This window comes from Silene latifolia, chromosome 5, assembly GCF_048544455.1.
Source record: "Silene latifolia isolate original U9 population chromosome 5, ASM4854445v1, whole genome shotgun sequence".
Lineage (NCBI taxonomy): Eukaryota > Viridiplantae > Streptophyta > Magnoliopsida > Caryophyllales > Caryophyllaceae > Silene > Silene latifolia.
In genome coordinates, this window is record NC_133530.1 from 19,585,679 (window position 1) to 19,729,857 (window position 144,179).

Sequence of the window (144,179 nt, forward strand, 5' to 3'; positions counted from 1 at the left end):
ACTTTGTTATATGTATATGATATTGTATACTGTTTAAATTAGACGAATTTTGTAAAATCATGTAAATGGGCCTGGGCCTTACCCGAATGGAGGAGAGACGGACCACTTAACAACACAAGGGAGGTTCCATCCTAAAACCAATCCTGGCTGCTAAAGGTCGTCGACAAATTACTAAATATCGTCGACAATTTTAATGAACTTCCAATTTTGCCCCTCCCTCACACTCCCCCTTATATTTTCCTTTTTATTCAATAACAACCTTTAAAATTCGAAATTTTGAAGGAAAAAAAAAACCGACTCAAATTTCAACAAAAAAACGTATCGACCGCATAATTTCCGTCACGAATTCAAGCATTCAACAAGGTATGTGATTAGTATTCAAAATTTTTTGTAGTATTTTGTTAATGTTGTAAATTTGTGACGGAATTAGGATAGATGCCAAATTAGTGACGGAATTAGGATAGTTGCTATGATCTCAATCGGATTTAGTCGTTATCGTATGTGATTACTATCAAACGCAATTATCGTATCAATTAATCGAGAAAAAAAAAAAAAAAAAAAGGGAAAACGCAGCAATCTGGGCCGGGACGAGGGAGTTCTTCGTCCAACACCAGGCCCAGACGAAGAACCCTCACGTCTGTTATGGGCTATGGACGAAGGATTCTCTCGTCCGTGATGGGCTTTGGACGAAGAAATCCTTCGTCTGGCCCAGTTTACACGTTTTTTTTTTTTTTTTTTTTTTTTTTTTTTTTTTTTTTTTGTTTTATAATTTCTCGATACTTTTTTTTTTTTTTTTTTAATAAATTTTTTTCCGTCTTATTTTGTTATCGTTATAAAGTAATAAATTATTAATAATAATTATCGTCCGTGCCGAAGTCGTTGTAAATATATATTATTTCCGTCTCGTTTTGTCGACGTGAAATATTAATTAATTATTACTAATAAACACCTTATGGGGATATTTTTTTTTTATTATTTTTTAATTAACTTAAACTTATATTTATAAATATAAATATAATTATTACTAATAAACTTATATTATTTCCGTCTTTGTTTTATTAATTTAAGTAATCAAGTTGTTGTAAAATAATTTTTGTTGCGTCTCGTTTAGTTTACGTAAAATATTAATTAATTATTATTAATAAACCCCGTTCCGGGTTATTTTGTTTTTTTTTTTAAATTTTTAATTTACTTAAACTTATATTTATAAATTGTTTGTTTTATTTTTTGGAATAGATGGTAGGTGGAGAAATGACCGTCAAGTTCGAGCTCGAAAGGGGCTCCGGTTCGAGTCCGAGGTTGGAGATGGTAGTACCGATTCGTGGGACCGATGAGCGGTTGGAGGAAGAGCTGGTTCGGTCAGGTGATGTGATAGGTGAGGAGGGGTCGGGTTATGAGCGAGTGCGTAGGGTGCCACGTAGACGGAATGAGGAGGGCCGTTTCCTGCGGAGGTCGGATGGTAGTTCTAGTAGTGTGGTGGCTCCGAAGAAGAAGTCGGGTAAGGATGTCTCTTGGTTGATCGATCATCGTGTTCTGGTGGTCTGACTTTCCCCACGTGATTCCTAGCCGGGGCCACATTGAACACCATATGGTCGACTCCTAATGAGGTCGGTCGACCGGTTTGACGGGTTACCACCGGTTTGGTAAGACGAGGTTGTTGAGTTGTTGGCAACTCCCTCCGGCCGTTAAGACTATTTATATGTGTACCGGTCTTTCTCACCTATTAGATTCCATGACCGAGTATTATAACATGCCCCTTATTTCTGCCTTTGTTGAGAGATGGCAACCCGACACCAACAGTTTTCACATGCCTTTTGGGGAGATGTCCATACTCCTTCACGATGTTGCGTAGATCTTAGGCGTTCGGGTTCTTTGTGTAATGTTGTAAGGTGGAGAGTAATGACGGGACGTTGGCGGATCCCCTTATGTATGTATGTGGCTTCTTTGGGATTTCATCGGAGCGAGTTGAGGTTGCCGTTAAACTCTACTAAGAAGGTCCCTATTTACAAGAGTGGGGGTATATTGGTAGATGCAGTTTGTGAAACGGCGAGAGCTAATTGTGATGTTGTTTTTGCTCGGGGTTTTTGGTCTGTGGTGTTGGGGTCGACACTTTTTGTCGACAAATCAGGTGATAGGTTACGTCCTCAGTTGTTTCCTTTAGTGTATGATATCGATGGTGTACACCGAAGACGCTTGGGGAGCGGTGTACTTGCCTTCATGTACCGACAGTTGGGGTGGCTTCACGTCTTTGGTGTGAAGACTATTGGTGGTTGCTTGACCTTGTTGCAATCGTGGATCTATGAGTATTTTCCTATGTTCGGACCCGGTCCACCTTCGGCAATTGACCCTACTCAGCCTCGGTCGTGTTCTTGGAGATCCGTTGGTCCTTTCGCTCAAAATGCGGAGAAATTGTTGGAGTATCGGAGGTTGTTAGATGGGCTTACTTGTGCTTCCATTAGGTGGGATCCGTACGGGCGCGTCGGGAGGATTATCATCCTCGTACTTTGTATACCGGTTGTATTCGTTTCATGGACATAGCGAGCCGTACCCGGCTGATCGGTGTTACGACGGTTTGGGTATGTGCAGATCATACCCAATCCCATTATGAGATTTGACACGCGTCGTCACGCCGGGTTTGGTACGAGGTTAGTGTTGGGGTTGGGAGACCGATCATCTTTGGGATTCTTTGGCAGGATCACGTGGTTCGGCTTTCTCGTAAATCGAGACCAGTTAGCTTCCCAGGTGAGACGGAGCGGAGTGAGTATGAGGCTTGGTTTAATGGGAATTCTCACCCGTTCATCATTGATCCCGACCACCATGATGCCCCGCGCCACGGGATGATTTTGATATTCTATTTGAGGTAATAATATTACTTACAGTTGTTGTAATAATTGTTTAACTTTCTTACTGTTCCTCGATAATGTTTATAATGTTTTAGTTGTTATTGTCAATTTGCAGACTGCACGTGCTTTAGTGTTTCAGTTTGCCGAGGCCAAAAGAATTGCCGATGATAAGAAACAGCTGGCCTTCTTCCGCAAGATGATGAAGAACATCGACCCATTGATTGCGAGGGCTGAGGATATCATACGTGAGCGAGGACCTCGTCAAACACCCGGTGATCTTGTTCAGCGTAGAGCAGATGGTGTTTATACTGATAGCGAGGAAGAGGATAATCAGTAGTGGGAGACTAATTTGTGTTTGTTTTCATTTATTTTGTACGTTTTTGAAGACATTATTTATGTTGGATGATTATGGTAGTTTACTATTATTTCAAAAAAATTGACGGTTTTAAATTCTGAAATTTCTTAAATTTCTTAAATTTCTTGAATACATAGCAACTGATGCAAATTCATATATTTCTGAAAATAGTAACTACTTCATGACAATGGCCAACATAATGAAAACAAACAAATACAAGATACGCTTGAAATAAAACTTCATCATCCTTGTCATTTCCGAAATCTCCTTTTTTATACCTATCACTTGCTCTTTCATGACATTTCCACTTGATGCATCATCACCTTCATCTTGACATGCTATATTCAACTTTTTTGTTATTGTTAAATGATCTTCAGTCAACCACGACACAAAACGATTGCAAGGTACGCACTTAAAAAAAGCTTTCTTCGGATTAGTAGCTGTCCCGGAAATCAAAATGATAGCGTTTCTTTGACAACGGTTGCAAATTTGATTCTTAAAATCAAGGCCTTCAATTGGTCGGGTTCCCCACATTGAGGATGATGTTGACATAAGTAAAGATTTGAAGAAGCAAATGGAAGATGATGAAGATGATTGGAAAATAGAAAAGGTTGAAGATGAGTGCAAAATTACAACATTATGTAGATGTTTATATAGGGAAAAATGTGACCGTTATAATTCAAAAATAGCCGTTATAATTCAAAATAACCGTTACAATTAAAAAACAGCCGTTATAATTCGAATTTTATCGTTATAATTCAAAAATAGCCGTTATAATTCAAATTTTACCGTTATAATTCAAAAATTACCGTTATAATTCAAAAATAGCCGTTATAATTCAAATTTTATCGTTATAATTCAAAAATTACCGTTATAATTCAAAAATAGCCGTTGTAATTCAAAAATAACCGTTACAATTAATAGGTTATAAATAGGCCATTCTATGTCAATTTCAATCACAACATCCAAATCATCTTCACTCACTACAATACTAATTATTCACTCACAACATCCAATCCTAAAATGGTTCTCACAAATCTTTGAAAAAATCGAGTTTATCAAATAAGAATCGATTTAATTGTTCAAAATTTACCAATTCTAATTGAGCGTCTTGAATCAGTGGTTCCTAGTGACACTTTGTATGGCACCGCTTGAAGAGCCTCCAATTGGTACCCTTTGTATAATTTTACAAGGAAACCTGGATCATGTTCTAACTCCAGTGAGTTAGAGATGAGGTTGTTTACGATGAAGTACTAAACGAGAAGATGTGGGAGTTTCGTAGGTTAAAAAGTGATATCTTTACATATTTTGAGCGCATTCTCACCGTGATTGATTACCCAAGACTATCAGGACTTATGTCTTTGGTAGAGTCTAGGGCAAGGAATTCTTTATCTCTACTTGAATGATTTATTGACTGAATATATGTCTACCCAACCTGAAGAAATTGAGATTCAAGATCATGAAGAAGATGAGGAATCGTCATCTTCATCATCGGAAGATAATTAAGTTATGTTTTAAGTTGGGGTTTAGGGTTTAGGGGTTTGGGGTTTGGGGTTTAGGGTTTAGGGTTTGGGGTTTGGGGTTTAGGGTTTAGGGTTTGGGGTTTGGGGTTTAGGGTTTGGGGTTTAGGGTTTGGGGTTTGGGGTTCAATTATGTTTTAAGGAATGTTTTTATTTAAATATGTCAAATTATGTTTTAAGGATTGTTTTAATTAAATTACGTTTTAAGTCAATTAATCGGATGCAGAGGATAGTAAACTACAATAATCGGAAAATTAAATAAATAAAAAATATAAGGTACAATATTCAGATATATAAAATAGAAGGTACAATAATCGGACAAATAAAAGCTAAGATGAACTCGCAAATTCGCGCCACATACGAAACTGATGTCGATACAGGCTATTATAATGATCTACGCTTGCATCATGTACCCAACAAGGGGCTAATGGAGGCATAGGTGACAAGGGGCGTACCCGGAGCCGCAAATAGTGGTTTCCCGCATGTAATACCCATAAGACACCATATGGGGTACGTACTCCGGGGGGGGCTCGTAAAGGCAAATAAGTAAAACAACCATTCCAATGCCGCTGACCTTCTCGATCGTCAAATGAAGAAATACAACATATCACCCAATTGTACATCGTAGCATAACCATATAGATCGAAACCGTCCATCCAATTACCCGAGCCACACGGTGTCTGATCCATAAATGTAATTCTAGCTACCTCCGTATCAAATCTCCCTGGGCCATAGATATGATCACGGTAATCGGGACTACGAATTTCCCTAAGTAAATCTGTTCTAGCCATCGTGAAATGAGATTGGTCACCCCGAACAGCATGTGAGATAACTCGAAAACCACAATGACCGTCTCCGTAAGGATTAAACCATGCTTCTACATACTCGTGAAAAAATGAAGGCAGGAAGTCACGATAAGAAAAATACCTCAAATCACCAATGGTGTAGTCGACCTCAAGAGGTGCGCAATACGTTGTGCCGAAACTCCTCGTAGTCGTGGTAGCAGTGGTAGACGGTGTACCGGGGCCCGTTTGAGTGGACCGGGGGTTCTATACGGAGTAAAACGAACCGACGGAGTAGAACGGGGAGTACTAGACGGAGTAACAGGAATCGTCGGAGTAGAACGGGGGGTACTAGACGGAGTACGTTGGGAAGACGGAGTACCTACTCGAACACGAACCCGTGCATGCTCAACGGCGGACGGATCTCTACGAGTTCCCCTACTCGGACGTCCTCTAGGGTTCTCGTTGACCCGAGGCTCGTTTACATCCTCCTGATCCGGATGTATCTGAGAGTAAAGGGCATCGAACATGGATGATCTCATACTCGGATCCGCATTCGAATTTCATCGAATAACTCCTCCAACCGATCATCATCACAAGTCGGCATTGCCTCCGAACCATCGTACTCCAACTTCCTCCAAAATGCATGTAACACATCAACAGGGACCGAGATCCGTTTCTAGAAATGCGGTGAAGTGAACAAGCACATAACAAACCAAGTGTAGTAGCCTTTACACAACCGCAATCGATCGTCAAGGCATCTTCCGTCATCTTGGCACCTCTTTCGAATTCTTTACGCAATTCAATGATGGCATTCTTTGATATTTTGCAAGAAAGTCTGGAAAATAATCGTTGAATCCCCGTCAACCGCCTCGATCTAGATAACTCCAACGAGTGTCGGATCTCAACATGTTGCGTTTCCATCAAAGAATGAAACCGACTCCAGATGCTATCAATCGCCGGTTTCGCGCTATTCGACCATCTCTTCAAATTCGCATGAGCCGACTCAACCGGGATGTAGAAGTATTGCCAAAATGAGTTATGTTGTTCGTTCTATACTTGGCCCATTTTTCCAAGTGCGGGAACCATTGCCTCTCAATATAAGCCGCCACTCCCGCCCATTCCCTTGCCAATTTGCCCCACGCAACATTAAACTTATCTTCGGTCTCCGCCTCGACAACCGCAGTAAACAAGTAAAAAGTTACATGCTTAGCCCAATTATCTTGACCCGTGATATCAAGTGCTTTCGTCTCCACGTTAGAATATATATGCCAAAGACATAGCAAGTGAGACGAATCCGGAAAAACAATAGGAATCGCGTTCAACAAACCTTTCTCGCAATCGGTAACAATAGCATTAGGTTGAACGGCATCATTGAGCAGGGCCTTCAGTTTCCGTAGGACCCACAGATATTTCTCCTCCGACTCATGCGTCACAAGAGCATACGCGATAACAAAGCTCTTCCCAACGGGTGTGACTCCAACCATCTCAACAAGCGGAAGACGGTAGTCATTTGTCTTGTACGTGGAATCGATCTGTACCACATAATAGTATGATCGAAACATCTTAACCGCTTCTGGATGAGCCATGAACACGTGGGTTAGCTCATCGGTCTCTTGATCAGTGACCCAATAATGAACGTACTTATGCTGAACCGCAAGTGCTAACATCTGTTGTGCCGGGTTTCTCCCATCTCTTTCCTCGACCCTTACTTTCTGAGAACGGTTGTAGATTTGTCGCCGATTAGGTCTTGACTTTTCCGGATTCCGCTGATGTAAACCCGCACTAATAATTGCCGGTCTAACGTGAGCTCTAACTTGGGCATCGATAAAAGCCAACTCCTCGTCATCAAACTTTGCAAAGTATCATCGCCAAATCACAAGACAACGTTAAACCATGATTATGAAACCCGGATCTCATCACAAGCTGCCACTTATTCTCTTCTAATTCAACAACTTTCATTGAAAATTTGCAATTGCACCACGCGGTAGCGGTGTTACCCCTCATTAAAGAATCGGCATCCTTATTTACGGGACCTTTTCCACCCATCCGACAAACAAAATAACGTTGTCTCAAATTCGTGTTACGACCAACTTTCTTGTTGCTTGATTTTTTTATACCAAACCCGAGTCGGAGCCCGATCTCATATGCCCAATTAAACGCTTCATTACTAGACGCAAAAAATCTGGTTGGCGTAAAATGATCTGAGTAATCAACACCGTCTCCATCGTTAATCACCTGCGCACGCATTTCAACAAGTTAGTTATTAATTCAATTATTTGCTACGGGACTAGTCGAAGTAAATATAAAATAATATAAAATTAATACAAACACGGTAATAAGTTATTTTTTACAAAACGAGTCGGAAATGTTAAAGATAAAAATTTCATATAAAGACGGTAATTAATTAATTCAATTGTTTTATAATACAAATACGGCATTTAATTATTTTGTACACAACGAGTCGGAAATAACGGAAATTAATTATAATTATTTGAATTGTCGGAAACTATAAAAAATAAAAAAATTTAATACATATACGGAAATTAATTATTTTATACAAAACGAGTCGGAAACAAAAAAAAAAAAAACAAAGAAAAAAAAAAAAAAATAGTAACGAGAAACTCTAAAACAAAAAAAAAAAAAAAAAAAAAAAAAAAACAAGATTGGGCCAGACGAAGGAAACCTTCGTCCAACACCAAGCCCAGACGAAGGATTCCTTCGTCCAAGCCCAACATCAGACGAGGGATTCCATCGTCCAAGCCCAACAATGGACGAGCTTGTTCTTCGTCTGGACTGGGCCTGGGACGAAGAACCCCCACGTCCCAGCCCAGTTCCGTGAAATTTCTTTTTTTTTTTTTTTTTTTTTTCAATTGCTTTTTCATATAAATCCGTCACAAATTCTATCATAATTCCGTCTACATTCATGGCATCTATCCTAATTCGGGATTCAAACGATAATAAAACATAAATTTTTAACAAAACTAAATCGTAAACTAACCTCGTTACTATCTTCATTGTTGAAATCGTTGTTAAAATCGTTCCCGTTCATGTTGTTAATTACAAAACCCGACTTTTTTTTTTTTGGTTTGAAATATTTTAGTGAGACGGTGACTTGTGTTTTAGTGAGACGGTAATTTCATTTCTGTTTTGAGACGGAAATTGCATTTTGGTGAGACCAATATGGAGTCATGATATGGAGGGCAAACTTGGAATTTTACGTTAATTGTCGACGATATTTAGTAAAATGTCGACGACGTATAGCAGGACCCAAACCAATTGGCAATAGGAGGAGTAGCCCCCTTGGTTATAAAGTGGTACAATCTCTCTTTCTCCTTCAATGTGGGACACTCACATGTGGGATAATATGGGATTTTTCACAAATTTCTATATATCCGATACGAATATTATATTTGATACGGTTTATACAAAAATCGTATCGAATACGTATCGACAAAATTTGAAATCATATATACGGTTTCCGATACAGTTCCTTTTTTTCTAAAATAAAGTATTAAAAAACTATATATAAATCTCAAAACATCAAATATACTGATGGTTATATCTTATTAGTATTACACTTTTAAAGTTATTTACTCTTACATTTTTTTTAATACGGAGTGCACTTTAAGTTACTCTAAAACAAACAATCACATACATATAGAAAAGAAAAAATAAAAAATAAAATTATACAAGTGAGACTGAAAACCAGATATCGTATATACGGAAAAACCGTATCGGATAAAGATATTAAAAAAGGAGATTTAAAAAATCGAATATCCGATACTTTTTATACGGTTTTGCTCACCCCTATTAACAAAGTAACAACCCATCCAATAACCAAGTTTTGAAAATGAAAAATTCTAAGGTTTACCCGGTGTATAACAATATCGTACGCCCTTGCTAGTCAATAAGATGTCTAAATTTTTATTTTATTTTGTAATATTCTCATTGAGTTGGGTGTACGATGATAAGGTATGGCTTTTGCCATATTTTTGATACCTCTTGTTGGGGTTGTATTTTGGTTTATGGTTTTTGTTCTTTGTTTGTTTATTTGGGACCCTACTCTCTGTAGGTCTCGGGTTTTACCCACTTTTATCAAAAAAAAAAAAGGTATACCCGGTGTACCCAAGATTTATTTACCGAAGGTATAAATTACCAGCCACGTCATAAATATGATACTGTTGTGAAGTAGTTTAGTAGGTAAAGTCATAAAAAGTGGTTATATGTTGATGAATTTGATAGCAAATCAAATGTAAAAATAAATAAACTTGAGCAAAAATTATGAGTACCAAAGTAAAAAGATTTATTTTTATTAATTAATAAAAAATAGGAAATACTCAAAAACTTCCTATTTCTACCCAAATTATCATTTCAGATGGTCTTAACTTAAGACCGTTTGAAAATAAGATTTGTTGTTATTTCTAAGCTTACTTCAATTTCAGTCTTACTAATTTATCTCATCTTTTTGAAGGGCCCGGGCTCTCGCCACCGTTACCACCGACATTCTCTAACCTAATCTTCTACATTTGATCATTGAATACAAGACTTAGGTATTTGTACACCAAGAGCTTGTCCATTAACATTAGAACAAGTCGAAACAGAGCTACCGCCATCCTTAACATACTTAATATTAATGTCCTTCAACTCGATCTTTTGACATGGATTACTTCCGCTGCATTGTAGATTCACTGCTACATCAGTTATTGATGTCCCTTGTATGTTCCAGTACTTGATATCACTAATTTGAACCCGCGAATTACCCTTCAAATAGACGGAAAAAAAATGTCACGCACATTTTTCATTATTGTCCAGGAAAATTTCTACTTTGGTGTCCTCAGGTTTAGGCTAATTTCATTTTAGTGACCTGAGGTTTGCATAATTTCACTTTAGTGTCCTGAAGTTTGGACTGCCTCGCAATTTGGTGACCTAAGTTTTAAATAAAAAACTTTTATTTTAATTAATTATATTTTCAGTAAATTAACGTGCAAAATTAGATATTATATTACGTATAAAATAGAATAATCAGCATAATATTGCAAAAAAGCTTGATTTATTATGTTCAAAATATTATTTTTAGTATAAAATATTAGAATGTTATGTATAGATCGTCAAAGTGAGAAGTAGTTCAAATCTCAGGGCATCAAAGTGGAATTATGCAAACCTCAGGTCATCAAAGTGAAATTATACCGAATCTCAGGGCAATAAAGTGAAAATAATTCTATTGTCAAATATTAGACACGAGTATGTATCTAATAATTTACGTACCTTTGAACACGTTTTTGAAGGGCAGTAATTTTGTTCGATGATGATAGGATTATCGACATTACTTAACGTAATATCTTCATATTGAATGTTGGATACGCTGCCTGGATTGTTAGTAGCCCATGTTTTAATACGTAAACCATTAGTTGCATCGAAAATTTTGCAATTCCGCACCACGACTTGTTCCACTTTTTCATTAGGTGTTGTACCTAAGCTCCCAATGCTAATGCCATGACCCGGACCACAAGTGACCCCAGTAACGGTAATATTCTTACTACCACGAATAATTGCAACACAATCATCACCTGAGGCTATGTTTGTATCGAGGATTCTAATATTTGTTGATTCACCAATTTTGATACCGTCAGTGTTAGGACTATCTCCTGGTGATGATATCATAATTTGATTTATTGTTACTTCCTTGCATCCAAATAAGTGAAAATGAGTGCTTTGACTGTTTATTAGCTTGATTTTTCCCACTCTTGCATTTGTGACAAAGCTAAATCTTAGCAGCTGAAATAAAAATGTAAAATAAATTGTTAGTATCTTAATTAAACATAAAAAAACAGAGTTATTCCGGTGTAAAAAAGTTAAATAATGTACAACGGCTCTTTTATATGTTAAGCATTATTTATAATCAAGTAATAAATAAAGTGCCTAATATATAAAGAGCATCAAAGATGTATTAGTATAGTTGTTAAGATGAAAGTATTGTGGACAATAAGTCTAAGGTTCGACTCCCCCTCCCAAAATTAGTAAGTAATAAATAGAGTGCTTAATATATAAAATGCGCGGAAAATACATCTATCCAAGTAAAGTGTTATTTAACCCGTTTCAATCATAATTCAGAAACTTACCCCTGGAAGGTTGGGCTGGGCTCGTAGCGGTGGGCCTTGACCATCAAAATATCCAGTGCCATGTAATGCAAAATTATCGATATTTCGAAACTCAATCCAAAATTCGCCTCTTAAGCCTTTTGGTGCCTTGACCGTTCCGGAATTCCGGAACGCAGTCGGGCCGAAGCACGGACCTTTTAATATAATCGGGTTCAACAAGTACGTTGTTCCTGGCGAGATTTCTAGCCTGCTTTTCCCCTTCCATGTACATGCATCGTTCCATGCTTTTAACAATGCCTACGGAGATTTTGAAGGTTACCGTGACCATATTTTGAAAGATATTATTGATAAATGTATGATGTGATGGATTAAATAAAAGGACTAAATTCGGACACGGGATATAATATTTTCTATAGTGCCTTAATATGAACTATCATAAGTTTTAGTTAGACATCACATGATTAATCGACTTAGTATGTATTCTCTATGTCTCAATTATTTATTTATCTTTAATTAAAATATATCTCACCATAATATAAAAAGATAAACAAATGATAGAGACATGACGGTAAATTTCAATTATAATAAAAATAGTTACCTGACTAATATCGACATTTCCACCAGCAACAGCACCATAATCTTTGACATTGAAAACCTTAATTTCACTTTGTACTAGAGAAAAGTAAAGAGATAAAAGCAGTAAAAAAACCAACTTTGTTAAAGTCATTTTTACACGTTTTTTTTACTGCTCTTACTCAAAAAAAAAAATGATTTCTGATGAAAGAAAGCTCTAGGATGAATTTCCAATGTTCGTTTGCTCCACATATATATATATAATAATTTTTTTGGAAATAATTAAAAATCAAATCGTAAAATCAAAACTATCCTATTATACACATTTTTATGATTATGATTATACTAATTAAATGCTAATTAAATGAAGATGATTATATGTCGTCGTTACCTAATTTAACAAATTTTTACCATGAATACAAATGTACTCCGTATTAATTTCTTAATTGAGAGTAAACTAGGAAATGCGTTACTAAATTATGCTGCTTGCCATAATTGCAATTAGTAGGTATAGATTGGGAGCTTTTATTAGAAGAATAGTATAGGACCCGTGCTATACGGTAGAATATTGTGTATTGTGTATATAATTTGATTATTGTGTATTGGTTGATAATCTCGGTAGACAATGATGTGACAATATATTATTGAGTACAATATTTTAGATGAGGATATTTTAGAAGGGAATATTTCATATGCGGGCAGTTGAGCGGGAAATATGAGCGGAAATAACAAAGATGTGTTTAGAAATATTCCATATGCGGGCAGTTTATGGCTCTGTTTGGTAAACAATGGATTAATTTTAGCATAAGCTGATTGTAAAAGCAGAATATAAATGACATATTTTATTAGAATGTCTGACTAGCATATTATAATTAACAGAATTAATTTGAGTAAACAATGGATTACGATTTGAGTAAACAATGGATTACGATTAGTAGATTGTTAGTCTTATTTGTAAAATAGAGTAAAATTTCCTATTTTACAATATGTTGGGGTAAGCAGCATATTGTAAAACAACATATTAACCCCAAATATGTTGTTTTAATATGATGGTTATTAAACACTAAAATTAGCATATTGATTGATCAATCATGCTAAAACCCTGAATATGCTAAAAATTGGTCAATATGCCGTTTACCAAATACCTCTATATGTACATTTTACGAGCTTTATTGGAAAAAATCTGGCGGTTTTATATAAATTTTAAACTCAAAATATTATAACGAAACTAAAAAATAATACATATAAGTTCAATTAAATTTTAATTTTGACACCTAAGAAATTAAAATTTAACTCAAAAATTTTAAAAGCTCAAAAAAAGTGTATATAAACTCAATTAAATTTGTATTGTTTATACCATGTTCATATACATCTGAATATATAATCCTATTTCTGTCATAATTATTGGAGTTGATTGCATGCTCACATTTGCAATAACTATTACAAAACTTCCTTTAAAACGTAGATATTAACAAATTAATGAGCACACAATATATAAAGGGATGATATGCTAAATAAGACCATAATAAAAAGGCAGATATATATGGATAATTGGATATAGAATCGTTGACTTCATTTATGTTTATTCTTTTCTATCTATGGTTTCATTATTGAGCGATTTCCAAATATTGATTTATATATAAGACTGTCTTAGCAGTGTCTTACACTGTAAGAGTAACCATGTAATTGGTTGAACACTCGTCTATTACTATAATAAATGACTAGTTATTAACACGAAAAAGAATGTTTTAGACAATTATTACTGTGTAAACGAAGATGATATGTCAGCCTGTCAGGACACTTTCAGTTTAATTAGCTGTCCCAATCCAATTGGATTGTTTGAAAATAGAACTATGAACATTTTTTTTTTGGTGTCAAGGGACGCGTTTTGAACTCAGATAATGAGTATCATCACTCATAACTATACCAACTAAGCTAATTTACCTCCGCATCCATGAATTTAAGTGGTGAATGGATATTTAATGTTTATGTAATGTTGGAATTATAGGTAAAGGTTGTTGGCCGGGCAGAACTCAGAAGCTAAGCTGTTACTTCAAAGAGGGGGTTGGGGAAAAAGCAGCTACTTCATGAAGTAGCGGCTGCCTGGCTTATGTTATCGAGTCATTTTAGATCTCATTTGACGACACAGGTACTTCAGATCGCCTGATCGTCCAATGCAAGATCGCGTAATAGTAACCATTAAGTTCCACATCCAAAGAATAAAATTTATGATCAGACCGAGCACTGATTCCGATTCTGAGTATCAAAGATAATTATATAATTCTTCCAGCAAATACAAGATATAACTTAGTTTTGCAGTTTAACACACTTATATAAAACGGTTTTAAACATAATAGTAAATTAAAAGTAAAAACAAATAAACTTGAATAAAAATTACGAGTTCCAAAACAAAGAGGGAATACTCAAAATCTGCCTATTTCCATGCGAATTCTCATTTTAGACAGTCTGAACTTAAGACTCTGAACTGAGATCAACTTGGTGCCATTTCTAAGCTTAGTTTAATTTTAGTCTTACTAAATTATGTCGTCTTTTCGAAACTGGCCCGGCCAGGATCTCGCCACCGTTACCACCCTACATGGCTACATTCTCTAACCTAATCTTCTACATTCGATTATGGAATACAAGATTTAGGTATTTGTACACCTAGAGCTTGTCCATTAACGTAAGAGCAACTCGAAACAGTACGACTGCCATACTTAACATGCTTAATATTAATGTCCTTCAACTCGATCTTTTGACATGGATTACTTCCGCTGCATTGTAAATTCACTGCTACACCAGTTATTGATGTCCCTCGTATGTTCCGGTACTTGATATCACTTATTTGAACCCGCGAGTTACCCTTCACATAGACAAAAATTAAAAACAAGTGTCACGATCATTTTTAAGTGTCAAATATCAGACACGAGTATGTACCTGGATAATAATGTGATAATTCTTTACGTACCTTTGTACAAGTTTTCGAAGGGCAGTAATTTTGTTCGATGATAATAGGATTATCGACATTCCTCAATGTAATATCTTCATATAGAACGTTGGATACGCGTCCTGGATTTTTAGTAGCCCATGTTTTGATCCTTAAACCATTAGTAGCATCGAAAATTTTGCATTTTCGCACCACGACATGTTCGACTTGTTCATTAGATGTTGTACCCATGCTCCCAATGCTAATGCCATGACCCGGACCACAAGTGACCCCAGTAACGGTAATATTCTTACTACCACGAAGAATTGCTACACAATCATCACCGGAGGCTATGTTTGTATCGAGAATTCTAATATTTGCTGATTCACCAATTTTGATACCATCGGTGTTAGGACTGTCTCCTGGTGATGATACTGTAATTCGATTTATTGTTACTTCGTTGCATCCAAATAAGTGAAAATGAGTGTTTTGACTGTTTATTAGCTTGATTTTTTGCACTCTTGCATTTGTGACAAAGCTAAATCTTAGCAGCTGAAACAAAAATGTTAAAACAAATTTTTAGTATCTAGAGCCAAAAAAGAAAAAGAGTTATTCTTAGGTAAAACAGTTATATAACGGTACTTTTATATGTGAAGCGCCATTTATAATCCCTCTTTTATTAAAAGAATAAGAAAAGTCCAAAATTTCCCCGCTTAAATGAATTTGGCTATAATTGGGGCTTTCATTATATCATATCTATAATTGTGATTTTATTATATCATATCTGTAATTGGGTTTTCATTATATTATATCTACAATTGAATTATAGTGAACTTTTCCACTTTCCCTTTTCCACCGATTAATACAAAATACAAAACATTAATAATAAAAAAAAAATTCAAATTGTGTTAAATATCAGTTGTTTAATTATTATTTTCTTTAATATTCTCATTTAAAAAACCGCGCATTAGCGCGGGAGTAAAATGCACCGAATGTCGAGTACCAAGTACAAAAACCAAGTGAAAAATGCTAGAAAAATTAAGTGCTTAATATATAAAATACTCGAAACCAAGTGAAAATGATCGGAAAATAATCAAGTACTCCCTCCGAATTAAAGTATTTGTCCCATTTCCCTATTATATGAGTCTTGTATTTTAATGAAATAGGTCAAACACTTTAATTCGGAGGGAGTAATAAATAAAGTGCTTAATATATAAAATGCTCGAAAAATGAAGTGAATTAGCAATATAAAATTTCAGACATATATTCATTTTAAACATAAAACGGGTAAAAGAAGATAGACGAGACACAAAATTAGTTATCTAGGCACTATAACAAACAAATTGTCACTTCTTTCCAGGTAAGGTGTTATTTAACCCGTTTTACAAATAATACGAATATGCTCATCTTAAGAGAAACCGACTCAAGAATTCGAAAACTTACCGCCGGAAGGCTGGGCTGGGCTCGTAGAGGTGGGCCTTGACCATCAAAGTACCCAATTCCATGTAAGGCAAAATTATCAATATATTGAAACTCAATCCAATATAGGCCTCTTAGGCCACGGGGTGCCTTCAACGTGCCGGAATTTCGGAACCTAATCGGACCGACGCATGGACCTTTTAATACAACCGGGTTCAACAAGTACGTAGTCCCCGGTGAGATTTCGATTCTGCTTTTCCCCTTCCATGTGCATGCTGCGTTCCATGCTCTTAACAATGCCTACGGAGATTTTGAAGGTTATTGTGACGATATTTTCAAAACAATATCGAATAATAAATGTATGATGCGAAATATTTTAAAATTAATAGAAAAAAAATATTTTGGTGCAAAAAAATTAATAGAAAAAAATTGATATGAACATGTAATAATACTATACTAGCTCCCTATCTTTAAATCTGAACACCTCGTAAATTCAAAATCAATGTCGCAAAAAGCGAGCCCGTGAATTATCACATGATTAGGTAATTTGGTACCTACTTTCTACGTCTTAATTATTTATTTACCTGAATTAAAATTAATATTCCCCACATATATTTTACTAGTAATAACAAGAAATGCACAAGATAAATGATTTACCTTACTAGTAATATTTTTTTACCGTAAATCTCTCTTGTGACGGTTACAAATTATGACGGTTTCAAATGTGACCACTTTAATTTAAATATAAAAATAAAAAGTAATCAGGCATAAAATGTTTGCTATCAAAATAATGTTCACATTTTTTCATTAAAATGGTCATATTTGAATCCGTCACAATTTGTGACAAAAAAAAAGGTCACAAATGAGAATTTGTGTACTTTCTATACCTCAATGTGAACTATCATACTTTTTAGTTAGAAGACCCTATACATATCAATCACTTATTTACCTTGATTAAAATATTTCTCATAGAGTCGAAAAATAACAAAAAAAAGCACAAGATAAAAATAATTTACCTTACTAATATCGACTTTTCCACCATTAACAGCACCATAATCTTTGACATTAAAAACTTTAGTTTTACTTTGTCCTAGAGAAAAGTAAAGAGATAAAAGCAGTAAAAAACCAAACTTTGTAGCACTCATTTTTACACTTTTTTTTACTGCTTTTACTCAAAAATTGATTTCTGATTAAATAAAGCTCTATGATGAACTTCCAACGTTGTTTTCTCTCTATATAAATATAAATTTTTGGAAATATTTTAAAAAACAAATCAACAATCAAAACTATCCTATTATACACATTTTTATGATTATGATTATACTAATTTATACATTTTTACCATAAATAAAAATGTATGGAGTATTAATTTCTTAATTATGATTATACTAATTTATACATTTTTACCATAAATAAAAATGTATTGAGTATTAATTTCTTAATTGAGAGTAAACTAGGAAATGCGTTACTAAATTATGTTGCTTGCCATAATTGTTGGAGTTGATTGCTCCCATTTGCAATAATTATTATTACTCTATCTGTTTCAATGAATAGTTTACACTTACTTTATTTTATAAGGGAGAAATAAAGTAAATGTAAACTATTAATTGAGATGAAGAGTACAAAACTTCCTTAAAAATGTGGATATTAACAAATTAATGAGCACACAATATATGGTAAATACTACCACATACCTCCAGTTGTATAATAAGTATTTTATAATTATTATACATTTATTCAAGCTTATGTGCAATTTTTCTGAGCTTTTTAATTTTTTTTTTTTATATATTTAAGTGAATGAATTCATACACTTTATAATATAGTTCAAATTTTTTAAAACAAAACTCGAAAATTTTAGTACAGAACTCAAATTTTCACTATACAACTAGTGATATAATCTAATAGGAGGAATTGGTATATAAGGATAAGACCATAAAAAGGAAGATATATATGGATAAGTGGATATAGAATCGTTGACTTCATTTATGTTTATTTTTTTCCATTTATGGTTTCATTTGGGAGTGATTTCCAAATTATGAAGTATAATAAGACCGTTTTACGATGTAAGAATTATTACTTAACTTGAGAATTACTTCTACTACTTATTGAAGATTTGCAAGATATTTTCATTAATTATAGTAAAATTAAATTGATACTTGCATTTCGGGAAATATAGCAAATATTAATCTTATTTTTAAGATTAAAAATTACTAAATTAAATATTTCACTATTATTAAAAGTCAAAACAATTGATCAAATATTAATCCTAAAATTCCTAATTTTTCTATTAAAAAGCATGTTCAATTTTTTTTTTGGAAAAATATTCATAATATGAGAATTTTAGTGAAGTTACAATGAAAAGTTATTTGATTAAATTTTTGCTTATATTAAATTTGGTTCACATTTTTCATTGAATATGTAAATATTGTATTTAATTTTTATTTGTTATATTTAAAATGATTTTTATAATAGAAAATAATAGGTTTTAGTTAAAAAAATAGTAGAAAACTTGATTTGTGTTTAATTTCACAATTTTGAAAATTTATGGGGCTAATTTGCTACAACTTAGAGGGCTGATTTGCACATAGTAACAAGTTATGGGGTAATTTGCTACACCCTGCTTGCATTTCTGATGAGAATGAATATTTTGCAAATATTTCCCTATTAAATTTATTAATGTGTGTCCATAGAGTACACGTTTGAAAAACCCTTATTAATTAACATAAAAAAGAAATGTCGTAGGTATACAACGGTTTTAGATAATAATATTATTGTGTAAACAATAAACTAAGGTAAGGCGATAAGTCGGTCATTTGCACATATTGAGACATTCATTTAATCCCGTCTTAACCCGTAGGCTAAGTCGTCTTCACTTCTAAATGATGTATTGTGTAAATGGATGGTAATGTTAAATAATTATATAAAAAGTTATGAATTGATTTTTCTTAAATCGAGACTCTTCCAGTTCAATTAACTGTTCCCATGAATATTTGGGTTGTTTCGAAATGAATACATGGTTGTGTACGTGTGTAACTGAAGGTTGTTGGCTGGGCATAAGCCGTTACTTCAAGGAGGGATTTGGGCGAAAAGCTGGTACTTCAAGTAGCGACTTTCTGACTTATGTTAAAACTTAAAAGCACAAGTCTTTTGAGATCTCATTTAACACGGCTACTTCCAGCTCGACCTATCGTCTAGTGCAAGATCGTGTAATAGAAACCATAAAATCAGTATAATCAGATCGTACGACAATAAAATCAGTATGATACAACAAGGACCGATTCTGAGTATATCAAAGATGATTATATAACTCTTCCAGCAAATATACAAATATTAGTAAAGAATTGACATATCTAAAGCACCTTGATTAACATATTTAACAAACAAAAAATATCGAAAAATTTGGGATATGATTTACATGAGCAAATCCACCACCAATTTATATTCAGCTGAGAATATACTGTAGGACTCGAAACCAATCAATTAAATCAGAGAAAAAAAAATACCCTTTAAGGTGATCAGATCACAGCATTAGGCAAACAGCTATAAATATAGACAGGAAAGACAAGAGCGTGGACGCTGTTATTTGGTGTTGTCCGCTTGGAGACGATTTTGGAGCTTCTGGTGTTGCAGTTGGTGAGGAGGAGTCGTCTTTGACGACAGCAGGTAGAGGTGATTCAGAAATATCAGCTTCATTGAGAAGCGGGCTAGGTGCCTGTGCTGGGGGCAATACTGCAGGGTCTATGAGGCCGATGAGTTCACCAGGCCGGACAGGGCTCATGTAAATTGGAGCTGGATCCATTGTCAGGCATCGATTTTCTGCAAAATGACCGGAAAGCGAGGGTGAGATTGAGCATATTGGACAGACATCAAGAACATTAAGCCCAAACAAAATAGTGTGGAAATCTTACTCTTGTACTCAGCAGCGCTTTTTGGGAACTCGGTAATTACTCCATCGACTCCAGCTCCCATGATATAATTGTTCATCTCATTAATCGGATCAGAAAAGAAGTCGTAAGGTATTTCTGAAAACTCATTTCTGAGAATCTGAACATATACCGGTAGCTTGAATGACTGTATATGTGGCACGACATCAGTCATACCTGCGGTATACCCTAAAAATGTAGGGAACACCGACTTCTTGTTGACAACCACGGAATCTGCAAATTTCTTGATATCGGCTATTGTAGCATTAGGGGCACCGCGAATTGTCTCATCAACTTCATATACAAGCTCGTATTTTTTTCCTTTCATCGCCTTTAAGACTGCACTACTGGTAGACTGGATCATAACATTTTTGGCTGTGGGATCATTATAGCCAGTCTTTTCTAATGCGCTCAGTACCGCATCAGTAACGCTCATGCTCTGCTCTGTTGCTAAGTACTTAGCATTCTGCGGTAAATAGAGTATATATGATCAGATATTCAGATGGAAGCGTAACCAACGATGGTATCCTGGAGGACTAACCTCAATTTTGATTAAAACACCGGAAAGTGAAGACGCGTTTTTAGCAAGGTCCAAGAAGTCAGCCAAGGATATGAGCTTTCCAGCATTCCGAAATTTAGGATTCCTGAATAATAAAGAGCCTGCGTACGGGCTTGATATTACAGCTGCAAATCAAGGCAAGAAAAAGTCAGTGCAAATATTAATTTTACCAGAACGCAAACGAGGATAAGATTTAAGCAGAATGCAGGCACTTACGTTTCAAACTTTGAATATCGGTCCAGCTGAGGCTAAACGAAAATATTCCTTGATTCGGCTGAATCTCAGAAGCAGTTGTTAACAGGTTCCTGAATTCAGTTTGAGTGACCGCTGTGCTGTTGATAAGATTGGCTGAGCTCAAGCAGAAAGGAATACCATCTTTCGACATTTGGACAGGACAGTCAATTACATCAGCACCGTCTGATATAGCTGTTGTGTATGATATGTCGGTACAACCAGGGTAATCTCCACTGGCCCCGAAATGTGATATAACCAAGGGCGCTGCTGTAAGAGAATAGAGGACAGTAAAAAAGCATTAGCAATGCGAAGTTTTTATATTAAGACAGGAAGCCATGCACAAGACAGGAGTTCTGACCTTTAACTGATGCATTGCTGTCTACATGAGCAAAGCAATCTGTGGAAAGATTAAAGCGTTAGACACGTCTAAGGCGCACAAAAAAATTGACGACACTGGAAAGGACTCGATTACTCAAAAACGGAGAAGGAAACAGAAATAATACCCCTGGCTTCTGATAATGTCATTGGGAAGTCGGTGAGGACACCATCAACAGAGAAGTCCTTATTGTCGATGAAAGAAAGATACTCAGCAACGGGGTTGAAACTGTAGTTGTAGGGAATAAAATTGTCGTTTGCAAAGTCTGAAGCAAAAACCGCAAGCCCACTCTTATGAGCATCCGCCACAAGAGAAGTATGAGGTAGTAGATACGAGGTTTCATCAACAGGCAATATGTAACTCTTCGGAACAAGGATTCCAGACGCGAAGGTCTGAATGAATGTAAGGTTCTTCAAGAGTGAACCATAAGTTTGGTTGGTTGAAACTTCAATAGCATCTTGGTCAAGAAAGCGGAAAATCAATTTTGTTTCTGTTGTTGCGAATGTAGTTGCTAGTTCTTGTAGAAAGGCAATCTCAGGGGATGAGATATGGCTAATGATCACGTTCTCGGCTGCACTGATGAGGTAACTGCTCATGCTCAAATTGTTTTGGCTATAGAAAGCATCATGCTGCAGCAAATTGTATTGATTATTAGCGACTACATTACCACCCCAGTGCCTCAACGGCTCTAGAATTTGCAGGGTAAGGTGGGGTCGGATGTAGGGCATGCATAAGCTATCGAAAATGATGTGATTAAGGCTACATAAATTCTCATTGAAGACGGGCATATCCGTCACAATCTGAAGATGGGTCAAGTAATACCTAAGTGGGTAGATAAGACAAAAGCAGAATGCTACTCCCTAGGCATTCTGCTTTTGTCTTATCTACCTACTTGCTGTTAAGGTGAATAGCATAAAACTTACCTGAATATTTAACCAAAATCCAGCAGGTTGGGTTTGAGTAAACACATCTTCCACTGTCAGGATTACGCCGATACCATCAAAAGTAGGAGGGCGAGAATAAATTCCCTGAGTTACTGCAGCAATTGATGAGAGAAATCAGTAATGGCTGAAAGCATCGTCGAAGCATTAAAGTAACGAGTGTAGAAAACGCTAGTCGAGGTCATATAGATAACTTACAAGAGACAAGTCGAAGTTCTTCGAGAGTAAAATCAATGGGGAAGTATCCGTCTGTTTTGACACCATCGACAACATAGCTGTTCGCCTGGTTTGGGTAAACCGCTTCCACAGTAGAAGCATTGTTTAGCATGATATTAGGGAAGCAAATCCCAGCCCCGTCTCTAGTGAGTTGGACATCACACCACAAAACCAAGTCTGGTGCACTAGTCATCACAGCCATAGAGTAGGCATCAGCACCAGAGTCCGGAAACAAGCCTGAGAATCCACCACGAGCTATAACTAGCGGCGAAGACCCTGTAAAATCAGAGTTTTAATTATTTTTTTCAGAAAAACAAAGATGAATATGATTGTCAACTATTTATATAGATAATAAAGAGTAAAATTCAATTTATTTATAATGCTTTGTTGACATAGCAAAGTATAAGAAGCAATTCACCATCAATGACATCTTAATCAATGGCGAATCTAAAGTTTATTTCCGTTTGTCTAAGGACATGAGGCTGTGAGACGTTACAAGCTTGTGACCGTGACAAGATTTATGTCATTTAATTTACATACGTTTGTTCAATATATGTTAGAAGTACTTTAATCAAGAAATGAATAGAGGACGTATTAGCTAACTATATATTCAGATATTCTAGATAATTTTGTTATTAGTATAGTTATTCAAAATATGCGAGGAATGTTAAAAAACGTATACAATCAAATGGAACAGAGGAAGTAACCGAAAGAAACAAGGAGAGAAATCGAAAAATTACCATCCAGAGTTGGCCATTTAGGAGACTTAGCAGTAGAATTCTGAGCTAATATAAAAGTCGAAAGCTGAAGTAAAACAAAACCCAGTGCAACAACATTATAACCTCCCATGGCCGGAAAACTAATTTTCCGGCGTAACAATATTACTTCTTCTTCTTCTTTTTCTTGATATTGTTGTTATTGGTATAATTGCAATTCAGGTCAACGGAGAATGTAGAGATAATTGTGATTAATGAAGAAGATGTCAATGATTTTACAAGTTGGTGAAGAGTTATCTGTAATATTAAATTAAATGATGATAGAAGATGATGAAGAATATATATATATATATATATGAGAGAAATAATGGAGGAAAGAATGTTGGAAATGTTCCATTGTAGTAGTAATATGAGAACGCGTTTGCACGTAGTTTTGGTGTTTGTTGAAAATGACAGTTACTACTGGGCGGTTGCTGGCCGCTTTGTTTATACTGTTTTTGACGGCTTCGTTGATGTTTAGGACGATTAAGGATTTTATACGTGGTACCTTTGAATTTATGCGTTTTTCTATGTTCCACGTCCTTCGTCTCACTCATTTGTTTATTATTAATCAATCATAAACAAAATAAATGATGGAGACAAAGGGATATTGCATTTTTTTTTTGTGTGCCGACGAGGACCAAGAGCAGGTGCGATAACAGACCTTGAGCAGGCATTGCCTGCACATGCCACGGAAAGTAGGACACGACAACCCGGGTTGGCCGGGCCAGATAGCTCATGCTGTTGATCACAAATCATCTTTAACAACCCCGTGCTACCATAGAGTACTACACAGAATTGGCACAGCTTAGCACGGCAGCCATGGCTCGTGAGCCGTGCCTAGGCACAGCCTCGTCGGGGCACGACACGCTCAAAATACAAAGAAATTGGATTAAGGTGGAGGAATTGTTAAGGCACGCTCAAGCACGGTACGGCACGACACGCATGAGTCGCGGACCATGCTTGGGTCACCATTTTCATTTGACTGGCATGACATGGCATAAATCCCACATTCATGGGCCTGGGCCGTGCCATTTTCTTTTCCGTGCACGGTGAACCAGCACTTCCATCTCTACTGCTGATCAAGGGAATGAGAGTGAATAGTTTAGGTCATTTTTTTTTGTTCGTCCTCTACCGTCTAATAATTCATTCAATGGTTCGAGACCGATTACCATAAGTTGAATAGCTAGTCTTGCTTGTGACGGGATTAAAAAGGGAGAGGGAATAAGGTGGGGCACCCCACATGTGCTTCTCACTCACCTCTCAATGGGCATATTGTGACAGGAAACGGTATCCGTCACAAGCTTGTGACAGATACCGCCCGTCTTCAATGAGATTTTGTGTAGGTTGAAACCAACATAGGTAATAGAAATAAATTGTACACCCTAATCCCTATCACCCAAAAAAAGTGTTAGTTGGGATTAATTTATACCTCCGTTATAAATTAATTTATAATCTCATTAAAGTATAATGAGATTAATTGGGGAAATAGATCTTCAATTTCACAGTTCTTTATTCTTATTCTAATTTTTTCTGAACATCAAAAGTCTCTTCTTCATATATATTTATGACATTTCTACTTCTTTAGTTTCACCACTGTTTATTTCAAAAGATTTTTATTTAGATAATCCAGTGACACCCAATCACTTCCGTTCATATATAAATAAATAGATTTATAACATACAGTCCATCCTACAGGGACATGATTAGTCACATTCAATACCAATTAATTGCCTCGTACTAGATAAATGATTTAAAGAATCAAAGAGAATGCAAGTAAATACAACAATGACTCACTAGTTAGCAAGCGACCCGGTTTTTAACAATGAAGACGGTGAGTAGTCCTCTGGTGTAGCCACTAGCTAGCCAGACTGCCCGCTACAGCCTTCATGCGCAATTTCTTTACTTACAGCCTTGCCCTAAATCCGGTCCAAAGCCACATTTGAATAGCTCAATATGAGGACGTAAATAATCATGTTCCCGCAAGATGAACGATTGATCAGGGATGGATGACGGATTAGTACAAACAAATCAATTAAGTCAGTCGGAAAAAAGGGTAACTAAATGATCACAAGTTCACAACATTAGGCAACCTGCCAGAATGATTGGCAGTACAGATAACAGTGTGGACGAGGCAATCTGGATTTGTTGGCCTGCAGATGATTTTGGGGCTTCTGCTATGGAAGTTGGTGCGGACGAATCATTTTTGGCGGCGACAGCGGGTAAAGGCGACTCTGAAATATCAGCATCATTGAGAAGTGGGTTAGGAGCCTCAGCTGGGGGCATTTGATCCGGAGCTACCAGGTTGATGAGTTGAGCAGGCTGAACCGGGCTCATGTACATTGGTGTGGTTTTCATTTTCAAACAGAGATTTTCTGCAAGATTACCAGAACAAAAGAGGATGAGAGAAAGAGGACCTGAAAACTAATTCAAAAGGCATTGAACATTTGAACATGCATCAGCAACAAACCAACAAGGGGTTAGTGCCAAAATGATTGAACAGGTAAACAAAATTAAACCGAACGAATGAAGAATGGATTATACTGCAGAAGGTTCGAGTCTACTAGTCTGACAGTTCCTCAAAATTCTTGTTGAGAACATTTAGCCTCAACAAAGTATAGTGTAATATTTGTTTAAAGTTTTTATGTCAGAGTGAGACTTACTCCTGTAATCAGTAGCAGTTTTTGGAAAATCGGTAATAACTCCGTCTACGCCAGCCGCCAAGACATAAGAAGTGATCTCGACAGTCGGGTCGGAAAAGAAGTCGTAAGCTATATCCACAAACTCATTTCTGAGAATTTGAACGTACACCGGCATCTTGAATGACTGTATATGTGGCACAACATCGGTCAAACCCAGGAGAAATCCCGTATTTGTGGGGTAAACAGACTCCTTGTTGACAACCACGGAATCAGCAAAGGTCTTGATATCTGCTATTGTATCATTGGGGGCATCACGTATTGCCTCATCAACTTCGTAAACAAGCTCATATTTCTTTCCCTTCAACGCCTTCAAAACAGCGCTGTTTGAGGACTGGATCATAACCTTTTTAGCGGTGGTGCCATTATATCCAGCTTTTTCCAATGCACCCAGTACTGCATCAGTGACACTAAGGCTTTGGTTTGCGGCTAGGTATTTTGCATTCTGCATAGATAATCATATTGAGATTTCATATATTTTCACCTTCATTTATACGTAGACCATGAAAAGAACGCTTTAAGATCCTTTCAAAGGCGTTAGAATCAGATAAAAAACTAATAAAAAGCAACTCCTACGAAGGCATTGCGATACAGCGGACTTTTACCCGTAGCTTTTCAATTACTGAGAAACGTATTTCCAAGTACTCCGTACATGACTTATTCAGTGTCAAATAACAAAGGTTGATCTGTAAGCATGCATGTATGAGATAAACTCAAGCCTAAATACTCAGATCATGAAACTATTAAATGCCTGCAAAAATTGCATCTAAATGTCAAGATTTTCGGACAACATCAGATATCTATGTTGCTTTTCATAACTGACACTTAGCACCATCCTAAATCTTTGTAGTTTGTAGTATGTAGCCCTTTGGTAGCGTTCCCCCATAGAGCTCAACAATCCGACAATAAGCTGACATACAATTATACAAAGACGCAAGTACAACTACCAGTGTTATACAGGCATGCTAATACCCCAAATGATGAAGAGGAAATCATAATTTTCAGAAGGAAAAAACTTAACAATAGGTACTTAGGAGCACTCACCTCTATCTTGATCAAAACACCAGAAAGCGAAGACGCATTTTTAGCAAGGTTCAAGAAGTCTTCTAAGGAAATGAGCTTCCCAGCATTCTTAAATTTTGGATTCCTCACCAAAAAAGACTCTGTGAATGGGCTATATATCACGGCTGCATATCAAGGCCAAAAGAAGTCAATGCTTGCTTGATTAAGAAACTCAAAGCTTACTTGATTAAAAAAATGTCACACAGTCAGCTACTCTAAGATAGAGAAGGGCAAAGGCCTGGCATGGCATGGCAGTGGTCCTGTCAACAACAGCGGTTTTATATTTTATTCAGAACGACGGGCATGTAGTTCTTAATGTCAGCAACGGCAATTGGAAGATGATATTGTGCCATGAGTGCAAGAGAAGAAGAGAAAGGCGAGTGAGAGAGGGGAAAAAATAGGGAAAGGGGAGGAGCAGAGGTGGCAGAAAAACAGACAAAGAAGGCGGAGTTTTAGGGTTGGCCTGATACCATGAAGGAGGTTGAACTGTTGCCTCACATTATCTATCACAGATGTCAGCAATTGATCAAAGGTGCTTTTCTCAAGACACCATGGAAACAGAACTTCTTGATGAAATGCCGGTATTAATTTTCGTAGAATGTAGATGAGGACAACATTTTAAACGTAGTACGAGTAACATTTTTGGGTGCTAAATCCAAAGTCGAAAGGGAAATCTATATGAATTGGTCTTAAATATGAGATCAACTCATAAAGATATAACCCTATAATCATAAAAGACATGATGATAAATTAAACAAGTTTGTTCAAGCACCAGAGCCACTTACGTGTCAAGCTTTGAATATCTTCCCAGCTGAGGCTAAATGAAAATATTCCTTGATTCGGCTGAATCTCGCTAACAGTTGATAGCAGATTCCTAAAGGGAGTTTGGATAACCGATGTGCTGTTCATGAGATTGACAGAACTCAAGCAAAAAGGTGTACCATCCTTCGACATTTGGACAGGACAATCAATTACATCTGCCCCATCTGATATAGCTTTTGTGTATGATATGTCGGTACAACCAGGGTAATCTCCACTTGCCCCGAAATGTGATATAACCAAGGGTTTTTCTGCAAGAGAATAGATTACAGTAAAAAAGTTATTAGCAATGAGAAGTTCTTCTACGAGAGTACAAGTTGTAAAGAGTAAAAAGGCTCACTTTCTGCTGTTGCACTGCTGCCAATATGAGCAAAGCAATCTGCACAAAGATGAGAGAATGGTCAGCATAGAACAGGCATTAGAAAATTTAAGGTACTAAATATAATAACAACACACGAAAGGACTCAGTTATGCCAGAAAGTTGACTCAAAAAGCACGAGTCATAAGACACGCATGAAGTGAAGCCCTGAAAAGCTATTCCCTCAACAGCTGAAGAAACTGGAAAATTCTTCTTTCCTCAACTTTTAACGATTTACAACCTTGAAAATGCTCAATTCTCTTATTTTACTAACATTACACAGCTTGTGTAACAATTTGACATGATTATATTCTACCACAAGCCACATTAGGATTATGATTTATGAATCTATCCTAAATTGGAGCTCTTGGTCTATATATAACATGATGAGTCATAAGAAAACTTCTGTCGAATTATGGTCCACGCAGATCCCATAGTTCGTTGCTATGAAAGAAACAAAGTGATGGCTACTTTTGTTCTTTGGTAGCCAGTAGCCACAACAAAATTTAAATAAAAAAATTATCATAAAAAAATGCCATCTCATGTTCCTTTTCAGGGGCTGAATTGTAAATATTTGGTGATTGCAAAAAGTTCTGGTAGGATCCATTAAACTAGATATATTGTCAAGCAACACCATTTTAGGGAAAAGAAGACTCTAGAGGTGTACCATTTTATATGATAAAAATTAGTTAGATGGTAACCATTTAACAATTTGCTATGAAGCACCAAAAATAGAATATATACCTCTGGCTGCCGATGATGTCAACGGGAAGTCAGTGAGCATACCATCAACTGAGAATTCATTATTGTCAATGAAATTAAGATACTCAGTAACTGCGTTGTAACTGTAATTGTAGGCAATTACATTGTCATTTGCAAAGTCTGAAGCATAAACTTCAAGCCCATTCTTATGAGCATCTGCCACAAGAGAAGTATGAGGTAGCAGATATGTGGTAGCATCAACAGGCCATATGTAAGTCTTTGGGACAAGGATTCCGGACGCAAAGCTCTTAATAAACGTGAGGTTCTTCAAGAGAGAACCATAAGTTTGGTTGGTTGAAACTTCCGTAGCCTCTTGGTCAAGAAAGCGGAAAATCAATTTTGTTTTTGTCGCTCTGAATGGCCTTGCCATTTGTCGTAGAAAGGCAATCTCGGGGGATGAAATATGACTAATGATCACAGTCTTGGCAGCACTGATGACATAACTTCTCATGCTCAACTTATGTTGACTGTAGAAAGCATCATGCTGTAGAAAATATAATTTTTTTAGTGATGAACCATTTTAAAGAGTTTTGAGCCAAAAAAAAAATGCCAGCTTTAGAACATGTCTGACCGCTCTAAAATAATGTGATTGATGGCAATATCTTGAGTGCTAGGGTAAAGACGTACCTCAACATTTAACCAAAAGCCAGCGGGTTTATTTTGCGTAAAGACATCTTCCACTGTCTGAATTTGAAACAGACTACCATCAAAATTAGGAGGGCGAGAAAAAAGTCCTTGAGTTACTGCATCAATTGAAAAGATAATTCAGTATTGGCTATGAAGACCTCAAGAGCCGCTCTCCCGAGTCTCCCCACAGAATTCCTTACAGCAATTAAATTAGATGTTGCCAGATAGATAGTTAGATGTTGTCAGATAGATTGATAAATACAGGATTTTCATCGATGGTCAAGCAATTAATTGTAAGCATAAACAGTGCATTATCTTGACTTACAATAGACGGATTGAAGCTCTTTGAGAGTGAAATCAATAGGGAAGTATCCACTCTTTTTAACGCCATTAACAATATAGCTGTTCACTTTTTTTGGGTAAGCCATATCCACATTAGAGCCATTATTCAGCATGAGAGTAGGGAAGCAAATCCCAGACCCATCTTTAGTGAGCTGCACATCACACCACAATACCAAGTCCGACACACTAGTCATCACAGCCATGTTGTAGGCATAGGAACTGGAATCAGGAAACAAGCCTGAGAATCCACCACGAGCTACAACTAGAGGCGAAGACCCTGCAAAACCAGAATTTAGTTTATTTAGAGCAAACATCTAACCAAAACATTCTGATGGAGCAGTACTGTTTTTGAACATGGAGAAAATATCTGAAACATAATACTCCGTAAGTGCGTAACCAATAGCAATCAGATCAACGGCAGATAAGTAGTGCTAAGCACAAGTATGATGACATTAGAGCATCAACATTACAACTTTATTGTTCGGATAATTATTCCCTCAATATAAATGATTGGCAAACGTGAAACTAAATTACTATACATTCTTGTTGCACTGCGCCGATGAAACTATGAGAAATCTCCACTTTGGTGCCGTGAGGTTTAACAAATTACACTTAGGTGACTAGTAGTACGGCATACCCAAATATTCATTTAATTTAGTGAACGAGTAACTTTGTGCGCAAACCAACTTAGCCCGACTCTTCAATTTAGCTCGCTTACTCGTGTGCAACACTCACACTCTGACATATTATGATATACTTCAACGCTTCATTTTAAGCCAAAACACGAGGATTTTCACAAATAGTAGAGACCTTCATTTGTATACGTACCCGAAACATAAAAAATCCCTAGAGGCAACAATTGTAACAACTTCAGACCTAACTTTATAGAATTCTCACAAACTAAAATAACAAATATACTAGAAAAGTCAATGAACACTACTGTTATGATTCAGCAAATACTTCAAATAAAGATAATAACAAGTCCCAATCAGACTTAAGGATCCACAACTATGATTATTTTTGGACTTGTAATGTTTCTAAAATAGCTCCAAGAACAAGTCAACAAACCAAACTTACACTAGCCCACAACTATCAACCATCAAATATAGTTCCAATAACACACTAATGTTCCTAAATTAAGTAAAATAAGCTCAATCCTGCACAATCCCACTTCACAAAATCCAAAACCAACTTCAGATCTTGCATAAAACCAGCATAACCGAAGAGGTTTTAGCCTAGTGGTTAAGACGGAGGTATCGTGTTAAAATTAAACTACCCATCAAAGATAAACACAGCAAAACCCAAAACTAGCTCATACCCACTTCCTAAAATCAAATTTTACACAAACCAATCTCCCAAATCAATTCAAAACAACAAAAAAATCCATTTTCAAAATCCTCAAACTTAAACTACCCATCAAACAAAACCACAACAAAAGCAAAATCTAGCTCATACCCACTTCATAAAATCAAAATTAATTCATACCCATCTCTCAAATCAATGCAGAAATCAACTAAAACAGATAAAAATTCCAACTTTATAACTAAATTTACACAAATTCTTGGTTAAGACAGTCCTAAGTTAAGACGGCACTCACAACCGATTTAAAAAGGCAATAACAAAAGAAGGGTTATGAAATGTCTTAACTTAAGACGGTCTTAAGCAAGACCTACTCGAAAACAAAGAAAGATCAAAACTTTACCATCCAATGTTTGCCATTTAGGAGATTTAGAAGCAGCATTCTGAGCTGCAACTGAAGTAAAACCTGAAAACTGAAGTAATACCAGTAGAAACACTGCAATAACATTATTAGCTAGATTGTGAGCTTCCATGGCTGAAAATTTGAGTGACATTAATGGAAGCTGTTACTTGTTAGTGATTATAATTTGAAGGAAATAATAATAATAATAATAATATAATAATAATAATAATAATAATAATAATAATAATAATTAGCGATGAATAAGGAGAATAATGTGAAGTGGGATTCGGTGGAGTTTGTCTGAAAATGAGGAGGATGACAAAGTCCAGAAATGAGAGAGAAACTTTGATTTAGGAAAGGACAGACTTGTGTGATTTACTTTACAGGTGGGCATGGTTTTATACCCCCAATCCCAATTTCTTTTTTTTCTCAATCAATTTGGTTTTGTTTATTCTAGCAAGTCGGAATCCGTTCTGGTCAATAGTTATCGGTTTTAAGTTTCTCATATAGAATTCGAATAAGGATAATTATTATTGAATTGAGAGGATACTAAATTATTTATAAAAGTAATGATTGTAAATGTATTGTAAAATGTTGATTACAATATTACATGTTCTAAAATATTGACGGGATATATATTTAAACGTTAAGTTTAGGATAAAAGAGCTAATGATTTTGTTGTGTTAGTTGTATTAGGTGTTGATCGTAATAGTTATGGTTATATTGTTGACTTTGTTATTGAAATAACTCTTTTCCCATTATAAAAAGAAAATACTATGTAGATAAACGAGTTATTTAGATTGGATATTCATTGTTTAATTGTTTAATTGTTTAATTGAAATTTGGTATCCTCATATGTGTTACAGCCCACAAGGGTGAGTTACTTTTTTAATAGTAATTTACTTAGAGTTAGTTTTAATCAAAATTATGATTTCTTTTAAAATTTTGAATCAATCATCTAAAGTATGTTATTCTATTTTAATTCGTCCATTTTATTTGATGTAAGCAAATTATAAGGACAAATGTTCTTGATAGAACTCAAACTCAAATTACAAATAACAACCTTTGTAACTTTACCAGCTAAATATTTGCTGTCATTTATTTAAATTTGTTCATTCTAGATACAATCACTCTCAAATTTGAAATTCTAACTATTCTTTGCACATTTTATGTTCATATCAATTTTGTATCTAGTCCATTCAAAATAGGTCAATTTCGTGTAGCAACTAAGATTTTATTTTTCTTCTTTCTATTTAGCAAAAACAACAAAGTGTATAGTTGTATGATTTCTAAAAGGAAAATGAAAGGGCGCCACCCGGTGACACTCAATTTGGGCGCCACCCTCTCACATGGGGTGAGTGGAGACCCATTCAATTAAAAAGGATTGTGAGAGGGTGACACCCAATTTGGGCGTCACCGGGTGGCGCCCTATCACTATCCTTTCTAAAAAGACAAATGTTCTAGTAGTATCACAATTCACGACATACATTTGAGAAAAAAAACGCCATTTTTTTTTAAGATGAATATAATTCGTCTTAAAATTATGGATTATGATAAATATAATCCACTGGGTTGTATTTAAGCAACTATAAAAGAAATAAATACTCCCTCTATTTTTCTATATATAACTTTCTCACATTTCGAGACACACATTTCTCTCTCCAATATCTCTCAAATTATATGCTTAAATATAGTCATATGTATACTCATATGAAAGAGTTTTTCATAAGGAATTTCATGGTATAATTTTTATAATTTTTTACCAAATATATTTTTGTAAATATTAAAGTCAAAGGCTCGCCTCGAAAAAGCAAAACGTCATATATTAAAAAATGGAGGGAGTAGTTATTATATGCATTAGTTGCATTGTTTTATGTGTAATTTACTCTCTAATTTTTAAATTAATGCCAAATATAAAAGGATATTAAATGTTTAAATACAACCCAATGGGTTGTATTTATCATTTCCCTAAAATTATTTAGACAAAATAATATTCCGTATTTCACCTGCATAAATAGGATAAGCGATTTTGCTAATTTTTAGACATTATATTTGGTCTTTTACTATCCTATCTTACTTAACTCATTTTAAAATTTAAGCAAAATATTATCGTCTTCACTCAGAAAATGGTTGTTGGAAATTGACAATTTTGTGTGCATTGTTATGAAATCTCGATAAACGCGTTTGGACAAATGATGAATGATAGAGATCGATAATGTGAGAGAAAGAGTGGCCTGACCAGTAGCTGGCAACCAGTTATTGACGGCTGGGTCGATAATTATAGGGACTTGAAATACTAACACCAAACACATTTTTCATTCATTCATACTTGGATTATTATCATTTTATGTGTAAAGTGGCGTGTAAGTAACACTATTGTATTTTTTTTATTATCCACACAACTGGGAGTAATATAATACGAGGAGTACAAAATTTTGTAAAATAATTTCTAAATTTATTGTTTCAATTATATTTTGACTTGGGCTTAGGCTTTTCGCTTAAGTTTTTAATATTCAGATGATTCTCGTATACAATAATGTTAAAAAAGTATTATAGTTGGTACTCCCTCCGTCCCGGTCAATTGTTATCTATTTCCATTTTGAGGTGTATCATTGAATTGTTATCTATTTCCATTTTTAGCAACCTTTTGTGGATCACATTTCATTGCATGTGGGGCAATGTAATTTGTGTGGTCCAAATTCATTCATAATTCTTTCCTTAATCTTTATGCCAAAAGCAATAGATAACAATTGACTGAGACGGAGGGAGTATTATTTTATAAACATTGTACTCCGTATACGCTAATAAGTTAATTAATATATTATGAGAAATTGATGTACAAACTCAGATACGGAGTATGTCATAATTAGTAAAATATTTTTAACGATTTTTCTTTAATTAGCATATTAACGTGGGTTTTTAGGGCACATGTTAAAAAATTCAATGTATTATAAGTGTGTCAATTTATCAGTATATTACATTATTAAGTGGTCTTCGATTATAGGAAAATAATACATGCAGCCCTAAGGGCTGCATTTAAGGTAATTAAAAAGGAAAGAAAAACTTAAATTAAGCATTAATGACATCAATTTACGCGTAATTGTGTCATAAATTCCTAATTTAATTCCATTTTGGGAAGTAATTTAGTTCTTAAATACAGCCCTAAAGACTGTATTTATCATTACTGTTGATTATATTATGACTTTTAAATCAATTGTCCCATAAAACATGGAGTAATAAATGAAACATATGTCACATTTTGACTTTTGAATCTTCCTTTGTGTGCTTTCTAAAATCAGTTACATCCATCCATTTTAAACTTGTCACTTCCTGTTATTAGGTTGTTCATCTTTAATTAATGAGACCAATATAATTTTTAATGTCGTATTTTCTCGCAGTTTTTATTTTTCACCGCACTTTTTAATTCTCTTTATTTCATGTCCAATGACATGAAAAATAAGAATGAATGAATGGAGTGCAGAATATAAGATATGAATTGACTTCATACCTTGAACTAAAATTGGTTAAAGTGTCATAAGAACCGCACAGTCTCGGCTATAATATAATGTGTTAAACCTTTGTTGGGTGTTGGCCTTGAGTTTTGACATCTAAGACTTGGCTTGAAATCTATTTTATTGTAGCGATTGTTTACAAGTCCTAAGACCATCCTCAAGCAGTGGTCACGTTAACTAGGTCACGACCCGATTTTACTCTTAATCCTACCTTATTAACTTTGACCCATTTTCACCCTCCCAAGTAGAAGGTCGCGACCTAGGTCATCAACCCAATCATTTTCCATTTCACAACATTCCCAATCATACCCCACTATCATATTATATACTTTTATTTATTATTTTTTTATTGTTTAACCAATAAAAAGTATCCACCTAGAAGGTCACCAAGGTGGTCAATTTGCTCAACAATGGTCACAAATTGACCTTTTGATGCAAAATGTCACAAATTAACCATCAAAGGTCACCAATTATACTTGCTTAATTATGTCATTAGCATGACCAAGCAAGGTCATGACCTACCAATTGACCTTGCTTGGGCATGGTCTAAGGGATAAAGTGTGAATTGAGTCTTATAGATAAAATGTTACCCGATCTTAGAATCACAAAATCTCATTGAAGACGGCGATATCCGTCACAAGCTGAAGACGGATACCATTTCCTCTCACAAAATACCCATGAGAGGCAAGTGGGGAAGCACATGGGGATGCCCCACCTTGTCCCCTCTCCCTTTTTGTGAGAGGTCTTCAGCTTGTGACGGGATTAGCCCGTCACAAGCAAGACGCTTTGTCTTAGAATAAAGATAGCCTTTTTTTCATATTCTTAAATTTAAAATCATCACACACATATTTACTTGTTATGTCCCCTAACGTTCTTCATTTTTCCTAATTTACCGTTTATCTCTCTAAAACTTAAATATCGTTTAATTTGGATGTTTTCCTTGCATAATCCTCCCTCTTATTTTCGAACATCTTCCACATTTCCTAAAACGGTAAATTCACACAAAACTTCCACTTTCCTTATTTATCTATCTTTTGTGGTTACAATATCTTATGACCCCACATTCTCCCTTGTATTTTCATTTACATCCACATATCATTCTTCCACTAAATTCTACCCAAAAACAATTGTGAAAGAATATAGAGAATAGGAAGGCAGTTTAATTCTATTGTTTAATTTGACTATTTTTTCAATACAATGCATATTTCCTCCCATTGCATGTAGAGGACAAACACGGCTAAACAAGACATTTGTAAATCAAACAAAAACCGCAAAATGGGGAGAGTAAATAATTAGGACCACAAATAGTTGTCCTCACATCTTCAAAGTAGAAATGAAGTATAGTGTGTGGTTATGCTAGTGAAAATAACATTAAATTCATAGAATTCATTGATTTTGTTAGTTTGTAATCATACAACATTACTACCATAACTTTATTACCTTATTTATTCATGATGCAGTAAAGTTGGGCACTGCCTTTCTACTGCATGCATGTCTACACATAGTAATGCTGCTTGCAATTATGTCTTGTAGACCCATTTCTCATTATTTCCAGCTGCTATGAGATGGTAAAGGGTCATACATCCTACCTCAAATGCTAGAATATTGTGAGGGAAGCTAATGTTTGATACTCCCTTAATTGTAATACAAACATTAGTACATTACCCTACTACCTCAAAAACTCCTGCAAATTGCGGGATCGAGGGGGAGGGGGAGGGGGATCGAATGATTGCACCGAGAACTCTATCAAATGACGCCCCAGACAAGAGTGCACAACCTATGACACACGGCATGTCATGCCGTGTCTTGGCGTACTTAGAGACGTGCCCAAACAATTTTTCTACTTCAACCTTATTTTTTTGTATTTTCAGTGTCCCTAAGCGTATCGTACCCACATGGGTCGTGTCGTGCTTGGCTAGACAAAGTCTTCTCTCTCTCTCTCTCTCTCTCTCAAATTTCGGCCCATGCATGGCCCACGGCATATGGTGTGAGGTGCCATGTTGGGCCATGTCAATCCCTTGTCATGGAGTCATAGTCCATGTTGGGGCGTGCCAACTGCCAACCCAACGGCCCGCGTGCCCGCTTGAAGTTGCTTCCATCTCTCTACTTCACAATTAAAAAACGCAACTAGTTTAGTTTCTCATTTTTGCTTTATTCCATACCGAGTCATTTTTGACTTGTTCAATCATAATCAAAAACCAAAGAATAAAGCGCCTTTGATTCCATTGAAATTGGGAGACTCCCTTAATTGCAATGTTTTTAAAACTATAGCTTAGATCTGAGAAAACAGACCCGGTTATAAGGAGTCGATCCATATTGATTAAAATCAATTCCGAAAAGAGAAGCCCGGGTTTTGAATAATGGCACAAATTTGTTGATCACTAACTACCTTCGACACAATTGGAAAAATGCCCTGTAAGAAATTTACAACCATTGAAAGATCAAGCAACAAAGATTAACCTTTAAATAGACAAACTTTCATACAACAGCTAAGAAGATTAAATCTTGTACATTAGTTTTCATTAGTTCTTAACACATCTACACACGCCTACGGGTGTTAGAAGTTGCATTATCTAATTGCATCTCTACACATTACAAATACACAGCAGATTTACTAAACGCTAACCGTGGCTTTACCTACATCTTTCCACGGTACTAATTACAATCATACCTACTAATAACTTACAGACTGTTTGAACAGATTTGCATGATGGACTATTTGCTAAGATGCACCTAATCAGATTAGTTAAACTGGCATCATATCCACAACCTGCAAGAAACAACCACGATAAGTTTCTAGTATTTGACGTTTGTGCCACCAGTTGGTAGTGAACTCTGAGTACACCATACTCAAATAAGAATATTGCATGCAGAAAGAAATTATCCTCCCATTATATTAATGCTATATTCCATGAATGCGATGGGTCTTCGTTACCTCTTGACGCTCTTATCTTATCATTATAGATGATGCAACAAACTTGTATGAAAGGTAAAAAGTTCACAATCATAGACTACAATGAAAATCACATCCAAAACGCTCTACCCTGGTCTATACGGCAATACCACCTCAAAACGCCGTAGTAGTAACTTTTCCATTACTCTTATCAGATGAGATGTCGCAGTCCAAAAATTATACCATGTATCTAATGTAATGTGAAACCTATTTTTCCTATAAAGTCGAAGTTCACAATCATAGATTACAGTGAAAATGACATCCAAAACGCCCTACCCTGGTCTATGCGGCAAAACCACCCCAAAACGCCCTAGTAGTAACTTCTCCATAACTCTTATCAGATGAGATGTCGCAATCCAAAATTTATAACATGGTTCTAATATAATGTGATACCTATGTTGCCTATAAAGTCAAGTTAACACTTCTATTTCCCAATCAACACAACTGAGATAAAACGGTCCTGACAACACTAATAGAACACTGAATGATACTCACCAGATAGTGCATTATGATTGCTGGAAAAGATGATTACAAGCTAAAGCATCACGTATTGCAGAAAAAGTAGTGCTTTCACAACCCAATAGTTCTTGAAGCTTTGTATCACATAGAACCGTTGAATTCAAAGTGTCCTACAAATTTCATAAAAAAATATACACATCAGTTGTATAACAGAAAAACTTCAAAGTCCGGACTCCAGTAAGATTTAGTGCACAAATATACAGAAATAGTGATGCACTGGTCTTTACACAATAGTATATGACTACTCCTCCCTCCTACACTTTGGAAGTGTCCACATTTCCTTTTTGAGCGTATTCTCCAAAAGCTTCCACTTCCATATTTGGGATACAAATAACACAACAAATGACTATACTACCCCCACACTACCCCCTCCTAACCCAGACTCCGCCCCACACACAACCCTACAAAACCCATCACTTTTCCAGCCAAGACCCACCTTATTGCACCCCAACCGTCCTGGAGAGTGGAGGCTACTGCACCGGTGCACCCAAAACCTGAGACCACCCAGCCTACTGGAACACAACCCCTAGGCCCTAACCCACCCACCATCGAAGTTTGCTCATCACAAAATCTGACACCCATCCAGTGGTAGATCCAATAGTGGTTGTCCCAACACCAATGTGTTAGATCCAGTGCTAGTTGTGGCAGCCTGTGGTGATTGGGTGGTGACTGTGGTGGCCTTGGTAATGGTTGGTATGCTGGGATAACTAATTTGAAACAATAAGGGGAATATTCGCGTGTCTGACCTCAAATTTCATTTGCCCAATTTAATTCCCAATTTTATGGAGGAGCAAGAGCCTGGGCAGAAAGCTCAGATGGTTTGAAAGGCATATAACTAACAAACATTGTATTGAGTGAACAAGATGTGCCCTAACAACAACAGTCTATCTGCTACAGATGGAAAAAAACAGTGTGATCTTTAAGGGAATTGAGCACGACATTGCTACATTCCCTAAACGATAACCCTCATACTTAAAATGATGGTAATGAAGACATTCAGACAAACTGAAGATTATTTTGAAAATACTCGTAACAACCTAACTTGGAATTCTATGACCTTTTATTAGACTTTTTAAAACACTTCTAACAATAAGGGGTCGTTTGGTTCAAAGTATCAGAATGGATTGGAATGGATTATGATACCATAGAGGTATGGAGTTAGAAGCCTATACTTGCTCATCAGTGTTTGGTTCGATCTTGGAATGGATTGTGTTGTGGTAATAGGGTGGAATAGAGTTAGAAACTTGGGTGTATACATGGGTATGAGATTCCAAGGGGTTGTAATAGAGTTAGAATCCATTGGGTATCTAACTCCATTCCAAAAGCCTCTGACCAAACACTAGAATGGATTTAATACATTCCAATCCATTCCAAATTTCCAACACCTCCAATCAAACACCCCCTAAATTATACTCGGTAAAGTTTTAAAACTGAAATTCTGTTTATTGGTTGGTCTTTAATTCATCTCTGAAATAACCAAACCCACGCTTATAGATGAAGGGTGTATAAAAAATCCACTGTTAAACAAAAGGTTACAACACAGAAAATTTTAGCTCAAGGAGTGAAGTTCCAAACGGATGCAAACTCACCTCCAAGCCTTCTGCCTTAATGTACTCTTCTATACGCTTATACACATCCGACTGAAGCATTTCCTTCTTGCTGGTACCAAAGAACTTTGCAAGCGCTTCTGAAATCACAATAAGAGGAGCGGGAAGCTCAGATTTTGGAACTTGAGGCTCAGAACTTGGAACTTGAGGCTCAGAGCTTGGAACTTGAGGCTCAGACTTAGGAGCTTGAGACTCTTCATCCTTCAATTTCTTTGATTGTTGTCCCAAATCCTCTGTAACCACCAGAATATGGACTCAAAACACAACTTATGAGGAACAAATTCAATTCAGTATAATAATTACCAAATTTATTATACGTACTTTTAGGGTCAAGGGGTAGAATGTGTTTTGACAGCAACTTGTTCATCTGAAACATGTCAGTACAGTCGACTTCAAATACCAGTCTCAGCTCTTCATTGCAAATTATCTTTCTCTTGTTACTTGGATCTTGAAGATTGTTCTTCCTTATATACGCCCAAAGCTGCTTCACAATCTACACAATATAGATACACATATAACTAAATAAGTACACAAGAGAAAAATATGTTTTTTTGGCAACAAAAGCATAATAAGTACGAGTACAATCTAAAAAAGAGAACGCTAATAAAAACTACACCTCTGTTCTGGGCATAGTAGGTTGGCCAACGATTGCCTGAAGCTGAGGTGTCACGCCACAGAGTTTATTTAGCCCACCTGGACCCCCTCTTCTTTTTGGTCTATGGCCACTGTAATAAAGGTTAAAAGCTTTATGAGTAACTTAAAATATGCTAAATCTTGAAAAGAACTAGTGAAGTACAAACCCTTTAGTTTGAACATGAAAACAGCGAATAAAAGTATAAAACTAGAAAAAGAAGGTCTCTTGACATCTAGAAACAGATAACTTGTGAGGCACTGTATCTTCCTATCATCAACAATTTCAACATCATTTCAAAAGATACTCATGTCTAATTCAAACTTTCCATATTAAAGAATATTTACTAGAACAGAAAATAGAAATGTACCGTAACAAAACACTTACGAGAACAGGACATTCAAACTAGAAGTCTCTAACACCCTAAGAGTATACTCTACAGTTATCAGTCATAAAACTGACCACAGAATCAACTACTATATACTAGCTTAATCCTAACGAGCAGCGAAAAAACTTCTCTAGCAATTAACAAAAGGTAACATGACTAGTAGCTTCTTATACACAAGGACAGAATGAGTCCTAAGAAACCTGTAGGCTGTAAGTAAAACTGAATATCTTATCCAGAGTCCAGACTCGGATACACCTTACGTGGCAACATTATATATGGAAGTTAATACTCTAAGAAACATCCATCACAATACTAACATATGTGTAGTCTTTTAGCTGCTTGATACAAATTGAACTGAAACAAAAATGTGTTAACAGCCTAGTAAGATTCTTTAAAAGATGTGGAGCTCGCCACAGCGTACCACAACCACCGTGTTGGTGAATGACGAGTACATGGGTAAAGCAAACTCTAAAAGACAGCATTTTTTCTAATAGCTTGATTTTAGTTGAAATAATAGCCATGAAAACTTCCAAATGTTCTCAGCGCTGAACAAATCTGTTCAATCATCAGTACACTTAAAGTGACGTTTAATCTTCTAGCTGCCAAAAAAAACTTCTAGCTAGTGATACAAAGTTACAAACATGGTATAGAGGCCCAACCGATACTCAAAACATACAACGAGAACAACAATGTCCAGACATGCTGAATGAAAGGAAAGAAGGGCTGACTCAGTATACTGTCTGCTTTTACATAGCAAGAAAAAGACTACCACAAAGCTAAACAGAAGTATAAACAGCATAAGGGTTGCAATTTAATGGTACTCACACATTATTAATCATAGACTAATCTGCAGTAGCAGGGCGCCTGCATCTAAGATGCACAAAAGCTTCGAAACAAAGAAAATAATAAACCCATGTTTACTCATAACCATAACGAGTCAATCTTCTAAACTTTCACAGCAATTATATATATTCAGCACTCGACTACTGCAAACACAGCAACTTTCTCTTGCAAGTGTTGTATATTCATAGTTAAATTCCCAGAGAAACAAATCCGAATGCATTACTCTCTTGCAGCAATACTCACTGGTTGACAACAAGATGAAACAATAGGCAGCGCCACAAATCAGAAAATTCTAAGCTCCTAAAGTAAATGGATAGGAAAATTGCAAAAAAAGAAAAGAATATTCATCAGTTCATGAACACATAGCTATTCCTCCTTACAGGTTTCATCCCAATTAAGCTCCCTTACAGAACCACCATTTTCAATGCTATAAACATTATCGACTACAAGCATTATCTTCTACACCTCTCATCCATGAAACCCTAACTTAGCCATAAAAGGTAGGATGTGTTCGTTGTCAAAATGTACACGACTCTATTTCACCAGATGATAAAAGTAGTTATCTTAGAATCCATGATCCCAGATCCACGCAGAAGATCAAATCTTTTTAGCCTAAAACTCCATTACAAAGAGCCTATAAGATAGCTACGAAGATCCAGAGCATAGCATCTCTAAAGCACCCGATTCTTTTGGACTTCATCTACCTCAACTGAATAGCGCAGAATGAACTAAACCTACAGAACTTGAACTGCACTGGACTGAAGTGAACTAAAATTAACTCCAAAAGAACCCGGGCCGACATTCCATCATAAAATATGAACCCTAAAACACAAATGCCCGATCTCATACCTTCCCCACTCTACAAGCAACATACCAAAAACACCTTTTAATCTACCAAACCAAACAAAATACATCAAAAGCTCAAAACTTTAGTAAAGACAAACAAACCCCACATCAAAGTAATCACCCAAAATCATACTCGTCTCAGTTCCAATCATTTATTTACCTTCGATTAAAATACCCATCAAAACGAATAACACGGAAATCATAAAAAACAACAAAATTAAAAACACAAACCTATCTTTTGCAGTAGTAACACCAGAAACCGCATCACCAACAACATTCCCAACAACACCACCAGGTTGCGCGAAACAAATCTGAGTAGGTCCCCTCGGAAAATGCGATTGATTGTAAAACACGTGTGAATAACCTTGTGCATGAGGATGCAAATTAGGGTTAGGGTTCGGAATTGGGGAAATTAAAGGTCGAGAAATTGGGGGAATCTGGGGAATTGGAGTCGGAATTGGGGAAAAGAGAAGAGAAATATGAGAACGAATGAAATCGATTTTATGAGAAAGATCAAACCCTAAATTAGATTGAAGACGAAGAATTACATCATTAAGAGAACTGAAGGAATTAGGGTTTGTATCTCTAAAAAGGGATTCTAAACCTTCTGCTATTTCTTTGTCGGACGCCATTTTTTGTAATTAATTGATTAAATTAATTAAAGGGTGTTTTTTTTGTAACAGAAAAAACGGAAATTATCCACTCTTTCACTCTCTAGAACTGTAAACAAATGAGACTACGAAGTGTTTGTTTCAGCATTCCTTTTTTTTGTGTCGATTTGTGTTTGTTTTCTGAGATTTGGAGAGAGAGAGAGAGGGTGAAAGAGTGAGATAACGATAAACTTAAAACTATAAAGTACTACTAAAGTAGTGTGTCCGTGTGCGGTTCAATGGATGATTGACAAACCAATCAATTCGGTCGGGTTTAAATCGGGTCATTTTGAATTTGTCGAAATTCGAGTTAGGCTGAGTTAGATTAGGTCATTTCGGGTTTACATACGTTACTATCAACACAAAAACAACGGACACTATTCGTCTAACGTTGTAGACGGGTCAAATATGTCATCACTTTTTTAATAAGACAAACAGGTGAGATAGTGAGGGTTGTCTTATTATTTTTTGATCTAAACCATCCGGTAATCCGAACCACATTGAGCCGACTAATCCGGATTTCGGGGCGTGTCCAAGGATTACGGTATTTAAACCCCTCTCAATCGCAATTGTGGGGGATCGATCCGCAGACCTTCCTACCAAGCGCAGCCCCATGCTACCACTGAGGGTTGTCTTATTATGAAAGTAGTAATATAATTGACCCGTTTACATCTTTAGACGGATATACCCGTCTACAATGAGACTAATTGTATTATCAGGGCCGTCTCCGAGATTTCGGGGGCCCTGTGCGGAACTTCGAAAATAGGCCCTGATACTACTATTTACGTTAATACCTGTATGAATTTAAATGTTATTTTGTCATAAGATTTATTTTTTAATATACGGAATGTTTATAGTTTATTTCTTTCATATTATTAAACAAGTATAACATAAATGATCTATTAATAAGTTTTTTCTAAACAACTTTGCATATTAGAAAAAAAAAGTCAAGAAAGGAAGCAAACAGTTTTAAATGAAATGAAACCAACAAATTATGAAATATAATCATAACTCACTCCATTAAATGTAGTTTTGCAAAAAAAAAAAATGGAAAAAGTGTAGTTACGGAGAATCGAACCTGAGATGCATGAATGTAAAAAGCCCAAGAAAATCATATGCTAAACCACTGTGCCATTCTACATTTTATGATTACTAATCTCACTAATTAGTATATATTCTTAATTTATCTTTACTGGGCCCCCAAAAATCGGGGGCCCTGTGCGACCGCACGGCCCGCACACCCTAAAGGCCGGCCCTGTGTATTATCAAATGGTCTGTTTCACTGTTTGTAACAATAAACATTTAGGTCATATTTATTCGAATTATTTTGGGTTTCGAGTCATGCTCGGATTCTAAATTTAGAGGTGAGGTCGAATTCGGATCGGGTTCTTCAGATTAGGAGAATTTTGCCAAGACTATATATAAATCTGGTAGACAGGTTAATTGAGTATAATACATGGTAAACGTGTTGGATGTAGAATAGGTTAGTTTACTTGTGGATAGATCAATGGGGTCTGGACAATAACTCGGAAATTGGGTAAAATGTTGGTCATCTGTTTGAATATTGGTTGAGTTTAAGTTGAGTCAATTTTAGCATAATTTTGAGCATTTATTTACCTTCTATTAAAAATAATGATTTACTTGATGTTTGATCGTCCGTTTATTTTTCAATAACAATATTCACAAGCTAAAATATTTTTTCTACTAGGTCATTGTGTCGAAAATAAAGTTAAATAAATAATAGAGAGTATAAAATAAAAAAATTTTAAGTTTCATAAAAGAGTTGTCTTCAGATTTTAAGTAATGAGAAGCATTCAGAAGTTCGATTCTCATCCACGATATAAGTGGCTCATTCAATAATTCAAACCAACAAAAATATGAGAAGCCATTAATGAGAGATCAATGGGAATGCGAGAGATTGTCAACCAAATAACTCTTAATCTTGTAATTTAGGAGATTTTTCAATTTCAAATTTTTAAGGGTGATTATATTAGCATATTTCGCATTTTTAGGATCACCGCACGACTTTTTCTTCTTCCATCAATTCATTTTTACCACAAGCTAAATGTAGATAAGTATAAAATCGTTATTTTCATATCACTTCTTATTTTGTAATAAATTTTCTCAATTCAAATGTAAATGTGATCAATCTCACAATTATTTTGTTCTTGTTTCTTTGAATTTTTGTTTTTTCTATAATAATTTTCATCGCATTATATTCTAATTCATATTTTTCATTATCATTTAGAGTTTTTTTGTAACTTTGTTTGCTCCTTTTCAATTCCGTCATTAATTTTGCAAAAAAATAAATAAATCTTCTTATAAAGATTGGACACATGCAAATTCTCATAGCTATACTTTAATAAGAAAATTTATATTCCAACATATTTTTTTTTGAAATGGATGAAACAATTGATCCAACGTCCTCTACCCATGAGAGTGATGGTGAAGGAGATTCGAATCATTTTACTAGAAAACAAAGTGAAGCATCAATGTATGCCACAGAGGACGATGAAGATGAACAAAACAAAATACAACTAGGTCCAAAATGTAGTATTAGACAACATCTTGAGAAAGATAAGGTTTTATTCGACTTTTTACTTATTTCGTTCACAATATACTACTTGTGTAATGTGCCTTACTCAGTTACACGAGTGTTATGTTGTATTTACGTAAAATTTCAATTAGTAGATAATACAACCAGTTGTATATATCTGGTTGTATAGATTTAGAGCTTTATAATAAAGAATTTAAGTTTATATATATATTTTACGAGCTTTATTGAAAAGAATCTCAATATATTATAATGAAACTCAAAAATAATACATATAAACTCAATTAGATTTTAATTTTAACACCTAAAAAATTAAAATGTAACTTAAATATTTTAAAAGCTCGAAAAGATTCCATATAAGCTCAATTAGATTTGTCTTGTTGGATGTATCATGCTCATATACATCTGGATGTATATATAATCTTATTTATGGTAAAATCTCCTTATATAAGACTAGATGTATCTTCCACCGGACAAAAGATAACACGAACCGCAATGGCGAATTAAATAGTCCTAGAATGTATAATTTTAGTACTACAATATTTTTATTTGTTTTGATACTTTTACTTTTTATTATTATATTCTTAGGATGATGAGAGTTTAAGAAAGTGGAAGGAACAACTTCTTGGAAATGTTGATTTTGACTCTTCTGAAGGTATGTACATATAACTCCCTTGATCGATCGATCAATCAATCAATCATTTAAATTTAAGCAATATCAATCTACTTATCTACAAAATCATTGAAAATAAAAAGAATATATATTGCGTAGTAAATACAGAGTAATTCGTATTTTTACTTTTTGTTCATGACTGAATTATTATGATACTTATATATTTTGTAATCAAAGCGTGAGCTAGTCTAATTTGAGTACTTCTTTGGCTATTTACATTTCTTTATACAAATATATTATTCAGACATTATAAATTGTTTAAATTTATAATCGTAATTTTATGAAATTATAAAATTACTAGAAGTAAAATTTTGATATGACTTCCACGAGATACATTAAATGTGTATTATATATTTATATTATTATCTTATTGTTGCAGAAACACTTGAGCCGGAAGTGAAAATTCTAAGTTTGACAATATTATCTCCTGGTAGAGAGGAAATTGTGCTACCATTGCCCGAGTCAGGTGATCCACAAGGCGCATGGTTTACTTTGAAAGAAGGCAGTCCTTACAGCCTACGATTTTGCATTCTAGTCAGTAATAATATTGTGTCTGGCCTTCGTTACACCAATACTGTTTGGAAAAAAGGTCTTAAAGGTACTTTTCTTTCATCGCAAATCTTGTTTAAAATGAATTCTTAATCTTAAACCTAAAACTGGTCAAATTAGATAGATGAGTCACGAGACAAAACCAACATTCTAAGGATTAACACAAACTCCTCCCATTTATTCAAGTTGAGTGCTATTTAACCTGTTTTAATCTTACAACGAATATGTATATGCATGCATTGTCCGATAATTGATTCTAAAGTAAATATATTTTTTAGTTGACAGCACCAAAGAAATGATCGGAACATTTAGCCCACAAGCTGAACCTTACACACATGAGATACCAGAAGACACTACACCATCGGGTTTTTTCGCAAGAGGCTCATACACGGCTAAATCAAAGGTAAAAGTAAAGTGTCAATCGCCATTCAATACTCTCTCGGATCAATCAATTATTTATCTTTGTTTTTTAATCTTTTCTTGTAAAACAAATCTTAAAACAAAACTAACTCGTTATTTTTCCGTTTTCCTATATTCTTTTACAATTGGTCTCCCTTGTGACGAGTTACCATTTGTGGCGGATATTTTGTGAGTTAAAATGGTAACAAAATGGGTTATTTACCACATGAATAGTGTTGCAGAGAGAGAAAAAGTGGGTACTTTGTGAGGTAAAATGGTATCCGTCACTCAAGAGTGACGAATATGTGCCGTCACAAACAAGAATTTGCGATTCTTTTATATTATAAGTAATGCGACATAATGTACATGTCATGATTGATGTATACGAAGTATATGATTTTATAACTTATTACATACTCTATGCAAATTCCTAAAACTTGATAGACCAGTTTTTCATACCTTTTTTTTTTGTATTTCGTGATCCTTTTATTATTGATCGTGACATCGTAATTTCGTATCTTTTTACATAATAAATGTACTAACATTATCTTTAATCATGATTTGTATCTATATTATTACTTTTAATGCCATTTTTTTTAAAATTGTAAAACACTCTCTCAATAAAATTATTAAGAAACGGTCTCTCAAAAGACCTGATTCATTTATAACTAACTTTTAATTCCATTTCACAATTTTCAGTTTCTTGATGATGATAACAAATGCTACTTGGAGATCAATTACACATTCGACATTCAGAAAGATTGGATCAACTAAATTTTGTATTCTCCGACTTACTTTAATTTGTTTTCCTTGGTCTTGTGGAGCTATTAGAGTAAACACAAATTGTCATTATATTTCATTAATTAACTATGATAAATGTATAAGAGGAAAAACAATAATTTTGTAGCCTCTTATAATAAGAGTCTTTGCTTTGTACAATAAAGTTTTAGACACTTGCATTTGTAGTATACTTGGAAAGTCGGAACCTTTATGTGTCCAAATACTCAAATATATATACTTGGTATAAAGTCACTATTGTACTACTAACTACTTTATTATCGAATTTGACCGAGCTTACTTGTATTTTTCGTGAGCATTGTAAAAAATTTGAATTATACTTGATCGTTCAATTCGGGTTTGGGTGAAACTCGGGTCGAGTCAACTTTCGGATCCTGTCGAGTCGAGTTATCTTCCGGAACAGGATAACTTCCGGGGTGGCTTTTGGATTATCTTTCGGTCAAGTCGGTCGGGTAGGGCCATGTCAAAGCACGTACCGGGTTATAGGTCATCTCGAGTCGACCTTAATCGGGTTTTGTCGGGTACAAATCATTATTGGGTCACGTTAGATCAGGTCAATATCAGTGTGCAAAATTTCCGATTTCTATTAAGTCGGGTTTGCCCGTATTCGGGCCGGGTCACTCGGGTCGGACTTGTCATCTCTAGACTTAATAGAACTTCTATTAAAAAAGGTTGGTTAAATAAAGCTAACCCTAGATTGATTAATTGAACAATTGAACAATTAAGTAGGCAAAAAGAGAGGGTTTCAAGTGTAGGGAAAATTGGGGTTTTTCCAGGAGCAAAACCCAGGTCAGGATTTTGTTAATCATTCTAGTTTGTTCCACTAATTTATTACTATTTGTTCATATAGTAAATTGTTGCAGTAAATTTATTTCTCTATTTATTTTGCTGGAGGAATCCGTTTGATTGTAATAATGCCGAATTCAAATGGCCCTTTGAAAAGATGTAGTACTGTTGCGGTTGCGAATGAAAACAGTAAATCTGATGGCGAATATATGGATGTTACGAAACTCAGTTGTCCTGTGGAGGATATGCGTTTGGCAGTAATACCCTTTTTGTCAAATAATGGTAAAACCAATTCATTGGTCCGCTGTTGTACTGGTGAGCCTGTTGGTTTCGATGTCGTCCTCCGAAAACACCTTCTTATTTGTTGTGTCTCCCTCCCTTTGTCTGAGGGAGCTTACTACTTTCATGCCATGATGGAAGCATACTCCAACTTACCTCGAGATAACTTTGAAATGGTCTTAGTTGCCAGTTCCGATTCTACAAAGGCCGCTTTCGATGATTTTGTTTCTGATTTGCCCTGCCTTGCCATACCATTCTCTGACTCGGACACCCGTCATTTTATTTACTCTTTCATTGCCTTGGATTTTTACTACTGCTGCTGCCCCCAGCTTTCTGCTATTTTGGTTGATCCCGAGGAAACGGTTTTGCATTACCTTGTGGTTCCTGACCGTTTTCTCAACTATGGGTCTGAGTGGTTTCCCTTTCGTGACAGTGATGCAGAGGCCATTGTCGTACAAGATACGGTCTTGATGTTCAGGTTGGATCCCTTGTATAAGAAAGGGGTCCAAGCTGGTGCTCGAGAAGCCATTATGCGGGATCCTCTTATAAATGAGCCACTCTCCCTCTACAGGGATATTCTCCTTTGTGAACCCTCACTAGCTATCCCGAGAATCGGGTCTATTGGTGGACCCGAAGAATCAGTTACTGTCTTGGAGCTCAGCAAGAAGCACGTGGCATTGTACTTGTGCCTTGAACAGGGCAGCGGTTGCCTGCAGGATCTTATCATTCTTCATCAGGAATGCATAGAAAAAAACCTTGAGCTTGAGATACTTGTAGTCTGCATACCTCTTTTGGACCGTACAAACTCATTCCCTGAAAAACTTGTTGAAATTTTGAGGCGTAAAAATATAACATCGTGGTTAGTATTTCCCAAGCACAACAAGGTTTGGCGCAGACTGTGGCAAGTTTTTAGCCTGTCATTAATGGAGGATAGGTTGATCATATTGCCACCGGATGGCAAGCCTGGGGAGTTGGAGGGAAGGGGAGTCATAGAACAGCTGGGAATAACGGCATATCCGTTTACGAGAAGCACACTCTTGGAACGTAGGTTCAATGCTCTAAGGTCACTCACCTCTGATTCCTTATTTAAAGATACTTGTATGAACCGCACTTGCCTGACTCGTAAAGGTAAAAAACTCAACGTGCGTCAGTCTTCTCTACAAGGCAAGAAGTTGCTTGTATACCTCGACTGGCTTCAATTATCGAATGACTATGGTAATCTGTGCCGTCGGCTGTTGAAGCTTTACCCTAAAATTAAGGCCAGGGGGTGGGAAGTTGTGTTTGTTCCTTTGGATCACAAACATAGACGTCCACATGCGCTGTATGCTAGGATGCCATGGCCGATTATGCCTGTCCAAGAAACTTGTGAAACTTGTGTGCCCCACAAACTGATTTTTGAAGGTGAGGCTAACTATGGTAATCAAGTCATTGCGTTCAGAAAAGATGGCAAGATTGTTTCAAGAGAGGTTATGACGGATCTAATGAAAAATAAGCTCAGTGGTTCTCTGTTTCGCGATAATCTGTATGAAGAGATTGCTTATAATTTAGTTTGTCTTAAAGGTTAATTTAACTCCTATTGATTACTCCGGTGAAAGTCATCCAGCCCATAAGAAGCTCCTTATCCCGCTTGCTACCCAGAGATTGAGAGCAACCTTATTTTTGTGGGAGTTGTTGGTATTAAGAAGCTCCTTGATCCTGCTAATGGAGTATACTTTGGTTTTGGTGGAAAATGTAGCCAATATACAAATACAGATAAGAAAGTCGCATGCTCACCTTAATATACTAATTATGTCTTTTCTTTAAAAAGAAAAAGTGACATTTAGTTAAATTTGGTGGTATAAGTTTCAAAATTTGGATTATAAACGGAATAATCATCAATTTAACATTTAGTAATCTATACAAACAAAGCGCCGAAATTTCAATATACTAATTATGTCTTTTTTTTAAAAAGAAAAAGTGACTTATATTTAAGGTGCTTCTTAGTAAAATGTCTCAATTTTTAAGTTATTATTTTAAGCAATAAAGATTACTTTTTCTTTTTATTTCCGGAAATTACTAATATTATTCGAGTTAGGGCTGAGCATCGGTCCAAGACCGAACTAAACCGGACCGGAACGAAGACCGAAAATAAAATAGTGGACCGAAGAACGGACCTAAAACTTTCGATCTTGGACCGTCTCAAACCCGACATATTTGGTCTGGTCCGGTCTTGGGCCAAAATGGACCTAAAACTAGTTTTTTCACTATTTCGTATACGATAATTACATTTTTAATTCCACTAAATAAAATGCTTTTAAATAATCAGACGACTCTTTTTATAAAAATCATTGACAATACAAATTTATAATGTCTTTTAAAGCTAAAATGTTAATTTGATTCATAATATTTTAATGATTAATCTTTAGAAACATGAAATTTGTTCCTTTCGGTACCAAAGTTTACTAGTGTGTGGTAAGGACTCTTATCAATACTATATATTAAATCCAGAAACCAAGGGACTTCAATGTAATTAAAGAAAGTTATACAAATTAATTATATTATATAGTTTTAAATCACTAGCACCGTGTGATGGACCTGATTAAGGGATCTCAATGCAAATATTATATAATATGGGTTTAAATTAAATTATATAGAAGCTTGATAATTTTCCTAAACATTTGTAAGAGACTAAAACATGGTCAATTTCCTTAGAATAAAATAATTAATTAAGACGGTCAATTTCCTTAAAATAAAATAATTAATTAAGATGGTCAATTTCAAGGAGACTAAAAGAAAGAAGATACTTGGTAATTTTCCTAAATATTTATAGAAGACTAGAAGATGGTCAATTTCCTTAAAATAAAATAATTAATTAGTATAAACATGCACACTTATGGTATTAGTTATTATCATCATAAAATTATATATTAAATTTAAAATATATGCAATTTGATTAAACTTTATAGTTTATTAGATGTATAGAGATGTTAATTATTTAACATACAAAAATATAATATAAGTAGGTTATAAATAATTCAAGTTAGATTCCATAATATATAATATTGCATAATTCTTTCGATTTGATTTATTAATGCATATATGTAATATATTTATATAAATATATAATCCTCTTAAAATTGCATGCATAAGTAGTAAAAGTAATTTCGCGAGTAAAGAAAAGAATTGTAGTAACATTGGATATAGTTATATGATAGTAATCACTCATTTGAATAGTAAAAGTAACAATATTATCACCGAGATTAATGAAAGTGGTAGAAACAACAACGGGATTAGTGAAATTATCAATAGTAATGCGGCAATAGTGACAGTAACAATAATTACGACGGGAGTAGTGAAAGTAACAATGATTACGGGCAAGTAGTGAAATGTTATTACTATTGTTTCATTAATAAGACTAAAATATTAATATCGGGAGTAGTAAATTTGTCTCAAAATTTATTTCATCGTAATTTTAGAATATGTCATAGAAAAATATATTAATGATAAATTTATGGGTTATGCAACTTTAAATAATTTTATTTAATGAAAAAAAAATTTAATGGTAAGTAGAGGTAGCCCGGGCGAAGCCGGGCACCAATACTAGTATCTTAAATAAGTGGTCAGAGGTTCGATTCCGACTCTTGCGAATGAAAAGGCCAAACTTGGAAGGATCAACCATTAAACTGCCTTCAGTACCCCGAAAGAGATTGCCCCAGCTGTCGGTGAAGGATACTCCCGATAAACACCAAAAAAAAAAAATTGGTCCATTCGGTTCGGATCTAACCGGTCTAGGACCGGACTCGACCGAAACTTGAAAAAATGAGTACCGAGGATCGGACCAAATAATTTAGTCTGGGTTTGGTCCAAACCAAATAATACGATCCAGTCCAGACTTAAATTTGCCCACCATTAATCCGAGTAAGTTACTAAAATACCCTTATATCTATTTTCGGAGTTCCAAGTCCAGTAACCCTCTCAACTTTACTCTCTTATCTTACGTCTTAATCTTTCTTGGCATTTTGAAGTACTTTGTAGCTTACTAACATCATTCTTGCAATGCTTGTAAATTGTTGGTTGCTTATGATTGAAATTACTCTCGGTGTTTACTAAAGATCATAGATTCTAGATTTAGAGATAATTGTGATTGAAATTACTCTCGGGGTTTACAACTGAAAAGTTAATGACAAAAGTAGGACCATATTAGTAAATGTTGGATCAATAAAAAGCAAGGGCTAGAAAAACAAGCCTCTTTTTATACCTGCTAAAACTTGATCTGTCCAATAAACTTGGCCCGACCTGACCCAAATTTTCAAGGCAAAGACCCGTGATTCGGTTAACCCGATTCCGAAATGACCAGTTATTTTAAATCGATACCCATTCCAATCGTTTTGATTTGTATTCTGATTCGAACCGTATCCTATCCCGAATCGTATGACCCAATCAGAAATCTGAGCCGTCCAGCTCGTCTAAAATCCCAATTGAGTGATAAAATGAAGGTTAGTTAAATAGAGCGAAACCCTAGATTGATTAATTGAATTGAACAATTGAACAAAAGAACAAAAGGGTAGTAGGCAAAAAGGAGAGGGCTTTCAAGTGTAAGGAAATCTGGGAGCAAAACTCAGGTCAGGATTTCGATAATCAGTCCAGTTTAGTTTGTTGTACTAATTTATTTATTGGTAGTAGTTCATACTATCGGATTATTCCTGGTGTATTTATATTTATTTATTTATTTATTTATTTTGTCGGGGAAATCCGGTTAATTGTAAAAATGTCGATTTTAAGTGGTCCCAAAAGATGTAGTAGTGTTCCAGTTGCGAATGAAATCAGTAAACCCGATGTCGAATATATGGACATTACGAAACTCAGGTGTCCTGTGAAGGGTATGCGTTTGGCAGTGATACCCTTTTTGTCAAATTATGGTAAAACAACTTCATTGGTCCGCTATTGTACTGGTGAGCCTGTTGGTTTCGATGTCGTCCTCCGAAAACACCTTCTCATTTGCTGTGTCTCCTCCCCTCTGGCCAACTCCAAGGAAGTTCGCTATTTTCAAGCCATGATGGATGCATACTCCGACTTACCTCGAGACAAGTTTGAGATGGTCTTAGTTGCCAGTTCTGATTCTACTAAGCCCGCTTTCCATTATATTTTTTCTGAGTTGTCCTGCCTTGCTATACCATTCTCTGACTCAGACACCCGTCATTTTATCTGCTCTTTCATCTGCGGCTTGAATTCTTCCTCACAGCGGCCCCAACTTCCCGCTATTTTGGTTGATCCGGAGGAAATTGTTTTGCAATACCTTAAAACTCCTTACAAATTTGTCATCTACGGGTCTGAGTGGTTTCCCTTTCGTGACACTGATATTGAGGCCATTCGTATAAAAGATATGGTCTTGTTGTCCAGGTTGGATCCCTTGTATAAGAAAGGGCTCCAAGGTGTTGCTCCCCAAGCTGTTATGCGGGATCCTCTTATAAATGAGCCACTCTCCCTCTACAGGGATATTCTCCTTTGCGAACCCTCACTAGCTATCCCGAGAATCGGGTCTTTTGGTGGAGCTGATGAATCAGTAACTGTCTTGGAGCTCAGCAAGAAGCACGTGGGGTTGTACTTGTGCCTTGAACAGGGCAGCGGTTGCCTGCAGGATCTTATCAGTCTTCATCAGGAATGCATAGAAAAAAACCTGGAGCTTGAGATACTCGTAGTCTGCATACCTCTTTTGGACCCTACAAACTCATTCCCTGAAAAACTCATTGAGGATTTGTGGCGCCGAAATATAACATCGTGGTTAGTATTTCCCAAGCACAACAAGATTTGGCGCAGACTGTGGCGTGTTTTTAGCCTGGAACTTTTCGAGGATAGGTTGATCATATTGCCACCGGATGGCAAGCCTGGGGAGTTGGAGGGAAGGGGAGTCATAGAACAGCTAGGAATAACGGCATATCCGTTTACGAGAAGCACACTCTTGGAACGTAGGTTCAATGCTCTAAGGTCACTCACCTCTGATTCCTTATTTAAAGGTACTTGTATTAACCGCACTTGCCTGACTCGTAAAGGTAAAAAACTCAACGCGCGTCAGTCTTCTCTAGAAAGCAAGAAGTTGCTTGTCTACCTCGACTGGCTTCAATTATCGAATGACTATGGTAAGCTGTGCTGTCGGCTGTTGAGGCTTTACCCTAAAATTAAGGCTAGGGGGTGGGAAGTTGTGTTTGTTCCTTTGGATCACAAACATAGACGTCCACATGCGCTGTATGCTAGGATGCCATGGCCGATTATGCCTGTCCAAGAAACTTGTGAAACTTGTGTGCCCCACAAACTGATTTTTGAAGGCGAGGCTAACTATGGTAATCAAGTCATTGCGTTCAGAAAAGATGGCAAGATTGTTTCAAGAGAGGTTATGAAGGATCTAATGAAAAATAAGCTCAGTGGTTCTCTGTTTCGTGATAATCTGTATGAAGAGATCGCTGTTAATTTATCTTGTTTTAGTGGTTAATTTAACTCCTACTGTGTATATAAAAGCCTCTAAGGGATTCTCTGGGATCTGATTGTTAGTTTTGAAAGTATGTGTGTGGACTGTGGAGTATAAAGTACATAAAAAAGCGGCAGATATAAGACCAGAGTTTACTGCGCGGTCCTTTTCAGATTGGATGATTTCACTGGCGCACGGCAAGGTTAAAATTTCAACTGTTCCTGCCATTTTTCCTACTTGGGTGGTAGGACTTGGTGTAGTATTACCTGATGAAATGGGCAGAATAAATGCCAGTACATTCGATGCTTGGGATGACGTCTTAATGGCTGAAGCGACTGCAACGCTCATGCCCACGGGTGTTCAACTAGTAAGGTTTTGACCGTTATGCATAATATGGAAGGATAACACAAAGTTCTTTCCCCTACTGATTTGGAACCTTTGACTGCTGGGCGCTGGGTAGCTAGAAATTAGAATGATCTCCGAAAATATTTGTACTGAGAAGTGAGAACTACGTATTTTCGCCTCAGCAGGATTTGATTCACATAACAAATGACTTGATTCACATAACAAATGACATCATCTCTACCCTTTTTGTAAAAGTTATCATTGTGAATGTAATTGTAAATTGCTTGGCTACTATCGTTTCCATCTCTTTTTGAAATTCAATTTTCCCCTAAGGTCAATGAGTTACTACTCGTTTTCGTTCCTTTCCTGTACCTCCAAGGAAAATCTCGAATAAGATCATACCAAATTGACAGGTTAGCGTGAGGTTATGCTCCCTCTTTAAAACTAATACGAAGTAAATAATAAAGGGCATGTGAGAACTTTTTGGTCTTGCAATTTAATTATGATAACTCACTCTTAATGGCCTTTGATGATTAGTTATGATAACTACGGAGTAACTCTTAATCGCCTTATTAAAGGCGACAATCAGGTTGGCATTCGATGATTATATCAAACGAACTCAATTGAATCATACAAGTAATTCCTAAAAGTTATACTCCAATCAATATAAAAGAGCAGGTATAAACACAATGTAAATTACTCGAGAGGTGACTTAATTTCGTGATAGTATGTATCCTTATACCGAATGATAATGTAAGTTTTGCAGGATTTGATTGTAAGCTTGGATACGCATAAATTGCTTGGGTGTGTCAACGAGTCTCCCTTAAGACCGTCTGAAACTTTTAGACGAGTATATGTGACCCTTTTAGAACTAAATATGACCACATTTTAATAAAAAGTAACCGAACAACAAATTGTAGTAACATTAGCTAAAACATTTTATCATATATGCACGTCTTATCATTCAGATGGATTTGGTGGGCCTCTAATCCTCTAGACCAGGTTATTGGGCCATGATGTGTCAAAGGTGGGCCGAGCTATAGGGGGCCAAAACCGACTCGTTAGGGGAAGGTTGGCCGGGGTGGACTAGCATAAAGCCGACCCTTACCTAGCTTGTAGAGTCGCAGGGGATGCGTGTCCGAGCCGGAACAACGGACAAATTGGACTAAAATTTTTATGTTACTTATTATTAGTAAAGGGCTAGAGGTGGCATTCGGGTTGAGTCTGATCGGGTCGGCAGGTCATGACTACATCTAGGTTGGGTTTAGGTTGCTTACAAGTAGATTTGGCAACTAGGTCGACCGGTTCGGGTTCAGGTCAAGTTATTTTGGGACAATCTTGGTTTTTAAAGAGTATCAGTCGAGTCGAGTAGGTCATTTCAGGTTCGGGTCATTTATAGCTCAATTATTATCAAGGTATTTATTTGAGTTTTAAAGAGTATGAGTCGACTCGGGTAGGTCATTTCAGGTTCGGGTCATTTATAGATCAACTATTATCAAGTTATTTATAAAATTCAGGCCACTTATATTTGATCGGTTTAATTCAGGTTTGGATGAAGCTCGGGTCGAGTCAATTTTCATCCTGTCGAGTAGAGTTATTTTTCGGAACAGGGCAACTTTTGGGTTAGATTTCCGATTAGCTTTCGGATTATCTTTCGTTCAAGTCGGTCGGGTAGGGTCGGGTCAAAGCATGTACCGGGTTATAAGTCATCTCGAGTCGACTTTAATCGGGTTTTGCCGGGTTCAGATCATCATTAGGTCAGGTCAGGTCAAGTCAAGTCAATATCCATTTTCGATTTCTCTCAAGTCGGGTTAGTTCGGGTTCAGATCGGGTCACTCATGTCGGACTTGCCAGCTGTAGACTTACTAGAACTTCTATGGAAAAAGGTTGGTTAAATAAAGCTAACCCTAGATTGATTTGCTGAACAATTGAACAAAAGTGAAGTAGGCAAAAAGAGAGGGTTTCAAGTGTAGGAAAATTGGGGTTTTTCCAGGAGCAAAACCCAGGTCAGGATTTTGTTAATCATTCTAGTTTGTTCCACTAATTTATTACTATTTGTTCATATAGTAAATTGTTGCAGTAAATTTATTTCTCTATTTATTTTGCTGGGGGGTTCCGTTTGATTGTAAGAATGCCGAATTCAAATGCCCCTTTGAAAAGATGTAGTACTGTTGCGGTTGCGAATGAAATTAGTAAACCCGATGCCGAATATATAGACATTACGAAACTCAAGTTTCCTGTGAAGGGTATGCGTTTGGCAGTGATACCCTTTTTGTCAAATTATGGTAAAACCAGTTCATTGGTCCGCTGTTGTACTGGTGATCCTGTTGGTTTCGATGTCGTCCTCCGAAAACACCTTCTCATTTGCTGTGTCTCCCCTCCTCTTGGAAAGGAAGTTCACTATTTTCAAGCCATAATGGATGCATACTCCGACTTACCTCGTGACAAGTTTGAGATGGTCTTAGTTGCCAGTTCTGATTCTACTAAGCCTGCTTTCGATGAATTTTTTTCTGAGTTACCTTGCCTTGCAATACCATTCTCTGACTTGGACACCCGTCGTTATATCTGCTCCTTCATCGACGTGAAATTTCCCACCCACTCCACCGAACTTCCTGCTATTTTGGTTGATCCGGAGGAAACAGTTTTGCACTACCTTTTAACTCCTTACCGTTTTGAAATCTACGGCGGTTCTGAGTGGTTCCCCTTTCGTGACAGTGATATTGAGGCCATTCGTATACAAGATATGGTCTTGAGGTTCAGGTTGGATCCCGTGTATAAGAAAGGGCTCCAAGGTGTTGCTCCTGAAGCTGTTATGCGGGATGCTCTTCTTGAAAAGCCACTCTCCCTCTACAGGGATATTCTCCTTTGTGAACCCTCCCTAGCTATCTCGAGAATCGGGTCTTTTGGTGGAGCTGATGAATCAGTAACTGTCTTGGAGCTCAGCAAGAAGCACGTGGGGTTATACTTGTGCCTTGGACTGGGCGGGGGTTGCCTACAGGATCTTATCAGTCTTCATCAGGAATGCATAGAGAAAAACCTGGAGCTTGAGATACTTGTAGTCTGCATACCTCTTTTGGACCCTACAAACTCATTCCATGAAAAACTCATTGAGGATTTGTGGCGCCGAAATATAACATCGTGGTTAGTATTTCCCAAGCACAACAAGATTTGGCGCAGACTGTGGCGTGTTTTTAGTATGGAACTTTTGGAGGATAGGTTGATCATATTGCCACCGGATGGCAAGTCTGGGGAGTTGGAGGGAAGGGGAGTCATAGAACAGCTGGGAATAACGGCATATCCGTTTACGAGAAGCACACTCTTGGAACGTAGGTTCAATGCTCTAAGGTCACTCACCTCTGATTCCTTATTTAAAGGTACATGTATGAACCGCACTTGCCTGACTCGTAAAGGTAAAAAACTCAACGTGCGTCAGTCTTCTCTAGAAGGCAAGAAGTTGCTTGTATACCTCGACTGGCTTCAATTATCGAATGACTATGGTAATCTGTGCCGTCGGCTGTTGAAGCTTTACCCTAAAATTAAGGCCAGGGGGTGGGAAGTTGTGTTTGTTCCTTTGGATCACAAACATAGACGTCCACATGCGCTGTATGCTAGGATGCCATGGCCGATTATGCCTGTCCAAGAAACTTGTGAAACTTGTGTGCCCCACAAACTGATTTTTGAAGGTGAGGCTAACTATGGTAATCAAGTCATTGCGTTCAGAAAAGATGGCAAGATTGTTTCAAGAGAGGTTATGACGGATCTAATGAAAAATAAGCTCAGTGGTTCTCTGTTTCGCGATAATCTGTATGAAGAGATTGCTTATAATTTAGTTTGTTTTGAAGGTTAATTTAACTCCTACTGATTACTCCGGTGAAAGTCATCCAGCCCATAAGAAGCTCCTTGATCCCGCTTGCTACCCAGAGATTGAGAGCAACCTTATTTTTATGGGAGTTGTTGGTATTAGGGTGAGCATGCGACTTTCTTATCTGTATTTGTATATTGACTACATTTTCCACCAAAACCAAAGTATACTCCATTAGCGCTCGATGGCACAACAGGATGTGGGTAATTTAGATGGTTCCGGATAAAAATGCTTAGAAGAGAAGGAACCCAAAATAAGCTGATTGTATGTTTTGGAAGAACAAGTGTAGCGGAGGTACTTTGCTCTCCTTTTTTCCTAATTGGGATGTAGGACTTGGTTTAGTATTACCTGATCATGATGAAGTGGGCAGAATAACAGGCACTACAAACTGCTTTTTCAAGGTGAGGAAATTATGGTAATCAAGTCATTGCGGTCAGAAAAGATGGCAAGATTGTTTCAAGAAAGGTTATGACGGATCTAATGAAAAATAAGCTCAGGGGTTCTCTATTTCGTGATAATCTGTATGAAGAGATCGCTGCTAATTTAGCTTGTTTTAGTGGTTAATTTAACTCCTACTCTGGCTTCTAAGGCTTCTCCAGGTCCTCTAAGACTTGGCTGAGCGGTTATGCGGGAACGACGGCTAATCAGTCGGCTTCTTTCCCGCAAGGATTTCTTGCTTGTTTGTTGTCCATTTTATTCTCAAAATGTAGTTTATAATTTATCTGTGCTTTGTATCTATTTCTGTTTTAGTTGTCTACCTGTATAATATAGGGTTATTTCACGTGAATAATCCAAACTATGCCCTATCTTCTTATATTAATTCAAATTAATGTTTAACTGAAAAAAATCCGAACTTTGACATCATTTAACTAGTATTGAACTGTTCTCATAATTTACCTGTTATCACCCATTTTCCAACCGGTGACTATCTGGTCCATTTCTTTTCTATTTTTTTTTTCTAGTTCTTTATTCATTTCTTCTTCTTCTTCCTTCTTCCTTATTCATTTCTTTAGTCTTTCTCTAATTTCTTCATTTCTACTTCTTCCTTTTATTTTTTTCTTTCATTCTCCCTATTTCGCCTAAGATTCGTTCAAAGAAGAGCCCTTCATCAACTGATTATGACCATTTTGTATCTCAACATAACCATACACCCCTCCGTTTCTGTTAACATCCCCATTTCTAAAACCGTTTCCATATCCATTCACATTAATTGTCTCAAATCTCATTTTTATGGATAGATCGTCACATCACTCCGAACCTTCATCACCGACACCAAAAAAATAAACAATCCAGGTACTTTATGGAGGCGAATATGCTGTTATGCTGGAATTAGTCAAAAATCAATCGTCGTCGAATCGTGATACATTAGTGTATCAGACACAATTTCACAGCTTCACCCCAATCCAACATACCAAACAGGCAAACAATAAATAATGTACAACAAAACTGGTCATTCCAGGACACCATATGCAAGTAAACACACCAAACGGCTATGATCAACAACCAACTTGAATCTTGACAAGCATGAAGCATTAGTCGATCTCCCCACGCCCTCCCCTTATTTTAACTTTTTATGCTTATAATCCACCACATAGCACCTTAATTTGCTCAATTAACAAACAAACGGACAAAAAAAAAAAAACAGAAAACAATACTGATATTAATAGGAAGGTGAATAAAATTGTACTCCATATCTACAACTTCTTAGACCTTGAGGCTATCTCTGTTATTACATTCTTGGGTTATCTTTCTTGTTGTTATTGCCATTAATGGTGTTTTGAAACCGTATGAGATAAAAAGTGGTAATTTGGGGGAAATAATTAGGTCTTATGATTGTAAGATTGGAAATTGGGGGTCTAAGGTTGGTAATTTATATGGGTGGTGATGCAGTGGCGGCGATGGTTAAGGATGAAGGTTGGTAAGTGTGGCGGTGGTGGTCGTTGGTGGTTACTGGAGAGTTGTTGTGGGTGAATGGTGATTGCCTCATTGGTGAAGGATGTATGGTGAGACCGTGAGAGTGATAGGTATTTTTTATGTTGATGAATGATGATGCTTCAAAGTTAAAGAAAACAATCACCTGCTAATTTAGGTTGCCGGTCACCAGTGTTGTTTTGAGAAGACAGCATGTAAAGTCGGGTTTATTCCTAGTTAAAATGTAGTTGGGCTTATTTAGAGAAGATGGGTCATAGATTGGATTATTGCCATCAAATAACACTATAATATATGGCTTGCTAAATGTTTTTTTCATTGTTGTTATAGCGAGGTACTTGATTTTTTTGTTGGAAGAACTGATGAATCGTCTACCAAGTATTGTCTGAGGTCTGTAGTTTGCATAAAAGTTTACATAAATCTCGAGTTAGAGTTTTGCAAAGTTCATTGAACATTTATGTTTCTATTTTATTTACTCACACATGTAGCCTTCTACTCTTCAATTTACCGCTACAGTTTCTACTTTTTACTATTTGGGATTTTCATTTGCGATGGTGGTTTTACCTGCTATAATTGAACTAGTTCAATTGGCAATAAATTTTGATGTTGGAGTGTGGATGGCCGACGGTTCTGCTATTATCAGTTGCAAATCCGCCATGCCGACTCTCAATAGATGAATTCATCCTATTAGATGCACAGACGCACAGTTATGAAGGTAAATAGAATCATATCATCATATCATATCATATATCATATCATATTCATATATTATATTAAAGCAGAAACCATCTGCCACGTGTCATCGGCAGATGGCTTCTGCCACGTGTCAAAGCCTTGAGATTTTAATATATTCAATCAAATAATATATTCAATCAATCGGAGTTCCCAATTAAGTCAACTTTTAAATTTGATTAAAAAAATCCTGCATTTTTAATACATGATCAGTGATTGGTTGATTACCCATTTTACAAAGTTCTCAATAAAGTCAAATATTTAAATTTGCTCCAAGTTAGCCACATATTTTGGACTCCAAACCGTAATAAACAACTTTTTATCAGCCATATATATAAATATTACTTCCCTTTTGAAGACTTATTTCATACCAAATAATTAATTTATAAGACATCCAATATAACACTCTACTTCAAATCATTAATTATTCTTTCTATTATAGAATATGTAATTACCTAAAATTACAAAGCGAAATCTTAGACCACACTCCTTGAGGTCTGGGTTCTACTGACTACAATGTATAAATTTTCATAAGAATCTTAATTAATATTCCCATATTTTAAATAACATAACCATTTCAGTTAACTAAAATATTTTATTCAAAATCTAAATGAGAATAATAATCACAAATCTCGCCCATGTCAGTTCACCAAAAATTTTGCTCAAAACAACTTGATTATAGGATCCCCTAAATCTCTCACCAAATATTGGCCACCCCTACTACAAAAAATCATATTCACAAATATTATCCGTTAAGCTTAATACCTCACAAAATAACACGTCTCAAAGTATTATCTTTACCCGCTTCAGTGACATTAATATTCAGGATTGATATATCAATGTTCGAGGCAGGGTTGTGTGCAAGTAGGAACGTCCTGATCTCTAAATGAAAAAAAAATATTTTCAACGAAAAAGATGCATGCTACAACAAAAAGAAGCAGCTTGCATGTGACGAAAGATACTTTTCACCATATATATTAAATCGATTTTTCTAACATGTGCGAAAACCAAAATGGAAAGAATTAAATGACATTTTTATAGGACATTAGAATATGCAATTACTTTTCCTATTTTTTAAAAGAAAAACATTTAATTCTTTCCATTTTGGTTTTGCACATATTAGAAAAACTAGGTACATGATAGAAAAACCGTAATTAAATATTAACTATTACGAGTATTATTGTTAATTTGTTACACAATATCAATGTTTTTCGATGACCCATCAACAACTAATTCAAGCCACCATCTGAAAAGGACCAATAAGAATGTTCGGGCTATTAGATGTCATTGGAGAGCTTCCCGGGTTATACTAAGGTAACGTTGTCCAACAATAAGGGTGAAAACTAGGAAGCTAATGACAATTGCGCTAACTCATATAAAGTAAGAGTAAATACCACTCCATTTACATATAATTAAGTATATTTCAATACTATGAGCTTATTATTTTTAATACATTAATTAATTCTCTATTTTGTGTAGCAAAATTACACTTTCATGCTCTGTATGGGGGACACTATACAGTTGAATTTGGTTTCATCAAAGATTGGAATCATCCTCTGAACCAATAATAGTTTCATGCAAAATGTTCAACGTAACACGTGGAACGGTAACAGACATAAAACTTAAATTGTTCAATATATTCAAATGACATGAACCTCCATCTTTTTTTTTGTAATTTAACAATACACCCATGGTTGATTGATCTCTACATCAATTGATATGTGATAATGTGAATACAGTGAAATGAGTACATTTTTTTTTCATAATAAGATGAATGTAATAGGTAAGATAGATGATGACAGATGTAATCGTGTTTTTGTTAATGAAGATGGCAAAAATTGCCTAATTGGGGATATAATTGGGAATAAAATTCTTATTGTATATCGCTATTAATCTATTCAACAGTAAGTCTCGTTAAGACGATACTATCCGTCTTGAGTTTAAGACGAGTTAAATACATACCACCTTAGTATATAAAAAAGAAAAGCAATATATTTGTCTTATACATACATGTCGTATGATGTCTTAAACTTAGCGGCGAATGTTGTCTTAAATATAATTGTGGTCTTTCAATTGGTACATTTTTTTTATTAACAATTGTATGTATTTTATATCGGAAACACATAATGTCACACAGAAATTACTAATGCCATTCATGTTTGTGAGACAGTTAAATGCAAATTAGGTTAGATTTGCAAGGGTAATCAATAAAATGTAATTATCAACTGAATTATTGGAAGACTATTTGACCTAAAAAATGTTGTACTGAGTACTTAACGTCACTCTTTAAAAACAAAGTTGATAACAAAGAAATAGATGATATAGAATTAGCAAAAAAGTAATTTAGATAATTGATATTATTTTCAATTTGTATAAGTTGAAGTGACTTTAAAAATTTATCTAACAATTAATGCATAACATTATGACATTGAAGGTAATGAGTAAATAAGGTGTTAGTAAAAAATATTTTGTAACACCCACCATTTTAATAAATCTCATTTATTTGATTTTCGTTAAAGAGGTTTATTTTTATTTCTTTTTATACTAATTTTGTTTTAATATTTTATTTAACACCATTTTTATTAATTTTAGTCCTATTTTATAAATATACTGACTTTTAATTATATGTCACATTTTTATAAAATAGGAAAACGATTCTGGTTCATCACCTTTTTGGACAGTGTGATAGTAATTTTAATACAAAGCATTTTATACACTTTGTATTTATTAAAACTTATGAGATAATAGAGTAGGTCTTCTGAGAGACGGTCTCTTAATAAGCTTTATTGAGAGACCATTGTACAATTTTAAGAAAAATTGGTACTAAAGGTAATAAAATAGGTACAAATCATGATTAATGATAAAATGGGTACATTTATTATGTAAATAGGTACGAAATTACTATGTTACGATCAACAACAAAAGGGATACGAAATGCAAATAAAAGGGTACGAAAGATTGGTCTCTCAATAACTTAGTGAGAGACCGTCTCTCCCAAGTTTTAGTGGAGATAATATTTACATCATCCCTTTTATTTATTCTTATTTAAAATATTTATTCTTATTTAAAATGGGAAGATATTTTTGGTTGTTCAAACAACCATTTTGGCCAGCCAATTTAAAACTTTTAAGAAGCCTTTATTTCTTATTTTAGTCTCTTATAAACTCTACCTTCTTTATAAATTTATTAGGTTTCATTCAAACAAAAACAAAAAAAATCAAAACGTACCTAAGCTGCTAAGCTGCCGTCGTTTCTATAAAATTTACGTACATACTTGCCTTCTTGCTTCTTTATTTTCGTTTTACAATTATTCTACGTACGTGCTTGCCTTCTTGCTTCTTTATTTCGATCCGCCTTCTCTCATTATCCGTTCATCCTATTCTAAGGGTGTTCCGGGTGTAATTCCAGAGCAGGTATTTGTTACCACTCGTAGCTCGTAGAATGATGTCCTTGCTTGAATCCTCCTTGCTGTCTCCTGAAACGATGAACAAACTGAGGGCTCGGCTTTGGCCGAGCGTACTCACTCCGACGCTCAAGTCAGTAAACTTAGAGAGAAGTTGTCGTAACTTGGCTAAAAGTGTATTATAGAGAGATAAGGAAGATATTACCAGATGAATAGTGGTTATTAGGTCAATTTTGTGGATCCTTTCCTCAATGAAGGTTGAGGAGTATTTATAGACTTTCACCTTTTGTCACGTAGTGGCCAAGTGGCTGGCAGGTGAAAAGACCGTTCTACCCTCGGCCGATGGACCCATGGCAGGCCGACCGAGGGGTCTTGGATATGAGTACGCGGATATGTGCCCCGGCTGGGTAGTCACCTGGCCGAGACCCAGGTGACAGGCCAATGGGTTGCATCGGCTAGACTATCAAAGTTGTTGACTTTGCTGTGGATACCTTTGACCTTGCTTAATATGTTGACTTGGTCAGCGGTGCAGAATATGCCCCATCAATTTGCCCCCAGCGTAGTCTATGCCGTGGTATGGGCTCCGATGTATGTTGAGCGTATATTCTGCGCAAGTATTTTTGCAAACATTTCTGCATCGGCTTCTTCTGATGTGTCGGCGTGGTTCTTGTTAGGCCGTACCATATCCCCCCTCCACATGGATGCGTAAAGGGCATCCGATGTGGAAAAGAATGTGACGCTGGCCGAGACCAGGGCTGGGAGTGCCGGTTGTTTTTGATTACCCCCGGCCGGTGCTTCCTAGCTTGGTTGATCAGGTGGCCGGCGGAGAGCAGGGTACTTAGGAATTTGTTGAGGAAGGTGAATGGGCGAAGAGATGTGAATGGGCGTGTTGGAGACGCTTGGTTACTGTTGCATTGATTGACGTTCAACTGTTGCAACGATTGACATTCCGTGGTTGCATGTCTGACACGTGTCTGTTCGCTGATTGGTTGACGCTTCATGGGCTGTGCTCTGATTGGTCCTTTTCCATGGGCTTTTCCCTATAAATAGGGCAGTTTTTTCGTGATTTTGGCCATTACTTTCATTTCCTCAAATTTTCTTAAATTTCCTCCCAAAATCTTCATTTCTCTAAACTTTCAAGGGCTGCTTTTTCTTCCAATCTTTAGTCTTCGATCCGGCGAGTGTTTTCTTCAAGGTAAACAAACAAGTCTTCTTCTATTTTGTTAGTATTTGTTGTGAATATGTCTTCTGCTGGCGCTGGACCTAGTGAACCTGCGTCGGGGGGCCCTAGGTCTCCTTCTCCTGAAGTTGATCCTCAAATTCTGGAGGAATGGGAGGATGATGATTCCTTTGGTGATTTGGGTGATGACTTCGGTGATGATGCGGAAAGGTCTCGTCCTAATGAGGGGAGACAGTATGTCTTGGATCACGGCGACGCCTGTAAGGTCCGCCTTGACCGTACTTGGACTCATAAGCTCGCCAGTTGTTCCGGCGAGAAATTTTTCGAGGGCCATTTTTTCTTTGGTAGGGGATACAAGATTGTTATCCCTAAGGAGGGTCAGGCCGTCTGTTGCCCTCCACCGGGCTGTACTGGCGTATACATGCGGCATTTGGAGTATGGGCTCCGGTTTCCGCTGAACGGGTACGTTATGGCCATTATTAGAGCCATGAACGTTGCCGTTGCCCAACTGCACCCGTTGGCTATGAGAACCATAATTGGCTTTGTCTGGCTCTGTCTCTTCAAGGGAGAGGCCCCAACGGTGAATTTATTCCGCCGGCTTCACCATCTCAAACCATTCTCCGGCCGCGTCGGATGACACAGTGTGCAAATGGAGCCGGGTTATGTCTCTGTTGACAAACTTTCTTCTTGCAAGGACTGGCAAGGTCGGTGGGTGTACGTTAAGGTGCCGGATGACTATCCGCTGCCCTGCTCCTTCCAGCAACGAGTTAATTTGCGGTGTGAGACTAAGGCGGAGCACGACAGATGGGTCACCCGGAAGAAACTCAAAATGGATGCCAGCAGTGTCTATCTCAAGGAGGATGAGAGGCTGGCAATGAGGCTCTTTGAGGTGGACAAGAGTGGTGTGCCGAAAAGATGGATTCCCCCGACGCAGATCATTCTTCAGGATGAGCCGCTCTACTATGTCGGCCTCATACCGGCCCTGGCACAGGGTGAGTGGGGTCGGTGTGAGGCCCATCACCGCTCTCAATGTTCCTGTTTTTCGAACTTCGGTTTACTTCCTCTACTTAACTCTTGCTTTGTTTCTTTCACAGACCACTTTGGAACGGACCTGTCTGAGGATATTCTCCGGAGAATGGGGCTGCACAAAGATAAGACCGTTGCTAACTTGCATCCCAAGGCTCTAGCCCACGACCGCAGGGCGTCGCCGAATGACCTTATGGAGCAACGGCTGAAAGGCTTGAGCAGGGAGGAGGCCCAGGCGAAGGTGGTTAGCGGCGTAGTGCGTCGGACGCGGAAGACAAAGTCTTCAGCGGCGACGGCGTCGACACCGGTTCCGCCTCCCATCCCTCCCCCTAAGAAGGTGGAGATTGTTGATATTCCCGATGAGGGGGACTCTGATGCGGAGGGATATCCCCTTATTCGTAAGAGGAAAAAGACAGCCTCTGCCGCTGGCGAGGGAGTGCCTCCTCCGGCCAAGAAAGCCAAACACGGTACCTATCTATCCTGTGGCTCAAATTTAGTCAGGCTTTCTGATACGTCTATACATGTTGATACTGATGCCTTTATTAAATTTTTGTAGACCAGCCTCTGTCAGCTTTCGCTCTCATTGGGCAGCAGGTGGAGGGGAACTCTGCGCAGGTTGGTGATCAGGGCGCCACCGTCAACCCTTCATCCCAGAAGGCTTCCCTCTCCCAGCCGCAGGCTGTCGGTCAAAGTGTCACCGCCGTCCCTTCATCCCAGAAGGCTTCCGTCTCCCAGCTTATAGAGGAAGGCACGAAGCTAATTAGGGAGCTGGCGAGGTGGAACGTGGTTACCGGTGCTCGTCTCATGGAGCAGGAGAAGGCCGTGGCTCGGGCTGTTCATGAGCGTGATGCCACTAAGCATGTGGCTGCGTCGGCGAAGCTGGATCTCCTCAATGAGCAGAGGCTTAGGGGAGAGGCTGAGAAGGCGCTCTCGGCTGAGAGAAAACTCAGGGAGGACGCTGAAAAGGAGGTCCTTGCTGAGAGAGCCAAGGCCGAGGCTGCGGCAGCCGAAGCTGCGAAGCTGCTGGGGAAGTGTAACCTCGTGCAGAGGCATGCCGACCTTTATCTCCAGCAGAGGAATGAATCCAGGGACCTGTTTAAGGCCCAGGCGGAGGTGATTCGGAGTAAAGAGGCCGTCATCAAGCAAAAGGAGGAGGACATTGAGATGCTCCAAACCGTCATGCTCCCCAACCTGTGCGCCGAGTTCCGGGACTTGGCTGAAGGAGCTGCTAGGGAGGTGATCGGGGAGCTTTTCCCTCTTGATGGTTCCTTTCCGTGGGGCAAGTTTGACGAGCTGCTTGATGACAAGCTCGAGGCTAAGGAGAGAGCCGTGGCGGAGAAGGCCAAGGAGGCGGCGAGGGCGAAGATGGAGAAGGAGGCGGCTGCGGAGAAAGCAGCTCTCGCTGAGAAGGCTAGGGCGGCCAAGGAGAAAGCCGAGAGAATGAAGGCAGCTGATGCTGCGGAAGCCAAGGCTGAGGCTGCTAGGAAAGCCGCTGGGTTGCCTATTGAAGAAGATGCGGTTACTGCTGCTGATGGCGAGCAGCAACAGGCATAGGAGAACAAGTTTACGGCAGATCTGCTTCAGCTCCTCACATACTACCATGTGCTGCTTGATGAGAACAAGTTTACAGCAGATCTGCTTCGGCCGTTCGGGAGTCAATTATCAAGCCCTTCCTCCCCGCCATCTTTGGTGCTTTAAATGACATAATTGTAGCTTTTGCTTTTCTTTCCTTGTATTTTGTACAACTTTGGTAGGCTGAGTTTTGGCTTATCCCAATGGGGACGGCTGTCATCTCCATTCTTTTCACCTGTAACCTGTTATTATTAATAAGAGTTCGTTTCTTTTGCCTTTGGCATGGCCGAGGTCTTTAATCGTTTTTGTCGGAGTTGCCCTCTTACGTTACTAATTGAGTGTTTCTTTTTGTTTCCGCCTTGGCTTGACCGAGGCAGTTTAGAGTGTATCTCAACTGTTTTTAACGCTTTTAAGGCATTTTGATTGTTTATCAACCGCGCTGGCCGCGACTGTCGCGGCGTTTTCTTTCTGATGGAGACTGCCGCTCTTGTCGGTACGACAGTATGGGTCGGCGTCTGTTACCGGATAGCGTGTTACGCGGCGTCTACCACTTTAAGTGACTGCCGAGGCGTCTACTATTTGGGGTGATCGCCACGGCGCTACGTTTCTTCATGGAGACCACCGCTCTTGTCCAATTGACAGTGTGAGCCGGCGTCTATTCGGATAGCGTGTTACGCGGCGTCTACCACTTTAAGTGACTGCCGAAGCGTCTACTATTTGGGGTGACTGCCACAGCGCTACGTTTCTTCATGGAGACCACCGCTCTTGTCCAATTGACAGTGTGAGCCGGCGTCTATTACTGGATAGCGTGTTACGCGGCGTCTACCACTTTAAGTGACTGCCGAAGCGTCTACTATTTGGGGTGACTGCCACAGCGCTACGTTTCTTCATGGAGACCACCGCTCTTGTCCAATTGTGATGTGAGCGGCGTCTATTACTTGGATAGCGTGTTACGCGGCGTCTACCACTTTAAGTGATCGCCAAGCGTCTACTATTTGGGGTGACTGCCACGGCGCTACGTTTCTTCATGGAGACCACCGCTCTTGTCCAATTGACAGTGTGAGCCGGCGTCTATTACTGGATAGCGTGTTACGCGGCGTCTACCACTTTAAGTGACTGCCGAAGCGTCTACTATTTGGGGTGACTGCCACAGCGCTACGTTTCTTCATGGAGACCACCGCTCTTGTCCAATTGACAGTGTGAGCCGGCGTCGGCTTCGTCGTGGAGACCACCGCTCTTGTCTAGTTGACAGTGTGAGCCGGCGTCTGCTTCTTCATAACGACCGCCGCTCTTGTCTAATTGACAGTGTGAGCCGGCGTCGGCTTCTTCGTAACGACCGCCGCTCTTGTCTAATTGACAGTGTGAGCCGGCGTCGGCTTCTTCGTAATGACTGCTGGAAAAATGAGCACTTTGATGGGAAAACTTAGATTATTCTACATTAGATACAAATATGCGTCGGGGTGCCCACAACTGTTTTGGACACCTCCGCCGCCATACAAAGTTTTCGCAAAATTGCCGGTGTCCTAAGGGCTTGCTAAAGACTCACCCTCCTCGTCAGACGTCAGTTGCATCCATGAGGTCGCCTTCCTGTTGTAAGGATGGGCTTTTTCCCCTCTCTGACTGTTTTGCCACTTTGAGGGATTGCATGTTGCATCCTCTGGCAGATATCTGGACGTTGACCACCTCGTCCTTCTCGTCCTTGGAGACGAGCTTTTGCGCTTCCCCCCGGTCCGAGACATACAAAAGTGTAAGAGCCCGGATGGACATTACCGCGTCGGCCTCGCTCAGAGTGACTCGGCCTATGAGAACGTTGTAGGCAGACGAGCCGTCAATGACCACGAACTCAGCTAGGACATTCTTGGCCGCATTCCCCTCGCCGAACATTACCGGTAGTCTAATTGAACCCAGGGGTACCAGCCGACCCGGAGAAGTCATTTGTATAATGGATGGGTGCGGGGCTCAAGTCCTTGATTCTCGGCCGAGGTGTGGAAGCACTCCCTGAACATGATGTTCGTGTAGGCGCCTGTGTCAATCAGGCACCTCTTCACCAGGTGGTTGGATATGTCCAGGTTGACCACAAGCGGGTCGCTGTGAGGGGCGATGACTCCCTCGTAGTCCTTCCTCCCAATAGTCATATCGGGAATGTCAGGGGCGATCGCTGTGTTGGGCACAAAGTTGATGGCCCGACATGCTCGTTTAGGTGCCGTTTGTGCCCATGAGCTGACCCGCCGTTCTCGTTTCCCCCGATGACCACATGAATCACTCCTATCCGTTGAAAAACGGATTTCTTATCAGAGCCGCTGGCGTCGGTCTTCTGGCCTTTGGCCACATACTTGTCGAGGCTTCCCTTCCGGATTAGCTCTTCAATGGCATTCTTCAGATGCCGGCAATTGTCAGTGAGGTGACCGGTGCAACCGTGATACTCGCAGTACTGGCTCGTGTCACCGTCTCCTTTTGGCTTGGGAGGCCGTTCCCACTTCGCCCTCGTTCTCGCTCGGGCGAAGACTTCGGCCGCCGATGCGATCAGAGGGGTTTTATCATTGTAATGCCTTTGGTAAAACATTCCCGAACTCCCCCCGGCGCCCGTCGAGTCCTGTTTCCTGGCGGATCTATCAGACCGTGACCTGTTATTGTCACGGCGTTTATCATCGGACCGTGACCCGTTATTGTCACGGCGTCTCTCATCCGGGTTGTCATCCCGGCGGCTTTTTGTTTCTGAGGGCTCAGCCTCACTGGGGCCTAACCAGGTCTTGTGATAGTCTTCCACCTTGATGGCCTGGTCGGCCATCTTCCTAGCGGCGTCTAGGCCAAGGCCCCCGTGCTTGATGAGCTCGTCTTTTAAGTTTCCCTTTGGGAGGCCCTTCATCAGTGCGAAAGCCGCTAGTTCGGGGTTGATCTCCCGAATCTGCTGTACCCTGCCGTCGAACCTCTTCACATAGCTTCGTAGGGACTCGCCCTCCTCCTGTTTGATAGTTAGGAGGTCCGATGTCTCCACGGCCTTCCTCTTGTTGCAAGAGTACTGGGCTAAGAAGGCGTCCTTTAGGTCGGCGAAACAGTATACCGAACCGTCGGGGAGCCCCTTGTACCAATTCTGAGCCATCCCATGCAGAGTCGTCGGGAAGACTCGGCACCAGACCTCGTCGGGCTGCTCCCATACCGACATGTAAGACTCGAAGGCCTCGGCGTGGTCGGTTGGGTCGCTATCTCCTTTGTACGTGAACGCCGACAACTTCAGCTTAGTTGGCACGGCGGTGTCAAGGACATAATCACTGAGTGGCTGCTTGACCACGTGTCGAATGACACGCGGCGACCGACTCCTCGCATTCCTAGTCCGGCTCCTCTCCTCGTAGCGGGAAGGACTCCTTCTCCGACTTGGGCTTCTTCTCCGACTCTCCTGAGTCGGGCTTCTCTGGTTCCTCCGGGGTGTGCCTCGTCGGTGTTGCGGCGACGCTGTCCTCTCCCGAGTGCGAGAAGGACTTATGTTTACCACGACCACCTTGGGCTCCTCCGGCGTCTTGATAGGGTCGGCTTCTCCCAGCGCTCCGTTCAAGTTTCTCGGAGTCACGTTTTGGGCCCTGGTCTCCTGGACGGTTTCCGCCGCTCTTGTCGGCGTGACAGTGTGAGCCGGCGTACTCCCAATTAGGTCCAGGAGCGTCTTCAGTTTTGCTACGTCAACCACCTGTCCCATGATGGTGACCTGGTTGGCGGGCGACGGCGTGTCCCTATGATCGGCATTCGAATTCGGTTGGATTACTCCGCCGGTGGAGGGCTGCACGACTCCAGAATGGTGAAATGTATCATCTTGGTGTAGCTCGGTTTCGTCATTAACGAACACCTCTTGTTGTTTTGACATCTTCTTGGCTTTTTGGGTGGGTTTTTTGTGTTTTTGTTTTTGTTTGGGAATGAATGTGACTAGCTTCTAGTGTCTTTCCCCACAGACGGCGCCAATTGTTCCGGGTGTAATTCCAGAGCAGGTATTTGTTACCACTAGTAGCTCGTAGAATGATGTCCTTGCTTGAATCCTCCTTGCTGTCTCCTGAAACGATGAACAAACTGAGGGCTCGGCTTTGGCCGAGCGTACTCACTCCGACGCTCAAGTCAGTAAACTTAGAGAGAAGTTGTCGTAACTTGGCTAAGAGTGTATTATAGAGAGATAAGGAAGATATTATCAGATGAATAGTGGTTATTAGGTCAATTTTGTGGATCCTTTCCTCAATGAAGGTTGAGGAGTATTTATAGACTTTCACCTTTTGTCACGTAGTGGCCAAGTGGCTGGCAGGTGAAAAGACCGTTCTACCCTCGGCCGATGGACCCATGGCAGGCCGACCGAGGGGTCTTGGATATGAGTACGCGGATATGTGCCCCGGCTGGGTAGTCACCTGGCCGAGACCCAGGTGACAGGCCGATGGGTTGCATCGGCTAGACTATCAAAGTTGTTGACTTTGCTGTGGATACCTTTGACCTTGCTTAATATGTTGACTTGGTCAGCGGTGCAGAATATGCCCCATCAAAGGGTTTGTAGAGGAGATATTGAAGGCTAGCATATATGGATTCGGATTCGTAACAAGGTAACTCCGACGTTACTCGGTATTACATCGATTTAATTGTTGTAGTTGTATGTATTATTGGATTTTTGATGTTTTATGATGATTTATTGATACATATAATTTTCGAAACCTTTAATTTCTGATCTTTTGATATCCATAATTTATTTTGACTATGTATAATTTTATTTTGTCAATAGGATATTTATTTTGGTTGATTTACAAGTTTTATGATCAAATCGATTGTTTTGATATTAGGGTTTTAATAATTCGTTTTTATAATTTAAACTGATGTAAATTATTTCTCTGGAATTAATAGTTGATTTTAAGATTCCATGGATTTTCGTGGTAATTGTTTTGGAGTTTTAGTATTTATTTCATAATTTAAAGTAGCGATGCAGTTTTTGCGATTATAGCGATTCTGTTCGGTTTTAATTATGTTAAAAATACTAAATTAAATCATTAATTCACGAGATTTTAATATGTGGCATAGACATGGAGTATTAGGTTGTGTATAAATTTGTAGGTCTTCAATCATTATTTTCGATTTATGGTGTATTTTACAAGTTTGATGAAAAACGTTGTTAAATCTGTTAAATATGTTCGTCTGTTTGTAAAAATCATATCACCTGTTTTTATTTCGAATTTGCAAAAGTGTAAAGAATAGACTCATATTATTTTAAAGTGTAGAGTCTGCATAAAAAATATCATAAGATTTAAACTTACGGTTTGGTCAGAATAAATTATTTGTGAACAACCCGCCTGTAAAACGCATTTCTGATTTCTCTCAAAGATTCATTTTTAAAAGATATTTTTCTTTTGATACAGTAGCTAATCGTTTTCTCAAAGAAGATTTATAATGTTTACTTATGTTTAAAATTATGCCTTGCCTTAAAATGTTTTCTAAAAGTGGATTTATGAACTAAAACATTATGGGTGACGTTTTCTGACAGTTTTTAGAAATGAGTTTTTAGACCCTGATACTTTCGTAATTTTAAGTTGGTCAAAAAATGAAAGTTGTAGCTAAAAGTTACAGGAAACCATGAAAATTGGTCTTGCATTATTTCGATTTTTTCGTAATTAATTATGAATTTTACAATACTGCTGTTCAGTTTTACAAACTAGTGTAGAACTCCGTCTCATTAAAGCCTAAGTGGAGTAAGTCTTTACTAAAGTACCTTATGTCAAGGGATGGTCTTTAAAGTTTATTTACAGTAACTTATCTATTTTAAAGTCCTTGAATTAATTTTATACTTTTGGAAATAAATTTTAAGCTTCCTGTTTTGAAGAAATAAAAGTGTAGTTCACTTACGAACCCTTTAAATAATATACATTGATAAGATACTATCCTTGGGATATTTTTTAAGTTTGGAATAATTAAAGTAAGGGCAAAGAATAATGAACTAAGGCATACAAGTTCTTATACAGCTATATGATTGGGTACCCTAGTGGGAGGTACAGATTGTCGTAGAGTCATGTACATGTACTTAGACTGGGACTACGCACTGCGTGGTAAGACGCGTCCTGTTATAGTTTGTTGTCTAGTGAGTGGACTTGGAGTTGGTCACCTTTGCGTGACACCGAGTTCCCGAAACTAGTGTAAGATGCTGCGATATCAAGGAGTATAGCCAAAGTGAAAATCTAGCCTGAACTGTATTATTTCCATTCTGTCATTTGAGATATTTTGCTTTTAAGCATGCAGCACGTTGGTTTTAACGTGATTTGGTAATCATATTTTGTTACTTATGTTTTATAACATTTCAATTTAATTTGATATATTATTTGCATCTGTAACATTTATATCATGTGATATGGCTGGGAGAACGTCGAGTTACTCCCCACTGATTGTGGCTGTTATGTTTATAACATGACAGGTATTAACTTTGCTGGGGATTTCTGTGTGAGCTAGCGAGTAGTTTGCAGATCCTACTCTGTTCTCTGCTTTCTTTTATGGTTTTTAGTTTTAACACTTTTGAGGAATTTTATTTTCGCCCTTTTTATAAAAGTGGCAATTGTTTAGACTTGACCATTTGTTTTTATTTTATCCTTGAAAATTTTATACAATTCTCAATTTTTAAATGATAGAACTTTCATCTTTGTGTATTTAATCCCATTCGACAGTGTTCCTGTGACACCCTCATTTATTGCGAAAAAGTAAACACATAATTCTAGATAAAAACCGCATGGATATGTTTGTAATAGGTTCATTTGGGTAAAAACCTGTAAATTTTCAAACCTGAACCTGTTATAAAAATATCCAAACGGGAAGGTCTCAAACATGCAAGGTCTAAAATAAATCTCATAACTAAAACATCGCTAAAGTCGCGAAACAAAGTTATACAACCCAAATATGAAAAAGGGAGACATGTGTCCCTCAAAAGTACATGTCATAAAAAGTGATTAAGGGTCACAATAAGATAAAGCCAATCTAGGTCCCAAGGTTACTTTGCTCGCTAGCTCGTCCATGTACCCCATATATGCATCACCTACCTGTCAATCGCATTTTATACAAATACGAAAGCCACAGTCAGTGGGGAGTAACTCCGAGTTCTCCCAGCCACGAAATGTCATAATTAATATAACATGTAAACATAAGAATATGAATATGAATAACACATAGCCTTAGCATATAGATGCTAGACAATCGTGCTTATCATGTGAACAACAATATAACAACACATAGTCCTAGCATGTGAATACTAGACCGACTCATACTACACTATCATGTGAATCACATAACATCCAGGAATCCAAACTCTATCAACCATAGCTGGCTTACATCTCACCTTCTATGATTCATAGAATCATCAAACAAGAAAGGACAATATATCTAGAGACACGCATAAGTTCCTAGTACAGTCAATAGTCACTCTGTAACTCGAGTCTATACCACGAGGTAAGGTAAATACCCTAGTCCTAAACCTGCGCAGACCTAGCGACATGCGGAAAGTACCGCATCCAAGACCAATTATCACACACATGAGTACCCCTAAGGAGTCCACCAAAGGGTTGGCTAGTACTTAAGCTGACCACATACTTCTACGAGTACGTCAGGAGGTCATGCCCTAACTTGGATATAAGCCCACCAAGCTAAGACACAAAGGCTATTAAGCGGTGAACATACACTCGTCAAAGACTATAAGGGCCTATCTATGACGAAGGCCGAAATACTCACCTAGCACCTAGTCCCAGCTTGAATACTTTAGCCCACTCCACACAAGACAAGTAGGACACCCAATTAACCATAAGAGGGGCAAAGAGTCCAAACTTGCACACACAAATGATCATACACACCCTAGCATATGAAAGGCTACGCAAAAGCATATTCAGCTGATAATCCAACAATATCTCCAATATCAATAATAATCCAAATTCCAGCTAACCGTTAATCTCATAATTCATGAGAACAAGCTAAAATGGCAACAAGGCAAGAAGACTCAAGTATAAGGCAACCAATTCATCCAACAACCAACATGTGAAATGATAATTACAAATATCAAGGCATAACATAAAACCTCCAATAACAACCAATCTCACCTCAAAGACAAACCCTCGACCCGAGTCCCGCGACGGGTCATCGGTCAAATCGAGGCTGACTGGTTTAAACCTAGTTTGACCAAACTCGTTCGGTCAATCTGGCCCAGCTCAGAGTCTTGGCCTACCTTGGCCCAAATCACAAAATTCATCACAATATCATTCTCATGTCATTTCCAATTTCTATCATGTGAAAGACTATCAACATAAGAAAATATATTCCAACTTACAAAATAACTAATTCCCCAAAATTCTCGCATAATAAAATAGCATAAATAACCGTCTCAGACAAGGGTAAACTTTTCTATAAATTTTAATCGATAAAAAACGCCATTTACTCATACGGACTCCGAATTGAGTGATTCAAGTGGCTAAACCACCTAATTTTTCGATGCCGTTCAATCTGTCATATTTTTGGAAACATTGAAAAACGTCTCGGTCCAGTACTGACGCGTTCCATCCAACACGCGGACTTGTCACAACACATAATTCATCATCCAAATTTGTTCCAAACAATAATATACAAATGGGTAACATAAATTAAACATAAGCATACTCATCTTACTCCATTCATTTATTTATCAACAAGATCGTCTCAAACAACAACAAACAACAACAACAACAACAACAACAAACAACAACAACAAACAACAAATACAACTACTAATGTGACATTAATTCGTCGAGTAACTCGGAATAGTTACCTTAAGCTAGCAAAGAGACAAGTAATAACTTGAGAAAGCTTCTAAAACCCAAAATTACCCTTCATCTTCAACAACATATGAGTCACCTAACTCATCTTCAAATTCTTCACCTATAAGAACAACAAAAACACAATTATTAAGCTTAAATTCGAAACCCTAAAAAAAAGTGTCTTAAACAAAAATTGGGGGAAATGAAAATAAAGCTTACTAGTAGATGAGGATTGAAGAGAGGATTCCAAATATATAATTTTTATGAGATTTGGTGGAGAAATGAAGGATTTATGGTGGATTTAGGGATTGTAAGGAGGATTTTTAGTGAGTTTTTGGTGTTTGAGAGAAGGAGGAGATAGATTGAGTTATGGAGGAAATGAAAATTGGAAGAGGGGACAAATGGAGGGTAGGTGGCCAGCCAAAGGCATGGGGAGATGGGTCATTTGTTTACGTTTTGGTTCGTTTCGACGGAAATTAGAAATATTCGTCGAACGCGATTTCCGAGAAAATTAAAGTTCTTAAACACGATTTTACTAAAAGATTAAGTACTCATATGCCAAATATCCAAACTCGTTTACCCAACGACCGTAAGAAATGGGAAAATTGACGACTTTTATCCGAAATCTATTTTATCAAAAGGAAAAGGTTTAAATATAGTTTAAACCACTTTTAAACATTTCTAAACTATCAAAAATGATTACATTTCTTCAAAATAAAATAAGGTTATATTTTATCAGATAAATTTTATTTCAAATAAATTAATATTAAATTAAAATAGATTAAAATATTACTCTTAAAATATAATAAAGGTCTTCAAATTTACGGGGTGTTACAGTTCCCGCCACTGTTTTGCACTAGATTTTATAGGGGATTACAGTTGGTATCAGAGCATCAATGCTCCCGACACTCACACATTGATCTTTAGGAAAATGCTTAATATATGACCTGACTAAATAAATGATTTAGTGAGAGATGGGTAGAAACCATAAGGACTTGAATGTTAGTTTATGTGTTCTTGCAAAATCAATGACTAGCATTGAATCTATGTTTTGTTTTTTATTTTCTCCGACAAAGAAGATGAAAGAAGGTGGACGTGAACGTTGTATTTTTCCGGACCAGAAAGCGATCATTATGGTGATATTGAACTCGCTCAACAACCTAGCTAACCGCTTGGAGAACTTGATGCCACAAGGAAGAGACAATGGTTGTTCCAGCCAAGATTCAGTTTTGCTCAAGCTACAGACCAGTTGGCCAAGAGAGGACTCAAGTTCCATAATGGTGCAGTACACCCGGAGTAATTACACCGTGGATCCGTCATATGGAGCGACCCAAGACTGGTGTGTTTGTTTTCTCTACAAGGTGATGGAGTGATCCAACGAGCCATATTGCGTACTTTGGATGCCTGAAGATTCCTTCTCTGGTCTCAGACTTTATTAGTCTGCGATCATCATTCTTCTTCCTTTACTTTTTCAGTCTTAGCTGCTTTATATGTCCTTGTTATAAATTTTCATCTCCTAATCTGATGAATTAATCCTTCTTTGTGATTCCTCCTCCTTAGTATTTATTCCCTTGAGATTCACTGGTTAGATTGCCCTCCCTTGGTGAGCTTTGATGGAAGTTAAGTGTGTTTGAGGTTTAGTAAAGTCTTGTTACTTATGGTTTGAGGATAATGAGTTTTACCCTTAATGCCTATCTTGTAAGAGCTTTCATTCCATAAGAATTAACTTGAATGGTGGCTAGTGGATTATGGATTTAGGATTTTAGCTTAGATGTTGGCTTTGAAGTATAAGCAGCTTGCATATTTTGGTCTAAATGTGATTAAGGTTTTTATAGTAATCATGTATCATTATTGGTTGACCTAGATTAATCTCAGTTTTGATTTTTATGGATTTAGATTGTTTAGTTCTGATGTAAGGTTGTAACCTTGAAACTTTTGGTTATGTGACTTAACTTTATTTGGGTTATTTAGTGTTAACCTTGGAAATAAGGAGTGTCTTAGCTCAACTTCAGTTTGGATTGATTATATTGATTTGAAGAATTAAGAACCTGAAGTTGGGAATTATGTATACCTATCATATCTTAATGTCTTAACCTTAGTACTGGTATTTCTCGGAGGAATATTTTGGTCTGAACTACCTTATAGGAAATTGTTGTTTGATGACCTTATATGATCGAAATTGTTGCTTGGTTGAGTTCTTAACCCCTAGCTGTTGGAGTGTTATGATTGGTAATTTAATGAACTGCTAAGAGACCTTTATATTCATTTGATGGACTTCTAAGAGAGCTTTATCTTCGTTAGATTGTACTTGTGGATGTTAGAGGCATTGTTGCTTTCAGTTCAGAGGAATTCTCATCAGAGCTTTGTTAGACGATGTTTTCTGTTTGGTGTTTTGAGGAGTCTTATGGATTTGATAACTTGAGGAATTTAATTAGTCAGTTGGATGTTGAAGTACTTGATGGATTTTTACCATGATGTTTTGAGAGGATGATCAATCATGTAAGGATTTGAGATGTCAGTTGTGTTAAACGCTAATTTTAGAGGATGTAGACTAGGAAGTTTGGAAACTGTGAGCTTGACAACTTAGTTGTATGGTGTTACTAAGCTTGGAATTGATTTCGATGAAAATAGGAAAGCAGGAGTTTCTTAGAGGAGTTGTACCAAGAATCTTGAGATGTTTATCCCCTTTCATAATCCTTGAGAGCGTTATATATGACTCTTAAATCTTTATCTCCCTTGCTTTAGTTTCAAAACTTTTGTCTTGATTTACCGTTGATCTTTTTCCACCGATATTTCCATTTTATACAAGAGTTTCTGCTTTTACAAAGTTTGGTTCTCGGAAATTTTAATTTTGAGTTATGATTTAAAATTTTAATTTCATAGTTAAGGTTACTTTGGATTAGTGTCTAAACTTGGTTTTGTTTCAAATGTCTTAAAACTCGTTTGGAAATATACCGGAATTATTTCAAATAAAGTTATTTAATGCATCAAAAAAAAAAACATTCAAATGTTATGTTGCATATACAAATTTGATTCTCTCGTTAACCTTTTTCTTTGAGAAATTCCATTTTACACAAAATATTTAGACTTTTATATAAATATTTTGATTATCTTGGAAATTCTGAATTATGACTAGCTTCAAAGTTTTGAACTTCTCTTTCTCTTTTAATTTTGGGTTATCATTTAAATTTGGTTTTGTTTCGAAATGATTTGAAATTCGTTTGAAAATACTTCCGAATTTTGTTTTTCAAATACTTTGATGCCTTGAGAAACTTTCAAAAGTGGTGTTGTATTTTCAAAATTTGATTTGTCCAAAGGTTTTAAGTAAAATTGGCACATTTACTTTTGAAATTCGACATTGGTGGATGCTAGGACTTGTCATTAAAGACGTCTAATGACCGGTTCAGTACTTGCTGATGCATGGTTGTAAGATTTGATTTTTCTAATGTTGACTTACCCTTATCTTGGACGACAGAATCCTGGTTCGCGACAGTGTTCCCTCGTTCCATGAGATGAGACAAGTGATTTTTAATAGTTCAATCTTGAAAACTGGTTTAAAAATTGTATGAACTCAACGATGATTTTTCGAATTTAAGTGTAAACTTAAATGATTTAAAAAAAAAAAAACTTTTTCTTTAAATTTTGTTTTCTACATTTAAGTTTCGAGGACGAAACTTTCTTTTAGTGGGGGAGATTGTAACACCCACCATTTTAATAAATCTCATTTATTTGATTTTCGTTAAAGAGGTTTATTTTTATTTCTTTTTATACTAATTTTGTTTTAATGTTTTATTTAACACCATTTTTATTAATTTTAGTCCTATTTTATAAATATACTGACTTTTAATTATATGTCACATTTTTATAAAATGGGAAAACGATTCTGGTTCATCACCTTTTTGGACAGTGTGATTGTAATTTTAATACAAAGCATTTTATACACTTTGTATTTATTAAAACTTATGAGATAATATTTACATCATCCTTTTTATTTATTCTTATTTAAAATATTTATTCTTATTTAAAATGGGAAGATATTTTTGGTTGTTTAAAAACCATTTTGGCCAGCCAGCCAACTTAAAACTTTTAAAAAGCCTTTATTTCTTATTTTAGTCTCTTATAAACTCTACCTTCTTTATAGATTTATTAGATTTCATTCAAACAAAAACAAAAAAAATCAAAACGTACCTAAGCGGCCGTCGTTTCTATAAAATTTACGTACATACTTGCCTTCTTGCTTCTTTATTTCCGTTTTACAATTATTCTAGGTACGTGCTTGCCTTCTTGCTTCTTTATTTCGATCCGACCTTCTCTCATCATCCGTTCATCCTATTATAAGGGTTTGTAGATGAGATATTGAAGGCTAGCATATATGGATTCGGATTCGTAACAAGGTAACTTCGACGTTACTCGGTATTACATCGATTTAATTGTTGTAGTTGTATTTATTATTGGATTTTTAATGTTTTATGATGATTTATTGATACATATGATTTTCGAAACCTTTAATTTCTGATCTTTTGATATCCATAATTTATTTTGACTATGTATAATTTTATTTTGTCAATAGGATATTTATTTTGGTTGATTTAAAAGTTTTATGGTCAAATCGATTGTTTTGATATTAGGGTTTTAATAATTCGTTTTTATAATTTAAACTGATGTAAATTATTTCTCTGGAATTAATAGTTGATTTTAAGATACCATGTATTTTCGTGGTAATTGTTTTGGAGTTTTAGTATTTATTTCATAATTTAAAGTAGCGATGCAGTTTTTGCGATTATAGCGATTCTGTTCGGTTTTAATTATGTTAAAAATACTAAATTAAATCATTAATTCACGAGATTTTAATATGTGGTAGAGACATGGAGTATTAGGTTGTGTATAAATTTGTAGGTCTTCAATCATTATTTTCGATTTATGGTGTATTTTACAAGTTTGATGAAAACCGTTGTTAAATCTGTCAAATATGTAGCTAATAATTTATTTGTGAACAACCCGCCTGTAAAACGCATTTCTGACTTCTCTCAAAGATTCATTTTTAAAAGATATTTCTCTTTTGATACAGTAGCTAATAATTTTCTCAAAGAAGCTTTATAATGTTTAGTTATGTTTAAAATTATGCCTTGCCTTAAAATGTTTTCTAAAAGTGGATTTATGAACTAAAACATTATGGGTGACGTTTTCTGACAGTTTTTAGAAATGAGTTTTTAGACCCTGATACTTTCGTAATTTTAAGTTGGTCAAAAAATGAAAGTTGTAGCTAAAAGTTACAGGAAACCATGAAAACTGGCTTTGCATTATTTCGATTTTTTCGTAATTAATTATGAATTTTACAATACTGCTGTTCAGTTTTACAAACTAGTGTAGAACTCCGTCTCATTAAAGCCTAAGTAATAAGTCTTTACTAAAGTACCTTATGTCAAGGGATGGTCTTTAAAGTTTATTTACAGTAACTTATCTATTTTAAAGTCCTTGAATTAATTTTATACTTTTGGAAATAAATTTTAAGCTTCATGTTTTGAAGAAATAAAAGTGTAGTTCACTTACGAACCTTTGAAATAATATACATTGATAAGATACTATCCTTGGGATATTTTTTAAGTTTGGAATAATTAAAGTAAGGGCAAAGAATAATGAACTAAGGCATACGAGTTCTTATACAGCTATATGAGTGGGTACCCTAGTGGGAGGTACAGATTGTCGTAGAGTCATGTACATGTACTTAGACTGGGACTACGCACTGCGTGGTAAGACGAGTCCTGTTATAGTTTGTTGTCTAGTGAGTGGACTTGGAGTTCCCGAAACCTTTGCGTGACACTGAGTTCCCGAAACTAGTGTAAGATGTTGCGGTATCAAGGAGTATAGCCAAAGTGAAAATCTAGCCTGAACTGTATTATTTCCATTCTGTCATTTGAGATATTTTGCTTTTAGGCATGCAGCACGTTGGTTTTAACGTGATTTGGTAATCATATTTTGTTACTTATGTTTTATAACATTTCAATTTACTTTGATATATTATTTGCATCTGTAACATTTATATCATGTGATATGGCTGGGTGAACGTCGAGTTACTCCCCACTGATTGTGGCTGTTATGTTTATAACATGACGGGTATTAGCTTTCTTTGGGGATTTTGTGTGAGCTAGCGAGTAGTTTGCAGATCCTACTCTGTTCTCTGCTTTCTTTTATGGTTTTTAGTTTTAACACTTTTGAAGAATTTTATTTTCGCCCTTTTTATAAAAGTGGCAATTGTTTAGACTTGACCATTTGTTTTTATTTTATCCTTGAGAATTTTATACATTCTCAATTTTTTAATGATAGAACTTTCATCTTTGTGTATTTAATCCCATTCGACAGTGTTCCCGCCACTGTTTTGCACTAGATTTTATAGGGGATTACATATTTTATCTATTTTACTTTTATTGTTCAATCTCCCATCCTAAATTAGTAGGACAAAATGATTTACAATGTCAAGAGACAAGTGTTAACATGGCCCAATAAAAAAAAGTATTTGACGTATTAAAAGGTGAAATGAATAAGCGGTGTTGATGGTGGAGGCCGTGATAGGGCCGGGGAGGGGTCACGATGGATGGGTAATGATGGGGTGAGGAGTCGCACATAAGGTTATGAGAAGGGTTAGGGGTCACGCGTGGGATGGGGCCGGGATGGTGGTTATGTAACTATGTTGGAGGTGCGGGACCTAGGGGATAGTGGAGGCAAGATAGGGCAGGGTAGTTGGAGGATGTAGGACATGGATTGCAAGGGGTGGTTAGTTGTGGGGGTCTACTAAGATAGGGTTGAGAGGGACGTCGTGGTCTAAAGTGTTGGGTGCGGTCACCACGCACTACGGTGGAGGGTTTACTGGTGAATCTTGAGGTAGTCAGTTAGTGATGTCGAATGTTACTTCTAGACATCCAGGCGATGGTGGGTGAGAGTGCAAAATGAGAGAGAATAATGTAAAGAAATGAAATGAGAACAAACAAGGGGGTAATATGATTACAAAAACGTACAACAATGAGAAAAATGAAATGTATATTGCGTAAATAAACAGGTTAGAAATATACAATAATTTTACATTCACTTTTCATATTTCACCTCTTATAAGTTAAAAAAACCGAGAAAAAAAAAGAAAAGTACTTCAAATAATATTAAGCAACATATTTTATTACCTTGACGAAAGAATATGATTTAACGAAAGAAGCGGAAAACAATATTTTATTACCTTGAAACAATCTTACTGTATTTTGATATTGAGTTTTAGAAAAAAAAAATATAGAAAAAAAAATATAAATTAACTAAAATTTCTCAAGTAATTTTATAACATATATCAGATCATGAGCAATAGATAATATAGAGTTATCAAATATTCAATTTAGATGGCATTATTTTCAATTTATGTAAGTTGGAGTGACTTTACAAAATTATCTAACAACCAAGGCGTGATATTATGACTTTTGAAAGTTAATGAGTAAATAAGGTGTTAGCAAAAAATACTTTATCCATTTCAATATCTCCCATTCTAAATTATCTCAAATTAGTGAGTTGCATGACAAAATGATTTACAATGTTAAGAGGGAAATGTTAACATGACTCAATAAACAAAAGCAAAGATATAAAAAATTAGTATTTCACGATCTGAAAGGTGAATGAATGGGCGGTGACGCGGTGTTGATGGTGGCATGTCGTGATAGGGGAGAGGTCGAGATGGGTAGGTAATGATGGGGTTGGAGTTGCATAAGGTTACGAGCGAGAAAGGTGAGAGGTTACGTGTGAGGTGTGGTCGGGATGGTGGCTATGCTGGAGGTACGAGACGTACAGGATGGTGGAGGCAAGAGTGGGTAGGGTAGTTCGAGGACATATAATACAAATTGCAGAATGGTGGTTAATGGAAGGGGGGATACGGGTTGAGAGGGACGTCGTAGTCTGAGGTGTTGGGTGCGGTCACCACTGCGATGAAGGGTTAATGGTGGGTCTCGAGGTAGTCTGTCAGTGATGGTGAACGCTGGTTCCAGACGTCCAGGAGATGGTAGGTGGGAGAGGGAATAAGAAGAGTACAACAATGAGTAAAATTAAATGTACATTTCGTACTAAACAAGTTATGAATACTGCAGTAATTTTTTAATCCAATTTTCAGATTTTACCTCTCATAAGTTAAAAAGTAGAGTACCTCGAATAAAATTAGTCGACATAAACTTATCAAAAGCATATGGGTATAGACAAAGTAAAATTTTCTAAAATTTAGTTATTTACAAAATTCAAAAAATACGTAAACGTTTAGACAATTGGTAACAATGAATCATAATTATTTACCTTTATGTAATAGAAAAAAAATTGTTTACTTTTGATTTTAATACTCCTCACAAAATAATTAAAATGTGTATATTCTCTTAAATCAAGATTTTCTTGGGTTTTTTTTAACAACTAATAATCTTTCCTTAAAAGGCAATGAGACATTGTTAAAATCGCATCTCATAAATTACTAAAATGAGTAAGTTTGTTACTAATCATAAATTTTGATTCTTTCTGTAAATTAAAGTATATCATTTAACGAAAGAAGCGGAAAACAATATTTTATTACCTTGAAACAATCTTACTGTATTTTGATATTGAGTTTTAGAAAAAAAAATATATAGAAAAAAAATATAAATTAACTAAAATTTCTCAAGTAATTTTATAACATATATCAGATCATGAGCAATAGATAATATAGAGTTATCAAATATTCAATTTAGATAGCATTATTTTCAATTTATGTAAGTTGGAGTGACTTTACAAAATTATCTAACAACCAAGGCGTAATATTATGACTTTTGAAAGTTAATGAGTAAATAAGGTGTTAGCAAAAAATACACTATCCATTTCAATATCTCCCATTCTAAATTATCTCAAATTAGTGAGTTGCATGACAAAATGATTTACAATGTTAAGAGGAAAATGTTAACATGACTCAATAAACAAAAGCAAAGAAATAAAAAATTAGTATTTCACGATCTGAAAGGTGAATGAATGGGCGGTGACGCGGTGTTGATGGTGGCATGTCGTGATAGGGGAGAGGTCGAGATGGGTAGGTAATGATGGGGGTGGGAGTTGCATAAGGTTACGAGCGAGAAAGGTGAGAGGTCACGTGTGAGGTGTGGTCAGGTTGGTGGTTATGCTGGAGGTACGAGACGTGTAGGATGGTGGAGGCAAGAGTGAGTAGGGTAGTTCGAGGACATATAATACAAATTGCAGAATGGTGGTTAATGGAAGGGGGGATACGGGTTGAGAGGAACGTCGTGGTCTGAGGTGTCGGGTGCGGTCACCACTGCGATGGAGGGTTAATGGTGGGTCTCGAGGTAGTCCGTCAGTGATGGTGAACGCTGGTTCCAGATGTCCAGGAGCTGGTAGGTGGGAGAGGGAATAAGAAGAGTACAACAATGAGTAAAATTAAATGTACATTTCGTACTAAACAAGTTATGAATACTGCAGTAATTTTTTAATCCAATTTTCATATTTTACCTCTCATAAGTTAAAAAGTAGAGTACCTCGAATAAAATTAGTCGACATAAACTTATCAAAAGTGTATGGGTATAGACAAAGTAAAATTTTCTAAAATTTAGTTATTTACAAAATTCAAAAAAATACGTAAACTTTTACCTTTAATAATATTTTCCGGTGTCATCCGTGCAGTGCACGGGTTCAAAAACTAGTTTTAAAAAAAATGAGACGTCATTCTAAGAGAGAATTAGCATGATTGGCATTAAGTTGCCTAATTTGAAATTTGATCAATCCCACAAATCTTTTACACGGCAAAATACAAATGAATTTAGCAATTTTTTTTAAAAAAAACTTCCCTATAATATCTCCTAAAATCTTGGCAAAATCAATTAATCAATTAATTATTTTAGTCAAATTTGTCCACTTTTAAAAGATTTTATAATATAAAATATGGATGGTATTTGAAAAGGTTGACCATGCAACTAAAAATATACTCATCAGTTTCCTTTACTTTTTTAAAGATATGGAAATATTTACTACTATGTTGGATGCCTTTTTAGGCCAAATTTTTGTTTTTCAATTAAGGAGTCTTGGTAGAAAGATTGACTTAAAAAATGAAATGAAATCCTATGAATTACAAAACACAAAGCCGGTTGCACTAATCCACACAGAAAAATTTCAAAATAGATCATGACCTTATCTAATTAAGGTCACTAAAATTCTTTACCTAACTTGGTCTACATTATTTACGCAAATAATTAGCCTATAATTACACAATTGCAATTATTTATGGGCAAAAGTTATTCTATAACCTAAATTAAAATATTGAGTGTTTTACTAGGATAGAATCATTTGATTTTAAACCAATCTTATCTCATATAAAATTATTTATAAAATAGGAGAAAATCATTGACTGATTGATTGAATATTTTTTCCGTTTACCCTCAAACATTGCCATATATACCCCTTTAACAGAATATCTACATGCTAAATCTCGGCCAAAATAACTGTTGTACACATTATTTATATTCATTCTGTAAATAACTTGGGCAATAAAGAAACATGTTTTAAAAAATTTATAGGTGAAGCGAGAATTTCCACTACTACATTTGACATATGACCCGAATTATTTATAAACTCTGATATCCAACCATTATTTACTCTGATTATATTAGTGCAAGAGTATATTATCCAATGTTTAAATTTGACATGTGATTAGAGCATCTCCAATGGTTTCCTTTAGGGACTTGCTTGCAATATTTATAAAATTGCAAGCAAGTAGCTTACCATTGGAGTATGAAATAATTTATGTAGCTTATGAGCATTGTAGCTCTACCAAGCATGTTGCTTGGTTTTAAAAAATAAAAATAAAATAAAAAGTAAAATTTTTCATTGGTGGAAATTTTATTGTGCGACCCATAAAGTTAGAAAATGTTGTACCAAACCATTGGAGCGGTATGTAGTTGAAGGGCAAAATAGCTTAAAAAACCGAGTTGCAAAACCAAACTACAATGCATTGTAGCTGTCCACTGGAGATGCTCTTATATTACTATCAACTGAAAGAAAAAGGTTGGGCAGGAAAAGTAAACTAAATCAAATAAGTGGACGATATGCATTATAGGAGCAAAGTGGTTTGGCCAGTGGGAAGAGTTAACAAGGTAACATACTGACATGTCAATTCACTACTTCATTTTGAAGCATTAGGGTTACTAAATTAATAGTCATTTTAATTTTTGTTAAAATAATCTTTGTTAGTATCGATTGCAATTCAATGTCTTCTAATGATTTTAGGATAAAGTATTGTGTTAATTGAATTCAGGTTATGTAGACAGTAATTATTGGTTGAGACGTCTCACACTATGAGATGGTCTCATTATGTAATAAAAGAATTTACTCTTTATTAGTAATAATAAAAGAATTGTTTTTTTTTTTTTTTTTTTTACAAAAATGGGCAATGAAAATGGACCGATTCACGTATAATACCCTTTGCACAGTAGTTTGTTTTATGTGGAAAGTGTTTATTTCATTTTTCTTAAGTGCTAACAAAGAGGTAGATCGAGGAAGTTGTAATCCAATGTTTCAATAATGTAAAGCAAGTAATAGTATAGCAGCTAATGATATAGTTAAATTATCAAGTTATAACATATATCATTATTCTCAAAGATACAATATATATATGTTCACTCAATTAGATCAGGGAGTTGTAATCCAGTGTCTTGATTAGGTTTGCTTAAGTTCATATATATTTGGATTGGTGCACGTATGAAATCATTTCAGAGCATATGATATCTTATATATGAGAGCTTGAATTTGACTAGAATTTTATTACGAGTATATTAGTATTGTGTTTTAGTTTGTTAAGACGGGGCCTAATAGATTTGCTTATATACAGTAACACTGTTAGATTACTCGGTTGATCACATTATGAGTAGACTCGACCGTCTCGGCGCATATGAGGCCATCTTTGATATAGTATGTTCTAATGTTTTTTCTCGATGAGGTAATATTACTTTTATATATGTAGTTTGATTCATAACAAGTGTAGTATCCCAACCCCTTTATAATAGTACTCACGTATAAATATCTGACGATAAATGTTGAGATGTCATGTGTAATTTGGTTGATTTAGCAGTAGATATATATTTTTGTTGATGATAGTAAAAACATTACAATGCCATACTAATAAAACTTTATAAGTTTTTATTCTGTGGGAAAACTATCTTCGTAAAAACCTACGGCCTACGGGTAAACACGGAAATTGGTCAATTGCGTCGAATTAGAGTGTAATGTATTTTCGGGTTAAATACAGTTGACTCATTTGGTGTTGGGTCTGATTCCCGTTTGTTTTTATGAGTCATTTCGGCCCCTTGGGTTAGGCTAATAATTCGAGTCGAATTATTTCACACAGCAAGGGAAAAAGAGTGATTTTATTTGTTAATTGGAAAAAACCTTTTTCTAAATTAGGGTTAGTAATTGATTTTCTATTTTTATATAAGTTATATCAACTATAATGCTAAATTAATTATTTCAAGTTATTTTAGGCCCATTTAGATTACTTTTGATAAATATTATACCAACTATCATTAATTCCTCTTATCTATGGAGTAAATGCAGGGTAAATTTGCCGAACATCTATTTATATTTCTTAGAAAATTTATACATGGATAAAAAACTAATAAATTTATAATTTAGTTCTTTCCAAGTTGTTGCTCTTAACGAGAAATATGCACCTTGATTTGGGAAGGTCCGATATCGAATTAAAGAGTTACGAGAATTTGATGAATGGATAAGAAGGCTGGAGAAGGTATAATAGAAGGATTAAGTGTGGTGAAAAAGACGATTTACATTATAACATTATTAAAAGGTAATGAGTAAATAAAGTGTCAATAAAAAATATAATTTATCCATTTTAGTTTTATTGTTCAATCCCCCTATTTTAAATATCTCAAATTAACTGTATTGCATAATAAAATATTTACAATATTGACAGGTAAGTGTTAACATGACTCAATAAACAAAATACAAAGTTAAGTATTTGGAGACTAGAAAAGCGAATGAATGGGTGGTGTTGATATTAGGGTGTCGTGATAGAGGATCTGAGGGGCCGGGGTGGTGATTATGTTTACGGGAAGACGTAGGGGATGGTTGGGGCAAGAGGGAACATGGTAGTTGGAGGACGTAGTATAGGATATGGTTTGCAGGGTGGTGGTTAGGTGGGGGAGGGAGGGGGGCTGCTGAGATAGGGGTTGAGAGGGACATCTTGGTCCGAGGAGTTGGGTGTGGTCATTATTGCGGACGAGTATAGAGCTGGTGGGTCTCGATGTAGTCTGTCAATGGTGGCAAACGCTGCTTTGAGACGTCCAGGCGATGGTGGTTAAGAGAGAAGGTAGAGAATTGAGTGGAGAGCAAACAAGAGGGGTAATATGATCAAAAGTGTACAAAAATGGGTAAAATTATTTGTCTATTGCGTAAATAAACAGGTTATAAAATCTACAATAATTTTGTATCCACTTTTTTATTTCACCTCTCATAAGTTTAAAAGTTGATGAAAAAATGCAGAATACTTCTAATAAAACTAAGCAACATAAACTTATCAAAAATGTAGGGGATAGACAAAGTACTTCTAAAATATAATTTTCTACTAAATCCAAAAATTACGCAAATTTTACTTTCAATCAAACTTTCCGTTGTCATCCGTGCAGTACACGGGTTCAAAAACTTGTTAGCCACTAATGCAGAAATTTTACTTTTTGCAACCTTAACTTGCAAATGAATATGATAATTTTAGTCGTCAAGGTGTGATGTTTCCAGTTCATAAATTTGGATTGGCAATGTCATTAGGCTATTGAGCTATACGTGGAAAAGTAGTTGGGTCTTATGCTTGGCTCCAGTGAGACTCAGCTGGACAATACCCAAATCTGATGGAGCAGGATCTGATGGAGAAGCGATTATGGAGGACGATGATGATAGACTAGTTCTTCAATTACTGCTTAGTTAACGGAGGCCTGTCAATTTTGGGATTTTATTTTTCTTCCAGTTAAGACTGCCTGTAAGTTTGGGATGGCATTATGGTTGTGGCTGGTTGGTGAGGGAAGCTATGGGGATTTTATGGCCAGCATTATGGGATCTGAACATGGGATGGAAAGGGCTGGGTAGCGGCGGTAATAGGGTCAGTCGGAGCGGGTTTGGGTCGGGTTAAGCCGGGTCATGTCGGGTTTGAGCTGGGTCAAACCGGGTCGGAATCGAGTCGGGTCAAATGATGTATCAGGTCATTATCGAGTACGGTTACTTTGTCACATAAATTCAATTTTTGAACATTAAATTTAGTTTTTAAATATTATTTGGTTTAATTACTCAATTATTAAGGTAAACGTATCAATCTAAACACAAAATCACTCTCATTTTGATCAATATTAAACTTAATAATTGTTGGGTCATCAATTTAATCGGGTCAGATCTGGGTCGGGTTTGGGTCATTGATTATCGGGTCATAACGGGTTACGGGTTGACATCGGGTCGGGTCGGTTTCGGGTTCAATATTCTCAGGTTCTGTCAGGTCGAGTTTGCTCGGGTTCGGATCGGGTATGGAAAATGTCCACTAAGATTTGTACACGGTCCCATCACTCTCACCCTAGACCTAGACTCGACCTAGACCCTAAAGTTTAAAATTAGCTGACCCATACCCAAACCCATTCGGTCTTGGTCGGATCTGAGCCCACCCACGGATCCAATCTTTTTTTTTTAAAAAAAAACGGGTGCTATTATATATTGAAAACATTAAGATGGGCCCCAAAAAACCATGTGTCCATGGACTATGAGAGACCAAGAATTTGAGGTTTGCTTATTATTTTTTTTGTTTATTTATATCTATAAAATCTAATTAAAAGGCTAACTAAAATATCAATCTAAATGTGACATGACAAATTAAATATGACATGGCAAATGTGACTTGACAATTAAATGTGACAAGACAAAATCACAATCCACATATTAAAATCTACCTAAAACATTAAATTTTAATGACAAATGACAATACATTATTGACGGATAAATTTTACTAAAAAAAAACACATTGTTTTTTTATAAGGTAAGAAAACAAGATTGATCATATAGGGTATGATCAAACTATCTCATTTTTTCGAATGAGGAAGGTAGGTTGAAGACAACGACTTTCAAACCAACTCAAAAAAGCTTGATAAGAATGTCCATTATAAGCCATTGAATGATAATCGAAAGTGTCCACCAAAAGAGTAAAATCTTATAGAAAAGTGTATGTCAATTATAAATCATTTTCTTTAATAAAAAATAGCACGTGAACACCGAAAACTTGAACTATTTTTATAATAATACTGTTTATTTTGAATGAGACCATTAGAGTAACTAAATTACCCTATAAAATAAACTTTACAAATTTTTGGGATCAACTTAAAAATAGTTTATTTACTCATTACTTAAAAATTGAGAAAATACTTGGTCATACAAAAGAACGACATCACAAAAAGATTATCTTAAAGTAGACTTTTAACATAAATGAGCACATATCTTTATTATAATATTTATGTTTATATTAAATTTCATTAAAATGAAAAAATGATGCTCAAAAGTCATGAACCTTGCACCACATTTATGCCTATATTAAATTTGATAATAATGAAAAGAAATGTTCAAAAGTCATAAAAATTATCCTCTATTGGTTATATATTTTTGATGGATGACAAAATTTGTAAGGAAAAATTTTCTTATTCATATCGTTAGTTGAATTGTATGTGTCACTAATCTTTTCCATCATTCTATTCATATCAAGCTAAGTGTATTAAGGTTTTAAATTATAATTAACTATTTTTTTATGGAAGTTCCGTTGGATTATGAAAGGTTCATCACATTTTTAGCTTCACGTATGTGTTTTTTTTGTTCGCATTTAGTGGCTCTCAAGATTTCTGGTGTTGAGTTTTTCAATAGTAAACTAGTTTTTTACCCGTGCAAATGCACGGGATTTCATAAGTATGTGATTCGCTTATTTAGAGCATATTTTATAGTTTGTCATACGAAAGTAATCATTTTTTTCCAAACATAATTTTATCTTTTCTAGTTCATTTGTTGTTTCAAATTTTGTAGCCTAATGTCTTCCTTATTGAATGTGTTCATCTACCATATATTTTATATTTACCAAAAAAAAAAAATCTACCGTACATTTTATATGCAAAAATAATTAACATAATTTCACCCTTAACTCCTTTATTAACGGTCAGTAACATGTACAAATTATTTTCATTTGAAAGTCCTATGGTTAAGAGAAATTCACTTTTGGGTTATCAAATTTTAGAAATTTCACTTTAGTAAACCAAAGATAATTCAAACACTGAATTTTTGTGTCAGTCTACCGTACTCCGACCACCAACACTTTGCAGGTACTCGACACCATTATCTCACCTTTCCAAGCATATTACTATAGTTATGTAATTTATGTTTTATGTCCTACCTTGTAGGAAGGATGGAATGTCATCCAATTGAACTGATGACAAACATCCAATAAATACAAAAAGTTCAGATTAGAAGTAAATAGTCATCGGCCCTAAAATTGTGTAAAAGTCCAATGAACCCTAAAACAACGTGAAAAATTGTTTGCGAAAGAGATAGATGACTCATATGGCAAAAAAACATTTACTTAAGCTAGAAGCGCACAACGATTGGGTTATGTTTAATTTCATTTTTTTGCTCAACTATACAAATACACCCATGATTCAACTTCGGAACAAAAACAACTACAAATCTTATGATTATAAAATCCAAAATATTTTCCTCCTAGCAAAATTTAGATACAATGGTAAAATCGTCCACCTAAATGTCCTTATGGGCCTTCAGTAATCCATAAAATGGTGGCTTATTCTTCTTTCTCGTTGTGGATACGTCACTCAGATTTCTCTATTTCTCTAAATACTACATTTGCGACCAAAATAAAGGTTGAACATTTATACAATGAATACAAAAAAAAAGAATGAGTGTGATACATTAACTACCTATATGTCAAAACTTTAACCCAAAACATGTAATACGAGGCAAAAGTTGTAACTTCTATTCATAAAACGATAAATAATATACCCCTATAGAAACAGAAGAAGACAACCCGATGGAACGTTAACGTTGATGTTCATCTTGCAAAACATGAGATAGTGCACAAATTTAGTCAGTAAAAATCACCCAAGCCTTACAAAAGAAAATATTAAATTAAAATTTGCTTTACACTAATAACCTAGAATACAACTATTAAATAAGTCAATTTTAATGGTATCAAGTGCAACATAAGAAGAAGATCGAAGAAGAAGAAGAAGAAGAAGAAGAAGTAGAAGAAGAAGAAGAAGAAGAAAGTGACATTAAAACAATTAATAATAATACAAAACACCAAAAAAATTAACGAAAACAAACTACTCAAAAATTAGAAAATTATACAACAATATAGGAATAAATCATACTTAATATAACAGTTTGATGGGAACTTAAATATATATACTACTATGAAAGGAGTTATGGAAAATTGATTGTTAGCTTGAGCCATGAAAATGTGGGAATTTGATTAGTTGATATTTATTATGGTACATTACTCACTAATTATGTTTAGAGATGGAATTATTTTTGTCATTATTAAGAGGATAGGCGGAAAGACATAAAGAGAATATGGAGATGGAAGGTTTAAAAATAACATATAATAATAATAAGGTTTTTCTAACCTATGCCCACTAGGCACAGGATAAGAAACCCAAAAAAGAAATAATTAAATGATGTTTTTATGGGAAATTACAATATCCTATACTTTTTACTTTTCTTTACAAGAAATACATTAATTTCTTTCCTATTTTGGGTTTCTTATCCTATGCCTAGTGGGCATAGGTTAGAAAAACCGATAATAATAATAATATGATAGTGCCTTATGTAATTGCTGAATTAAAATAGTGGTTGAATATAAAATTCACACTTGTTTTTAAGAATATTATTATTGAGCTACACAATTATTTTAATTTTTAAGTTTTTTATATATTTTAAGTAAATAAACGAATGTTTAATTTTAAGGGATATGATTTGTTGTACATGAAATGTCGTACTCTTAATTTTAAGAATATTATTAAGCTACTTAATTAATTTTCTTTTTAAGTTTGTATACTTTAAATAAATATATGAATTTGTAAATTTTAAGCGCTGAGATTTTTTGAGAGTTAAGTTTTATAATTACAGAAGAAAAAATATACGATATTTCCAAATTCCAACCAACATTTTATCATATGAAAATAAACTAAAAAAATTGCATAAAGAATTTAATTGGTTTTGACTAAAATATTCTTTTACAAAAAATTTAATTAAAATGTTAGTTTTAGCTATAAATTATGAGGCTTGGATGTAAATTTGTAGATATGCCGCTTTTAAAATTTTAAAAATTATCAGATATTTAATATACACAATTACTTAAAAATAATGATGATGATCGACCCTTTGATAATCTTTAATTTGTATGTTTCAGAATATATAATGAGATTTTTTGTAAGCAATTTTAGTTAATTTTTAATTATGTGGAAGAGTTATTTTAATAATTTTATATGATTTTGAGGTGACATCACAATAGACTACAAATGCAAAATGCTTTTCAATTATTTACTCAATATGCCTTTTTTTTAAGGGTAAACATGCCTTTAAATATTATTGTATGTATAAATAAAATTATAGAGTAATTTACTTTAAGAATACAAAGCCAAATTTTAAAGTTTCTTATGCTCTAACTGTATTTAATGCTCCAAATTTATTTAACTTTAACTTTTTTTTTTCTTTTTCATATAATTGATGATGATGTGGCTTCATAAAATGCACTTAAAAGAGAGATAGTGAAATTTTATGCTTTGTCTTGCCTTTTATATTATTTATAGATATAATTACGTCTCTACGACTTGATTCTCATTCTCTCTTTCATTATTTAAGGGATCTTAAGTTAATATTATATAAATAAATTCCACTGTTTTGTTGATTACCCGCACTAATTACTGAGCTATTTTTTTATAGGGGTAATTCATCGAAGAAAGAAGGCTATATGGAGAAGTGAAATACTATGATTGCTTAAACAACTATATATTGCAGACTAAATACAAGATTGACGATATCTATGTGAATGGCAAATAATTTTTTTTTTCAATTTTAATTGTATGTTTTATTTTAGTATTTGTTGTATTTTTCTTCATTATTTTATCTTCAAAAAATAGCACTCTTCACCTACTTGACTTATTTAATTTTTTCGACTTTGGTTTTATGTTGACATATTGATGCCCGTAATTTTTGTACACGATCTATCATGTATTATTCATGAGGTGATCTTACTATGTGTTTTGTTATTTTATAAAATTCTAATTTATTTCATCTATAAATATAATTAAAAGGCTACCCTAAATTGACAAATAAACGCCGCCTAGACAAAGCCACGTAGGATAAAAAAAGCCACCTAGGTTAAAATTTAATATGACGTGGCATATTTAAATGTGATGTTGCATATTTTTAATGTGACATGGCGAATCAATGTGACATGGATTATCATTTTATTATTACATGACATGAATTTAAATCATTTATCTATAAATTAATTTAATTCACTTATATCTATAATATGAAAGGATATTATCATTATTCTTAAATTAATTTTGTATATTAAATATATTGTCTTCCAAAATTTATATAACTCTTATAAATTTACATCAAATTTCATAATTTATAATTAATATGGACATTTTAATTGAAATTTTTGTAATAAAACATGTTAATAGATTTCATAATTTATAATTAAAATTGAAATTTTAATTGAATATTTTGTAATAAAATATGTTAAGGAATTAATAAAACCTCTTCATATTACTAAACACTCACCATTGTTAACATTTTCCTATTTAATTCATTGTTTTTAAAATTTTTGTAATAAAGTTAATAAATTAATTAAACCTCTTCATATTACTAAACACTTACTTTTATTAACATTTTCCTATTTAATTTTTGTTTTAATTAAACATGGTAGTAAATTGATTAAATTAAAACTCTTCATAATACTTAACACACAACAAATTAATTAAGAGTTTTTCCTATTTAATTAATTTTTGTAATATAATATGTTAATAATTTTATAAAAACTCCTTATATTACTCAACACCCATAATTTTCGTTAATATTTTGTCCTATTAAATTCATCTCTTGAGGTCCTCAGCGATTAATTATCTAATTTAATAATAACACAAAATAAATTAAAAATTAAATTAAAATATGTGAATTTATGGTTGTGTAATGACTATAAAATGTACAATACTTATAATAGTTTCTATTCACCTTCTTTATTTAAAATATGCCCATTTGTCATGAGTTTCTAAGTTGTAGATTGTATTTTATGGTTTAATTTATTTATTCGATTATATTGATTATATTGAGTATTATTGTCGAGTATTATTGTGGAGTATTGTTGTTGTTCTTGTTGTTGCTGTGTCCAATAAAGTATATTTTAATTTGTTATGTTGTTGGTTTTATGAATCGTTTGCTTTATATTTGAATTCATGTTTTCCAGTTGGTTTAATTTAAGTGACTTACATGTGACAATGTTTTGATTCGTTTGTCAAGTTTTTGCCAGGTTGATGTTTTATCTTTTAGTCAATGTATTTTTTATATAAGTTTAAAGTACCATGAAACGTATGCGAATGCAGATAAGACAAACCATCACATGGGTAATCTGAAGAGGGAAGAAATACAAAAGGCACGAAACTGAGATAAAATTAAAGGTGAAAAAACATAAGGTATAAACTGATAAGTAATGGATGATTGTTGATCTGAAAATAGAAGTCTTATAATATTTCTTTTAATTTGTTATTAAACGTATATTGTGGTGTAATTTTACTATTATACTTTCCTGATCAACCTATTTGAATTTGTATTTTTGTATTCACGAGTATAATCATCTCTAACATATATTTTTCTTTTTCATTTTATATGAACTATTATCAAGGCATGTAATAAAAGGAAGCGAAAGTGAACCTTAAGGTAAATATTGAATAGTATGATTTCTAAATTCTACTTCGTATCGTATGTTTTTAAGTTTATGTGTTTTTTTTGTCAAAACAGGAATAATACATAAAACTTACTCTCATAATTTCCTAAAAAAAAAAAACTACTCTCATAATTAATGGTAAATAAATAAGTACAAATAATTGAATGAAAAATCTTTAAAATTTCACAATTTACTTTTTGAACCATCATGACAATAGTTAATCATTTTAATTATGTCATTTCCTCTTCCAATTTAAGTTTTCTCCAACTCCCACCTTTTGATTGTTTTTCTATAAAATTTACTTTACTTTTTTAAGTGGTTTATGGTTTTTAACCATTATAAGATGATCGTTGTGATAAGGCTAAAGTCGTATCACCAAATCAAAGAAAAACTATCTCAAGACTAACAAGAATAGCTAGCAGTAAGACAGGTATCAAATTCACAAGGAGGCTGTAAAAGCTAAGTTTGTAAATATTTAAATTGTCCAAGGTAACCGTTTTTTGGGGGTTTGTTTTATTTTGTTATCTACCAACTAAATGAGAGCAATAAAAAGAGATTTAAACAATGATATTAAAGGTCTAGGATTTTCGGTTCACTAGGTCAATTATATGGGGTCTATTAATCAATTGCTAGATCTACCAAGCTGTCTAAGGTCATAAAATCGGTCGACTCTATTATGCCCTTTAGATCGATTCTAACATGTGGTCGCTATAATTAGATACAATCTATTTGATTATCGCAGCCTATATAATTCTAACCCGGTCGCTGAAAGGATTAATTCGCTACACTAATTAACAACTCAGGCCTAAGTTAATTAATTAGAAGAAGAACAATAATCAAACGACAACTTATACGATTTCACTAGCAATTAATCAATTTCCCTTTTTAATTAACCTAGATCCCCTTCATCCTAGATGAGGAAATTAGCTACTCGTAACTAAAGCAATAACAACAATTATCATGATTGAATACATAATTGAAAGAATAAAATAAGAACAATAATCGATTAACATACAACAATGAACGATTAATTGAAGAAAGATTAGTACCGTAGCAAGGAAAGATTAGGGCTAAAGAGAGTATTCAACTGTATGAGAGTAAATAAAAGCGTAACCTAATGATAAGTACGAGTTTCTAATTTATAACAAAAGATAATTGTTTTAGGAAAATCCGGAAAATAGTCTGCCAGAGAGGTTCCTCGATCGAGCCTAAGGTGACTCGATCGAGGACGGCTGCTCGATCGAGCCCTCCCTGACTCGATCGAGGAACCAGCTTCACAGGCTGTTTCTTTGTTTCCTTCACTTCTAGCCTTCATGCTTCCTCGTTCCTCGTGCCATGCTTCGTGTATTCTACTATGCCATTTCCGCTACGCTCATCCTAGCTTGATTATCTTCTTAATGCGTCATTTCTGCATTGAAACACAAAATAGCGGCAGTATCGACAATTCATTGAAATAAGGCATATAAATGATATAAAGGCACGAAAACGGTATATAAAATGGTATAAAGGGAGCTATAAAAGTATATATAAAAGTGATACATCAAACTCTCCCAAACCAACCCTTTGCTTGTCCTCAAGCAAAGCAATCAGACCAAACAAAGGACAGCAAACATATGGTGAATGAATAACTCAGAGCAAATGTCTAGGCACATACAAATCCCAGCTACCCACATCTATAACAAAGTAATGACCAAGAATTGTGCCAATAAAACAAATTTAAGGGCACGGGTAATAGACTAACGCAGCTCTTACTCAAGATGTGACATGATACCGAGACTCAGCCGAATGCTTTTCAACCTTGCAAGACAATTTTGTCGGATTCTCGCGGTTTCACTCATGCACTCATAAGGGGTGATATATATGTGAGATAGAAAGAATAAAGACACTCACTCAACTTATGAAATATGCATGCAATCTAATGTGATAGAAGATTCTCCAACTAGTGCGCATTCACAAAATAGACCAAGTACATGTATCAAGGACAGATTGGTAGTAAAGTGGCATGGGTATAGAAGTGGCTTGTGCAAAAGCACGTATGGGTATGTGAGGCTTAGACGGTAGTCGCAGCGCTAAACCAATAGCCAAATCTAATAATAAATAGAACAATCATCCAACTGGAGAAATTATCTCAACTTTGACAAAATATGAGAGAATGAAAACGCTCTCCAAAAGCGCATTAGACTGCAGTGATTACCACTCACGACCTCCTAACAAAACTTAATGAAGCAAGCATTTTTCCTTTTCTTTCTTTTTTTCCTTTTTTTTTTGTGCTTTTTCTTTTTTTTCTTTTTTTTCTTTTTTTCCTTTCTCTTTTTTTTTTCTTTTTTTTTTCATTGCTTCATAATATTTTCTTTTTTAACATAGGAGGTCACACAATTGCTACAAAAAGATAGCTACTACCCACATGACAATAAAAGTCCCAACCTAACCAAAGCAGCTATAAAAATAAGACTCAAGCAACTGCGACTGTCCCGAAAAAGGTAGGCAAATTCTGGAATGTAGCTAAGAAATAGGGCATAAAATGGCTACATGGTTCAAACGGGCTAACAAAAACTGGGTAATGTATGGCATATTTGAACAATAAGAACCGCATTTCCTCATGTACTCAATCATATGAACGCGCAAAAGCTAAGAAACTAATGTCACACTTATGCAGTTTGATATTACATATTCCACAAGGAGACCACACTCTTCAGCCTAAATAACAATGAGACCGGTTTATTAATGTTCCCGGCCTAGGATGCTCTAAAGACCTCAGAAATTTAAGTGGTTTACCAATAAAATAAAGTCAAATCTACTCGGCATAAGGCATATTGTGACGGTCAAGACTTGAGTAAAGAGCTTTGTTTATCACAGCTAACAGGTCAAAACAATGTACATGGACAACTAAATGGGACTCTAATGCAAAGACAAAGCAAATTATCATCATTGCTACACAATTCACCACGCCTCGACTCAAAATAAATAAAACATGTTTTTGTATTTTATAAATTTTTCAATTTTTTTGGATTTTTTTTTTACACACAACAATAAAATAAACAAACAACAGAAATAAAATACTCTCCCCAAACCTAAATGTCCCAGTGTCCTCATTGTGACGCCTACAGCATAGCAGTCACACAGAAATCAAGCAACCTATGGGACACAACTAACAAAGTGAAGAGGGAAAATAAGAAAAGCGAGAAAACAAAAAACAGGAAAGATAATACCAGCTGGAAAGAGAGGGGTGTAGTGACCAGCTGTCACTACTGAGCTCCATCATCATCAAGGGTAGCATCATCAAAATCATCAATATCAGCATACAAAGACAGCAGCTCAGGGTCAGGAGCAGGGGTACCACGGCCTCTAGAACGGCCACCATGTCTACCACTGATACGGTCGTTATGTACCAAAAATAAATTACCTAAATATAACTAACAGAAGCTAGCGATAAGTAGGGTCGATCTACACAGGGAGGCGGTTTACTATCTACTTGTCTATTCTATCTGTTTAATATCACAATTGGGGGTTTTGATTTGATTGAACTAAACTAAGAGACTAAGGCAAGAGGGAAAGGAATGCGAGAAATTAACAGTAAGAGAAGGGAATATGCTAGGAGTCGGTCTACCGTGGCAGCTACACTATCGGGTCAACTGAGTCGATTAAATTATTGATAAGAAGAGCGAGGTCGTCACCTTTCGGTCCTTAAACCTACGATTATACCCTTTCGGTCTCTAATCGCTCTAGGGTCTCCCTGACTTAGCTTTCGCCCTAATTAGGTATCACCTATTGTAATTAAGCAAGCCTTCCCTTCCAATCTTTCGATCCAGGTCGGGGGTAACTAAATAAATCGGTCACCTGCATGCATTCATTCAACCTAACTACAATTATATTGCTTAATACAATTCTTATCGCAAGACTAATCTAATCATGTCGATCCTAACATATTGCTACCACGGCTTCCCTAGTCCTAACATATTAAGGGAATTAGCTACGCATAATTAAATAAAGAACATAAATAAAGAGGGAAAGAGGAATAAACATTAATTAAAGAGAGTAAGGGAAAGATTACTGAATTAATGATCCGGAAGTAAGGAAGAACAAAGTAACAGTGTATTAGAATTATCTGAGATCCCGAGAGGGGAAGAGAAAAAGAGAGAGAGTACAAATGACGTCCTACTTTCCTATTTATAAGAAAATAGGATTATTAATTAACCCAATGACGGAAATAAGCTAAAAAGCCCAAACCCATAGCGAATCCACTCGATCGAGTGGTTTTAAACTACTCGATCGAGCAAACTAAGGCTCAAACCGCTCAATCGAGTAGAAAATCTACTCGATCGAGTAAATCAATAAATGCGACTGGTCGATCGACTAAGGAAAGTGCTCGATATACTAATTATTCAAACTAAAACCACTCGATCGACTAATAAAGTGCTCGATCGAGTGGATCTTGACTTCAGCAGCTACAAAATCTCGTTAGTTTGACTTTGACTTGTCCTTTTAGCTCCCGAAACAGCTTCACGCATCCCAAGACAGCTATATTCCCACTCTAAATTTACTCTTCCTCCAAATGCATGCAAAACGGACGGTAAATGGCTTGATTTCACTACTTTCTGGTTCATTCCTGCAAATAAGACAAAATAACTCAAAGTAGCATATTCGGGGCATTTTGTAGCATAAAACCACGATAAAAGCATAGAAATACGCGCATAAATTAGGCTAAAAAGACTATATAAAATGCACGTATCAACCACGGCCTCTAGAACGGCCACTAGAACGGCCACCAGAACGACCACCCCCTGGGAAAGCTGCTGCAGCAGAAGTAGAAGCTCCAAACTGACCAAACTGTCCCCGCTGTGATAAAGGGAGACCGACATCTTCAGGAAAAACAGAAAAAGGCTGATGGGGACGGATCGGATTGTAGAAAGGACGACCCAAGGCACCATAATCAGTACTAAACTGTCCAAACTCAGAAGGAGTCACTCCATAGAGGTGGAAAACTCGGCTATCATCACCGGGAGTGGTGTAGTAGCTAGGAGTCACACCCGTATACTGTCCCCCCGAAGCAAGAGTCATAGCCTCCATCTGTTCCCATATGCGCCGCTCAGTCAAGGCGGTGTTGATGCCCTCATGTAACCTCACCTCTCGTGCAGTAACTGGGTCAAAATGATAGCCCTGAGTAGGATAAGCTGTAGGAGGTGGAGGAGGAGGAGTAGGCTGGAAAGAGCCAGGCAAGTGGGTGGCAGGCTGTCGACGTCTCCGGCGCCCACGAGTGGTAGCAGTAGTACTGGAACGGGGAAAAGTGACCAAGAGGACCTGTGGAATCTGATAAGTAACAGGTGTGGGTCTCTCCCTACCTGTCCTCTCCTCAAGAGGGTCGACAGCCGGTAAACGGTCACACGGCAGAAGCATGTAAAACTCACCCTGGACCTTCCAGTAATGGTCCTTCCCATTCCTAATGTCTATATAAGAGATGTCATAACGGAAAAGGTCATCATCAGCAAGGGGCTCGTGGTCATCCATAGGCTCGTAGGGGTCATCACCCCGAAAATCACAAACAGCCCGAGAAATCTTGGTGACAAGGGCACCACAGTCAAGATCCCCATATCTCCCGATCATACGGTCAAAGGCTGAGCACACAAGAGCAAGGGGAGAAAACTGGAATGGCTCCTTCCGATAAGGGTTCAGGTAACTAGCAAGAATCAAGACCTCAATGGTAGAGGCCTTGCTCTTGTCGTGCCGCCCATAAAGTAAATAGCTCAAATACCGTAGAAACAATCGAAGACAGACATGTTGGACATCCAACAAAGACATACTACTGACATCTGCATCCGCATAGCCAGTGAACAAGGGAAAATATCGGATGGCAGACATCCCACTAGCATTGTACAAATCCCCCTCAGTGTGTTTGTCAATCCCCAAGATTTCTGAAAGACGGTCAAAGGTCAAGGACCGTTCCACGTTAAGCAACCTAAACTTGATAAGGTGGTCATCGGGGAAATAGGCATATGAGCTTAAAAACTCAAGGGTCAAAGCGGGGTAAGACAACTCATGAAGCAAAAAGAGACCCTGTCCCTTTATTCCTTGTCCCGGAATTCAACAAAAGGGTAATCATCAAAAGGAGATAGGTCCTCCTCCTCGGAAGACTCCACTACCTCGGGTATCACATCGGGTTGACGAATGGGAGCGCTCCTCTCCCGGGACCTCTTGTTTCCTTGCCAGTATACAATCATACAATCATACATTGTCTGCAAAATAAGCAAGTATACAATCATACCCCAACCATAAGACAAAAACAGTCCCGTTTTTCGGCAAATATGGGTCAAAAAATCAATTTTTAAGACTCAAAATCACAATTAAACCATCCAAAAAGTTAGGGGATCATGATTATATATCAAATAATGAAGATTCCAAGCATAAGAACACAATTTCTAACCAATTTAATGCATAAATTCAACCCGGATTTTGAAGAACCCTAATTCCCAAATTAGCAAATTAGGCATGAAATTAAACAAGTAGAGGGCTAAAAGCAAGGAAATAGCAATTGTATAAGAGCAATAGAAGATTCAATGCAATAAACTCAAGTTTTAAGCAAGAAATTTCAGATTTTTCCGAGACAAAAGAGAACAAATCGGGACTTACCTTAGCAAATATAGCAATGAAATTGCAAAAATAAGCACAAGAGATTGATGTAAGCACTTAATAATCCAATAAACCCAAGTTATATGAGAGATTTGATGATGAATGATAAAGAATTAAGAGAGAAAGAGAAGTAGGGTAGTCGAAATATGCAAGAGCAATGGCGGAATGAAGAAGGGGATTGGAAATATTAGAACAATTAAAACACAAAAACGGTCTTTGGAAAAGCGCGGAACCCGGTCTAGCAAGGTGCCTCGATCGAGCCCGGCCTGGCTCGATCGAGGAACCAAAATCCTGACGAGCCAACTTTTGTTTTAAGCAATTTTAATTCCCTTCTTGGTGCCTAGATCGAGCCACACTTGCACTCGATCGAGCACACTGGTTCCTCGATCGAGCCCAACCTGACTCGATCGAGGAACTACCTGATGGCGTCCTTTTTCGTTCTTTGTGATTCCTAACTTCAAATTCCGTCAATTCCTGCACATAATACTTAAAAAACAAATGAAATCCAACCCTCTCATCTCCTAAAATTCAAGGAAAACGTAAAAGCAAATACAATACTTGAATTGAAATCCTAATTAAAAATTAATAAGTTACAATATCCGAGCTGCCTCTCGGTAGCGCTGGTTTTTGCGGTTCCGCACGACCGTAATGCTTCATCAGCAAGAAGAATCAATGGCAAAGAGGTCCAAAGCCTCTATTACCCCAACATGAGCTCCTTCATAGTAGACTTTCAATCGTTGTCCATTTACTTTAAAGGTCTCTCCTTTGTCAGTTTGCAGTGTAACTGACCCAAATTTGTTCACATCAGCAATAGTGAACGGTCCAGACCATCTACTCCTCAGCTTACCTGGAAACAAACACAAACGAGAGTTAAATAAGAGAACTTTTTCACCAACATGAAATTCCCTTTGCAAAATATGCTTGTCATGCCACTTCTTCGTGTACGGAAATATCCGTAAAATTCCCTTAAATTTTAGGACTATAACGTAGATTTAACATGTGATTATTGTCATAAAACAAAAATACAAGAGAAACGATAAAGGTAAAGAATCAAACTCGGGTCCTTGTGCAATTCGGCTAAATGAACAGAAATCAATGTAGATTTCCTCCTAATTGTTGCACCCAAGACCGTCTGAGACTATGCCCCTTGTGCTAGAAATACTCTCTAATCGCCTTGCAATATTGAGAGAGTTTATGTGAGGTTTTTCGATGTGAGATCTAGGTTTCCAGAGAAAAATGTGTTAGGGCTGGTGTCCTTAACAGTTAGTGCAAGGACTTATAAATCTCTAAAAGGATCAAAGGGCATACTTTTGGTATTATTATCAGTTGATCCACGTTTATCAATAACGGTTGGCTTGCTAGATAAGTTTGACGTTATTGTCATACAAATGGCGGTGATCAACTGGTCCCTAAAAGTCACACCTATAGGATACGTTTGAGAGATGTGACGGTATGAAAATACAGTCATGTAGATGCCAAAATTGACTAACCAGTTAGTCCGAGTTATTTGACTAATAATAAGTCAAAATGTGATGTTGAGATATTTTATTTAATACGGATTAAATAATAATGGCTAAGGCGAATTAAGCAGTTAATTCGTAAATTGAATATAAGCGTTTTATATTTAATTAAATGTATATTGAATATAATTATACAATATTGTCTTTGTCGGACATGTATTAATAATTCAACTAATCCGTATTATTAGTTGATGCTTTAATATCCGATAACCGATGACAGTTTATAATGAAACCGCGTCATATACATTTAGAATTTAACGAACCGGACCACGAGTTAAAACCAAGAGGAAGTGGAAGCCCACTTCCCCTTGTGGGTTTCGGTTTTGCCGAATGAGAGGGAACAAAAGGGAGAGTTTCTCCTCCCTTCTAACCTAATCATTTCATTTGTAAAAATTCTAGGGTTTTTGAGAAAGTGCCTCTCAAAAATTCGGATCTCTCATCCAACCAAAACTCACAAAACAATCCTCTCGATATTGCAAGGCAATTAGAGGATTCCTTCTAGCACAAGGGCATTTCTCGGACAATCTTGGGTGCATCATTTAGGAGGAGGTCTACTTTGATCTCTCATTGCCATATTGCACTAGGACCGAAGGTTATTCCTTGATCTTTATCGTTTCATTATGTTTTTCGTTTTATGACCATAATCACATGTAAAATTTGCGTTATAGTCCTAATTTTATAGGGTAGTATACGGATATTACCCCACAAGTGGTATCAGAGCGAGGCCACGTAAATTTTCTATGTGATTTTCATCAAACGAAATGGATCGATTTATTTTTGTTGAAAAAATTCCACACGGCAGAATTTTTTTTATTGCACGATTGTTTTTTTTTTTTGAAAACCGTGTTCTTTAGTTTACACGGCTGCTTTTCTGGGAATTCGTGCCATGTTTTTGTTTTTGTTGTCGATTTTATCTTTGCATATTATTTTGTAATCGATATTCATTATAATATGTTGGAGATCTATCAATTGCTATTTCATTTCTATACGGATTAGGTGATATCGCAATTGGTTTTTATCAAATCGATAATTTTTGTATAAAATTTTGATAAACCGTGTGGCATGTTTGGTCTCGGCAATTTTTTTATATGCCACGGCCTGTTTTTGCTTTGGGAACCGTGTCTAGTTTACACGGTTTGCATTTTTGTTTTGTGTTGTTTTCGTTTTGTTCTTTACAAATTGTTGTTTTAAACGATAATTACAACAATATGTGAAAAAACATGTCAATTGTAATTTTGTTTTAATCCGGATTAGAATAAATTGCAATTGGGTTTTATCAAACCGTTTTGTTTTGATCTTTCGTTGCTCACGATTTTGAGCCGTATAATTTTTTTTTTTGGCTTTTTTGATGCTCTCGGTTTTTACAGCATTTAAAAAAAAAAAAAAAAATTTCGTGGTACTGGTACTGTTCACGTACAGCAGTACAGAGAAAAAAAAAAAAAATTTTTTTGTTTGTTTTTTTTCCGGCCTTTGTTGCATAAAACGTTTTTATGCTCTCGCTTGTTAGTGAAACGGTTCACCCACGTAAAATAAAGTTACTTTAAAACGATTTATTGTAACGGATTATCTCGGATTAAAATTAACTTGACTAAAGCGGTTTTGTCATGTAATTTTAATTATCTTTGGTGGTTTGGATAAAAAATTTAACATAATTACGGAATTATGTCACGAATAAATTCAAATTTTAGTTGATGCATTTTAATTTATCGTTCTTGTTTAATTTGAATGCTTTTAATTACGTATTTATTTATTTTTGCAAACGGTTGTAACTTAGTGTGGCCTAAGTAGAACGTGTTACCGTAATGATGGAACACGGTCTTGGTTGTATTTTGAGATCTCGTATCTCCATTTTTATTTCTTTTAATTACAGTTTTTATTTAGAATGTAAATAGGTTTATATTTGTAAATTTTAAATTGTAAATTTTGAGAAGACCAAAGATGGAGACCGGATGCTCACTCCCGCTACATGGATCAAGATGGAACATCAAGACAAGCTTCTCGGGTCCAACGGTGGATTCCAAAGTTGTTTTATGTTCTTTTTATTAGGATAGGCCACACTAGGAAATTTTTATTTACGTATTGCATTCTTTTCATTTATTTTCGTAACGATAATATGCATCATATTCCGCCTAAAAACCAAACCACCTAATTATTGCATGAAAACTGACACATATAGAGGTCACGAGTTAGTTTTCTTTTGACATTCTCATGTCACACGATCATGCTAAGCCATCACCTAAATTGATTCATTCACGCAGACGCTAGTTATTCGTTCACTTAAAATGAATTATAATTAAGTTGATGGGATCTTCCTCGTATAAACCAAAATTGAGAACGGTCTTTATAGGTCAAACTCCAATGAGTCCCTTCTTCGTCGGTAGGCATAATATGACCCCTTCTACGTCGGGTAAGTTGGAACCGACTGACCTATTTTATCTCAACACTATGGTCACTCGTACGATCCTGTGACTATGGTGGACTATAGATAGGATTTACGGAAATCTATCGACCAAGAGTTATTACGGAAGAATTAGCTAAACAGTTGGCTTATCAATTTACAGAAATTGAGTCTTGGGATCACTTGTATCATTCTTGAGGGAGATCAATAATACAAGTGCAATGAGTCTACACGATTAAAATGAATTTTAATAGACTTAAATCACCTCGATGAGTTGCTTATTTCGTTTTTGTTTTTCTTTCTTTTTCAGTGTAGATCACGAACTTTTAAGCTGCTAATAACAAATGGTGGTTCTCGATAACCCAATGCCAAGTGCCACATTGGACCGTGAGTCACGGCCGGATCTTCATGAATCGGATGAATCGGTCTACTCGGTGAAGAATGATGGATCAAACTTCGCGGTGGGAGCGGCATTACGGAATCTTTGCCCATTGCTGAGGAAGCTCAAATATCTATTAGAGCCCCTCCCGGCAAACCCAGGTCCCACGGCTAGAGCTCTTGAAATCACCAAGTTTAATGATTTACGTATGGAGCGGGTGCGATTAAAAACGTACTCATTTTTGCAATGGAATCCAATTTGCGGAAACGCTTCATAGCCCATGGTGCAAACAAGATTTTCACCACGCTCACTAAGGAATTCTCGAAAGCACCGAGAATCGTGACCTATGAGCATACCACTCGCTTCTTTGATGCGAGACTCCCGAAGGGCCAACCGGTTAGCCCACACATTCTCAGCATGATTGAGAATGTCGAGAAAAGCGGAGACCTTTGATTGTAACATCAGCGAGAACATTGTTATCGACCGCATGCTTCATTCACTCCACGATGGTTTTTTGCAATTTAGAGCGAATTACTATATGAATGATTTGAAGAAAACCCCACATGAACTTCACTCCTTCTCGTACGGACCGAGAAGGACATGAAGTTCAGTGGGAGCTTTAAACGGGATGTTCTCGTTGTGTCAAACAAGGGGAAAGGTAAGGGCAAAGCTCGAGGCAAACCTAGCGATGAGGTAAACCGAAGTTCAAGAAGTCGGGTTCGGGTAAGAGTGGGCCTGGTGAGTCGAGCACCTCATCGGGCGCGACAAAGAGCAAGAATGAAAACATGGAGTGCCATCATTGCCACAAGACTGGGCATTGGAGGCGTACATGTCTTGTTTATCATGAGGACTTAAAGGCAGGTCGTGTTAAACCTGTTGGTATGTCTTCTCTCTCTTCTACTTTTATTCATATGATTGAGATTAACCACGCAAGTTCCGGAACTTGGGTACTTGATCTTGGTTGTGGTTCTCATCTGTGTAATCATGTGCGGGGGCTCCGAAACATCGAACCCCTCGTAAAGGGTGAGGTGGACTGCGTGTCGGGAATGGAGCAAGAGTGGCTGCCATCTCAAAGGGGACATATGTGATCCAGCTTCTTAGCGGATTTGAGTTGTCATTATATGACTGCTATTATGTACCTAGTCTTTCCAAAAACATTATTTCGGTTTACGCACTTGACAAACTTGGTTTTCATTTGTAATAGAGAATAATACTTGCATTTTCTCTTTACACGATATGATTTATGGAAAGGCAGTCTCCATGAACGGAATTTATGTTTTAGATCGGACCATAGAAATATTACACGTAATGAATAAAAAGTTAAAGGTTGGTGACAAAGATCAAACGTATCTATGGCACGGCCGTATGGGACACATTAATGAGAAACGCGTAAAACAGCTCATAAAAAATGGAGCTATCTCGGCCTTTGATTTTCAATCATTTGGCACGTGTGAATCATGTCTCATCGGTAATATGACTCGGATTTCCTTCAAAGGTGTTGGAATGCGCGGCTGCGACCTATTAGGACTCATACACACGGATGTATGTGGTCCTATGTCAATCACCGCACGAGAAGGCTATAGGTATTTCATCACTTTCACGGATGATTTAAGTAGATATGGTTATGTCTACTTAATGAAGCACAAAAGTGAATCCTTTGAGAAATTCAAGGAATACGAGAATAGGGTCTGAGAACCTATTGGGTAGAAAGATTAAAACACTACGTTCGGATCGTGGTGGCGAGTATCTTTCTCACGAGTTTGATCAACACCTAAAGGACTGTAGGATTGCCCTACAGTTAACTCCACCTGGAACACCTCAATTGAATGGTGTGTCCGAACGGAGAAATCGAACGTTACTTGATATGGTTCGATCCATGATGAGTCACACCGTGTTGCATGACTCATTGTGGGGTTATGCTCTTTACATCATTTGCTCTAATACTTAACCGAAGTCCGTCTAAAGCTGTTGACAAGACTCCATATGAACTATGGAAGGGAACGGTCCCTAACTTGTCCTTTATACGGGTTTGGGGCTGCGAGGCTTATGTCAAATGGAGACACGAGGATAAGCTCGGCCCCATGAGCGGTCAAGACATACTTTATAGGTTATCCTAAAGGAACGCTTGGTCATTACTTTTATTCGCCAACCGAACAACGTGTTTTTGTTGCGGCTAGTGCGACATTCTTAGAGAAGGAATTTCTCGAGAATGCAAAGAGTGATAGAACCTTGAGCTATCGGAGATTCCGAACCAATCTTGAGCAACCATTGGAGGAACCTATTCCTTCAATCCGGCTGCGGTTAACATTCTGAGGAACCTAGGAGGTCGGGGAAGAGTCTCTATTCCTCCAGACGGATACATTGGTATGGTCGAGGAACATGACATAGATGACGTACTATTCTTAACGAGTAGTGAACCCGCAACCTATAAAGGTGCCATGACCGATTCGACTCAAAGCTATGGCTTGAGGCCATGCAATCGAGATGGACTCCATGTATGAGAACAACGTGTGGGATCTTGTTGACTTACCTGCTAAGGTTCGTCCCCTTCAATGCAAATGGCTTTACAAGATAAAGCATTCTGTGGAAGGTCAACAAGATATCTACAAAGCACGACTAGTTGCTAAAGGTTTCACCCAAGTGCCAGGTTTGCACTACGATGAGATTTTTGCACCGTAGTCATCTTTGCGTTCCATTCGGATTATCTTAGCGATTGCCGCTTTTCATGACTATGAAATTTGGCAAATGGACGTGAAAACCGCCTTCTTAAACGGCTTTTTGGAGGAAGAGTTGTACATGGTACAACCCGAAGGTTTCATCGATCCAGTACATCCTAAGAAAGTGTGCAAGCTTAAGCGTTCCATTTATGGACTTAAGCAAGCATCAAGGAGTTGGAATCATCGCTTCGACAAGTGATAAAAGAAAATGGATTTACTCGATCTGTCGAGGAACCATGTCTATATATCAAGTCGAGTGGGAGCAAGATTGTCTTCCTAATATTGTATGTTGACGACATACTCACGATTGGGAATGACATACCTCTCTTAACCGGTGAAAGTATGGTTGAAAAACCATTTCCGGATGAAAGATGCGGGAGAGGCACAAAGAATTCTAGGCATCCGTATCTATCGAGATAGATCACGACGGATGTTATCTCTCGATCGGGAGTCTTACATAGACAAAGTCCTAGAGAGATTCAGCATGACTAACTCCAAGAAGGGGTTTCTTCCTATGGCTCCGGGGGTGCATTTGAGCAAGTCTCGGGCACGGAGACACAGGAAGAGAAAGAGCGCATGACACGGATTCCTTATGCTTCGGCTATAGGATCAATCATGTATGCCATGATATGCACACGTCCGGACGTGGCATATGCATTAAGTATGACAAGTCGATTCCAACAGCATCCAGGTGAATCACATTGGATGGTTGTCAAGAACATTCTTAAGTACCTACGGAGGACTAAAGATTGGGCATTGACTTATGGAGGCTCTCAAAAGCTATGCGCAACCGGATTCTGTGAGATGCTAGTTTCCAAACGGATCGAGATGACTCAAAATCTCAGTCGGGATTCGTTTTTACTCTTAATGGCGCTGCGATCAGTGGAAGAGTTCCAAACAAACATTCTGCAGATTCTACGGTGAGTCAAAAGTACTATGCCGCGTACGAAGCTACAAAGGAGCGATATGGATGCGTCAATTCTTACATGGACTATCCGTAGTGCCTAGTTCGAATGACCCGATCACCATCTATTGCGACAATAGTGGTGCCATCTTCAAGCTAAGGAGCCAAAGTCTAGCAACAAGTCTAGACATGTACAACGGAAAGCTCATCTAATCCGAGATTACGTGGAGCAAAAGGAAGTAGTGATAGAAAAGATTGCTCTGAGATGATAACATAGCGAGATCCTCTCACTAAACCATTAAGACAAGATAAGCATGAAGGGCACGTCAATTCCATGGGAATTAAACGTGTTCCTAAGTTGTAGTACTCTTTTATGGATCAGATTCATTCCCTTTTGTACTCTATACAACATCATCGTTTTGATATTTATATATTTTGTTTTTCATGTGGAATTGTGCGACAATTTTTGAACACCACAAAGTGAATCGAACAAACATTATATTTTTAGTCCTTAATTGCCCACATGAGCTGATAACTCGGCAATTATTTTGTGACGTTGGTTGATGGTGGGTTCAACGAGCCATAAGTCACACGAGTTGGTGACCAATCACAGAGGCGATTTATACGGATATCTCGTAGGACACAATTGTGACATCGACGTGGAGTCCTAAATGTTTTACAACATTCGGTGCCAGGTCGTGGATAGGACCTCCATGGTGATCCTAAGAGTCGATTCTTTTGACTATCGATTGTCTCTTGAGACTAAAGCGATTTTAGGTGACTTTGGTTTCTTTCTCACGGTCATCCGTAACAGGGGGCCAAGTAGATTTTTTCTGGGTCATTTCATGCTGTGCTTAGATCGAAAGGAGTCGAGTTGAAGAAAATATTCAGCCTTTATCAGGTACTAGATATTTCTCAGGGCCACTCGAGGAGTCAGAATCGAAATGCATGGCCATGCTCGGATACGGATTCGTTTTATCGGTTAAGTTACTCTCTAGTCGGGGAAACCACTCTTGATCCAGATCGATTGTAAAATACGACCTTTGCGGATCCGGATCTGCAAATTGTTTTACATTGAGTGGGAGAAATTTTAAATGAATATGAGAATCGGTTATCGCACATACACTTGTACGGACAAGTGGGAGTTTGTTGGAGCTTGTGTCCTCCAGTTAGTGCGGATAACGTCATTGCACATACACTTGTACGGACAAGTGGGAGCTTGTTTGGGGCTGGTGTCCTTAACGATTAGTGCAAGGACTTATAAATCTCTAAAAGGATCAAAGGGCATACTTTTGGTATTATTATCAGTTGATCCACGTTTATCAATAACGGTTGGCTTGCTAGATAAGTTTGACGTTATTGTCATACGGATGGCGGTGATCAACTGGTCCCTAAAAGTCACACCTATAGGATACGTTTGAGAGATGTGACGGTATGAAAATACTGTCATGTAGATGCCAAAATTGACTAACCAATTAGTCCGAGTTATTTGACTAATAATAAGTCAAAATGTGATGTTGAGATATTTTATTTAATACGGATTAAATAATAATGGCTAAGGCAATTAAGCGATTAATTCGTAAATTGAATATAAGCGTTTTATATTTAATTAAATGTATATTGAATATAATTATACAATATTGTCTTTGTCGGACATGTATTAATAATTCAACTAATCCGTATTATTAGTTGATGCTTTAATATCCGATAACCGATGATGAGTTTATAATGAAACGCGTCATATACATTTAGAATTTAACGAACCGGACCACGAGTTAAAACCAAGAGGAAGTGGAAGCCCACTTCCCCTTGTGGGTTTTGGTTTTGCCGAATGAGAGGGAACAAAAGGGAGAGTTTCTCCTCCCTTCTAACCTAATCATTTCATTTGTAAAAATTCTAGGGTTTTTGAGAAAGTGCCTCTCAAAAATTCGGATCTCTCATCCAACCAAAACTCACAAAACAATCCTCTCGATATTGCAAGGCAATTAGAGGATTCCTTCTAGCACAAGGGCATTTCTCGGACAATCTTGGGTGCATCATTTAGGAGGAGGTCTACTTTGATCTCTCATTGCCATATTGCACTAGGACCGAAGGTTATTCCTTGATCTTTATCGTTTCATTATGTTTTTCGTTTTATGACCATAATCACATGTAAAATTTGCGTTATAGTCCTAATTTTATAGGGTAGTATACGGATATTACCCCACAAAATGCTCTAAAAACCTAATTTCCTTTGCAAAATGAAAAGCTTAGGTCAAAAGGAGAGATGAACTCCCCTTTTGTTCATTTTGGCCAAACCGTGGGTTTTAGGGGGAAGTGGGCTTTCCACTTTCTCCTTATTTTTAACTCGTGGTCCGACTCGATTTTCGCTAAATGTATATGACGGGATTTCATTATAAATCGTCATCGGTTATCGGTTATTAAAATATCAACTAGTAACATGACTCAGTCGATATATTAATACTTGTCCGACAATGACAATATTGTATAATTAACTAATTCAATATACATTAATTAAATATAATCGTTTATATTTAATTTACGAATTAACCGCTTAATTCGCCTTAGCTCGTATTATTTAATCCGTATTAAATAATTATCTCAACATCGCGTTTGACTAATTTGTAGTCAATAACTCCGACTAACTGCTTAGTCATATTAGGCATCAACATGACTGTATTTTCATACCGTCACATCTCTCAAACGTATCCTATAGGTGTGACTTTTAGGGACCAGTTGATCACCGCCATCAGTATGACAATAACGTCAAACTTATCTAGCAAGCCAACCGTTATTGATAAACGTGGACCAACTGATAATAATACAAAAGTATACCCTTTGATCCTTTTAGAAATTATATGTCATTGCACTAACTGTGAGGACACCAGCCCCAACAAGCTCCCACTTGTCCGTACAAGTGTATGTGCAATAACGTTATCCGCACTAACTGGAGGACACAAGCTCCAACAAACTCCCACTTGTCCGTATACAAGTGTATGTGCGATAACCGATTCTCATATTCATTTAAAAATTTTCCCACTCAATGTAAAACAATTTGCAGATCCGGATCCGCAAAGGTCGTATTTTACAATCGATCTGTATCTAGAGTGGTTTCTCCGACTAGAGAGTAACTTAACTGATAAAACGAATTCGTATTCGAGCATGGCCATGCATTTCGATTCTGACTCCTCGAGTGGCCCCGAGAAAAATCGAGTACCGATAAAGGCTGAATATTTCCTTCAACTCGACTCCTGCCGATCTAAGCACAACATGAAATGACCCAGAAAAAATCTACTTGGCCCCCTGTTACGGATGACCGTGAGAAAGAAACCAAAGTCACCCAAAATCTGCCTTAGTCTCAAAAGACAATCGATAGTCAAAAGAATCGACTCTTAGGATCACCATGGAGGTCCTATCCACGACCTGGCATCGAATGTTATAAAACATTTAGGACTCCCCGTCGATGTCATAATTGTGTCCTACGAGATATCCGTATAACTCGCCTCTGTGATTGGTCAGTCAACCGTTTGACTTATGGCTCGTTGAACCCACCATCAACCAACGTCACAAAATAACTGCCAGAGTTATCAGCTCACGTGGGCAATTAAGGACCAAAAATATAATGTTTGTTCAGTTCACTTTGTGGTGTTCAAAATTGTCGTACAATTCCACATGAAAAACAAAATATATAAATATCAAAACGATGATGTCGTATAGAGTACACAAGAAAATGAATCTAATCCATAAAAGAGTACTACAACTCAGGAACACGTTTAATTCCCATGGAATTAACATGCCCTTCATGCTTATCTTGTCGTAATGGTTTAGTGAGAGGATCTGCTATATTATCATCTGTAGCAATCTTTTCTATCACTACTTCCTTTTGCTCCACGTAATCTCGGATTAGATGAGCTTTCCGTTGTACATGTCTAGACTTGTTGCTAGACTTAGGCTCCTTAGCTTGGAAGATGGCACCTCTATTGTCGCAATAGATGGTGATCGGGTCATTCGAACTAGGCACTACGGATAGTCCTTGTAAGAATTGACGCATCCATATCGCTTCCTTTGCAGCTTCAGACGCGGCATAGTACTCGGACTCAGTCGTAGAATCTGCTGTAACACTTTGTTTGAAACTCTTCCGGTGATGCAGCGCCATTAAGAGTAAAAACGAATCCGAATGAGATTTCGAGTCATCTCGATCCGTTTGGAAGCTAGCATCTGCGTAGAAGGTTGTGCATAGCTTTTGTTCGCCTCCATAAGTCAATGCCCAATCTTTAGTCCTCCGTAGGTACTTAAGAATGTTCTTGACAGCCATCCAATGTGATTCACCTGGATGCTGTTGGAATCGACTTGTCATACTCAATGCATATGCCACGTCCGGACGTGTGCATATCATGGCATACATGATTGATCCTATAGCCGAAGCATAAGGAATCCGGGTCATGCGCTCTTTCTCTTCCGGTGTCTCTGGTGCCTGGAGATTGATCAGATGCACCCCTGGAGCCATAGGAAGAAACCCCTTTTTGGAGTTAGTCATGCTGAATCTCTCTAGGATCTTGTCTATGTAAGACTCCTGACTGAGAGATAACATCCGACGTGATCTATCTCGATAGATACGGATGCCCAAAATTCTTTTGCCTCACCCAGATCTTTCATCTGGAAATGGTTTTTCAACCATACTTTTACCGAAGTTAAGAGAGGTATGTCATTCCCAATCAGGAGTATGTCATCAACATATAATATTAGGAAGACAATCTTGCTCCCACGCGACTTTATATATAGACATGGTTCCTCGACGGATCGAGTAAATCCATTCTCCTTTATCACTTGGTCGAAACGATGATTCCAACTCCGAGAAGCTTGCTTAAGTCCATAAATGGAACGCTTAAGCTTGCACACTTTCTTAGGATGTTCAGGATCAGTGAAACCTTCGGGTTGTACCATTTACAACTCTTCCTCCAAATAACCGTTTAAGAAGGCGGTTTTCACATCCATCTGCCAAATTTCATAGTCATGAAAAGCGGCAATCGCTAAGATAATCCAAATGGAACGCAGCATGACTACGGGTGCAAAAATTTCATCGTAGTGCAAACCTGGCACTTGAGTGAAACCTTTAGCAACTAGTCGTGCTTTATAGATATCTTGTTGACCTTCCACAGAATGCTTTATCTTGTAAAGCCATTTTCATTGAAGGGGACGAACCTTAGCGGGTAAGTCAACAAGATCCCATACGTTGTTCTCATACATGGAGTCCATCTCGGATTGCATGGCCTCAAGCCATAGCCTTGAGTCGGAACTAGTCATGGCACCTTTATAGGTTGCGGGTTCACTACTCGTTAAGAGTAGAATGTCATCTATGTCATGTTCCTCGACCATACCAATGTATCTGTCCGGAGGAATAGAGACTCTTCCCGACCTCCTAGGTTCCTCGGGAATATTTGAGGCCGGGATTGAAGGAACTGGTTCCTCCAATGGTTGCTCGGTATTTGGTTCTGGAATCTCCGACAGCTCGAAGGTTCTATCACTCTTTGCATTCTCGAGAAACTCCTTCTCTAAGAATGTCGCACTAGCCGCAACAAAAACACGTTGTTCGGTTGGCGAATAGAAGTAATGACCAAATGTTCATTTAGGATAACCTATAAAGTATGTCTTGACCGATCGCGGGCCGAGCTTATCCTCGTGTCTCCACTTGACATAAGCCTCGCAGCCCCAAACCCGTATAAAAGGACAAGTTAGGGACCGTTCCCTTCCATAGTTCATATGGAGTCTTGTCAACAGCTTTAGACGGACTTCGGTTAAGTATTAGAGCAGCTGACAGAAGATCATAACCCCATAATGAATCAGGTAATACCGTGTGACTCATCATGGATCGAACCATATCAAGTAGTGTTCGATTTCTCCGTTCGGACACACCATTCAACTGAGGTGTTCTAGGTGGAGTTAACTGTAAGGCAATCCCACAGTCTTTAAGGTGTTGATCAAACTCGTGTGAAAGATACTCGCCACCACGATCTGAACGTAGTGTTTTAATCTTTCTACCCAGTTGGTTCTGTACCCGATTCTAGTATTCTTTGAATTTCTCAAAGGACTCACTTTTATGCTTCATCAAGTAGACATAGCCATATCTACTTAAATCGTCCGTGAAAGTGATGAAATACCTATAGCCTTCTCGTGCGGTGATTGACATAGGTCCACATACATCCGTGTGTATGAGTCCTAATAGGTCAGCAGCGCGCATTCCAACACCTTTGAAGGAAATCCGAGTCATCTTACCGATGAGACATGATTCACACGTGCCAAATGATTGAAAATCAAAGGCCGAGATAGCTCCATTATGTATGAGCTGTTTAACGCGTTTCTCATTAATGTGTCCCATACGGCAGTGCCATAGATACGTTTGATCTTTGTCACCAACCTTTAACTTCTTATTCATTACGTGCAATATTTCGGTGGTCTGATCTAAAACATAAATTCCATTCATGGAGACTGCCTTGCCATAAATCATATCGTGTAATGAGAAAATGCAAGTATTATTCTCTATTACAAATGAAAAACCAAGTTTGTCAAGTGCAGAAACTGAAATAATGTTTTTAGAAAGACTGGGTACATAATAGCAGTTATATAAAAATAACTCAAATCCGCTAGGAAGCTGGATCACGTATGTTCCCCTCGAGACGGCAGCCACTCGTGCTCCATTCCCGACACGCAGGTCCACCTCACCCTTTACGAGGGGTTCGATGTTTTGGAGCCCCTGCACATGATTACACAGATGAGAACCACAACCAGTATCTAGTACCCAAGTTCCGTAACTTGCGTGGTTAATCTCAATCATATGAATAAAAGAAGAAGTAGTAGACATACCAACAGGAGTAACGCGACCTGATTTTATGTCCTCATGGTAAACAGGACATGTACGCCTCCAATGCCCAGTCTTGTGGCAATGATGGCATTCCATGTTACCATTCTTGCTCTTTGCCGCGCCTGATGAGGTGCTCGACTCACCAGGCTCACTCTTACCTGATCCCGACTTCTTAAACTTCGGTTTACCTACTGATAGGTCTGCCTAAGCTTTGCCCTTACCCTTGCCCTTGTTTGTCACAACGAGAACATCCTGTTTTAAGCTCCCACTAAACTTCATATCCTTCTCGGTCTGTACGAGTAGGGAGTGTAGTTCATGAGGGCTTTTCTTCAAATCATTCATATAGTAATTCGCTCTAAAGAGCGCAAAATCATCGTGGAGTGAATGAAGCATGCGATCAATCACGATGTTCTCGCTGATTTTACAATCAAGCGCCTCCAGTTTCTCGACATTCTCAATCATGCTGAGAATGTGTGGGCTAACTGGTTGGCCCTTCTGGAGTTTCGCATCAAAGAAGCGAGTGGTATGCTCATAGGTCACGATTTTCGGTGCTTTCGAGAATTCCTTAGTGAGCGTGGTGAAAATCTTGTTTGCACCTTGGGCTATGAAGCGTTTCTGCAAATTGGATTCCATTGCAAAAATGAGTACGTTTTTAATCGCACCCGCTTCCATTGCGAAATCGCTATACTTGGCGATATCGTCAGCTCTAGCCGTGGGGCCTGGGGTTGGCGGGATGGGCTCTGTCAGATATTTGAGCTTCCCGTCAGCAGTGGCAACATTCCGTAATGCCGCCTCCCAGTCCATGAAGTTTGATCCATCATTCTTCAGTCGAGTAGACTGATTCATCTGATTCATGAAGATCTGAAGCCAGGACTCACGGTCCAATGTGGCACTTGGCATTGGGTCGTCTATAAGACCAGCCATTTTGTTATTAGCAGTTTAAAAGATCGTGTTCCACACTGAAAAAGAAAGAAAAAGAAAAACGAAATAAGCAACTCATCGAGGTGATTTAAGTCTATTTAAAATTCATTTTAACGTGTAGACTCATTGCACTTGTATAATTGATCTCCCTCAAGAATAATACAAGTGATCCCAAGACTCAATTTTCGTAAATTGATAAGCCAACTGTTTAGCTAGTTCTATCGTTAGAACTCTTGGTCGATAGATTTCCGTAAATCCTATCTATAGTCCACCATAATCACAGGATCGTACGAGTTACCATAGTGTTGAGATAAAATAAGTCAATCAGTTCCAACTTACCCAACGTAGAAGGGGTCATATTATGCCTACCGACGAAGAAGGGATTCATTGGAGTTTGACCTATAAAGACTATTCTCAATTTTTGTTTATATGAGGAAGATCCCATCAACTTAGTTTTAATTCATTTTAAGTGAACGAAAAACTAGCATTACGTGAATGAATTAATTTAGGTGATGGCTTAAGGAAAACGTGTGATATCTGTATATTAAAGAAAACTAACGCGTGACCTCTATATGAGTCAGTTTTCATGCAATTATTAGGTGGTTTGGTTTTAGGCGGAATATGATGCAAATTATCGTTACAATAAAATAAATAAATAAAAGAATGCAATACGTAAATAAAATCCTAGTGTGGCCTATCCTAATAAAAAGAACATAAAACAACTTTGGAATCCACCGTTGGACCCGAGAAGCTTGTCTTGATGTTCCATCTTGATCCATGTAGCGGGAGTGAGCATCCGATTCTCCATCTTTGGTCTTCTCAAAATTACAATTTAAAATTTACAAAATATAAACCTATTTACATTCTAAATAAAAACTGTAATTACAAGTGAAAAATCCAAAACGGAGATGCGAGATCTCAAAAATACAACCAAGACCGTGTTCCATCATTACGGTAACACGTTCTACTAAGGCCACACTAAGTTACAACCGTTTGTAAAAATAAATACGTAATAAAAGCATTCAAGGCATTCAAAAGTAACGATGAACAAAAATGCATCAACTAAAACAAAATTTATTCGTGACATAATTCCGTAATTATGTTAAATTTATCCAAACCACCTTTTAATGATTAAAATTATGTGACAAAACCGCTTTAATCAACTTAATTTTAATCTATGATAATCCGTTACTTTAAATCGCTTTAAAATAACTAAATGGTACGTGTGTGAACCGTTTCACAATCAAGCGAGTGTACTAAATCCGTATAAAGTACATTTTATGGCCAAAAGAAAATTTAAACAACAAAAATTAAATTTTCAGCGCTGCCAAAACAAAAAGGGCTCGATCGACTGAAACTGCAAGTCGATCGAGAGGATTGCCAAACAGAAAGTGCTCGATCGACTGAACTCGAGGTCGATCGAGGACTTTTATCAGCAAAACTGTTCGATCGAGTACGAGGATGTCTCGATCGAGCAGTCAGGGTTTTAAAAATAGTCGATCGAGTAAAGCATGTGCTCGATCGAGTAAAAAACACACAGAAAAGTACTCGATCGAGTAGAAATACACTCGATCGAGAGCAAAACGATTCTGAAAACTTAAAGCCCTCGTGAAAAAGATTTGACAAAGCAAAAACAATGGCAATTTTGACCTAATTCGTATAAAATTAAATCAACAATTGACAAAACTTTAACATATTGCTATAATGATCGTGTAAAATAACAATATGCAAAGAACAAATCGAAAACAAGATCAGACATGAACAATCATGTCACGGTTTTCAAAGCACAAAAAAAACGAAACAGTCGTGTAAACATGGCACGGTTTTCAAGGCAAAACAAGATCGTTTCAAATCGTTTTATTGAAAATCACATTGAAAAATATACGTAACCTGGCTCTGATACCACTTGTAGGGAAATATCCGTAAAATTCCCTTAAATTTTAGGACTATAACGTAGATTTAACATGTGATTATTGTCATAAAACAAAAATACAAGAGAAACGATAAAGGTAAAGAATCAACCTCGGGTCCTTGTGCAATTCGGCTAAATGAACAGAAATCAATGTAGATTTCCTCCTAATTGTTGCACCCAAGACCGTCTGAGACTATGCCCCTTGTGCTAGAAATACTCTCTAATCGCCTAGCAATATTGAGAGAGTTTATGTGAGGTTTTTCGATGTGAGATCTAGGTTTCCAGAGAAAAATGCTCTAAAAACCTAATTTCCTTTGCAAAATGAAAAGCTTAGGTCAAAAGGAGAGATGAACTCCCCTTTTGTTCATTTTGGCCAAACCGTGGGTTTTAGGGGGAAGTGGGCTTTCCACTTTCTCCTTATTTTTAACTCATGGTCCGACTCGATTTTCGCTAAATGTATATGACGGGATTTCATTATAAATCGTCATCGGTTATCGGTTATTAAAATATCAACTAGTAACATGACTCAGTCGATATATTAATATTTGTCCGACAATGACAATATTGTATAATTAACTAATTCAATATACATTAATTAAATATAATTGTTTATATTTAATTTATGAATTAACCGCTTAATTCGCCTTAGCTCGTATTATTTAATCCGTATTAAATAATTATCTCAACATCGCGTTTGACTAATTTGTAGTCAATAACTCCGACTAACTGCTTAGTCATATTAGGCATCAACATGACTGTATTTTCATACCGTCACATCTCTCAAACGTATCCTATAGGTGTGACTTTTAGGGACCAGTTGATCACCGCCATCAGTATGACAATAACGTCAAACTTATCTAGCAAGCCAACCGTTATTGATAAACGTGGACCAACTGATACGTCAAACTTATCTAGCAAGCCAACCGTTATTGATAAACGTGGACCAACTGATAATAATACAAAAGTATACCCTTTGATCCTTTTAGAGATTTATTTGTCATTGCACTAACTGTGAGGACACCAGCCCCAACACTTCGTTCGCTCCTTGTACACTCGAGCACTATCATAGGCATGCAGTCGAAACTCTTCAAGCTCATTGAACTGCATCAGTCGTTTCTCACCCGCCCGTGAGGGATCCATATTTAGCTCCTTAATGGCCCACATAGCCTTGTACTCAAGCTCCACAGGTAGATGGCAAGATTTGCCATAGACTAGACGGTACGGCGTTTCTTCAATCGGCGTCTTGAATGCAGTACGGTAAGCCCACAAAGTGTCATCTAGCTTCCGACTCCAATCTTTTCTGTTCTTGCTTACTAGCTTTTCCAAGATCTGTTTCAGCTCTCTGTTAGAAACCTCCACTTGTCCACTTGTTTGAGGATGATAAGCCAGTCCTCTGCGGTGTGTAACGTCATATTTCTTCAAGAGAGAATTAAGATGACGTTCATTGAAATGCTTTCCTCCATCACTGATAACCGCGCATGGCATTCCAAACCGTGGAAAGATAATTTTCTGAAACAATTTAACAACAGATTTAGCATCACAAGTGGGGGTGGCAATTGCCTCCACCCATTTAGAAACCTAATCTACAGCTACTAATATATACTGATTCCCATGAGAAGTAGGGAATGACCCTTGGTAATCAATGCCCCAAACATCGGAAATCTCCACCTCGAGGATTCCAGTTTGAGGCATCTCATGCCTTTGCGAGATATTGCCCGTCCTTTGACATGCATCACAAGAACGGACAAAAGTAGTAGCATCCTTAAAGATAGTAGGCCAATAAAAACCCGATTGCATTACCTTAGCAAATGTCCTAGAAGGACCATGATGACCTCCATAAGAAGAAGAGTGACAATGAGAAAGGACGGCACGTACCTCACCCTCTAGAATACATCGTCTTTAGATACCGTCTGCGCACTCCCGGAACAGATATGGATCGTCCCAGAAATACCGCTTCACGTCACGCAAAAATCTCTTCTTCTGCTGATAGGATAAGTCAGGAGGAAGCATACCTCCTACCAAATAATTAGCATAGTCTGCAAACTATGGAGTATTTGCAGCTACAGCTAAAAGTTGGTCATCTGGGAAAGAGTCATCAATGGGCAAGATCTCTCTTCCTGCAAATCTCAGCCTAGACAAATGATCTGCAACAACATTTTTAGCACCAGACTTATCACGGATTTCTAAATCAAATTCTTGTAATAAAAAAATCCATCTAATAAGTCTAGGTTTAGCCTCCTGTTTGGTTAAAAGATATTTCAAAGCTGCATGGTCAGTATGAACAATAACTTTAGAACCAACAAGATAAGCTCTAAATTTGTCTAAAGAATAGACAACTGCAAGAAGCTCCTTCTCCGTAGTAGCATAGTTAATTTGTGCATCATCGAGAGTCTTGCTTGCATAGTAAATGGCATGTAGCACCTTGTCCTTTCGCTGCCCCAAAACAGCTCCAACTGCATAGTCACTGGCATCGCACATAATCTCAAAAGAAAGGCTCCAATCTGGAGATCGGATTATGGGAGCTGAGATAAGAGCTTGTTTAATCCTGTCAAAGGCTTTAACACACTCGTCAGTAAACACAAAAGGTGTATCTTTATGAAGAAGCCGAGTTAGAGGTTGAGCAATTTCAGAGAAATCCTTAATAAAGCGGCGATAGAACCCTGCATGACCAAAAAAACTACGCACACTTTTAACATTAACCGGGTACGGGAGTTGCTCAATTACCTCAACCTTAGCTTTGTCCACTTGAATACCCTTACCTGACACCAAATAACCGAGTACCACCCCTTCAGTAACCATGAAGTGGCACTTCTCCCAGTTGAGAACAAGGTTGCTCTCCTCACAGCGCTGCAAAACTTTAGTCAAGTTTCTCAAGCAAACATCAAAATCAGTACCATACACACTGAAATCATCCATAAAGACTTCCATGATAGACTCTATGTAATCAGAAAATATGGCCATCATACAACGCTGAAAAGTAGCAGGAGCGTTACATAACCCAAAAGGCATCCTCCTATAGGCAAATACACCATACGGACATGTGAAAGTGGTCTTTTCCTGATCGTCAGGATGAATGGGTATTTGAAAGAAACCGGAGTAGCCATCTAGGTAACAGAAATAACTATGACATGCTAATCTCTCTAACATTTGGTCAATGTAAGGAAGTGGGAAATGGTCTTTCTTAGTAGCCGTGTTCAACTTCCTATAGTCAATGCACATCCTCCACCCTGTAACAAGTCTAGTAGCAATCAATTCATTCTTATCATTCTTTACTACTGTAGTACCTCCCTTCTTAGGTATAACTTGGACAGGACTGACCCATTTAGAATCAAATATAGAGTAAATAATACCAGCATCAAGTAATTTCTGTACCTCCTTTCTCACCACCTCCTGCATCGGAGGATTTAGTCGTCTCTGACCCTGTGCACTAGGCTTGTGGCCTTCTTCCAAATGAATACGGTGCATACAAAAATCAGGACTAATACCTTTCAGATCATCAATGCTATACCCAATGGTCTTTTTATGAGTTCTCAAAACAGTCAACAAAGCAGATAGTTGACCTTCCGTTAGGCTAGCATTGACAATCACTGGGTTCATTTCACAGTCATCAAGAAATTCATACTTAAGATGAGAGGGAAGAGGTTTTAATTCAGGTTTCTTTACCTCAGTTACCTTAGGTGCAGTATCCAAACTATATACCCTTTGATGGGGTCATTCCTCTCCAGTTAGGAGCTTCTCAATCCGATGAAACTTCTGGACTCCATGAACCCGTCTCGATCAAATTTGAATCCGTGACCAGGGCAATCTCCAGAGGATCCATGTCCAAACACATAGGAAGACACTCATCAGTAGTAAAATCAACAACATCTATACTATGACAAGTCTCTTCTATCATGGGATGTTTTAATGCTTTTTCCAAGTTAAAAGACAATTGTATCATCCCCCACAGCTAAAGTTAATCTTCCTTGCCTATCATCTATAACCGCCCCCGCAGTGTGTAGGAACGGTCTGCCCAAAATGATAGGGATTTGGTTGTCTTCAGCCATCACAACTACAAAAATAGGCAATAACAACGCCCCATTAACAACGCATATTAACGCATTATATGTAATACCGTTGTTAATCAGGTTAGTATACTTTGGAGCAATTCTATGAAAAGTAATAACAACGGTTATTTCTTTAAAACCGTTGTTATTAGTAATAACAACGGGTTTCATTTTAGAACCGTTGTTAATAGTTGAAAAGTTATAACAACGGTTATTTATTTAAAACCCTTGTTATTACTTTTAACAACGGTTTTTTTACATATAACCCTTGTTATTACCTTCGCACCAAAATATTTTCATTGTGGGATAAACCGGATCCCTTATGTTTCTTTCCCTTTCTATTCTTTATTCATCTTCAACCTTCGCATCTTCATCTCTCTCACACTCAAAAACAAAACCTCTCACAAAATACTAACTCAAAATCCACCAAATCACCCCCAAAACACTAAAAAATTCTCCCTAACTCAATTTACATACTTATAACCCATTTTCCAACCTTCAAAACTACCAAAATCACTCAAAATCGACTTTTAGAAACCTAGGGTTTTAAAAATACGAGAGCAAGAAATTTATTTTTTGGTTTGATTTTCGCCTTATTACTTCGATTGTTAGGTATGAAATACTAACCTACTCGATTTATTTGTCAACACAAAATCTTAATAATTGCACATCTATTTTATTTCCCATTTTACTGTTGTTTGACTAACCCTTGTTTATCTCACCATCGACATCACTCTCTCCTTTATCAATTATTCATTTTACAATATCAATTACCCTATTAAATTTTAGGATTTTGTCAGATTTCATAAGGATCTCATCTTTCAGAGTATCCATGAAGGGATTCAGATCTAGAGGTATCTTTCTAACCGTAATTGCTTCGCCTATTTTGATTTTAAAATCTCTGGTGCCTTGTTGAATTTTAGGTTTCATTTGATATTTGTGCTTTTTTTACCGTCTCATATTATTCTTATACTTGGAAATTTTTACATTGAAGTCTTGGAGTCTTGGAGGTAGTATGCTAATATGCTCAGCTGATTTAGAAGGTAAAACATGGTGGAAGTTTGTACATTGTAGTCTTTTACCGTCTTTCTTGTCAGGTAATCTCGCTCAATATATGGGCTCCTTATTTAATGATCATATTGTTTGGTGGACATGATGCTTTTTTGTATACTATTGGTCGATTATAGATGATTAATTTCAGAGGTGCGTGAAATGGTATGTATTCCTTCCTTTTCACGAAGATACTAACCTGTGACCTCTTCATTTTCCCCATTTCAGCAGTATTACCTAGCATTGGGATTGTAATATATGCTCTTATTCAGGTTAACATCTTAAATTGACCTCTTCTTTAGAGAAATTGATCTTGCAGGTAGTAATCACTGCTGCCGGAGCAACTCTGACTGACAAAGCAGGACGAAAGCCACTTCGTTTGTTAATTATCACTACTTTTTTTCACTAGAAATTATGTTGTTCATATATAGTTTACATATAGTGCAAAGTTTTTAATTGCTAAGAATTTGCAAGACTCAGAATATTTTGTCTTTGGAATGTTATAGAACTGTTTAATTTATTTGTTGCATATCAACAAGTCTTTCAACTATAACTAATTTGACTCGGTAATTTAGTCCACCCACAATATCCATTATGGTTTGAATTTCTTCCAAATTTTATGAAGTTAAGATGGATCAATGTTGTTTGTGTTACTTCAGTTTCAAGTTTTTGGGTTCACGACTTTTAGTTTTATGGCTAAAGATGCAATATATCATATATGCTCATTTTTGGCTAAACTTGTGAAATTTCTATGTTGTGCTACCTCACTTTCTTCTTTTTGATTTCTCCTTCATTTTTAATTTCTGCTTTATTCTTTGATTTTTGCTAGTAAACATTCATTTTATGTTGTTTGTAGGTTAGACTTTTGGTGATTTTCATATATTTTCCCCAGGTATCTTCCTCCTTTGTTTTTCCTCAACTTATTGCTTCCATCCACTTCTCATATCTACGTAAATTTCCCTTTTTTTATTTTCATCATCTTAACTTAAATGTATCATTGCAAATTTAAATTTGAGAGTGTCAATTGAGGAGATGAGGGATGTTAATGAGGTGTAGGCTTACCAACTATTTAGGGAATACGTAATATTGAATAGTCTATTCACTAAGATGTTATTGTTATGTTGGATGTGATTCAAGATTGATGTAAGTTTGTTGGAGTTGTATTGTTGAATATTTTATTCACTAAAATGTGCATGCGTAGTAGTTAGAGGTGGCAAACAATGACACGACACGAAAACACGACACGAACCCGACACGAAATAAACGGGTTTGGGTTGAGACTTAATGACCCATTTATGTAAGTGGGTCGACACGAACACGACACGATATTTATTTGGGTTGGGTTAGGGTTGACATCTCTAAACACGAACCCGACACGAATGACCTGTTTACGAAATTAATCCTAATTTTTCTTGATCCTCTATCACATAAATATACTTAAACTTTCAAAATATGGACGTGACACGAAAACACGACACGAACCCGACACGAAACTAACGGGTTAGGGTTGAGGCCTTATGAGTTATGACCCATTTATGTAAGTGGGTCGACACGAACACGACACGAGATTTAATTGGGTCGGGTTTGGGTTGGAGGGATTGTGACCCGTTTACATGTGACACGAACCCGAACCCGATACGACCCGATCTGTTTGCCAGCAGGTCTAGTAATAGTGGAGTCATAACTCTCGGATGTAAATGGATGTTTGAATTGTGGTATTAATATTTTGAGAAAATCGTTGTGCTAGTGCATAAAACTTTGCAGGTGTTTAATTTTGGGTTAATCAATTTAACGTGGGCTTTTGTTGTATGTTGATACTGCTACTATTGTTGATACAGGATTTTTAATGCACTAGTTTTGTAAATTTTAAAAAAAAATAATAAACATCAATAACAACGGTTATATGCCAAAAAACCGCTGTTAATAGTCAATTTTAACAACGGTTTTTTTAACATATAACCGTTGTTATTACTTTTAACAACGGTTTTTTTAAATATAACCCTTGTTAAAAGTCTTCACAATTTTGGTGGGAAAGATACAACAACGGTTTTTTATATTATAACCGTTGTTATATCTTTCCCACCAAAATTTTGTCAAACTTTCCACAACGACTTACTCGCAACAACAACGGCTTTTAACCGTTGTGGATAATTTCCACAACGGTTTTAGTAAATAACTTAACCGTTGTAAATACCTTTTACAACGGTCGCTTTAACAACGTCCGCCTTTTGTTTTAACAACGGTTTTTACCCGTTGTTATAGCCTGTATCTGTAGTAGTGCATATCCATGACAACGAAATCAACAGGAATGAAAAACTTCCCAATACGAACGGGAACATCCTCCAACACCCCCAATGGATGTTTAACAGATCTATAGGCCATCTGCAGTGTCATATTAGTAACTGTCAACGGACCCATATTTAATTTCTTACAAATAGAATAAGGCATAACGCTGACGCTAGCTCCTAAATCACAAAGAGTTTTACTAATAGCAAGATGACCAATATGACAAGGGATAGAAAAGCTTCCTGGGTCCTTTAATTTCGGCGGTGAATTGATCGGCAACATGGCACTGCACTTCTGATTGTAAGCAATAGTTTCAACCGCATCAAAGGATCTCTTCCTTGTCAAAATCTCCTTCATGAATTTTGCATAAGCCGGCACTTGAGTAATTAATTCAGTAAAGGGAACACTTACCCGTAGGTTCTTCACGACCTCTATAAACTTACCAAACTGCTTGTCTTGCTTGGATTTTTGCTGCCGATGAGGAAAAGGTAGTGCAATAGTAATGGGCTCGGCTTGCTTGACCTTAGAATCAAGTTTTGAAACACCGTTGCTTGTCAAGGAGGTGACTCGATCGAGCCTGGAGGTGACTCGATCGAGCACACTAGTTCCTCGATCGAGCCTCAGCTGACTCGATCGAGGAACCTCAGCAGGTTCAGCTTTCTCGTTCTTTTTGCTTTTATCGTCAGCTCGTGTTTCAACTTCGTCAGGTTCCTTCTCATCATCACTAAGCTCCAAATTACCCAACCCCTTGGGATGCATGAAAGGTGCCTCATCATCAGCAGTGGGCACATCATTATTAAGGCTTTGTAGGTCGGGATTTTCATATGTAGTACCGCTCCTCAGCTGAATAACATTTGCTTGCTTGTGCGCTTGTTTACCTTGAGGAGGAAGACCCACGGCCTGTTTTGATGGGTTTTGAAGTGCCATCTGAGCCACCTGATTATCTAGCATCTTATTGTGAGCAATCAGCTCATAAATTTGAGTCGTCTGCTTCTGCTGCATTGACAAAGTTTGTTGCAAAAGACTGTGCAACTCTGCCATCTCATTGTTCGGAGCTTGTTGAGGAGTTTGTTGAGGAGTTTGTTGAGGAGGCTGTTGATATTGATTGTTAAAATGCTGGCCTCCCTGATTTTGCCTTTGATATCCCCCTTGTGGTTGATTACCACGATTGTTGGGAGGGACATAAGTATCCTTCGTTCTTTCATTATAAAAGTTGGAGAAAGGTGTACCTTGTGCACCTTGTCTGTAATCCTGAAAGGGCATTAACCTGCTCTAATGTGCTCATGCAATCAGCTGCACTGTGACCTTCTAAACCGCATCTAGCACAAGACTTCTCTACTTGTTGACTCATAGCATGAACTCTCTCCTTACTACCCAATGATTGGGTAGTCTTTATCTCGCCAATCTGAGCTGAAATAGTCTCTAACTGTGCCGCAAGGGCACTATTAACACCAGTACCTCGCGTGCTTCCCCTAGGATTTCCATACCTGGCAGTATGGGTGGCAATATGATCAATTAACTTCCACGCGTTATCATCATTGGTATTGTCCTGAAACCTCCCATTAGCAGAAGAATCCAAAAGGGCACGATGATTGTCATACAACCCGTTATAAAACTGGTTGCAAAGAAATCACTTAGGGAAACCATGATGGGGAACTGATCGGACCAAACGTTTGAAGCGAATCCAAGCTTCATTCAAATCTTCAGTAGCTCCTTGCTTGAAACTGGTAATTTGACTTCGTAGTGCATTAGTCTTCTGAGGCGGGAAATACCTCTTGTAAAAAGCAAGAGCTAAGGAATTCCAGTCTATAATTCCTTCATTCTCCATATCCAGATCTCTCAACCACTCAGTAGCTCCATCATTCAGAGAGAAAGGAAAGAGCACCTGCTTAACCTGATCTTGTGTCACTCCAGCTGTTAAAGGAATAAACAGCGGTAGGTGACAAATTTCTCCATATGTGTAGCAGGATCCTCAGCAGCTGCCCCTCCAAACATATTTCGTTCCACCAAGTTGATGTAGGATGGCCGAATCTCAAAGGTTCCATTGTCAGTAGTGGGCAGCTTAAATCCTTGTGGGATAGAAGCTAAGGTTGGCTCGGAGTGACTGGCTAGAGTAGGCATGATGGTAGTCTCGGGAATAGCGGTTTCGACTGGGATATCGGGAATAGGAATGTCGTCCTCTTCGAAGGACTGGTCGGGAGGAGGAATGTCGTCCTCTTCGAAGGACTGATCGACTGACCGTGCTGAGCTCGCCGTCTCTACGTCAAGTATACTCAAGTCTTCTACTTGACCCACTTCTTGATTAAATTTCCGTCTGTAGCGAAAAGTCTTTTTTGGTTCAGGATCAAAAGGAATCACCTCGGACCTACTAGACCTGGGCATACACGGAACTAACAAGAAAAGTGTGAGAACGGTCTCAAGGAACTGGGTTCCCTTAGACAAAGAGACAAAATAAACACAAACAAACTAAACAATTGTTGCCTCCCCGACAACGGTGCCAAATTTGATAAGGCTAAAGTCGTATCACCAAATCAAAGAAAAACTATCTCAAGACTAACAAGAATAGCTAGCAGTAAGACAGGTATCGAATCCATAGGGAGGCTGTAAAAGCTAAGTCTGTAAATATTTAAATTGTCCAAGGTAACCGTTTTCTGGGGGTTTGTTTTGTTTTGTTATCTACCAACTAAATGAGAGCAATAAAAAGAGATTTAAACAATGATATTAAAGGTCTAGGATTTCCGGTTCACTAGGTCAATTATATGGAGTCTATTAATCAATTGCTAGATCTACCAAGCTGTCTAAGGTCATAAGATCGGTCGACTCTATTATGCCCTTTAGATCGATTCTAACATGCGGTCGCTATAATTAGATACAATCTATTTGATTATCGTAGCCTATATAATTCTAACTCGGTCGCTGAAAGGATTAATTCGCTACACTAATTAACAACTCAGGCCTAAGTTAATTAATTAGAAGAAGAACAATAATCAAACGACAACTTATACGATTTCACTAGCAATTAATCAATTTTCCTTTTTAATTAACCTAGATCCCCTTCATCCTAAATGAGGAAATTAGCTACTCATAACTAAAGCAATAACAACAATAATCATGATTGAAGACATAATTGAAAGAATAAAATAAGAACAATAATCGATTAACATAAAACAATGAACGATTAATTGAAGAAAGATTAGTACCGTAGCAAGGAAAGATTAGGGCTAAAGAGAGTATTCAACTGTATGAGAGTAAATAAAAGCGTAACCTAATGATAAGTACGAGTTTCTAATTTATAACAAAAGATAACTGTTTTAGGAAAATCCGGAAAATAGTCTGCTAGAGAGGTTCCTCGATCGAGCCTGAGGTGACTCGATCGAGGACGGCTGCTCGATCGAGCCCTCCCTGACTCGATCGAGGAACCAGCTTCACAGGCTATTTCTTCGTTTCCTTCACTTCTAGCCTTCATGCTTCCTCGTTCCTCGTGCCATGCTTCGTGTATTATACTATGCCATTTCCGCTACGCTCATCCTAGCTTGATTATCTTCTTAATGCGTCATTTCTGCATTGAAACACAAAATAGCGGCAGTATCGACAATTCATTGAAATAAGGCATATAAATGATATAAAGGCACGAAAACGGTATATAAAATGGTATAAAGGGAGCTATAAAAGTATATATAAAAGTGATACATCACGTTGATCTCAAAATGGAGATCTTATAATATTTCTTTAAATTTGTTATTAAGCGTATATTGTTGTGTAATTTTACTATTATGCTTTCCCGATCAACCTATTTGAATTTGTATTTTTGTATTCATGAGTATAATCATCTCTAACATATATTTTTCTTTTTCATTTCATATGAACTATCAAGGCATGTACTAAAATGAAACGTACTAAAAGGAAGTGAAAGTGAACCTTCAGATAAATATTAAATAGTATGGTTTCTAAATTCTAATCCGTATATTATTAAGTTTATGTGTTTTTTTTCAAAATCGGAATAGATTATTTATAGTCTTTAATACTATTTTTATTTTTATATAGGATCATGGACATAAGTATAACAATAGATGGATCAAATTCTTGAAATAGTAATAAGGAACTAAAAAAATTGTATGAACCTTTTGGAATTCGAATTTAGGGAATATAGTTTTTTAGATTATTGAAATGAAAATTTAATTCGTAATACATGGAGTAGATACCGACCATACCGTTGAATCGTATCTAATATTTTTCTATCGATATAGTAAATGTTTTTCGGATGTAAATAATATTTGAAGCATGCACGTGATGATAAAAATTCAAAGATATTTCTATGGGAGGGTTAATGAAGAGGTCTGGAAATAATTTGGAGATGACTATACTGAGGTATTGAGTTTACAACCTTATAAGGCGTCATTGAAGATTTTTCCATACGGAATTTATTATATACGGATAGTTTTAACTTTTAATATTTAAAAAACTCACTTTATTATATTGCGGAGTAAAACACATGTATATATAATGAGTCGTCTTTGTCACTGCTCCGTTGTGAAGTTTCTCAAAATTAGTAGCTGCCACATTGTCACTTGCAGAATTTGATTTAACAAAATAAACCAAAGTTGTCAAAGAAATAAGGTATTAATTAACTAATTTCTATGTATTTCAAGACTGTATATTTTTAAATGGATCAACAACTAATTGCTCGAACAAATATTAACAATACGATAAAAATATCAAAACTAAAACAGATAAACCCGTGAATTTCACGGGTCACAAACCTAGTTATATTATAATTTGGCTATTGTGAATTGTAGTTTTCATTCTAATTCTAAGTTTGAAATTTAACCATTATCGTATAGTTTAGACGATTCCGTGATTTTTATGGGTAATAAAATTAGTTAAACAATCATTAAACATCAAACAAATACTCCAAAACCATCATTTATTTTTAGATTTTATCGTTAGAAAATAAATTTACGGATAAAATCATTATTTATTTTTTATCATTTATAGTTCTCACTATATTCTTCCAAAATAATATTAACCATTCAATTATCTTGAATTATAGTTCACAAATAAAAATATTGAAAATTTTGAATTAAATATCGAACAAATACTCCAAAACCATCATTTATTTTTGATTTTATTGTTAAACAAAATTTTCGGACAAAATCATCATTTATTTTTCAGCGTCTACAGTTATCACTATATTCCTCCAAAATAATGTTAACAATTTAATTACCTTGAATAATTGTTGGCAAATAAAAATATAGAATTTTCTATTTTGAAAAAACTTCTTTTAGGTTGAATTAATTACATATTTCAGCTGTTTTTAATGAAAGAACAATAAAAGGTAAACAATCAAATAAATGACCGCGACCGATATAGTATAATAATTAAAAAGAATCGAAAACAACAACAATAAGGGGTTGTTTGGTTGCCTTCCAAATTCATAAGAATTGGAAAATCATGGGAAGTAGGTAAATGAAAGTTTGTTTGGTTGCCCAATTCATGGGAAGTAGAACTTCCTATGGACCTTCAATTCCTACATAATGTAGGAAGTCACTTACCTAGCTGTGGACAGCGGGCCGCCCACGGGGGCGCTTGGTGAGGGAGCGAAAACAAGCGTTTGCATTTTGTATGGAGTCGCCACCAATTTTTATGGGAAATTGGAACCGTTCGAATACCTTATGTCATGTCAAGACATAAAGTAGTGACATGAACACTAAGCAATCGTTACCCTTAGCATTCTATGTCTAGAATGACTCTCGTGGATGCCAATGAACACGGGTGCTCACGGAGATCTGGAGTAAGGGGTGAGGGTACGTATTAGGAAGCTCTTTTGATCGAACACCTAATCCCGCCCGCCTCGATAGCGGCCTCTACTAATGATTAGGGAAGTTATTTATACTTGATATATCGTCGGTTATATGCATGCAATGCAACATCCATAAATTAATCCTAGCATGTGAAGAATTAACTAAGTCGGTTGACAATTAATTAGCATACAATTGAGTCGAAATTGGATTTAATGCTCATTTACATGTGAAAACATTCAAGCAATAAAAGAAATACAATAACGATAAATTACAATAATGGAAAATTACAATAATTACAACGGAATAGGCGATTTATGTCGAAAATACCTTTAAAACGGATAATTTGAGAAAAAGGAATAAAAGAATAAAAGAAATAAACGAACAGAAATTAGCGTGATAATACGGTTAATAGTTAAATTAATACGTAAACTAATAAGCTAAGTCAAGGCAGAAAGGGAGTTCAGAGGCAGAGCTCAACCTGGAACAGGCGCAGCAGAGACTGCGCCCTCTGGAAGAGGCGCAGCAGTTGTTGCGTCTGTTCCAAGGGTGAGTTCTGGCTGTGAAGCCGGAACTGCAAACCGTTAATGTTAATCGTTAAATTTAAGGATCGATTAAATATTTACTCGGATGGAAGTGATTAACAGATTAATTACATATGAATAATGGTCATGAAAGCGATAAACATGGATGAGACGGAATCAAACGGATTAATAACGACGTTAATGAATGAGCCCTCTATTGAAATTAATTAATTAACCTAAACATGATGAACACACGACGAACATGTGAATAAACAAACGAAAACTATATCAATGACGAATCCCAGAGACTCAATATGAACAAATTGAATCTCTAAAATCTGGGTTTGAATTTAATGATGAAAACCCGCAAATATTGGTTATAAGGGATTTAAGTCGAATTAGCAACGATGATTAAAACAAGTTAATGAATGAATAACATAATACAATATACATGTGAATTATCAATGGCGATTACATCAAAGAATTAACGGATGAACAAATAACAAAATAAAAAAGAAAGCGAATTACAGAGGACGAGGAAGAAGAAAAGAAGCAGGAACTGCGGCAGCCTCACGAAGAGGCGCAGCAGGGACTGCGCTCCTTCGAAGAGGCGCAGCAGTTGCTGCGTCCTTTCTCAACGTCTGTCTTCTGATAATCCGTAAAAAGGGTTTTAAACAAAGGGTTTTAGAAATCGGTTTTAAGGAGGTATTGTCGACATAAATCTTACATTAATGATTACAATAAAGTAAATAACAATAAATAAAGAGAGATTACACCCTCAGACTTACATGTTGACGAAACGAGAAGGACTAAGAAGATCGATTAGTGATGCTCGACGCGAATGCAAAGAAAGTGCCCTCGTAAGAGGAAAACGATTATTTAATTAAGTTGATTGATGTGGAGTTGGTCAAATTGGTCGGTCATGCAACGGAAAGGCTGGTACCCGGAAAGATCCGAGCTTACGTGGTCGGAAGTCCAAGCACGTAGGCGCCAATTAGTAAGAACGAAGTCTAGAATGCAAAGGGAGAAGAGAAGGGCGGACACTCGCGTGAGAAATATGAGGAGCGAAGGCTCCTATTTATACTAATCACGTGAAGGAATAGGGTTTCGGAGACTCTTTGGAAGTGAATCTCGGAAAGATATGAAAAAGATACGTAAATCATGCAAAGAAGGGCCTGGGAAGAGGCGCAGCAGCCACTGCGTCCCTTGGAAGAGGCGCAAAGACTTTCGCTGCGTCTATTCCCAGGAGGTTTCCTCCTGCTGAAGAAAGATTTCCGCGTTTGAGTTATGGTAGGACGGAAATAATTCGATTATCCTTAATAGTTATCATAAATATTACGGGATATTATTTGCCAAAAGATAAAATTTATGAAATATGGAATAGAAATATCCGGAACATTCCAGAACATTCCGATTCGGGATTTAACAGCTATCAGAAAATGGAGACGGTTTTTGACCCGGACTCCGAATGTACTCTAATTACTGCCAAAACGACCGTATCAGGACGTAGATGACAACTAAGAGGTTGATATTAATATTTGAGCAATCACTTGACGATAATCTTACGAACTGTCACAAATCGTTCCGCGAATCAAACATGCGGCCCAATCATCACCGGGTGGTTTGCGGGAGGTGCAGAAATGAGGTATCTCTGAGCCCCCACTTTGACCGAGGCTTGGACAAGGCGAAAGTCAAAGTATAGCCATCAGGTCAATCGAAGATTACAACCTGACGACTATGGCGACGCGAGGCGGCTCAAGGGGTCTGAGCCAAGGACCTTTCGTCGGGAACATTTTAGAGTCTGTCGACCATCGGGGAGGGTCGTTTAAAGTCCATTAGACTACGTAAGGAAGCTCGCCAGCCATAAGAAGAGACCATACCTGAGATCTAGCCGAACTTCGCGGGGAAACAAGAAATAGTGAAAGCAGCAGGACGTCGGTAGAAACTGCTGGGGGAATCCGCTCGCGTCGGTCTCAAGCGAACTCTGGCAAAACTTGGGGTTGAATCTGCTTGCATCGGTCTCAAACAAACTCTTGCTGGGGAAATATTGTGACCTTGGGGAATCTGCCTGTCTCTGTCCTCAAGCAAACTCTTGTTGGGAATAAAACGATGGTTTTGGGGAATCTGCCTGTCTCTGTCCTCAAGCAAACTCTCGTTGGGTGATTATCTTGACGACTAGGAACATCGTGATCGTCATGGGGGAAATCTTGGAGTGAGCAGTACTGCAAAATACTACTGCGCTGGATATAATGACCTGAGCAATACTGCGAAATACTGCTGCGCTGGGTATAATGACCTGAGCAATACTGCGAAATACTGATGCGCTGGGTAAAATGAATTTGGACAATACTACAAAATACTGTCGCGCTGGATAAAACGCGGGCCGGAACGAAAGGAAATCATCGAAACGGACCAAAAGAATATAATAGCGTTGAAGAAGAGGCGCACCAAAGATGGGCCCACAAATAACGAACTCATAACGAATTTTTGAAAATCCGCATGGAGGGAACACAAGGAAGAGGCGCAGCAGGGGCTGCGTCTCTTGGAAGAGGCGCAGCACCTGCTGCGTCTTTTCCCCAAATTGGCTATTTCCGCGTAAAAACGCGAAATCAGAAGGGTTATGTTTCATTATTTCGAAACTCAATTCCTTCAATTTCTCTCTCAAATCTTCACCATTTCCGTCGAGGTTTGATCCAAAAGCTTGCATTAAACATGACTAATCGAGGTATGTGTCTTAATCCTGCATTATTCATCTGCACTTGTCGAATTTTGAGCCGCGAGAATTAGGGTTTTCGACCCTTTTGATCGAAAATTTGGGGCTTTTCCCCCAAATGGATTTGTCATGCCAAATTGACGTTAGAAATGTATAGTAGGCAATGTTAGGAACATAACCATGTATTTACTTCGAATTTTCATCAAGTTTTGAGCCCTTGAGCGAAATTTGAGACGGTTTTACAGCTGAACCGTAAATTGCTTCGAAAATAGCCTTAGGATTGCCCATTGGCGATGAAATTTGATATTTGGAATCCTTGGATGATGGGTAAACTTCCTACCATCTCGAAATTTTGGTTTGTGACAACTTTTTCAGGACACCTTTCTAGGGCATAATCGCCGTTATAGCGAAATGCTGCCGAATTTTCGACTCGAACTCGGAACTAGGCTTTGACTTGGACTTGACTTGACCCCATTTATCACATGAGTGATCGGGTTGGTGGGAATATGGCCAAAGATGGCCAGAAAGAGGTGTTTTAAGGGTTTTGAAGGCTCAAAAGCTCCTTAGCAAAGGCTTGTCGTCATGTGACGCGGCCTGGATTTACTTTAATGTTGCAGGTGATGAGGCTTCTACTTCTGGGAGGACTCCCATGGAGATAGACGTTGTTACGGTTGAGGAGGCTTTGGAGCAGGCCTTCACCGCTGCGGTGATGGCCACTGGAGACGAGGCTCACGAGGAGGAGGCTGCCGAGGAGGAGGCTGCCGAGGAGGAGGAGGAGGAGGCCCCGAGACGGGCCAACGTCGGGCGAGGAGGTCGTCAGCTGAGAGGAGCTCCTGTGTGGGCTGAGACCTGGGAGAGTAGGCACCTTGTGTGGGCTGCAGAGGGTCACCTGTCCTACAGGACGGTGAAGAGCTTGGTAAATAGGAATTCACTACTCACTACCTATTCTCTTTCATTCTTTCTGTCCAAACTTCTTTCACAGTCCATTCAAAACTAAAGATAGCTTTGTTTCAAATCATTATAGGAGGCCGGGAACATCAGGTCGTTCTCGGGTTACACGACAGCGATGGAGCACTACGAGCGGCTGTCAGCGGAGGAGAGGGCCATGATCGAGCGTGGAGCGTTCGGTCCTCTGGTTCAGGTCTGGAGGGATATCGTGAAGAGGAAGTTGCGGGCCAACCTTAGCCTGGTCCGCGCTTTCTTGGACCGATTCTGGGATACGACTTCCACGTTTCACCTGCCTTTCGGTGAGGTGGGAGTCACTCTGGAGGATTACGGCATGATTTCTGGTCTGCCGTGTGGACCGAGGAGATGGTGTGGCCGGAGACTGCCATGAGGGCGGATTCGGCCGAGGCGAGGAGATTGATCGGCTGGAACCCTTCGCCGAAGGCTGTTGCAGTGCCGGGTTTGGTACCCAGTACCTACATTCGAGACTACTTTTCGGGGAAGACCCCGGCGTTGGTGACGATCGATGGGAGGGAGACGGCTCCTCCTCCTTGCACAGCTGAGCAGAGGGCTCGCCTGTGGCTGTGGTGGTTTCTGTCTTCGATTTACCTCGGAGACAAGGGCGAGAGGCTGTCGACGAAGCTTCTCCCCTTCCTTTCTGACCTGAGTTCCCTAGGGCGCTTGGGACTGGGTCACTGCTGGTTTTGCGGTCCTCATCCGCTTCATGAGGGCCATGGTTCGTCCGGAGTTGATGGAGAAGGGGACTTCTCCAGGCGCTGTCGGACCTGGACTACTGTTGGAGGTATGAACCTTCCTTTAGACCGAAGTAAATTCCTTTCTTTACTAAATCACGAAAGATCGTCCTTGATTATTCTGTTTTGCAGGCATGGGTGTACTCTTACTTCCCGAGTCTCGCGCCCAAGAGGACAGAGCCGCTGGAGAAGGCCTATCCCGTGGTGAGGGATTGGGTGATGTGCCGGACGAAGAGCAAGCGCTCTTCTCACAATGTCTACCGGCGGGATGTGAACGCCCTTCAGCTGAGCAGCGTGAGTATCCCACTCGTATTCATTTATATATATTTTTTTTGTCTTTATTTGATCATAGGAATGATCTTTGCTTTACCTTGTCGCAGTGGGTGCCCAGACCTTGGGCGGAGTATGCTGGAGCGCCTCCTTTTGTCGCTGAGGTCCTTCGACCTAGGAGCTCGAGTCGGCTGCTGTTGTGGACATCGATGGGTCCTGTGTGGTATCTGGGCGAGCGTTTGGCTCGTCAGTGCTTTCGGGATGCGTTGATGGTTCCCGTTGATCCTCCGAGGACGATGTTCAGGGAGCCTACTGAGGCTGAGAGGGAGGCGGACCTGGCTGGTGCTAGTGGCGACGACCTTCTTCTGCCTGGCGAGGACTACTCAGCGTTCCTTTACGGGAGGTTGGCGTACTGGCCAGTAGTGGTGAGTATCCTTTATTTTTCTTTGTTTGATTTCGGGAATTACGACGAAAGATCGTCGATTAACGAGAACTATTTGTCTTTTCAGGAGGTTGAGGCGGCGGGCATCGAGCCCCCAGTGTATCCCGAGACTCTCGAGTACACTGACGCGACCGGGAGGACGACGATCTCCGAGCTGCGTGACTTTGACGTAGCGGTGACGGATGCTGGCCTAGACGACTGGCAGCATCTGATTCGGAGGATGAGCCTCCAGCTCATATACCTTCCGTGTAAGAACACATTTGATTGAACTTGCTCACTTTACTGAGAATTTCTTTTGAAATGCAGGTCGCGCCATCTCGGTTTGTGGCACTATGGAGGGTGGCCAACCGGCTACGAGCTACCGCCATCGAGGCACTCGTCGGTGGTCGAGGTCGTCAGGTACGAACCTCGCTTGATTTCTTTTGATTTTTGATTTTTCAATTTTGTTTGAATTGATTGACATGAGCCAATTCCTTACTGTTTACAGGCTGGTCGCGAGCTGGAGCGAGAGTTGGCCCAGTCTCGGGAGGAGACAGCTCGCTTGCTGAGGGAGCTCGAGTTTCGGGACGCCGAGATTGCTGCTCTTACGGCGAGGGTTGCTGAGCTGGAGGGTGCCCAGCAGTAGTTCTGCGTAGTTTTGTAGACTTGTACATCTGATTTTTGAACACTTTTGGACTTTGCTTTGGGGCGCAAGCCCCCAGTTTGCTTGGACTTTGGACTTTGTTTGGGACGCAAGCCCCCAGTTTGCTCGTACATTTGTATATATGATGGCCTGAGTGCCTTTGCTGCTGGGTTGTGTTGCTTGTACCTGCAGGCTAGTTTTTGAACAGGTTTGGTAGACAACGGTTTACGCCGTCATGCTGCCGAAATTTACATGGAAGTCACACCAAAACATACATTTACATATGTGGCCTTAATTAGCGCGAAAATGAGACTCGAAAG

At 37.2% G+C, this 144,179-nt stretch overlaps 7 protein-coding genes and 1 long non-coding RNA gene across 9 annotated transcripts; 5 read left to right on the top strand and 3 right to left on the bottom strand.

Annotated features, from left to right (window-relative positions):
- Positions 1–19,807: 19,807 nt before the first annotated feature.
- On the bottom strand, positions 19,808–23,617 carry LOC141654980 (glycerophosphodiester phosphodiesterase GDPDL3-like). Its single transcript, XM_074462085.1, has 9 exons — positions 23,509–23,617; positions 22,751–23,044; positions 22,535–22,647; positions 21,739–22,240; positions 21,594–21,632; positions 21,218–21,502; positions 20,984–21,126; positions 20,428–20,908; positions 19,808–20,335 (listed from the first exon to the last, which is right to left on the bottom strand). Exons 1-9 carry the CDS (start codon positions 23,615–23,617, stop codon positions 20,040–20,042), a joined length of 2,262 nt encoding a protein of 753 aa, XP_074318186.1. The 3' UTR covers positions 19,808–20,039.
- A 1,539-nt stretch (positions 23,618–25,156) lies between these two features.
- Positions 25,157–32,267, bottom strand: LOC141656987 (glycerophosphodiester phosphodiesterase GDPDL3-like). 2 transcript variants are annotated; one of them, XM_074464085.1, is made up of 10 exons: positions 32,125–32,143; positions 31,895–32,086; positions 30,176–30,469; positions 29,851–29,966; positions 29,206–29,707; positions 28,444–28,482; positions 28,070–28,354; positions 27,267–27,409; positions 26,187–26,667; positions 25,157–25,898 (listed from the first exon to the last, which is right to left on the bottom strand). In XM_074464085.1, the coding sequence occupies exons 2-10, from the start codon at positions 32,043–32,045 to the stop codon at positions 25,600–25,602; spliced, it is 2,310 nt and encodes a 769-aa protein (XP_074320186.1). In that variant the 5' UTR covers positions 32,046–32,086; positions 32,125–32,143; the 3' UTR covers positions 25,157–25,599. The 2 variants fall into 2 exon arrangements, with proteins under 2 accessions (XP_074320186.1, XP_074320185.1); XM_074464084.1 differs by having other exon boundaries at positions 31,895–32,267.
- A 5,583-nt stretch (positions 32,268–37,850) lies between these two features.
- LOC141656988 (uncharacterized) lies at positions 37,851–44,031 on the bottom strand. Its single transcript, XM_074464086.1, has 6 exons — positions 43,425–44,031; positions 41,102–41,210; positions 40,807–40,978; positions 40,468–40,718; positions 38,855–38,988; positions 37,851–38,176 (listed from the first exon to the last, which is right to left on the bottom strand). Exons 1-5 carry the CDS (start codon positions 43,823–43,825, stop codon positions 38,866–38,868), a joined length of 1,056 nt encoding a protein of 351 aa, XP_074320187.1. The 5' UTR covers positions 43,826–44,031; the 3' UTR covers positions 37,851–38,176; positions 38,855–38,865.
- A 1,906-nt stretch (positions 44,032–45,937) lies between these two features.
- On the top strand, positions 45,938–48,887 carry LOC141655970 (rho GDP-dissociation inhibitor 1-like). Its single transcript, XM_074462948.1, has 5 exons — positions 45,938–46,425; positions 46,986–47,052; positions 47,450–47,668; positions 47,898–48,022; positions 48,718–48,887. Exons 1-5 carry the CDS (start codon positions 46,243–46,245, stop codon positions 48,790–48,792), a joined length of 669 nt encoding a protein of 222 aa, XP_074319049.1. The 5' UTR covers positions 45,938–46,242; the 3' UTR covers positions 48,793–48,887.
- Positions 48,888–49,603: 716 nt separating this feature from the next.
- LOC141656989 (putative nucleoredoxin 1) lies at positions 49,604–51,455 on the top strand. The gene has a single exon (XM_074464087.1). The coding sequence runs from the start codon at positions 49,731–49,733 to the stop codon at positions 51,444–51,446; it is 1,716 nt and encodes a 571-aa protein (XP_074320188.1). The 5' UTR covers positions 49,604–49,730; the 3' UTR covers positions 51,447–51,455.
- A 3,173-nt stretch (positions 51,456–54,628) lies between these two features.
- Positions 54,629–56,347, top strand: LOC141654981 (putative nucleoredoxin 1). The gene has a single exon (XM_074462086.1). The coding sequence runs from the start codon at positions 54,629–54,631 to the stop codon at positions 56,345–56,347; it is 1,719 nt and encodes a 572-aa protein (XP_074318187.1).
- Positions 56,348–58,525: 2,178 nt separating this feature from the next.
- Positions 58,526–77,019, top strand: LOC141656991 (uncharacterized). The gene is made up of 3 exons (XR_012548626.1): positions 58,526–58,674; positions 74,869–74,940; positions 76,791–77,019. It is a non-coding gene; the product is annotated as an uncharacterized LOC141656991 (long non-coding RNA).
- On the top strand, positions 58,591–62,907 carry LOC141656990 (putative nucleoredoxin 1). The gene is made up of 2 exons (XM_074464088.1): positions 58,591–61,312; positions 62,720–62,907. The coding sequence occupies exon 1, from the start codon at positions 58,800–58,802 to the stop codon at positions 60,513–60,515; it is 1,716 nt and encodes a 571-aa protein (XP_074320189.1). The 5' UTR covers positions 58,591–58,799; the 3' UTR covers positions 60,516–61,312; positions 62,720–62,907.
- Positions 77,020–144,179: the final 67,160 nt, after the last annotated feature.

Coding starts and splice junctions, on each gene's coding strand:
- LOC141656988 (XM_074464086.1), bottom strand. CDS start 43,825: ATGGCGTCCGACAAAGAAATAGCAGAAGGTTTAGAATCCCTTTTTAGA. Junction 41,211..43,424: donor GTTACTACTGCAAAAGATAG/GTTTGTGTTTTT, acceptor CCTTTATTACAG/TGGCCATAGACCAAAAAGAA. Junction 40,719..40,806: donor TCTACCCCTTGACCCTAAAA/GTACGTATAATA, acceptor TGGTGGTTACAG/AGGATTTGGGACAACAATCA.
- LOC141656987 (XM_074464084.1), bottom strand. CDS start 32,045: ATGTCACTCAAATTTTCAGCCATGGAAGCTCACAATCTAGCTAATAAT. Junction 30,470..31,894: donor TAAATGGCAAACATTGGATG/GTAAAGTTTTGA, acceptor CTGGTTTTGCAG/GGTCTTCGCCTCTAGTTGTA. Junction 28,355..28,443: donor CAGCAGTGCAACAGCAGAAA/GTGAGCCTTTTT, acceptor ATTCTCTTGCAG/AAAAACCCTTGGTTATATCA.
- LOC141654980 (XM_074462085.1), bottom strand. CDS start 23,617: ATGGGAGGTTATAATGTTGTTGCACTGGGTTTTGTTTTACTTCAGCTT. Junction 21,633..21,738: donor GACATTATCAGAAGCCAGGG/GTATTATTTCTG, acceptor ATCTTTCCACAG/ATTGCTTTGCTCATGTAGAC. Junction 20,336..20,427: donor AAGCGCTGCTGAGTACAAGA/GTAAGATTTCCA, acceptor GTCATTTTGCAG/AAAATCGATGCCTGACAATG.
- LOC141654981 (XM_074462086.1), top strand. CDS start 54,629: ATGTCGATTTTAAGTGGTCCCAAAAGATGTAGTAGTGTTCCAGTTGCG.
- LOC141656990 (XM_074464088.1), top strand. CDS start 58,800: ATGCCGAATTCAAATGCCCCTTTGAAAAGATGTAGTACTGTTGCGGTT.
- LOC141655970 (XM_074462948.1), top strand. CDS start 46,243: ATGGATGAAACAATTGATCCAACGTCCTCTACCCATGAGAGTGATGGT. Junction 46,426..46,985: donor AACATCTTGAGAAAGATAAG/GTTTTATTCGAC, acceptor TTATATTCTTAG/GATGATGAGAGTTTAAGAAA. Junction 48,023..48,717: donor CATACACGGCTAAATCAAAG/GTAAAAGTAAAG, acceptor CACAATTTTCAG/TTTCTTGATGATGATAACAA.
- LOC141656989 (XM_074464087.1), top strand. CDS start 49,731: ATGCCGAATTCAAATGGCCCTTTGAAAAGATGTAGTACTGTTGCGGTT.